Source organism: Phacochoerus africanus, chromosome 14 (assembly GCF_016906955.1).
Source record: "Phacochoerus africanus isolate WHEZ1 chromosome 14, ROS_Pafr_v1, whole genome shotgun sequence".
NCBI classification, from domain to species: domain Eukaryota; kingdom Metazoa; phylum Chordata; class Mammalia; order Artiodactyla; family Suidae; genus Phacochoerus; species Phacochoerus africanus.
This window is the reverse complement of record NC_062557.1, coordinates 49,608,185-49,733,014: the sequence shown is the minus strand read 5'-3', so window position 1 is coordinate 49,733,014 and position 124,830 is coordinate 49,608,185. Positions and strand designations below refer to the sequence as shown.

The 124,830-nt window shown below is 43.3% G+C and overlaps 2 protein-coding genes across 2 annotated transcripts; both read left to right on the top strand.

Annotated features, from left to right (window-relative positions):
- Positions 1-38,036: 38,036 nt before the first annotated feature.
- On the top strand, positions 38,037-124,567 carry UBE2G1 (ubiquitin conjugating enzyme E2 G1). Its single transcript, XM_047756952.1, has 6 exons — positions 38,037-38,445; positions 97,872-97,974; positions 106,520-106,617; positions 111,862-112,040; positions 115,623-115,745; positions 121,359-124,567. Exons 1-5 carry the CDS (start codon positions 38,400-38,402, stop codon positions 115,707-115,709), a joined length of 513 nt encoding a protein of 170 aa, XP_047612908.1. The 5' UTR covers positions 38,037-38,399; the 3' UTR covers positions 115,710-115,745; positions 121,359-124,567.
- LOC125113997 (cytochrome c oxidase subunit 6C-like) lies at positions 104,451-104,757 on the top strand. Its single transcript, XM_047756953.1, has one exon. The coding sequence runs from the start codon at positions 104,515-104,517 to the stop codon at positions 104,740-104,742; it is 228 nt and encodes a 75-aa protein (XP_047612909.1). The 5' UTR covers positions 104,451-104,514; the 3' UTR covers positions 104,743-104,757.
- Positions 124,568-124,830: the final 263 nt, after the last annotated feature.

The window sequence follows — 124,830 nt, the reverse complement described above, 5'->3', positions numbered from 1 at the left end:
TAAGGATCCAGCATTGCCATAAGCTGTGGTGTAGGTCGCAGATGCAGCTCAGATCCCATGTTGCTATGGCTGTGGTCTAGGCCGGCAGCTACAGCTCTGGTTCAGCCCCTAGCCTGGGAACTTCCACATGCCTCGGGTGTGGCCCTAAAAAGACAAAAACAAAACAATACACTGAGAGAAGCCAGACACCAAAGGTCACACATTGTGTGATTCTATTTATGTGAATTATTCCAAATAGTTAAGTCCATAGAAATACAGAGTAGATTAGCTTTTGCCAGGGGCTGAGAGGAAGAGGCAATATTTCATGGAGAGAGGGTCTCCCTGGTTTGGGGTGATGAAAATGTTTTGAGGACTTGATGGAGGTGGGGGCTGCACAATATTGTGAATGTACCAAATACCACTGGATGTTTAACATTCTGGAGCTCCCTGGTGGTCTAGCAGGTTAAGGGATCTGGCACTGTCACTGCTGTGGCTCAGGTCACTGTTGGAGTGTGGGTCCAATTTCTTGCCCAGGAATTTCTGCGGGCCTCAGGGTACAGCCAAAGATAATAAAAACATTTAGGTGTTCCCGTCGTGGCGCAGCGGAAACGAATCCGACTAGGAACCATGAGGTTGCAGGTTTGATCCCTGGCCTCGCTCAGTGGGTTAAGGATCCGGTGTTGCCACAAGCTGTGCTGTAGGTCACAGATGTGGCTGGGATCCAGCATTGCTGTGGCTGTGGTGTAGGCCGGCAGCTGCAGCTCTGATTTGATCCCCAGCCTGGGAACCTCCAAATGCCGCAGGTGCGGCCCTAAAAAGAAAAAAAAAAAGGGGGGGGAATAATAGTACATACCTGGGGGTTCCCTGAGAGCCTAGAAGATTAAGGATCCAGGGTTGTTACTACCATGGCACAGGTTCAATCCCTGGCCTGGGGAACTTCCACATGCCACAGATGTGGCCAAAAATTAAAAATAGTACATACCTCATAGGGTTGTTGTGGCTTCAATGAGTTTGAAAAGTGTTTAGAGCTTTGTCTGGTGTGGAGGAAGCGCTGTGTCAGTGCTCGTTAAGTAGAATAGGGTTTTCCCCGGAACCCAGAGATGAGGCTTTAGTCTCAGCACTGCCCTCGGGGTCGAGGAGCAACAAGTGAGCCACATCCTCGAGCATGGACAAGTGCGAACCTAGGCATACAAGCACACACCGGCTCACACATGCACCCGCACTCACGCAAACGACACAAGAGCATCGCAGCTAGTAAACCCCAGGACAGAGCTGTCCCCATCCAGAGGCTGCTGTCCCAGCCCCCGAGATGCCAGCCCAGGCAGCCACCCTGCCTTGGTTTTCAGAGATAGGGAGCAGCTCAAGGAGTCAGAACCAGGAAGCTGGGTATTGTCCAGGAGCCAAGCAACAGGATACGACCGATTGCCCGAGACTGCTCGGCTTCCAAAGGTGGGCTTCCACCAAGGATCCAGGATTTGAGCCCCAGAGGGGTTCCAGACAGAGGCTTTGCCCCAGAGGCATTTTAGGAACAAAGCAGCTCGTCACATCCCGGAAGCAGGAGGCCAGCAGGGGGCGACACAAAGTCATAGATGTGACCTGAGTTCTCCCTGTGGCTCAACGGGATCCGCACTGGGACTCAGGTTCGATCCTTGGTCTGACACAGTGGGTTAAGGATCCAGCATGGCTGCAGCTGTGGCTTAGGTCAATGGCAGCTCAGTTCCGATCCCTGGCCCGGGAACTCCATATCCCATGGAGTGGACAAAAAAGAAAAAAAAAGTCATGGATGACCACGACCAGGTAGGAAGCCTGGGTTCTAAAACCTGGAGGGGCAGACTTACACTCATCAGACATGGCTGGTCATGGTGGTGGAAGGGTTCGAGGGCTCTAGAAGTTCCACCCGGCTTCACAGTTTGCGTGCACGTCTCTCACTTGAAGGGTTGGGAAGTAGGCTTCAGGGTTAGTTAACTCGAAGACTCCAGTGTTTTCCACCGTTCCTGTCTGAACTCTTTACAGTGGTGGCCTTTGAGCATTTATCTATTGCTGTGTAATGAAGTCCCCTCAAAACAGGCAGCCTTGGAGTTCCCGTCGTGGCTCAGTGGTTAACGAATCCGACTAGGAACCATGAGGTTATGGGTTTGGTCCCTGGCCTTGCTCAGTGGGTTAACGATCCGGTGTTGCCGTGAGCTGTGGTGTAGGTCGCAGACGCGGCTCGGATCCCGCGTTGCTGTGGCTCTGGCGTTGGCTGGCGGCTACAGCTCCGATTCGACCCCTAGCCTGGGAATCTCCATATGCTGCGGGAGCGGCCCAAGAAATGGCAAAAAAAACAAAAAAGACAAAACAAACAAACAAAAAAAACCAGGCAGCCTTGAGCAACAATAGTGTTTTTGGGTTTTTTGGGGGTTTTTTTTGGCTTTTTAGGGCTGCATCTGCGGCATATGGAAGTTCCCAGGCTAGGGGTCGAACTGGAGCTGCAGCTGCTGACTGCACCACAGCCACAGCAACATGGGATCAGAGCTGGGTCTGTGGCCTACACCACAGCTCATGGTAATACCCGATCCTTAACCCACTGAGCTTGGCCAGGGATCAAACCTGTGTCCTCGAGGATGCTAGTCGGGCTGAGCCACAACAGGAACATCCAACCATTCCTCGGGGTTTCAGTGGGTCAGGAATCGGGGAGCAGCTCACAAGGCGTTCCGGCTCAGTTTCACATGGGTGCAATGAGGTGTCAGCTGGGGCTGTGCTCATCTGAAGGCTTGACTGGACCTGGAGGGTCCATTTCCCAGGTGGCTCACCCACATGGCTGGCAAGCTGGTGCTGGCTGTGGGTGCCTCCCTGCCGCATGGCCCACATGTCCTCACAGTAAGATACATGACCTTGAGTGTCCTTACAGTGTAGACGATAACATTCACAACTCCAATACCTTTCCCAATCTCGCCTTCTAGGTCTGTAATCTGCCGTATCTTACTTAGCCACACAGGCCAGCCCTGAGTCACCCTGGGAGAGGACTACTACACAAGGTATGAATAACAAGAGGCAAAGCAACCTGAGAGCCTCCTGGAGGCTGCCTACCTCAGCCTTCATCTGGAGGCTGACCTTCTCACGTCTAAGAAGGATGGAGATTTCTCCAGAAACATCTTCATGTGGAGTTCCCTGGTAGCTCAGCGGGTTAAGGGTCTGGCATTGTCACTGCTGTGGCTCTGGTTGCTGCTGTGGCCTGGGTGTGGCTTCAATTCCTAGCCTGGGAACTTCCTCGGGCCATTGGCACAGCCCAAAAAATATAGCTACACGTTCATGTGTTTAGTCTTCCCCAGAAATGCTCCAGCCAGCATTTCTTCAGGGATACGCCAGCCAGGTTTGAGCAGCCTGTCCATGAAGGTGCAGGATAAGCTGGAAAGGTGGGTGCCATGGAGGCCGCCTCTGTCGGTGGAGAAGAGGAAAGAAAGTAGCTGTTGGGTGAGCAAACAATGGCGCTCACCAGTGCTAACCATCTCGGTGCCCTGCATGAGGGAGCGGGCAACCACACTCCCAGGAAAAGGGGTGGCATGTGACCCCTGATGTTTGGACGGTTTAAACAAGCCCCTGGTGTGGAGTCCCGAGGAGAAAAACAAAGCTGTCCTCATCCGACGTTCCTGAAACCAGCGGGCATCCTGGCCAGTGGCATGTGTACCAGAAAGAAACCTGCTGAACGCTGAAGCCACCAGCTTGGGATCTCAAGCCTGGGCAGCCCCTAGCTGAGTTTAGCCCATTTTCAAAAAAGACACAACAGGGATTATTTCCCTTGCGGCACAGCGGGTTAAGGATCCGGCATTGTCACTGCAAAGGCTTGGGTCATTGCCGTGGCTCAGGTTCAATCCCTGGCCTGGGGAACTTCCACATGCCATTGGCATGGCTGTCTCCCAGAAAAGACACAACAGCAGGGAGTTCCCTGGTGGCCTAGGGGTTAGGATTCAGCACTTCCACTATAGCATCCCCTGGTCTAGGAACTGAGATCCCACATCAAGCCAGCTGCATGCTGCCTCCAAAAGAAAAAGAAAAAAGAAAAGAAAAAAGACACAACAGCATTATTCCCATCATTCACTATCAAGTTCAGTGGACAGGTTGGGACTGGGCTCCAATAGCGACACCATGTGGTCATAAGAAGTAACCACAGTCATGAACTATTCAGGGCACAGCATTAAGCCTCCAAAGCTCAGCGTGCTCCAAGGTGGTCTCAAGATCCCAGATTTCTTGCTAATAAGACACATATAGTTCTAATTGTGGCTCAGCAAGTTAAGAACCTGACATAGTGTCTGTGAGGATGCGGGTTCAATCCCTGGCCTCGCTCAGTGCGTTAAGGGTCCGGCATTGCCGTGAGCCGTGGTGTAGGTCACAGACACCGGCTCGGATCTGGCATTGCTGTGGCTGTGGTGTGGGTGGCAGCTGTAGCTCCCCTAGCCTGGGAACTTCCATATGCCTTGCGTGCAGCCCTAAAAAGCAAAAATAAATGAAAACAAAAAAGTAGTGGCATGTATAGTTTTTATAATCACACCAAAAAATAATACTATAAAACGTAACAAATGCGACCGTGTGCTAGACATGCAGCTGTGGGATCAAAGCTGCCTGGGCCACATGGGTGTAACTACATCAGAAAGTCCAGGACTCTGTTCCTGCAGAGGCCCACGCCCCCTCTTCACCTGGGCCCTCCTGATTTGGTAGCTGTTTGTCTGGGGTTTTTTGGGTTTGGGGTTTTTTTTGCTTTTTACAGCCACACTCTTGGCATATGGAGGTTCCCAGCCTAGGGGTCTAATCGGAGCTACAGCTGCCGGCCTACACCACAGCCATAGCAAGGCCAGATCCAAGCCGAGTCTGCAATCTACACCAAAGCTCACGCAACACCAGATCCTTTAACCCATTGAGCAAGGCCAGGGATCTAACCTGTGTCCTCATGGATACTGGTCAGATTCATTTCCGCTGAGCTACAACGGGTCTCCTCCCCGAGTTTTTTTTTGTTTTTGTTTTGTCTTTTTGCCATTTCTTGGGCCGCTCCCACAGCATATGGAGGTTCCCAGGCTAGGGGTCGAATCGGAGCTGTAGCTGCCGGCCTACGCCACAGCCACAGCAACACGGGATCCGAGCTGCGTTGTGACCTACACCACAGCTCACGGCAACGCCGGATCCTTAACCCACTGAGCAAGGCCAGGGATTGAACCTGCAACCTCATGGTTCCTAGTCGGATTTGTTAACAACTGAGCCACGACAGGAATCCCTCCCTGAGCTTTTGATATCTAACCATTGGTCTCATGATCGGATCTGCTGTTTCCAACCTCCACTCAGAGGTCACCTCCTCCAGGAAGTCTGCAGGCTTGGCTATCTTTATCAGAAAACATACTGCTCCTTAGTGGGATTTTCTTACCAGTGGGTCAGGGAGCTCCTCAAAGGAAAGGCACCTTTCCTGCCTCCTCCAGAGTCTGGTCCAGGCTTTAACCAGACCAAGAAGACAGAACAGGTGTTCTGAATGAGTAAAGAAATGTGCTTCTCAGGCCACCAGCTGCACCAACTTGAGAGTAATCATTTTCAGCAAAGGTATTTCTGTCACTCTAGCCTTTACCAGCAAATAGCTAGAACTCTGTCCACCCTCCCCCACCCTTTTAGCCATGCCCATAGCGTGAAGACTGTGAAAATTCCTGGGCCAGGGGTGGAACCCTCGCCCCAGCATTGACCCAAGCTGCTGCAGTGATGCCTGATCCTTAACCTGCTGGGTAATAGGAGAACTCCCTCTACCCGCTTTTGAAAAGATGACCCTACCTCTTTGGGGATCCTGCAGAGGGAGTCCTGCTTGTGCATGGAATGTTCTCTGCACACAAAGGTGCTTCTCTGTGGGACTTCTGACCCTCTCAGGAACCCAAGGAAGCCATCCCCATAGTTGTGTTCACATTTCCTTCCCCCTTCGGTGTGGACCAGGGTCTGAGAAGCAGAACATAGCCTAAGTGATGGGCTGGAGGTTTGCTCCCACCAAGCTGACTCTCTCATTATCATTACTTTTTTTTTTATAGGGCCACAAGTGCGGCATATGGAAGTTCCCAGGCTAGGGATCAAATTGGAGCTGCAGCTGCCAGCCTACCCCAGAGCCACAACCACATGGGACCTGAGCCGCGTCGGCGACCTACACCACAGCTTGAGGCAATGCCAGATCTTTAACCCACTGAGCGAGGCCAGGGATCGAACCCACATCTTCACGGATACTGGTTAGATGTGTTACTGCTGAGCCACAGCGCAGCTTGGATCCTGCGTAGCTGTGGCTGTGGGGCAGGCAGAGAGCTGTCGCTCGGATTCCAACTCCTCTCTCTCGTTCTTTAGGGGCAATTATTTTCCAGGGGACGACCTAGACCCTCATGCAAATAGACAACACCTGTCTTCTCATGTATTCAAGCATAACTGAAACTGACAGGGGGACACAGCCGAAACGCATGCTTGAGTCATGGCTCCCAATAAAAGAATTTGGAGTCCCAGCAACTTGGGTCTCAGGTTCCAGTTCCAGCTCTGCCTCCAGGTGTCCCATGTCCAGCAGTTCCACCAAGGAGAAGAAGGAGTCCCTGGCTCCTGATTCCTTTGAGATGAGCCCACCACCAAGCTGCCGGAGAGAGGCTGCCCAAGAGGGCAGAAACCGGGGAAGGTCTTGCCCACAATCCCTTTGAAGCTAAGGTGGAAAGAGAGGAGCCTGTGGCCCCATACCAGACAGCTTGAACTAATTATCTATTGCTGGGAGTTCCCGTTGTGGCACAGCGAAAACGATTCCGACTAGTATCCATGAGGAAGCGTTTAATCCCTGGCTTGCTCAGTGGGTTGGGGATCTGGCATTGCTGTGAGCTGTAGTGTAGGATGCAGATGCAACTTGGATCCTGCGTTGCTGGAGCTGTGGTGCAGGCGGGGAGCTGTAGCTCTGATTCAACCCCTAGCCTGGGAACCTCCATATGCTGCGGGAGCAGCCCTAGAAAAGGCAAAAAGACTAATAATAATAATAATAATAATAATTTTTTGGGAGTTCCCATCGTGGCGCAGTGGTTAACGAATCCGACTAGGAACCATGAGGTTGCGGGTTCGGTCCCTGCCCTTGTTCAGTGGGTTAACGATCCGGCGTTGCCATGAGCTGTGGTGTAGGTTGCAGACGCGGCTCGGATCCTGCGTTGCTGTGGCTCTGGCATAAGCCGGGGGCTACAGCTCCAATTCGACCCCTAGCCTGGGAACCTCCATATGCCGCGGGAGCGGCCCAAGAAATAGCAAAAAGACAAAAAAATAATAATAATAATAATTTTTGGGGGAGTTCCTGTGGTGGTGCAGTGGTTAACGAATCCGACTAGGAACCATGAGGTTGCAAGTTCGATCCCTGCCCTTGCTCAGTGTGTTAACAATCCAGCGATGCCGTGAGCTGTGGTGTAGGTTGCAGATGCGGCTCGGATCCCGTGTTGCTATGGCTCTGGCATAGGCTGGTGGCTACGGCTCCAATTCGACCCCTAGCCTGGGAACCTCCATATGCCGCAGGAGCGGCCCAAGAAATGGCGAAAAGACAAAAAAAAATAAAATAAAAAATAATTTTTTGGAGTTCCCATTGTGGCTGAGAGGCTTAAGAACCCAATTAGTATCCATGAGGATGCTGGTTCAACCCCTGGCCTTGCTCAGTGGGTTAAGGATCCAGCATTGCCACGAGCTGTGCTATAGGCTGGAGATGCAGCTCAGATCTAGCATTGCCGTGGCTGTGGTGTAGGCCAGCAGCTGGAGCTCTGATTCAACCCCTAGTCCGGGAACTTCCATATGCCATGGGTGTAGCCCTAAAAACACAAAAATAATAATCATAATTTTTTTATAGCCGCTTCTGAGGCACATGGAAGTTCCCGGGCCAGCTGCAGCAATGCCAGATCCTTTAACCCACTGTGTTGGGCCAGGGACCAAACCTACTCCTTCACAGCAACCCAAGCTGCTACAGTCAGACTCTTTTTTTTTTTTTTGTCTTTTTGCCTTTTCCGGAGCCGCTCCCGCGGCATATGGAAGTTCCAAGGCTAGGGGTCCAATCGGAACTATAGCCACCAGCCTACACCAGAGCCACAGCAACTCAGGATCCGAGCTGCGTCTGCGACCTACACCACAGCTCACGGCAACGCCGGATCCTTAACCCACTGAGCGAGGCCAGGGATCGAACCTGCAACCTCATGGTTCCTAGCCAGACTCGTTAACCACTGCACCACGACAGGAACTCCTACAGACTCTTAACCCACTGTGCCAAAGATGAATGCTACCCTTTTCTGATTAAAAACAAACTAAGAATAGAACTGAACTTGCTCATTCTGAAAAAGGGCGCCTAGAAAAATCCACAACTAATAGCATATTTAATAGTAAAAGACTGGATTTTTTCTTAAGGATAGAGCTACTATCTGATCTAGCAATTCCACTTCTGGGCATATATCCAAGCAAAACCATAAATTCAAAAAAAAGGCGTTCCCATCATGGCACAGTGGAAATGAATCCGACTGGAAACCATGAGGTCGTGGGTTCAATCCCTGGCCTCACTCAGTGGGTTAAGGTTCCAGCGTTGCCATGAGCTGTGGTGTAGTTCGCAGACACGGCTCGGATCTGGCGTGGCTGTGGCTGTGGTGTAGGCCGGCGGCTACATCTCCAATTCAACCCCTAGCCTGGAAACTTCCATATGCCATGAGTGTGGCCCTAAAAAAGACCAAAAAAGAAAGAAGGAAAGAAAGAAAGAAAAAGATACAAGAGTTCCCAGTGGCTCAGCAGTAACAAACCTGACTAGTATTCACAAGGACGAGGGTTCGATCGTTGGTCCCGCTCGGTGGGTTAAGGATCCGGCGTTGCTGTGACTGTGTGTAGGCTGGCAGCTTCAGCTTCGATTTGACCTCCAGCCTGGGATATTCCATATGCCTCGGGTATGGCCATAAAGAGGCAAAAAAACCCAGAGTTATGATGGCCAGTGACCACCAGGTGCCGCTCAAGACCTCTCTTCACTAAGAGGCAGTTCTGAGGTTGGGCGCCAGGGAGAACCACCGTTAAAAGGGGCTTCACCCGGAGTCAGCACAGGCCCTGCCCTGGGGGGTCTCTGGTGACTCAGCCAGCCAGGCCCGGGGGCTGGACCTTGGACTGTCTTTGGGCCTCAGTCTCCCCATCTGTCTACTGGGTTGTAGACTCATAGTCCAGGTTCTAGTTCAGACCCCTCCTCTGTGGCAGAATCAGTGTGGGAGGAAGGAGAATGGAACAAGAAAAGAGGGTCCCCCTTTTTCCCACTTCTGCTCTCAGGGGGCCTTCCCTTGGGGCAGAGACATGTCTTTCCCTGGGTGCACTCTGGGTACCCGCATATCCAACGCGAAATCGCCTCAGACAGGACGACTTCGTTATCACCATGCCTGTGATGAGGCAGAAACAATCATATTCCCGGAGTTGCTGCTGTGGCTCCGCAGTGATGAACCCGTGTAGTATCCATGAGGACTCAGGTTCCATCCCTGGCCTTGCTGAATGGGGTTAAGGATCCAGCATCGCTGTGAGCTGTGGTGTAAGTCATTGAGGCAGATGCAGCTCGGATCTGGCGTTGCTGTGGCTGTGGTGTAGGCCAGCAGCTGAAGCTCCAATTCCACCCCTAGCCTGGGAACTTCCATATGCCGTGGGTATGGCCCTAAAAAGCAAAAAAAAACCCAAACAACTAGAGGGATGAGACCTCTTGCCAGAAGACACATCTTTAGCCTGATTCCATCCAGCCCCCAAAGAGAAGGGGGGTACACTTTCAGAGGCATATTCGGACCCAAGGCCAATACAAGACTTTGGACCACAGCCTCCCGTTCCTTGTCAAACACCCAAGGACAAACAGGGGAGGTGCTTTCTTCCAACATAAGGGTGATAGGAGTTCCTGTTGTGGCTCAGCGTAAACGAATCTGACTAGTATCCATAAGGACACAGGTTTGACCCCTGGCCTCCCTTGGTGGGTTAAGGATCTGGCATTGCTGTGGCTGCGGAATAGGCAGGCAGCTATAGCTCCAATTCAACCCTTAGCCTGGGAACTTCCATATGCCACAATGTGCCCCCCCCCAAAAAAAGACAAGCTGGACACTGGGCATTTTCTGGGGAGCAGACACCAAATCAAAAGACAGAAGGAGTTCCTGCTGCGGCATAACAAGAGGGGCAGTGTCTGTGCAGTGCCAGGATGCAGGTTCCATCCCCAGCCCCGACACAGTGGGTTAAGCATCTGATGTTGCTGTAGCTGCTACCGTCACAACCGCAGCTCAGATCTGATCTCTGGCCTGGGAACTCCATATGCTGCCAAGTGGCCAAAAATGAAAAAAAAAAAAAAGACAGAATAAAGTGAAGGTGAATTAACACATCTATCCAATTAGCTTTATTGATATATAATTCATATACCACATATTCACCCACTGAAATTGTATAGTTGAATGGTTTTTAGGCTCTTCAGAGTTATGCATCACCACAATCACCTTTAAAACATTTTACCACCACAAAAAAGAAACCCTGTGCCCATTAGCAGTCACGCCACATTTGCCCCCAATATCTCCTTTCTACCCCCCACCCCAGTCCTCACAACTGCCAGTTTACATCCTGCGTCTATGGATTTGCCTGTTCTGGACATTCCTTTTTTTTTGCTGATCCAGCAACACCAGATCCTTAACCAACTGAGCGGGCCCAGGGACCGAACCCGCAACCTCATGGTTCCCAGTTGGATTTGTTTCCACTGCACCACGACAGGAACGCGTAAGGAACTGCCAGATGGTTTTCCACAGAGGCTGCTCCCTTCTACATTCCCACCAGCAACATGCAAGGGTTCGGATTTCCCCACAGCCTGGTAAACATTCGTTACCTATTTTTTGTTTTGTTTTGTTTTGTTTTTGCCTTTTTAGGGCTGCACCCACGACCATGTGGAAGTTCCCAGGCTAGGGGTCCAGTTGGAGCTATAGTTGCCAGACTACACCACAGCTCACAGCAATGATGGATCCTTAACCCATTGAGCGAGGCCAGGGATCAAACCCGAGTCCTCATGGAGACGATTCGGGTTCATTAACCACTGAGCCATGACGGAAACTCCTTAACTGTGGTTTTGACTGGCACTTCCTTCACAACTAATGATGTTGAACATCTTTTCATGTGGTTATTGATCATTTGCATATCTTCTCCATAGAAATATCTATTCCTTTACCCATTTTTATTTATTTACTTATTTATTTTTGTCTTTTTAGGGCCACACTATCGGCATATGGAGGTTCCCAGGCTAGGGGTGGAATCGCCAGAGCCACAGCAATGCAAGATCCGAGCCACATCTGCAACCTACACCACAGCTCACGGCAATGCCGGATCCTTAACCCACTGAGCGAGGCCAGGGATCGAACCCGCAACCTCACGGTTCCTAGTCAGATTCGTTTCCACTGCACCACAGCAGGAATGCCTGTCTTTTCACTTTCTTGATAGCCGCTTTATATGTTCAAGGATATATTATTCGATCATACAACTCGAGAACTGTTTCATCTTAGAAGGCTATTCCTATAATCACGATATAGCCATTCTTGTTTTCCCTCATAAATATCTTCTGTCTTAAATAATATTTTCTTTGACATTTGCAGAGCCACACCAGTTTTCTTTTGGAAAGTATTTCCTACTGACTTTCAACCTCCCATAGCCTTGTTTCAGATGTTTCCCCTGTAAACAGCATGAATCTGGACTCTTTATAATCCAATCTGACAGCCAATCTGGCCAGGTTGGTGCCTGTACAATTATCGTGACTCAGGCTAATCAGAGGTGTCTGCAATCTGCCAAGGGCTGGACAGGAGGAGGGAAAAGGAACTGCCATTTATCAATGGTTAGTTTTATGCCAGCCCTGTCCCATGTGTGTCCCACAGGTGGCCTTGCTCAATGCTTACACGGCACTGGCCTAAATATCATCCCTCCTCTTTTATAAAGAAAGAGATGAAGGCTCTGATCAGTTACGTCACCCAAAGCCACACAGCTAGTAAGTGGCAGAGGTGGGGCCCTGGCTGGGCTCCAGACTCCATCCCCACTACCTGCAGGGCATCCAGAAACCCTGTCAGAGTGGGCAGAAATTCAGCTGCGCCTTGAAGGTCAAACTGTGATAGAGAAGGAAAAGGGTTTCCAGGCAAAGGAAACAGTCACAGATGTTGGGCACCAAAGCACATCAGAAGGATGGACCCCCCCCCGCCCCTCGCCGGACCCCACAACCCCCACCCACGTAACCCGGGCCACCCACAGGTGTGGAAATAGCTGTTCCCCACACTCACCCCCACCTCCCACCCCTTCCCTCAGCATTTTTCCTGCTTATGTGGCCCAGTAGGTCAGGCTGAGAGCTTCCACGGGAAGCAATTCTGTTCCTGTTTCAGTTGTGTTCTGGGAAAACATTTTGTTTTGTTGGTTGTTTTTGTGATTTTTTTTAAATTTTTTGCTTTTAGGGCCATACCCATGACACATGGAAGTTACCAGGGCAGGAGTTCCCATCATGGAGCAGCTGAAACAAATCTGACTAGGAACCATGAGATTTCGGGTTCGATCCCTGGCTCTGCTCAGTGGGTTAAGGACCCGGCGTTGCCGTGAGCTGCAGTGTACTTTGCAGACTTGGCTCAGATCACACATGGTTGTGGCTGTGGCGTAGGCCAGCAGCTGTAGCTCTGATTAGACCCCTAGCCTGGGAACCTCCATATGCCCTGGGTGCAGCCCTGAAAAGACAAAAAGACAAAAAAAAAAAAGTTACCAGAGTGGCCCTGAAAAGACAAAAAAAAAATTTTTTTTCACTGCACCACAACGGGACCTCCCTCTGGGGAAATGCTTAACTGAGTGGGGAGGGAGAAACTGTAGCGTTTGCCAGTTGCTGTGGTGTAAATACTCCCACCGTGGCCAAACTGGCAACATTACTAAATACGCAGAAAGCCCAATCAGCTCCCCCAAGCCCAGAAGCACCAACTCGAGCCCGCCACCCTACCTACTCCCTCCTGGAAAAGTCTGCCAAAGGGAGGAAGGGTGGGAACCGCTCCTGGAGGCTGCGCCTTCCCAGTGGAGTACAGATGCTTCATGGTCCCCCTTCTCCTCCACCGGGCTTGGCAGTCTCTGCCCTTCACATCGCAGCCCAGAGACACAGCCTGTCAGAACTGGAGGCTGACAGAGCACCTGCACAGTGAGTTGCTGGAGACAACGCATAAACCTGTCAGCATTCAAGGGTACTCTTACTGTATGCACAATTTCATGTGTGCCTACATGTGCCTGTGCACACTCACGAGTGCCTGCACGTGCATGAACATACCTGTGTGTTTGGGGCTGTTCTTTTTCTTTTTTAAAAAGGGCTGCATCCACAGCATATAGAAGTTCCCAGGCTAGGGGGTCGAATTGGAGCTGTAGCTGCTGGCCTACGCCACAGCCACAGCAACACCAGATCTGAGCCACGTCTGCGACCTACACCACAGCTCACAGCAGTACCAGATCCTTAACCCACTGAGCAAGGTCAGGGATCGAACCAGCGTCCTCATGGATATTGGTCAGGTTTGTTACCACCAAGCCATGATGGGAACTCCTGGGACTATTCTTGAGGTTGAACCAGAATGTGAACCTGTTAAGTGGTGATTTTTTTTTTTTTTTTTGGCCTTGTCTGCAGCATGCAGAACATCCCAGGCCAGGGACCAAACCCACACACCACAGTAGCAACCAGAGCCACAGCATTGGCAATGCCAGATCCTTAAACCACTGAGCCACCAGGAAACTCCTAAGTGATGATTTCTTTTTTTTCTTTGTAGGGCCGTATCTGTGGCATACGGAGGTTCCCAGGCTACAGGTCAGATCAGCAGCCACAGCAACACCAGATCTGAGCCACGTCTGCGACCTACACCACAGCTCACAGCAGTACCAGATCCTTAACCCACTGAGCAAGGCCAGGGATCGAACCCACAACCTCATGGTTCCTAGTCAGATTCGTTTCCACTGAGCCACTACAGGAACTCCAGTGGTGATTTTTTTAAAACATGATGCTTTATTTTATTTTATTATTATTTGTCTTTTCTAGGGCCGCTTCCTGTGGCATATGGAGGTTCCCAGGCTAGGGGTCCAATCGGAGTCCTAGCCGCCGGCCTATGCCACAGCCACAGAAACACAGGATCCGAGCCGAGTCTGCGACCAACACCACAGCTCACGGCAATGCCGGATCTTTAACCCACTGAGCGAGGCCAGGGAACCTCATGGTTCCTAGCTGGATTCCTTAACCACTGCGCCAAGATGGGAACTCCCACGTGATGCTTTTTTTAAAAAATACATACGTGCTACTTATGCCCACAATCGTGTCCCAAGCTATGAACTACAAGCAGCTTCTCTCTGCCTCAGCTCTGAACCTGTTCCCTGCCTCTGTCCCTAGAGACATAGGAACTTCATTCAGCCTGGGTCTCATATGTGGCCAGAGACAAACTTTGGATCCAGCTCCTGGGGGTGGGCTGGGCCAGGTGAAGGTTCAGATGAAGGGATGTGGCCCAATCCTCAGCTGAGTAGGAATCATGGTCAAGGAGGACATTGGGGGGTTCCCCCCTCCCGCCATTCCCCCCCCCACCGCCCCCCAACATCAGCAGGAGGCAGGCAGGGAGGGGTGGAGCACAAATGGCAGAGCTGGTGATTGAGGAAAGAGATGCTCAAGACCAGTAGAGGAGAGAGTTCCCTGGTAGTCTAGTAGTCAGACTTCAGCGCTTTCACCATGGAGGCCTAGGTTCAATCCCCCGTCTGGGAGCCAGGAACCGAAATGCCACATCAAGCTGCTACACACTGCAGCAGGGGAAAAAAAGAGTGGAAAAGCTTTCCCTCCTCTGCCTGTAGGCACACTTGGCCCCACTGCAGAGGCTTGTGGGAGGCAGAGGATGGGCATGTGTCTAAATCAACCCAAGGGACAAGTGCCAGACAACTACCAGCTGACTCCATCACTCAAAATGAATGGCATTTTCTTGGCTCCAATTTTTGCTAGCAGGCAGATCCCTAGGGAGAGGCTTGGTTCTAACTGGCCAGGAGAGACTGAGTTCCCAGAAAGGGAACTGGTGTGGCACCTGCAGTCCCCAAATGCAGCCCGACCTCTCCAGCCACACTGTCCCCAGAACTGCCTCCCCTCTCCTCCCTTCCCCGCTCCTCTCCCCTGTCTCCTTGCCCAGCTTGTAGCACCATTGGGCTAGTAAGCTTTCCCTAGAGGATTGTCTGCAATGTGAGTGAGTGAAAGTGGGAGCTTGTAGGAGTTCCCAGGTCATGACTCAGAGAGTTAAGAACTGGACTAGTGGGGAGTTCCCATTGTGGCGCAGCAGAAACGAATCCAACTAGGAACCATGAGGTTGCGGGTTTGATCCCTGGCCTTGCTCAGTGGGTTAAGATCTGGCGTTGCCGTGAGCCAGATCTGGCACTTGCTGTGGCTGTGGTGTAGGCCGGCAACTGTAGCTCTGATTGGACCCCTAGCCTGGGAACCTCCATGTGCTGCGGCTCTAAAAAGCGAAAAAAATAAAAATAAAAAAACCAGCCTAGTCTGCCTGAAGACACGGGTTCAATCCCTGGCACGCCTTGGAAGAGAAGCCCGCCCTCTTCTGACCAGCAAGAAAGCTGCAGAAATGGATTTCCCGTCGTGGCTCAACGGTAAAGAACCCAAACTCGTATCCCTGAAGACTCCCGGGTTCAATCCCTGGCCTCGCTCAGTGGGCTAAGTTGCCATGAGCTCTGGTGTAGGTGGCAGATGTGGCTTGGATCCCGTGATGCTATAGCTGTGGCTGTAGGGCAGGCTGGCAGCTGCAGCCTCCATTCAACCCCTAGCCTGGGAACTGCCGTGGATACAGCCCTAAAAAGACACACAAAAAAAGAAGGCTGCAGAAACCAGCGAGAGCGCTGAGCTCCGTGGGGCTGGGGCGTGGGCAGCTCTGAGGCCTGAGGACTCTAGGTGCCAGAGATGCCCACAGATACTGAACGGGCTGCCTTTTCTCTTGCCTTCCTGTCTACTGCTCCTCCGGTGGGAGCGTGTGGTGGGCGGGGAAGAGGGGTACGCTGGGAAGTGAAACTAAAGAAAAAACTGCTCCCTACAAGGGTGGTGTGACTGTGCCTCATAGCATGAAATGGTGAGGGGGTGGGGTGGGGGTTCCCCAGTGGGGTCAGTGGTGCATGCGGCCATGTCTTTTGATGGATCCGTGCACTCCATTCCCTTGGCATGTGCTGAGGAGCAGGTGTACAGGGTGGGCATGGAGCTTCGCAGTAACTGCCCAGATGCTTCCCAACTCGGTTATACCAACATGCAGTCCCCAGGGCACTGCACTGGCCATTCGGCCACAACACGTCCTCCAGGACACCTCTTACAGATGAGATTCAGAGGGCTGGGACCTGCCTGGATCTGAGGACAACCTCACTGTGCCCATCGTCCCATGCCCACCTGGGGCAGAACTTTTGCCTGATGTACTTCCTGACCCCTGCAGTCATTAGCATTCTTGATAAAAATATTTGAGTAAGTTTTATTGAAATAAAGACCTTCTCTGGCAGTTAGATCTGTGCACAGAATCAGCCTTCCATCTGGCAAACAGGCTGATGTTACTTACAGAATTTTTTTTGTTTTTTTTAAGCATCAAACCTGTGGCATGTGGAAGTTCCTAGGCTAGGGGTCCAATCAGAGCTGCAACTGGGGCCTGAGCCACAACCACAGCCACAGCAACGCAGGATCCAAGCCTCATCTGCAACTTACACTACACTCCACAGCAATGCCGGATTCTTAACCCACTGAGTGAGGACAGAGATCAAACCTGCATCCTCACTCAGCCACATTGGGAACTCCTTATCCAGATTTTTTTTTTTTTTTTTTTGCTTTTAGGGCCGCTCTCATGGCATATGGAGGGTCCCAGGCTAGGCGTCTAATCAGAGCTGTAGCTGCCAGCCTACACCACAGCTACAGCAACATCAGATCCAAGCAGTGTCTGCAACCTACACCACAACTCACAACAACGCTGGATTCTTTTTTTTTTTTTTTTTCTGTCTTTTTGCCTTTCCAAGGGCCGCTCCTGTGGCATATGGAGGTTCCCAGGCTAGGGGTTGAATCGGAGCTGTAGCCACCGGCCTACACCCAGCCACAGCAACTCGGGATCCAAGCTGCGTCTTCGACCTACATCACAGCTCATGGCAACGCCGGATCCTTAACCCACTGAGCGAGGCCAGGGATCGAACCTGCAACCTCATGGTTTCTAGTCAGATTCATTTCCACTGTGCCACAACTGGAACTTCTTTTCCAGATTTTTTAAAATCCAGTTTGATGATCGTTATATAGTAATTTTTTCATATCAAAATTTTTTTTCTACCCACAGGGGTTCTTTCCACTGGATTTTTTTCAAAGTATCTCCCTTTGCAGGATAAAACGTACTCTTGGGGAGTTCCCATCGTGGCTCAGCAGTTAGCCAACCGACTAGCATCCATGAGCACACGGGTTTGATCCCTGGCCTCGCTCAGTGGGTTAAGGATCCTGCATTGCCATGGCTACGGTGTAGGCCAGCAGCTGCAGCTCTGATTCGACCCCTAGCCTGGGAACCTCCATATGCACCGGGTGCGGCCCTAAAAAAACAAAAAGACAAAAAAAAAAGGTAAACTTGGGGTCACATCAGCATGTCTTCTCCTCCCCACTTCAAATCATCTTAATGAGACTACACTTTGGACACAGCTGCTTAAAGGAGAAAAAAAAAGTCATCAGAACAGATTATCCATATCCACATCCATCTTTCCATCGTCCTTCCTTGCCTGCCGCCCTCTCTATCTCTGTCCTCTCTCCTTCATCCCTTCTTTCCAGCTACACAGAAAGATACCCGAAGGTCCTTGACACGCCCTAAGAGCCCCAGGTGGCCTGAAGCGGCCCCTCCCACCTCTAACCCCACCCCCACTCCAACCCCTCCCCCCACCAGCAGCACGTGGCACGAAAAAAAAGGAGAAGACTCAAAACTCAAGTATTGAGCAGCCTCTGCTAACTGCTGGTGAGAATTTACAGTAAAGGATCCGAGAGGATCCTGTGACTCAAGGGGAAAACAAGGTTTAACTTAGTTAAGTCTCGTTTTGACCACATTTCCCTCCACCCCCAGGGGCTTGTAACCCCTCCGCAGGGGTTACAAGCCCCTCCCCGCCAGCCTTCCCTGACCCACCTTGTCCTTCCTTGGAAGTCAGCTTGGGGCTGGCTGAGCACTGGCAGGGGCCCCGGCCCACCTGGAAGTGTCAGGAAATGATGCCCCCACTAGTTCACACCCACCCGAGCGGCGCCGCTACCCGGGCTCTAAGCCCCGCCCAGATCTGCATCCCGAGCCGAGGGCGGGCGGGGAGCGGGGGCGGGGGGGGGGGGGGGGATCCAGGTCCCTAACGCCGGAATTCCTAGAAGTCAGCGGAGAGAAAGACCCCCTCTGCCCTCTCTTCCCGTCCCCTCCCCCCGCCACACCCGGATTGAGCGCAGGAAAAGTCCCCGGGCCTGCCCAGGGGTCCTGCAGGCATTTTCTCTCCCATCTGCTTTCTTTATTATTCTAATCGGCTGCCTGGGACACCCTTTGTCAACTGCCGAGAGCTATGCAAATGACCCGGGTTGGTTTTGTTATTACTAAGAGGCGCTTGGTTTCAAAATCACTTGGAATATTCTAGCACCAAATCCTGTCGGTTCCGCGCCTGGGGGCCTCCGCGGCGCCGGCCTTTTTTCCTCCAGTGAGAATTGCCGGGTGGAAGCCCACCCTTAGGCCTTGCCCCTTGGAGTGGGGGTGGTTTGCCAGACCGAGTAGGGAGGGCAGAGAGCTTGAACTTGGGAGTCCGCAGGGCCAGGGCTGCGATTCTTCCTCTGCGCCTGATTTACTGTCTGATCTTAGGCAGGTCATTTCACTTCTTTGAGCCTTAGTTTTCTCACCCTAAGGGGACTGAACGCCCTCTTCAGAGTTTTGTCCTGTGATTCGTCTGCTTGGTGAATGGCGGTAAAGCCCCCCCTCCCAGCTCTAAAGGATCAGGGCCTGGAGTTCCCTTGTGGCTCCGTGGGTTAGGATACTGGCTTTGTCACTGCAGCAGGTTGACAGGTGACTACTGTGGTTTGGGTTCCAGCCCTGACCTAGGAACTTACCCTCGCCCCTAGCAAGGCCAAAACGTTAACTAACTAAATAAATAGAGGAGCAGGGCCCGTGAGACATCAGGCAGTGGTGTCTCCACCTGCTGAGGGAAGACTGACAGTGTTGCCAGATTTAGCCAATTTTTTAAAAAGATGCCTAGTTAAAGTAGAATTTCAAATAAGACCTTTTTTTTAAAAAAAGTATATAAGTAGGTCCCATGCAATATTTGGGATATACTTGTGCTGAAAAATTATTCATTATCTGAAATTCAAATTTATCAGCAAACTCTTTTAGAGAGACTAAGGTACTGATAATGAGTTCTTTGCTGCTACATGAGAGTTTTCATTTGAGACTGAGAACTCTGGGAGAGAGAGGGTGAGAATCACTGCAAGAAACATGGCCTGAAGTGGAAGGATCTAGAACACAGAGGCCTGGAAAGGGCAGGGGCCTCCAGGTCTGATTGACCTTCTGCTCTCAGGCCAGCAGCAGACACACTCTGGAACCTGCATGAGGGCTGGGCTCAGTGGGCGCTAGTCTCCCCCTTACCCCTACCTCCAATCTGCCGGCTCTTTCTCCAGCTCTGACTTGGTCTGGCCTGCAAGCCAACAGCCCAGTCTCCAACTCACCATTCCCTGCACCACAGGGACAGCAGGAGGCATCAGAGAGGAAGCTAGATCCAGGAGGTTAAGCCAGGAGAAAAGCTAGCGCTGTGTTCATGATCTTCCCGGAAACCAGATTGTGTCATTGCAAAAAGCCAGATGCAAGGATACGCCCAGAGTTGGTCTAACCTGCTGTACCCGGACGAGCCCAATTAACCAACCCTCATGTGGACATGTGACCGCTCCATTCCTATGGCCACTAGGAGGACAGTCAACTGACAAAACATTTTCTCGTCTCCTTTGTTCATCCTTCAACTCCCTCCTCCTCGTCCATCCTGACTCCACCCCCATCCCCGTCTGCCCTCCTCCCTCCTCCACTGTGCCTGGTCCGGAGTCAGGGACACCTCTGGGTCCCTCCTCAGGCCCCACTCCCTGGCTTAGACTCATCAGCGCTCAACTCAACCACTGCAGCTTCCTTTCCATTCCCCACCTACCCCAGCTCTGTTCCCAATAAAAACAGGTCTCATCTTGCCACTTCTGTGCTGCAACTCCTTTGTTTTGCATCAGAGGTCAAGACCCAGCCCTCAGGGACAGAAAAGCAGGACAAACCAGGGTGCCTGAATAAAACATGCCTCTTCCAGTCATCCAGAAGAAACTGTTACTCATCCCAGGTGAGGGGGTAGGAAAGACAGCTCAGCCCGTGGGAGGGCTCGGGCCCAGGCTGCCCAGCCAACTCTCATCCTCTGCTGTGAGAAAGGGGGGCACAGTGGCTCAGCCTCGGGTAGGGGCCAGACCCCACTGCAGTTACAAACTGTCGTCTGCGTTTCTAATTTAGATGCTCACCATCATTCATAAGAAAGAAATGCAAATTAAAACTAGGCGATACCATTTTGTTACCTATCATAAGGGCAAAACAAAAAAAAAACGCAACAGGAATTCCTGTGCAGCTCAGCAGGTACAGCCCTAAAATAAATAAATAAAATATGGAAAACATAAAAATCGTTTTTAAAAAAACAACTATAGGAGTTCCCGTCGTGGCGCAGTGGTTAACGAATCCGACTAGGAACCATGAGGTTGCGGGTTCGATCCCTGCCCTTGCTCAGTGGGTTAACGATCCGGCGTTGCCGTGAGCTGTGGTGTAGGTTGCAGACGCGGCTCGGATCCTGCGTTGCTGTGGCTCTGGTGTAGGCCGGTGGCTACAGCTCCGATTCAACCCCTAGCCTGGGAACCTCCATATGCCGTTGGAGCGGCCCAAGAAATAGCAACAACAACAACAACAACAAAAAAGACAAAAAAGACAAAAAAAAACCAAAAAAACAACTATAGGAGTTCCTGTCATGGCTCAGCTGTTAATGAATGCGACTAGCATCCATGAGAATGCAGTTTTGATCCCTGGCCTCGATTAGTGGGTTAAGGATCTGGTGTTGCCGTGAGCTGTGAGCTGTGGTGTAGGTTGCAGATGCTGCTCAGAACCTGAGTTGCTGTGGCTCTTGCACAGACAGGCAGCTGTAGCTCTGATTAGACCCCTAGCCTGGGAACCTCCATATGCCGTGGGTGCGGCCCTAGAAAAGACAAAAAGACAAAAAAATAAAATAAAATGGAAATTTACCCTATAGATACACAGCTGCCCAGAGTTATATATAATATGCACCAGGATATTCATCAAACCATAACTTTCATAGTTTGTTTTTTTTTTGCCACACCCACAGCATGTGGAAGTTGCTAGGCCAGGGATCAAACCCACGCCACAGCAGCAACCCCAACTGCTGCAGTGACACTGCTGGCGCTTTAACCCTCTGAGCCACCAGAGAACTTCTAAAATTAAGTGATCTTAAGATTTATTATGTGCAAAAGCAAAGTACAGAACAGTGAGTACTGCATATAAAGCTTATGATTTTAAAAAACGTAGATATTTGAGGAGTTCCTGTCATGGCTCAGTGGTTAAGGAATCTGACTAGGAACAATGAGGTTGCAGGTTCGATCCCTGGCCTTGCTCAGTGGGTTAAGGATCCGGCGTTGCTGTGAGCTGTGGTGTAGGTTGCAGACGCAGCTCGGATCCCAAGTTGCTGTGGCTCTGGCTTAGGCCAGAGGCTACAGCTCTGATTAGACCCCTAGCCTGGGAATCTCCATGTGCCTCGGAAGCAGCCCTAGAAATGGCAAAAAAAAAAAAAAAAAAAGTGAATGTTTGATAAGTATAGAATATCTCTGGAAGGAAAAAGTCGACAACAGTGTCCTAGAGTCGGATGCTGGGAAACTGAGGATGGCAAAGAGAATTACTTTGTGTCTTTTGGATTTTGTAAAATATCATCAAATTAACCAAAATATTACAAAATACCTGTTTCAGAAGTATGGAATATGTGTGTATAAAATAAATAGTAGGTGACTTTTCTACCACAGTGTTTCATGAGAGAAGGTGATGAGCATATTAAATACCTTCATGGGAATTCCTGTCATGGCTCAGCAGTTAGTGAACCCGACTAGCATCCCTGGGGAAGAGGGTTCAGTCCCTGGCCTCGCTCAGAGGGTTAAGGATCTGGGCTTGCCGTGAGCTGGGGTGTAGGTCACAGATGCCGCTTGGATCCCTTGCTGTGGCTGTGGTGTAGGCCGGTGGCTACAGCTCTGATTGGACCACTAGCCTGGGAACCTCCGTATGACGCAGGTGTGGCCCTAAAGAGGCAAAAAGACACACACACACACACAAATTAAATAGCTCCATGGCCTCGTTCTTCCTGATCTGTTTTCCTCTCTTTTCCTCTACACAGTGGGAATTGGGGACCAGAAGACAGTTCTTGCGGGTTTTGGTTTTGTTTTTTGGGGTTTTTTTTTGGTTTTTTTTTTTTTTTTGGTCTTTTTAGGCCCATGCCCATGGCATACGGAAGTTCCTAGGGTAGGGGAATCAGAGCTGCAGCTGCTGGCCTACACCACACACAGCAATGTGGATCCAAGCCACATCTGTGACCTACACCACAGCTCATGGCAACTCCAGATCCTTAACCCACTGATCAAGGCAAAGACTCGAACCCAAGTCCTCATGGATACTAGTCAGTTTCGTTATCACTGAAATAACTCGTTACCTCCGAGTTATTTCTAACTCTTACAGCTAACCAACCAGATACTGGTGCAGTGGCCACAAGATGATATTTGATGGGTTGGGGAAGGGGGGCAGTATAAAATGGCATTAATGAAACCAGGAGGCAATGCCTATCACCTCATGACAAGGTCACTCTGGCTCCAGAGCAGGTGACCATGGAAAAGGCTGCATCTGCCTGCACTGGGGTGCCTGCTTCTCCTGCAGATGTAGTTTCCTGGGTCCTGGCAGCCTCTTTTCTACCATCACCTGTCAACTTCTCCTCTCATCACTGCTCTGCCTACCTGCTCTACCCTTGAGGGCCTAGGCTGGCCCAGGGGAGGAGCTAAAGACCAGACAGCAGTGGAACAAGTTCTGTGGGGCAGAGGGAAGGTGCCTGCCTTCTCTTTGAGGTCCTGGCCTCCCACTGGCTCCCTCCCTAGGGGATCAGGCCCAGCCTAGCTCACCCATCTGCCTGCATGCTCCTCCCAGCCTCCCTGTGCCCATTCAAAGGAGGCAGCTCTTGTACTTGCTAGAGCTCGAACTACCCAGCTCCTTCCCCAGCCAGGCCTCCTGTAACAGAGGCTGCCTGTGCCTGAGGCTGGGAGACCTGAGATGCCCGCTACATTGAGCCTCCCTGGGAGATGAGAGCTGGCAACCTGAGCCCTCAGAGCACACTCAGAGGCCCCGATTAGCAGGAAGCCTCCTACCTCCCTCCAAAGGCTCCTGCTAGGGTAGGCAGTGGCCTTTTCTCCTAATGATGGGAGCCAAAGGGAAAGTAACACTGGAGTCGGAAGGAGCCAAGGCTGGACTTGCTTCCTGCCCCTCATTCTCTCTCCCTTCCTCCCTGGGTTTTCTGTCCTAGTTCAGCCCTGGCTACCTGCCAAAGTCATTCTGCTTCTTAGGGCCTCCTAGTCCGCCTGCAAGAAGAGTGGGTTGAGCCCAGAAAGCTGTATGTGACCAGGTGCCCCCAGGTGGTCCTGATGCAGGTTCTGGGTGGATAGGCTTTCAGAAGCAGCCTTTTTGTACATAGCGGCAAGGTTTTTGTCTTACGTTCTTCCTGAAAATAGCCCCAGAAGCCAAGGGTCCCAAGTGAGCACACCAGAGCCTGGGGCTTCTGGGATCAAGGCAGATGATCCACTTGGTGGGTCTTGACTCTTAAAGCTGCTGCCATCAATGGGTCTTTACCCAAAGCCTGAGAAGGAAGCCAATGGAAAAATGAGAGCAGGAGTTCCCGTTGTGGCACGGAGGAAATGAATCTGACTAGGAACCAAGAGGTTTCAGGTTTGATTCCTGACCCCGTTCAGTTGATTAAGGATCTGACGTTGCTGTGAGCTGAGGTGTAGTTCGCAGACGCAGCTCAGATCTGGCGTCACTGTGGCTGTGGCATAGGCTGAAGCTGTTGCTCAGGCAGCTACAGCTCCAATTCGACTCCTAGCCTGGGAACCTCCATGTGCCGTGGGTGCGGCCCTAAAAAGCAAAAAAAAAAAAAAAAAAAGGAAAGAAAAGAAAGAAAAGGAAAAAGGAGAGCAGAGCCAAGCAGAGAGACTTGGAGACCTGCCAAGGCCTGGGGACATTGCTTGAGTCTTGATTTAGTAGGGAAGCCATCCTGATTCTTGGAGTCTGGGGACCTAATACATCCTTAGGCAGTAGGAAGATGATGGAGATTAATATAGTAGGGAGAATTACATGTGAATTTCTTTTTTTTTTTTTGTCTTTTTGCTATTTCTTGGGCCGCTCCCGCAGCATATGGAGGTTCCCAGGCTAGGGGTTGAATCGGAGCTGTAGCCACCGGCCTGCGCCAGAGCCACAGCAACGCGGGATCCGAGCCGCGTCTGCAACCTACACCACAGCTCACGGCAACACCAGATCGTCAACCCACTGAGCAAGGTCAGGGATCGAACCCGCAACCTCATGGTTCCTAGTCGGATTCGTTAACAACTGCACCACAACGGGAACTCCCTACATGTGCATTTCTATCAGAACAACTTAGAGGAGAGGCCTTCAACAAAATACTTATCCTCTCTGAGCCTCTTTTATTTTATTTTATTTTTTGGACACACCTAGGGCATGCAGAGTTTCCCAGGCCAGGCCAGGAATCGAACCTAAGCCACAGTAGTAACTAGAGCCAAAGCAGTGACAATGCTGGAACCTTAACACACTAAGCCACCAGGGAACTCCAAATCTCTCTTTCTTCATCTGTAAAACAAACATGATAGGAGTTCCTGCTGTGGTGTGATGGGATCCTTAGCATCCTGGGAATGCTGGAACGCAGGTTTGATCCCTGGCCCGGCACAGTGGGTTAGGGTCTGGCTTAAGTTGCAGCTATAGCTCGGACCTGAGCCCTGGCCCAGGAATTCCATGTGCTATGGGGCAGCCAAAAAAGAAAAAAAAGGTGGAGGGGGTGGGGGGGCAGTTCCCGTCATGGCTCCGTGGTTAACGAACCCAACTAGGATCCATGAGGATGGGGGTTCGATCCCAGGCCTCTCTCAGTGGGTTAAGGATTCAGCGTTGCTGTGAGTTGTGGTGTAGATCACAGATGTGGCTCGGATCCTGTGTTGCTGTGGCTGTGGTGTAGGCTGGCAGCTGTAGCTCCCACTGGACCCCTTGCCTGGGAACCTCCATATGCTGAGGGTGAGGCCCTAAAATTCAAAATAATAATAATAATAATACCTACTTCAAGGAGTAGTTGTCAGGACTGAATCAGATGTCAGAAATGATAAATAGCTGGGGTAGGGAGGAAGGTCCTCAAAAGGTATAAACTTCCAATTATAAGTTCTAGAGGTTAATGCATAGCCTGTGACTATAATTAACAACACTGCATTGTACACTTGATAGTGGCTGAGAGAGTAGTAAATTTTTTTTTTTTTTTTTTTACAGCCTCACCTGCAGCATGTGGAAGCTCCCAGGCTAGGGGTTGAATCAGAGCTGCAGCTGACAGCCTACACCACAGCCACAGCAACACAGGATCCAAGCCACGTCTGCGACCTACACCGCAGTTCCCTGCAATGCAGGATCCTTAACCCACTGAGCTGGGCCAGGGATCAAACCTGCAACCTCATAGATACTAGTTAGATTCTTAACCCACTGAGCCACAGTGGGAACTCCTACATTGTCTTTTTTTTTTTTGCTTTTTTTGCTTTTTAGGGCCCCACCTGCAGCATATGAAGGTTCCCAGGCTAGGGGTCCAATCGGAACTATAGCCACCAGCCTACACCAGAGCCACAGCAACATCAGATCCGAGCCATGTCTGCAGCCTACACCACAGCTCATGGCAACACCAGATCCTTTACGCACTGAGCAGGGCCAGGGATCGAACCTGCCACTTCATGGCTCCTACATGGATTCATTTCCACTGTGCCACGAAGGGAACTCCTACATTGTTATTTTTAAAAGGTGATTTTGAATGAGCATGTGTTGGGCACATCTAGGTACAACCAGGCACTGAAGGTGTGCCCAGAAATCAATCAAGATGCTTTTAGGCACAAAGAACAGAAAACCCAACATAAAGTGGCATAAACAATAATAAAATGTCTTATGTCAACTACCTGAAAGACTGGAGGCTTCGGGTAGGGTTTGACTGTTCTCTTCCTAGGACTAGAGAATATTTAGCTACATCCTGGAATTTCTATAAATGTCAGGGAACTTAGCTGCAAATAACAGAATATACTCTAGTTTAAGCAGCAAAAGAAGGTATCTAAACATATAAATAGCTCACCCAGCCTCTGAGTGGAATAGAGAATTGGGCTTGGAGGCTAAAGAGCCAGGAACAATATGCCAATTTTACCCCAGGACTGTTGTCAGCAAAACACCTGCTTTTCATCACCACTGGGCGTTGTCTCCCACATAAGAGAGAAAGTAGCTCTAATGCGCATACTCCCACTGCCCCACAAAAGTGGGGAGTCTCTGCCTCTCTGCAGCATCCTCTTCCTCATATAGTTGTCCTGTGAATCAAAGTCAGTAGTATCCAATCGGACCAGCCTGGACCACATGCCTGTGCCCTAACTACACAGGAGGCTAGATAGAAGAGTCTGTCGTCTACTCTACTTTCATAAGGGGAAATTTTTTTGGCATGCGTAGGAAGGGTTTTCAAAAGATGCTAGGTGACCACAACATAAAAAAAGTCCATTAGGAGTTCCCTGGTGGCCTAGTGGTTAAGAATTCAGCATTGTTGCTCCTGTGGCTTGAGTCTGATCCACACTGGATCACCAACCCACTGAGCGAGGCCAGGTCGTTTTTTGCTTCACCACGGCGGGAACTCCCTACCCTGCCAGATTATAACCGGAGCTCACCCTGACCTTAGATGTCATGCTCTGCCTCAGCCTAAAAAAGTTAAAACCAAGTGAAAGAAGCAATAAAGCATGCAGTAAGTTTGCCCTGCAATTCCCCTTTCCTCCCAAGAGGTACGTGATGAGTGAGTAAAAACACTCTTCCGAGATTGCAGGGAAGCTAAATTATTTTATAGGCTAAGAGAAGATTGCTTCTGGAGTTCCCATCATGGCTCAGTGGAATCTGACTAGGAACCATGAGGTTGTGGGTTAGATCCCTGCCCTTGCTCAGTGGGTTAAGGACCTGGCGTGGCCTTGAGCTGTGGTGTAGGTAGCAGAGTGGCTCAGATCCTGTGCTGCTGTGGCTCTAGCATAGGCCGGTGGCTACAGCTCTGATTAGACCCCTAGCCTGGGAACCTCCACATGCTGCCAGTGCAGCCCTAGAAAAGACAAAAAAAGAAAGAAAGAAATTAAGAAGATTGCTTCTGATAATGCGTATAAGTTGGATTCCAAGGCTATTTTTTTCCCTTGGTTTTTTTGTTTATCTTTTTGTTATTTTTTTTCTTTTTTTGGGGGGGCCGCACCCTCAGCACATGGAGGTTCCCAAGCTAAGGGTCAAATTGGAGCTACAGCTGCCGGCCTGTGCCACAGCCACACAGGATCCAAGCCATGTCTTCGATCTACACAACAGGTCATGGCAACGCCGGATCCTTAACCCACTGAGCGAGGCCAGGGATTGAACCCAAAACCTCATGGTTCCTAGTGGGATTTGTTTCCCCCGTGCCACGACGGGAACTCCTGTTCATATCTTTAGGGCCACATCTGTGACATATGGAAGTTCCCGGGCTAGAGGTCGAATCTGAGCCACAGCTGAGACTTACACCAGAGCCACAGCAACACCGGATCTGAGCCGAATCTGTGACATATCTAAGCCAAATCTGTGACTTATACGCTGCAGCTTGCGGCTTGCACAGGTCACAGTTCACTGTTCTCAAGTTCACTGTTTCTGGCCACAGTATGCTTTGCGAGGACAGAGGAAGTAAGAACTCAGGCCTGGGTTCTGTCTCTGGATTGATCTCTGCCTCCCCTGGGACCTTGGGCAGGCCCCTCCCCCTCTCTGGACCTTAGTCTCTTTGATGGGACCCTCTGGGTTGCTGTGAGCCACCTAGCAAGCACTGAGGTGGGTGGGCTGCTCCGGAGCCTGCAGGAAGTTTGAAGTCTGAGCCAGGATTTTCTCTGAGGGACCCAAAGGCCTTACACTCAACACCTTCTGAAGGGACGCCCACCCCACCCTCTATACAGATGGCAGAACCGAGCACCAAGGATGAAGAAGCTAATTATCATTTAGGGGCAACTGCAGGCACCTGTGCATGCACTGTTACTCCACCAGGACCCAAAAAGGAACAGGTTTCCTGCTCAGACCTGTAAGAACAGCTGGGAGGGTGGGGTGTGAGGAGAGAACAGCAGTTAAGACTTAAGGCCAATGGGCGGGGCATGTGAATTCCCCGCCCCCATTGCACCACCCCTTTCCTCTTTCACAGTTAAACTTCTTTTTTTTTTTGTCTTTTTGCCTTTTTCTAGGGCCACACCGGCGGCATATGGAGGTTCCCAGGCTAGGGGAATAATCAGAGCTACATCTGCTGGCCTACACCACAGCCACAGCAACGCAGGATCCTTATTCTACTTAAAGAGACTGGGGATCAAACCCACAACATCACAGTTACTAGTTGGATTCATTTCCACTGAACCACAACAGGAACTCCTGCTTTGTTTTTTTAATGGCTATACCTGTGGCATATGGAAATTCCTGGGCCAGGGACTGAATCCGAGCCACAGGCATCAATCCACGCCATAGCTGCAGCAACACCGGATCCTTTAACCCACTCTGCCAGGTTGGGATGGAACCCACTGCCCCTCCAGTGATCTGAGCCACTGTAGTCAGATTCTTTTTTTTTTCTTTTTTGCTTTTTAGGGCCACATCCACGGCCTACGGGGGTTCCCAAGCCAGGGGTCGAATCAGAGCTGTAGCTGCCGGCCTACACCACAGCCACAGCAACATCAGATCTGAGCTGCATTTTTTTGTGTGCAGTCAGATTCTTAACCCACTGTAGCACAGTGGGAACGCTGAAGATTTTATACTGTCTTTTTGTTCACCACCGAATCAGCAGTGCCTCAAACAGTACTGGCACGTAGTAGGTCCTGACTGCTGACTCTCGTCCTCCACTACTCATTACCCATTTGCTCCTCTGCCTCTACATCCCTGGCTTTGGCCTGTGCCATTCCCTGACCCTTTCACGAAGGTCCCTGATGGACCCTGTCACCATAGGACATTTTAGTCCTTTGAATCTGTTTCTTTTTTAACCTCTGTATTGACCACTTCCTCCTTAAAAACCTTTCTTGTCTTCCCTTAACCTCAAAGATCTTCCATTCTCCTGGCCTTCATCCTCTTTAGCTTCTCTTGAGTTTTCTTGCAAGTTCCTTTCCCTCTATTGCACCTTTCCAGGTTTGTTCTACACAGGCCCATTAATTAATTGTTTAATTAATCAATCAATTAGTTTTGCTTTTTAGGGTTGCACCTGCGGCACATGGAAGTTCTCAAGCTAGGGGTTGAATCAGAGCTACAGTTGCCAGCCTACGCCACAGACATAGCCACAGCCATGTGGGATCTGAGCTGTGGTCTTGGGACCTACATACACCACAGCTCACAGCAACCCTGATCCTTAACCCACTGAGCGAGGACAGGGACTGAACCTGCGTTCTGGCCTGGCCCAGTGGGGTTGAGGTTCTGGGGTTGCCATGACCTGTGGTGTAGGCCTGTAGCTGCAGCTCTGATTTGACCCCTAGCCTAGGAACCTCCATATACTGAGGGTGCGGCCCTAAAAAGCAATAAAATAAATGAAATGAAATGAATTGAAATAAAACGTTTTCCTTTTAAGTATTTTTTCCTTTTCTTTTTTTTTGCCACTACATGCAGAAGTTCCTAGGCCAGTGATGGAACCCTTGCCACGGCTGTGACTCAAACCACAGCAGTGACAACACCAGATCCTTAACCTGCTAAGCCACCAGGGAATTTCAGTATTTTTTACTTTTCAATCTCAAAAAAAAGTAATTAAATTAATCAACCAAGAGAGGCTTTTTCTGTGACTTCAAGAACACCTTGGTCAGAGTTCCTGTTGTGGCCCAGTGGGTTAGGAACCCAACTAACATCCATGAGGATGTGGGTTTGATCCCCCGAATCATTTAGTGGCTTAAGGATTCAGCATTGCCTCAGGCTTAGGTTGCAGATACTGGTAGGATCTGGCGTTGCTGTGGCTGTGGCATAGGTCGCAGACGTGGCTTAGATCCCACATTGCTGTGGCTGTGGCTGCCAGCTACAACTCCAATTCGACCCCTAGCATGGGGACTTCCATATGCCACAGGTGTAGCCCTAAAAAAATAACAACAAAAAAGTATGATAATACCAAAAAAAAAAGAGAACATCTTGGCACATTACTTTATATCACCCTCTGCTAGACACAGACACACAAACCCAATTTTAACAAGCACAGGACTATACTAATCTTGAAAGATTATCCTATTATTAATTTAATAAGATTGAGTCATTTGCTCAATAGATAGTTATTGAGTGTCTACAGCATAGCATCATTATATTAAACTCTGAGAACATAAAAGTAAAATAGAGTTTTGCCATTGCAAAACTTCCTGACAATTAAAAAGAAAAGAATAAATTGAGGGAGTTCCCTTGTAGCACAATGGGTTAAGGACTTGGCATTTTCATGGCAGCAGCTGGGATCACCACTGTGGCACAGTTTCAATTACTGGCCTGGGAACTTCTGCATATCAGGGGAGCTGCCTGAAAAAAAACCAAAACAAACATTGAACTATTGCAGGATAAATATTAGGATAGGATATGCAATACTTGCTGGAAATAGGAAACATGGGAGTAAGATTAATTTTGAGATTGAGAAAGGTTTCTGGAGGTAATTGCTTCTTCAAGGATCTGAAAGATGAATTCATAGGCGTTTGCTAAGTACACCGTAGAACAGCGTGTGCTGGGCCACGGGAACAGCAAGCGGAAAGACCCAGAGGTGTAAAAAAAACCCTTGACCTTTTGGAAGAAGGAAAGAAGTCTACCATGCCAGGAGCAAAGAGTGTCAGGAAGACACACAGGATGAGAGAGTCAGGATAAAGGTGGAGAGGCCTGAGGACTAGACCATGAAGGGCAAGGTAACCATAATGGGGAGCTTGGGCTTCATCCTAAAACAGTAGGGGAGCCACGGAAGTGTTCTGAGTGGGACAATAGCAGATTTGTGTTTTGAAAGTTTGGCTGTGGCTGCAGAAAGTAGATGAAGGGGGGGAAGGTCCAGACCAGTGGCCAGGAGACCCTTCCAGAGGCTGCAGCAGTCCCCAAGGCCTGGATTAAGGAGTGTCAAGGCAAAGGGAGAAAGGGCCCCCTCAGGCCTTGGTGACTGATCAGATGCAGGGATGAGAAAGGGGAAGAACCAAGGCCAACTGTCTTGTTTCCGATTCAGTGACTGCGTTCTGTTAATAGTGACAGAGAAGGTTGGGGAGAAGGCAGTAAGTTCTTTTTATTTTATTTTTATTATTTTATTTATTTATTTATTTATTCTGTATTTTCTAGGGCCTCACCTGTGGCATATGGAAGTTCCCAGGCTAGGGGTCCAATCGGAGCTGTAGCCATCGGCCTTCGCCAGAGCCACAGCAATGCGGGATCCGAGCTGCATCTGTGACCTACACCACAGCTCACGGCAACGCCGGATCCTTAACCCACTGAGCAAAGCTAGGGATCGAACCCGAAACTTCATGTCCTAGTCAGATTCGTTAACTGCTGAGCCACGACGGGAACTCCTATTTTTTTATTTTTAATTTTTAAAATTTTTAATTTTTTTTTTTGGTCTTTTTGCCCTTTCTAGGGCCATTCCCATGGCATATGGAGGTTCCCAGGCTAGAGGTCCAATTGGAGCTGTAGCCATCATCCTATGCCATAGCCATAGCAATGTGGGATCTGAGCTGCGTCTGTGACCTACACCATGGCTCACAGCAACCCAATGAGCGAGGCCAGGGATCGAACCCTCAACCTCCTGGTTCCTAGTTGGATTCGTTTCCACTGAGCCACGACGGGAACACCAGTAAATTCTTCTTCTTCTTATTTTTTTTAGGGCCACACCTGCGGCATATGGAAGTTCCCAGGCTAGGGGTTGAATTGGAGTTACAGCTGCTGGCCTACACCAGAGCCATAGCAACTCTGGATCTGAGCTGTGTTTGTGACCTACACCACAGCTCATGACAACTCCAGATCCTCAACCCACTGAGCAAGGCCAGGGATCAAACCCACATCCTCATGGTTACTGGCTGGATTTGTTTCCACTGCACCACAACAGGAACTCCTATTATTATTATTATTATTAACTTTCTTTTTTTTTAAGCCTCCTGGTGGCATGTAGAAGTTCTTAGGCCTGGATCAAACCTGAGCAATAGCAGTGACATTGCCAAATCCTTAACCACTAGGCCACAAGGGAACTCCCTATTATTAACCATTTCAGAGATTAAAGTAAAATTGATTTATAATATTGTGTTAATTTCCAGTGGACAGCAAAGTGATTCTGTTAAGAATATTTAAGAAGGAGCTCCCGTTGTGGCTCAGCGGTAACGAACCCGACTAGTATGCATGAGGACAGTGGTTTGATCCCTTGCTTTGCTCAGTGGATTAAGGATCTGGCGTGGCCCTGAGCTGCAGTGTAGGCTGCAGACACAGCTCGGATCTGGCATTGGGGCTGTGGTGTAGGCCGATAGCCTCACCTCCAATTCGACCCCTAGCCTGGGAACTTCCATGTGCCTGAGTGTGGCCCTAAAAAGACAAAAAAAAAAAAAAAGAATATTAAAGAACATTTTTTAGATTCTTCTCCATTATAAGTTATTACAAGATATTGAATATATTTCCCTGTGCTATACGGTAGGTCTTTGTTGTTTGTCTATTTTACACGCAGTAATGTGTATTTGTTAATCCCATACTCCTAATTTATCTCGCGCCAACCTCCCCTAGTAAGTTCTGATCAGGGTAGTTTGAGGTGCCCATGGGACACTTGCCCACCTCCTGGCCTTATCTGAACCTGGCTCTCTGCTAAGGACTCAGGTTCCTCAGCCCTCTCAAGAGAAGGATGTCTTCTCTCACATTTCATAGATCTCGGGGCCAGCAGGCTTCACAGAGTCACCCGGTTCCTCACTGCTGCTTCCCAACCTTTCTTCTCCTTTTTCTTCCCAAACTCTAGCTCTTTGAGGTCAATGCCACCCACTGTAGCACTTATTATTCTCTTAATTGCTATTATCCTTGGACCCATTCATCGGTGACTTTGCCTCCTGGTTCACAGCCTTTCCCCTCACCCCTACTCCAACACTCATCCTTGGGAACTTAGTCACCCACGTGGATGACCTAGCCAGTACTCTTGTCACCTCCTTGACCTCCTCTCTGCCCCTCCCCACCAGCCTCTCTCAGGTTCACAGGGAAACAGCTCACCACCCATAACCTTACTTCAACCGAATTCTGAATTTCAAGCCACCCACCCTGACCACCACTTCCTACCCTTCTAGCCCATTTTCTTCAGTGACCACACCACACAGTTTTCAACCTCATCAAGACCTCATTATTTGAATCACTTTTACAGTATCCATCATCTCCTTTCTGTTTTCATTTCCTTCTTTTTGGCTGCCTACAGCAATGAGGGATCTGAGCCTCTTCTGTGACCTACACCACAGCTCACAGCAACCCCGGATCCTTAACCCACTGAGCTGAGGCCAGGGATTGAACCCAAGTCTTCATGGATACCAGTCGGATTCTTAACCTGCTGAGCCATGACGGGAACTCTGATTTCTTTCTTTACTCGTGTTAGAGAAGAGTCCATTACTATAGGCACTCTCTTCACATGCCCTCAACAAACTTGCCTGCCTATTTCCATCTCAAACTCCATTCACTTAACTGGCTAGCTCCTAACTGTCAATGTACCCCAACTCCCAGACTTTTTCATGCCTGAACCTTAGCAACTGAACATTACCCACTCACCCCCCAAAATTACTCATCTGGACCTACGGGTTCCATTTTCAGTTCATGACCACAAACCTCAAATAAGCACTCAACACTAAGATCTCTATTTTTCCATCTTGCATTCAGCCTGCAACCCACTTTGCTCTGCCTGCTGTCAATGTCACTCCTTTAAAACTCTCCTATCAATGTCAAAACAGCTTTCTAGTTTCAAAATTCAATGCATGGGTCTGGGGGAGTATGAAGGGAATCAAAAGGTACAAACTTCCAGTTGTAAAATAAGTCACGGGGGGATTTCCTGTCGTGGCGCAGTGGAAACGAATCCGACTAGGAACCACGAGGTTGCTAGTTCGATCCCTGGCCTTGATCAGTGGGTTAAGAATCTGGAGTTGCTGTGAGCTGTGGTGTAGGTTGCAGACGTAGCTTGGATCTGCTGTTGCTATGGCTGTGGCTTTGGCCAGTGACTGTAGCTCCGATTCGACCCCTAGCCTGGGAACCTCCATATGCCGTGGGTGCGGCCCTAAATATACAAAAGACAAAATAATAATAATAATAATAATAATAATAATAATAATACTGTATTGCATACTTGAAAGTTACTGAGAGAATAAATCTTAAAAGTTCTCACAATAAGAAAAATGTTTTGTTAACTGCATGGCGATGGCTGGTAACTTGACTTATTGTAGGAATCTTGGTATATTCACATATTGAATCACTATGCTGTGCAAGTGAAATTAATATGTCATTTATACCTCAATAAAAAATTCTAAAAGCAGAGCAGAACACATATATCATAGATATTTCTCTGAATAGAACAGTATTAATACTGGGACCACCTGCAGGTTAATGCTGGAAATTGCTTCATGGAACATTTTCCTAAAAGATTCAGAAGGCAAAATGCACAGACATCAGGTGTGAAATGTCTTTCAGGTAGTGAAATACAAAACAGGTAGTAGGGTCATGCCTGGATGAGTTTTTTGTTTTTCGGTTTTGATGGATGAGTTGTTAAGTAACTCAATATATTAAGGAGACAGAATGCAGCCTCTTACACTTGCTGTTAGGGAGGCTGTACATTACAGTGAGTAATAGCTCAGGCTTTGGTGACAGACAGACAAGGGTTTGAATCCCCATTCCACCACTTACTATGTTTTAAGAGGCCTTGAAACCTGAGCAAGCCACTAAATCTGAGCCTCAGTTTCCTCATGTGTGGAATGGAAATAAAATAGGGTTATGTGTGGAATCTGTGAGCTAATGCATTAAAGTAGTTATTCAGTTACTTTGCACATAGTGAACTTTTTTTTTGTCTTTTTAAGGCTGCACCCGTGGCATATGGAAGTTTCCAGGCTAGGGGTCCAGTTGGAGCTGTAGCTGCCAGCCTATACCACAACCACAGCAACGCCAGATCCAAACTGTGTCTGCTACCTACACCACAGCTCACGGCAACATCGAATTCTTAACCCACTGAGGGAGGCCAGGGATCGATCTCATGTCCTCATGGTTACTAGCAGGGTTCTTAACCCCTGAGCCACAATGGGAACTCCCCCCAATAGATCTCTCTCTCTGTTTTTTTTTTGTCTTTTTGTCTTTTTATGGCCGCACCTGTGGCATATGGAGGTTCCCAGGCTAGGGCTCCAATCGGAGCTGTAGCTGCCATCCACAGCCACAGCCACAGCAACGCCTGATCTGAGCCGCGTCTGCAACCTACACCATAGCTCATGGCAACACCGGATCCTTAACCCACTGAGCCAGACCAGGGATTGAACCAGCAACCTCATGGTTTCTAGTCAGAATGACGGAACTCCACCAAATAGATCTCTTGACATCTCCAACTAAACCTGTTCTTCCTTTCTCCCTTTTTGAAATCAAGTCTAGGAATCATAAATGGAGGCACTTTCTCCTTACCCACATTCAATCCTTCAGCAAGCCTTTTCTGTTTTACTCCCCAAATTTATCTTAAATCCATTCCCCCATCTCTTCTTCCCACATCTGCTCTACCATCCCTGCCCCCATTCTGGTTCAAGCTACCGTGGTCTTTTTTTTTTTTTTTTTCTCTTTGCCTTTTCTAGGGCCGCTCCCGTGGCACATGGAGGTTCCCAGGCCAGGGGTCCAATCGGAGCTGTAGCCGCCGACCTACACAGAACGCGTATCTGAGCCGCGTCTGCAACCTATACCACAGCAACTCCAGATCTTTAACCCGCTGAGCAAGGCCAGGGATCGAACCCGCAACCTCATGGTTCCTACTCGGATTCGTTAACCACTAAGCTACGATGGGAACTCCCAAGCTACTGTGGTCTTTTGCTTCATCTTCTACAACTGCCTTCTGACTGATCTTCCATCAAAGTCTTATCTTTTCTATAAGCACCAAAGGGAGCTTTAAACATCATAAATCGGATTACACCTGCCTCAAGGTTTCCAGGCTCTTTCCTCTGGTCAACAAGGCCTCCTGTAAGATGACCTCTGCCTGCCTCTCCAACCTGCCCTTAGCCTCCTTTCATTAGGCTTCAGTAGAGCCTCCCCACCCACGCCTCACCCTTTCTATTCTTTGGACACGCCAAACTCTTCCTTACCATAAGGTCTTAGCAGTAGCTGTTTCCCCAGCCTGGACTGCTCTTCCCCCAAATCCTCAAATGGAACCGCCTACTTGTAATTCGGATCTCAGCCCAAATATAATCCCTTGAAAGAGAACTCCCCTGACTACCTTATCTAAAATATACCCTTTCCCTCAATTATCCACTTACCCTATGGATTTCCACCGTATCACTTATAACCTAATGATGATTTCTTTAACATTTGTTTACCATTTTTTTGGCTGTGCCCATGGCATGCAGAAGTTCATAGGCCAGGGATGGAACCTGTGCCACAGCCGTTACCACAGCCACAGCAATGACGACACAACACACTGAGACACAATGGGAACTCCGGTTTGTTCCTTTTAATTCTTGTTCTGGGGAGAGGGAGAACAGTTTTTTCAGTAACTTTTGGAATCAAGAAACGGTATTAGAACCTGCGCCTCTTCTGGCTACCTTACCTGGAGCTCACAGAGACTGTAAACCTTTTTTTTACTTTTGCCAAGCCTGCAGCTTGTGGAGGTTCCTGGACCAGGGATTCAACCACATCCACAGCAGTGACAACACTGGATCCTTAACCTGCTAGGCCACCAGGGAACTCTGAGACTAAGCCTTTTGAGGAAAGGAACAGAGCTGTTCTTTGTGTCTTCTATAGTTCAAGTATAAAGTTAATACAGGTTTAGTAAATATTTGCTGAAAGGACATACATTTGAGTGCCATTAGGTATCATTTTTCTGCTCATCTCTTTATCGAGACTGAGACTGTCTTACGCAAGGCAGAAGGCTGTGGGAATGAGGAAGGGAGGAGGTAGAGTGGGGTAAAGTTGCTTTTTTCCAAACCCTATACCCCACACTTTTACATAGGTCTCTTTCTGGACGTTTTGTACTGTGTATATCATATTTTGCTAATCTCCTTTTACACAAAGAGATTGTTATTAATGATGTTTAAACATTTCTGCTATGAGGTGCAGAACATTTTATTTCAAGAATTTTCTGCGCATTCTTTTTGTGAAGTAAATTACCAGCATACATTTAGTCTATTTGGGGGTTTGCTTAAAATGAGGCACACCAGTACTAAGTTCAGCTTTAACAATGACTAATTCGCACCATGTGTGGAGTGTTGGATGGCTGTTGGGCGCTGGCCAACAACTAGACATCCACCACTTCTTCTGACCCCTTCACTTCAAGACCACTTGTTTCAACCCGGAGGCGGTGTCCTGACCTTCCGCGACCTCTTTGTCATGGCGTCCGCGGGGCGTCTGCCGCCGAGGCCTTGGCATTATGCCGGTCGGCGACCTTCCCAAGATGGCGGCGACCGGGGGCAAATGCGCGTAAGGGGGCGGGGTTCTGTCTCCGGAGGCGGGGCAGGGAGGCTAGAGGGGTCGGACTAGCGGACGGGCTACTTCCGAAGTAGGCAGCCCCAGCGCGCCTGCGCGGAGCGGCCCTGGGCGCAGTGAGCCAGTGGCGGGGGAAGGCACCGGTGGGGCCGACGGGCGGGTTGAAGGAGGGAAGCGGGCGAGCGAAGTCCCAGTGCGCGCCGCGGCGGCACGGGTACCCTCCCCTTCCGGGCGTGAGGCGCTGTGAGGAAAGCTGAAGCGAGCGGACTCACACCGGCAGCGAGGCGCCGCTACCGCCGCCCCAGCCCAGCCTCCCTCGGCTTCGGCGCTCCCGTCGTGGGGGTCCGGGTTCCTCAGCACACCCAGCTCCAGCAGCCCCAGAGCCTGTCCCCAGTCCTTCGAAAGCCCCGGCGCCAGTCCGGGCCCTTGGCGGGGAGGATGACGGAGCTGCAGTCGGCACTGCTACTGCGAAGACAGCTGGCAGGTGAGCGGGCGGGCGGCCGGGCCGCGATCGCAGCAAGCAGCTGCCTGCTCCTCCTCCCATCTCGGGCGCTCCCGGCCCGGCTGCGGGCCGGCTGAAGGAGAGCGGCAGCCGCCGGCGAGGCCGGCCGCGGGCCTGCGAGGGTGGGGAGCCCGGGCGCCGGTCCCGGCCGGGCCCACTACTTCTTCCCCGGCTTTCTGAGGCTCTTGGGGGCGGAGACGCGCCCCAGCCTGGGCCCCTGGACCGGGCCTGGGCCCGGGGGATGCGGGGGGAGGCTGCCCCCTCCCCCACTGTTCGGTGGGACGTTGCGGGGGAGGGGCTGTGGGGCTCCGGCCCGGACCGACCCTCCTTGAAGGGGCGGGTCCGGGCTCAGGTGCGACGGAGGCCGCTGGACCCCGGGGGCAGGAAGGAGTGTCTGGGCTGGGCCGGCGGCTCGTCCCCGGCTCGGGTGTCCGGGCAGCGGGGGCGAGGGTGGGCGAGAGGAACTGGCTCCCGGGCAGATAGGTGAGGCGCGCCAAACTTCTGCCCGGCAGTGCCGGGTCCGCGGAGTTGTGGCGGACAACAAAAGCGCTGGCCTCCGCGGCCTTGTCGCCGGCGCGCGGGGTACTGAGAATCCGGCGGGGCGCGGGACGCCGCCTCGCCTGCCTCCGCCTGGCACGGGCTCTGGCTGCGCCGCCCGGCTGGGGGAGGGTAGGAGCCGGCCGAGCCGAGAGCCGCTCGCTGGCCCGCTCGGGGCTTTGTGCTCCGGGCGATTCCGGCTCCTGCGCAGGCCCGCGGGTCCCGGAGTCTGCGGCCCGCGGGCTCTGGCTCGGGGCGGCGGCCGGGTCGGCCTCCCCGGAGGTGCCTGCGTCCCCCCTCCCCCATTGTCCCGGCCTCCGGCCGTTTGCGGCTTCCAGGTTGACTTTTTAGGGGGTTGGCTCCGACTCTGCTAGGACTGTGTGAGCGGAGCATGCGCACTGCAGACGTACGTGTGCGGAGTGTAAGGGGGGAGGCGGGTTGGTGGCTTCACAATGCCTCCCCACGTGCTGCCAGATTTAAAGAGAAATGAACCCGCAGTTACCCCTACTGTCCAACGCCTAGCATGTGTCCGTCTCAGTTCTGGCGGATCTTCACCTCCCCACTCTTACAGTCCGCGCCTTGAGCCCTCGTCAGAAGCTAAAGGCTTGAGTGAAGACATCTATTTTTGCAATGGGTTTACCAAGAATTTGAGGTGGTAGTTAAATCACCTTTATGGCTTCTTAAGGAAAAGGTGTCAGGGGCTGTACAGGTTGTATAATTAGGTTTATTATTAGACCATGAACAAGCAGGTTTGGACAAGTACTGAAGTTCTTTCTAGATGCTCAGGAGGAGTTTTTGGAGTGAATGGAGAAGTTCTAGTGATACTTTTGTCCATCAGAAATAATGTATTGGACCAGAAGTGAAATAACTTCATGGCATCTTATTTCTGCAAACACACCTTACTTTTCTGTGTTTGGGTTTTTTTTTTTTTTGGTTTATTTTGTTTTGGAGGAAGGAATTAAGGTATCCTTCTGTCTCTCCAAGAATTCTTTGATCAGAATAAGTTTTAATTATGTGTGAACTTTTAAACAAAACTAAAATATTAGATCAGAATTAAAACATTGCTCAACTGTAACATAGTGGTAAAGATACACATTTTAAAGGTGTAAAAGTTAACGCAGTTTCTAAGAAACTATGACATAACAGTGTTAGCAGTAGTAGTATTTCAAAACTATTTCCCACTCATTTGTGAATACGCTCTAAATTTTGATAACCACTTGGTTCAGTTTTGCACTCTTTTTACAAGATTAATCCCAAATGTTGATAAAACATTTCCCAAAGCTCTTTATTGATGCTTGACTTTTTGATAAGGCACACTAGGATATACTTTATCTTAAGATTGGAGGACAGAATGATTTGGTTAATTTTCCAAGCCTCATTATTAAGTTACTTAGCTGCTGATTAGCTCTTCTTGTCTTGATCAAAAACAATGGACAATTCTTAATATTTTCTTACATTTTTGAAGGATTTTAATTAACATGCTCAAAATGTATAAAATATGCCAAGGCCAGTGCATTAAGTGAAATGTGAAAATAGTAAGTTTATGGGAAAGACTTGATATTAATTTCAGACCAACTGAAATTAAGGCCCTGTTGTATTTTAGAATTTAGTAGTACATTGTTTGAGCTTTGTGGTTCTTCAAATGTCATTTGAAAACAGAAAAGAATGGTAAACTGTAATCTCTTGAAATCATTTAGAGTGAACTTTTGGAAAGCTTAATAATAAATGCTTTAAAAATCTTGAAATGTATTGAATTGAGTAGCTACACAAACCTAAGCCATTCCAGCTGCTAGAATTTCAGAAACTTAGAACAGTGGCCCACAATGGTTACATTTATTGAGCCCCTAGTCTGGCAGTCCTTAAGGATTTTACTTCATTACTTGCAGGGAGAATTTATTGTGTGTGTGTTGTTTTGTGGGTAACTGTAATGAAAGAACCTGGTTACTTTGAGAGTGAAGCAGAATGGTTCCTTGGGTTGCAGAACTTAACAGTCTTTGCACTACTGACATTTTGGGCCGATTATTGTTGTGCAAGCCTATAATATGCGTATTAGAATGTTTAGCAGCCTTCTAGGCCTCTACTGATCAGATGTCAGTAATATACCTCCTCCGTTGTGACAACCAAAATGTCTCTGTTGCCAGATGTCCCCTGAGGGACAGAAGTTATCACAAGTGGAAAAATCACTGGTAAGGTGTTTTAGTTAAGACCATAATGGCCATTGTGAAGCAAAAAGAGCACCTAACAGATTCCTGAAATTAGATAGGTTGTGTATTTCTTTGTGGGTATTATTAGACCATGACTTACTGTTTTATGAATTCAGCAGTGACAATTCAGCTTTTGCAATGCATAATGCTAAACACGAAGAAATCCAACAGCACAAGAGGTATCTTTTAAACACATTTTTTTGGGAGTTTCCATCGTGGCTCAGTGGAAACGAATCTGACTAGTATCCATGAGGACGCAGGTTCAATTCCTGGCCTCCCTCAGTGGCTTAAGGATCTGGTGTTGCCATGAGCTATGGTGTATGTTGCAAACTCAGCTTGGATCCTGAGGTGCTGTGGTGTAGGCTGGCGGCTACAGCTCCGATTCGACCCCTAGCCTGGGAACTTATATATGCCGTGGAAGCGGCCCAAGAAATGGCAAAAAGACAAAAAGAAAATACAGATTCCTAGCTTCACCTTCATAGAGTATTGTGTCTACATGTCCAGATGGAGCCAAGAAAACCTAATTTTATTAATTAATTATTAAATTTAATTTTATTGGAGTATAGTTGAAGGAAAACCTAATTTTTATTTTTATGTTTATTTATTTTGTCTTAGGGGTGCACCCGCAGCATATGGAAGTTCCCAGGCTAGGAGTCTAATCAGAGCTGAAGCCACTGGCCTACGCCACAGCCACAGCAACGCTAGGTCTCAGCCGCATCTGCCACCTACACCACAGTTCACTGCACTGCCGGATCTTTAACCCAGTGGGTGAAGCCAGGGATCCACCCTGAGTCCTCATGGATACTGGTTGGGTTCGTTAACCGTAAGCCACAATAGGAACTCCGAAAGCCTAATTTTTAAAGCAGCACTTTGGGTGACTGGTGTTCTGAGCCCCACACTTAAATAGGTGCCCTAAACTATTTTGTTGTCTGTAGGTAACCCAGTTCCTAATTTTTGTGACGTGTTGTGTTTCATTAGCAGCCCTGGTGTTTATTGGATATTAAAAAAATACTCTTTAAAAAGAGTGAGATTTAATATTTCTCATTGGCCTTTCCAGAATGTGACACTCTGATATGCGATTCCATTAACAGTCTTAAACCAGCAGAAATAGAATAACTGGTCATCGACAGGGACACCCTAATGGTAGAAGATTCTGGGTGACGAGCATAGTGCTAGTATTATTAATAGTTGTTGACCCACATATTTAGAAATAGAAGAAATGTTTAAAAGTAAGTTTAGGAGTTCCCATCATGGCGCAGTGGAAACAATCTGACTAGGAGCCATGAGGTTGCAGGTTTGATCCCTGGCCTTGCTCAGTGGGTTAAGGATCCAGTGTTGCCGTGAGATGTGGTGTAGGTCACAGAGGCTCGGATCTGGCGTCGCTGTGGCTGTGGCGTAGGGTGGCGGCTACATCTCTGATTGGACCCCTAGCCTGGGAACCTCTATGTGCCTCGGGTGCGGCCCTAAAAAAAAAGACACACACACACAAAAAGTAAGTTTGTATTGCATCAAACTACTAGTTATTTAATAGAGTTTGGAAATCTTTTTGTTGTTGTTGTTGTTGTTGTTGTTGCTATTTCTTGGGCCGCTCCCGCGGCTTATGGAGGTTAATGGATCGTTAACCCACTGAGCAAGGGCAGGGACCGAACCCGCAACCTCATGGTTCCTAGTCGGATTCGTTAACCACTGCGCCACGACGGGAACTCCGGAAATCTTTTTTTAATGCAGAAATCATTGCACTATTTGTAGATATAACGCAGCTACTATGTGCTGTCAGAAAAAAAGTAAAAGTGAAACACCGTGGTTGAAGGAGGAGTGTTGGATGGATTATTTATTTATTTATTTATTTATTTATTTTTTGGTCTTTTTGCTATTTCTTGGGCCGCTCCTTCGGCATATGGAGATTCCCAGGCTAGGGGTCAAATCGGAGCTGTAGCCACTGGCCTACGCCAGAGCCACAGCAGCTCGGGATCCGAGCCGCGTCTGCAACCTACACCACAGCTCACGGCAACGCCGGATCGTTAACCCACTGAGCAAGGGCAGGGACCGAACCCGCAACCTCATGGTTCCTAGTCGGATTCGTTAACCACTGCGCCACGACGGGAACCCCAAGGATGGATAATTTATAATCCGTGTAGTGGAGAAAGCATCAAGGAATTAGACATCTGATGTTGTGTTACAGAGTCTTTTTCATATATCAAATCGTTATGTGTATATCTTAAACACACATGTTACATGTCTATTTTATCTCAGTAAAGCTGGGAAAATCTTTAATTTTTTAGTGAGTGAATTTTCTTAACATTAGGGAACAAATTATTTTTTTGTCTTTTTGCTATTTCTTGGGTCGCTCCCGCGGCATATGGAGGTTCCCAGGCTAGGGGTTGAATGGGAGCGGTAGCCACCAGCCTACACCAGAGCCACAGCAACGTGGGATCCGAGCCTGCGTCTGCAACCTACACCACATCTCATGGCAACGCCATATCCTTAACCCACTGAGCAAGGCCAGGGATCGAACCCGCAATCTCATGGTTCCTAGTCAGATTCATTAACCACTGAGCCACGATGGGAACTCCGGAAACAAATTATTTTTAAGTTATGTTTGTTAGTGAATATCTTTGATATGTGAAATTTAGTTTTTTATAAGTAATAATAGTTTAATTTCCTATAAATTCAGAATGAAACATACTTTCTACATTAATCTTTTTTTGGCCATGCACACTGAATGCAAAAATTCCTGGGCTAGGGATCAAACCCATGCCATAGCATTAAATAGAGCCACAACAGTGACAATGCCAGATGCTTAACTGGCTGACACCAGGGAACTCCCTATATTAGTCTTTTGTAATGAATAGCCTCACTAAAATACTGCTGAATGGTTGTTCCTGTTGTGGCTCAGCTGGTTAAGGACCCCTCATCTCTTTGAGGATGTGAGTTTGAACCCTAGCTCAGTCAGTTAAGGATCCACAGTTCCTACAGTCTCTCCTGTAGGTCATAGATGTGGCCCATATCTCATTTGCTGTAGCTTTGGCATAGGCTGATGCTGCAGCTTTGATATGACCCTTGGCCTGGCAACTTCCATATGCCTACAGGTTCCATCATAGAAAGAAAAAAAAAACTGAATATATTAAAATGTTGAAGTAAATGATATAATTTGTACATATTAGTATAATCTGTATTTATTCCTGGGAAAGTCCCTGTGGTGCAGCAGGTTAAGGATTCGGCATTGCTGCAGCGACAGTGCAGGTCGCAGTTGTGGTGCAGGTTTGACTCCTGGCCTGGAAACATCCACATGCTGTAGGTGTGGCCAAAAAAAAAACCCCTCAAAAAACAACTCCATTTACTTTAAAGTAGTGCCAAATTATATGGTTTTATTGTGTGCTTTATGTAAGTTAATACATATTTTTGGTGACATGCCGTGTAATTGTGATGTTACTTTGTTATGTTTTGTTTTCTGTTTTTTGCTTTTTCTAGGGCCGCTCCCATGGCATATGGAGGTTCCCAGGCTAGGGGTCGAATTGGAGCCATAGCTGCCGGCCTACCCAGAGCCACAGCAACAGGGATCCTAGCTGCTTCTGTGACCTACACCACAGCTCACAGCAGCGCTGGATCCTTAACCCACTGATTGAGGCCAGGGATCGAACCTGTGTCCTCATGGTTCCTAGTTGGATTCTTTAACCACTGAGCCACTACGGGAACTCCGAAAATTTTTTTGTTATGGTTGATTTACAATGCTCTGTCAATTTCTGCTGTACAGTAAAGTAACCCAGTTGTATTCTTTTTCTCACATTGACATTGTTTATTAATAGAGTGATATCTATTATGGGAAGTTTGAAAATCCATTAGCTACCACTGTTTTATTGTTGCTTTTTGACTTTTGAAATGAAGGGTGCATTATCAAGAAGAGTTTCAGTCCTTTAGTTATTTGGTTTTGGGTACTTTGCAAGTTTCTTTGAGGGGATATGCTAACTTATGTAAATTGTGTCAGTGTGCTCTTGCTTGAAGCAAGTAAAATGCTAAGTATTTTTTTGTTTCAATGGACTAGTTTCAATATAGAATTGAGGAATTTCGCATTTCGAATTTTTTTTTTTTTTGGTCTTTTTGAAAGGGCCGCAGCCGAGGCATATGGTGGTTCCCAGGCTAGGGGTCCAATTGGAGCTGTAGCCGCCAGCCACAGCCACAGCCACAGCAACACGGGATCTGGACCGTGTCTGTGACCTGGACCACATATCATGGCAACACCAGATCCTTAACCCGCTGAGTGAGGCCAGGGATTGAACCTGCGTCCTCATGGATGCTAGTCAGGTTTGTTAACCACTGAGCCACAATGGGAACTCCTAGGTTATATACTTAACAGAATCTTTGCATTTATCAGTGTAAAGAAAATAGTAATTAGAATTACTTAGCATGACAGAAACCTAAAGTTGACAGATTTAAAACAAATAGCTTTTTTTTAACTCAGTGAATTTTATGGTTCGTTTATAATTGTACAATGACCATCACAACCCAGTTTTATAGCGCTTGCATCCCAAACCACCAACCCATCCCTCACCTCCCAACCTCTCTCCTTTGGAAAACATTAGTCAGTATCTGTTCTGCAAAGAAGTTCATTGTGTCCTTTTTACAAATAGGGTTTCTGGAGTTCCTGTCGTGGTACAGCGGAACGAATCTGACTAGGAACCATGAGGTTACAGGTTCGATCCCTGGTCTCGCTCAGTGGGTTAAGGATCTAGCGTTGCTGTGAGCTGTGGTGTAGGTCAAAGACGAGACTCAGATCTGGCATGGCTGTGGCTGTGGTGTAGGCTGGCAGCCACAGCTCGGATTAGACCCTAGCCTGGGAACCTCCATATGCTTCGGGTTGGCCCTAAAAAGACAAAGAACAACACAGATATTGTTTCTGAGAGACAACTGATCCAGTTGAAGATTTCCAAGAAAATAGTTTGGACACAACTTGAAGGGCAGAAAGGAAATTCAAATCATTGACTGTCACAAACACTTCTTCGTGATCCTCGGGTTTTCCATATAGGATTACATTCAGTTCTTACATCGAATCTTTATGAGATACAGAAATTGAGGTTTGTATTATGTCAGGTAATTTCCCCAAGCTAACCCTGATGGAGCTGGCTGGGAGAAATACATCTGTCTGCTGATGAAATCTAAGCCTTTTCCTTCCTTATCAGTGGTTTCTTTAACATTTTGGGGGTGCTTAAACTCCTTTGAGAATCTAGTAAGCATTAAAGATCTTCTCCTGAGGAAAGTGCACACACACAATTTTGGGTATAATTTCGGAGGGTATTCTGATCTCTTGAGTGAATTGATGCACGTGGAATGCTGTCTCTTACATCATTCATTCATCAAATTTGATGCCTGTTTTGTGTGCTTTATAGGGATGGCAAATGAACAAGTTATTCTTGTATTCCAGGATCTCAGTTTGTAGAAAATCCTATCAATCCTACCAGAGGCTGCTTTTAAAGTATTAGAGAAAGTCAGGGGAAGTTTGCTTCTGCCTGTCTGGATCGTGGAGGGCTTTGAGGAGTTGGTGGCATTTCTTTTTGACTTTAAAAGGATATATAGGAGTTCCTGTGTGGCTCAGTGGGTTCTGGTATTAGTCACTGCAGTGGCTTGGGTTGCTCTGTTTGATCCCAGGCCCAGGAACTTCCACGCTGTGTGCCCTGGGTGCAGCCAAAAATAAATAAAGAAAGAAAGAAAGAAAGAAAAGGAGGATATGTAAAATTTGATCACATAACATTACCTGTGGTAAAATATCAGCTTTAAAATTTTTTCCGATTCATTATGTAGTGATACTTTGAAAAACAATAAAAGTGAGTTATTAGAAAAATTAAGAGACAGTAAGTTCCTGTTGTGGCTCAACGGGGAACGAGCCCAACTATCATCCATGAGGATGTGGTTTCCATCCCTGCCCTTGCTCAGTGGATTAAAGATCTGGTGTTGCTGTGAGCTGTGGTGTAGGTTGCAGACATGGCTCAGATCCCGTGTGGCTGTGGCTGTGGTGTAGGCCGGCGGCTGCAGCTCCAATTCGACCCCTAGCCTGGGAATTTACATACATTGCAGGTGTGCCCCTAAAGAGCAACAACAACAAAAACAATACAATAAAGAGACAGATTTGAGCCCATACTTAACAATATTAGGTTCATCATATAAAATGACTATCTGAGTTTCTAAATGCTTACTCTGGCTGATTTTCACAGGCCAATTAACAATTTTGTTGGTTTGGCACCAGTTAATGCACCACACTTTAGCACTGCTTTGGACAGTGTAGGATAATATTAAACTGCAGTCTCTCCGTTAGGACAGAGATTTTTATTTTTGTTTTTGTTTTTGTTTTTGTCTTTTTGCTATTTCTTGGGCCGCTCCCGCAGCATATAGAGGTTCCCAGCTAGGGGTCCAATTGGAGCTGTAGCCACCGGCCTACTCCAGAGCCACAGCAACTCGGGATCCGAGCCGCGTCTGCAACCTACACCACAGCTCACGGCAACGCCGGATCATTAACCCACTGAACCCGCAACCTCATGGTTCCCAGTCGGATTTGTTAACCACTGCGCCACGACGGGAAGTCCTATTTTTGTTTTTTAATTGAAATGTCACAAATGCCTAGAAGGGTGACTGAAACAGCAAGCAACAAGTAAAAAGTAAGTATTTATTGAGTGGATTAAAATTTCCATACTGCCTCCCTTCCCCAGGACTTAAGCACTTATGAACTGAATCTTTTAAGGTAGAAAGTGAAACAATTATAATACTTCCATTCAGTAAACATTTAATTCCTTCTTTGTGCCAGGCCATAGGGATAAAAGATTCATGATACAGTTCCTGGCTTCCCCTTCTAGTGGGGGACATAGACTTTTATAAACCAATATCGGTTGATAATTAGAATATCTATACTTCGCCATAATAGTGTAGACATTCTTGCCCTTTTTACTCCCCCTGCTCAACTTAACTTGTTTGAAGTGTAGCTTTGACCAAATGACACTTGTTAGAAATCTGCAATATCTCAGAAAGGTCCTTATTTTTCTCTCATTGCGGTTTCTCTAATGGACAACTCTACCTACTGTGATGAGTTTTTCTAACTCTTTATAAACTACCACAAAAATTAAAGGTTTTCTCCCCTTTTTAAGCCTTTCTGTCTCTGTCTCTCTTTTTTTTTTAACCCCCCCTCCTTTTTTTTTGGTTCATGTGTTCAAAATTTCTTTCCAGTCACCAGCGCTAGGTACCTAGGTTTCCTACCAAGGTGGCTGACCGTATTTTCCACATTTTCCAGAGGAAGAAACTAAATTTGGCTTATCCACTGTAGCAGAACCAAGACAACTAGATTTCATTAATCTCAGTCTGTCCTTTAACAGTTTTTTGGGGGTGGGGTGGGGATGTTGTTTCTTTTTGGCCATTCCCAAGGCATGTGAAAGTTCAAGGGTCAGGAATTGAACCCTTGCCACAGCAGCCACCCTAGCTGCTGCATTGACAACACCAGATCCTTAACCTTGCTGCTCCACAAGGGAACTCCTGAGGCCTCTGTTAATACTTGATTATTTTTCTTTTCATTGCATTTTGCCATCTTTGTACACTGAAATTCTGAAAGGAAGAGCCTTTAATTTTACTGAAAATCATACTCTGAAGTTGAGTTTGCTTCTCTTTGAGAAACCTAATGCAAAAACAAAAAACAAAAAAAACCCTAGGAGTTCCCCTCGTGGCTCAGTGGTTAATGAATCCTACTAGGAACCATGAGGTTGTGGGTTTGATCCCTGGACTTGCTCAGTAGGTTAAGGATCCGGCGTTGCCGTGAGCTGTGGTGTAGGTCAAAGACGAGGCTCAGATCTGGTGGTGTTGTGGCTGTGGTGTAGTCTGGCAGCCACAGCTCAGATTTGACCCCTAGCCTGGGAACCTCCATATGCCGAGGGTGCGGCCCTAGAAAATACAAAAACAAAAATCTAATGCAAAATCAAGAAGTTAATTTTTCAAATTGTAGCCGGTAAACTGCAGAAATAGATTTTAAACTCAGGTCACCTTGGACTGCTCCTTTTTATGCAGTAGTACACTGTTGGTTAAACTCTGAAAACTTTGTGACTTTTGGAAGGGGCACTACTATTGCTTGTGGCCGAACTTGATATTTTGAGTTTTTCTGTTTCTCATCTTCTGTGCTATAGGATTCTAAAACTAAAATACGTGTTTCAAGCCCTATGTACAGAGGTGTGTACAGGAATAAAGGAGACTTTACTTCTTAATACTTTTACCTTAAGTAAGTAGAGGATAATGTTTGTTTGTTTATTTATTTATTTATTTATTTATTTTTGTATTTAGCAGTGCATAGGGTGATTTTAGCAGTTTGCAGCTGTGCTAGCTTCTTTTTTCAAATTGCTGTGAGCATCTGTGGTGTGTTAGTCCCCTAGGGAAATACTATATTTTCAGTGTCTTTTCTGGTTGTTTTTATATCTTTCCCTTAGGATTATACCTTTGCTGTGGTTTCTGCCCATAGCATTTGCCTGGTAGAAAAAGAACAAAACTGTCCTTATCCAGTTTGGTTTATATTTAACTCTTGCAGGTGCAGCAGTGGCATGAGTAAGGGTGCTGTGCTTCCTGCTGCCCTCTTCAGGGTCTAAGGCATATATGGTCTGGCTCTTGGGGAAGCTCTGCCACTATGACAGGCTTTTTTTTTTAACTTTTAATTTTAGAAAAGTTTTAGATTTACTGAAAAAATCTGGAAATAATAAGTAGAGTTCCTATATACCCTGCCCCCAGTTTTTCCTATTAACATCTTAGACTAGTGTGGCTCATTTGTCACAATTAATGAACCGGTATTGATAGATTAAGTCTATACTCTCTTCAGATTTCCATAGTTTTTACCTGATAACCATTTTTCTGTTCCAGGTGCCTTTCCAGGGTGCCCATTGCATTTAGTCGTCATGTCATCTTAGTTTCCACTGTTCTGTGAGAGTTTCTCGGTTTTATGTCTTTTACAGTTTCGAAGAATACTAGTCAGGTAGAATGTTCCTCAGACTGGGGTTGTCAGATGTTTTTCTCATGATTAGATTGGGTTTTCAGAAAGAATAGCACAGAGGTGAAATGCCCTTCTCATCACATGTCAGTTGTACACAGTAATCACATGACAACACTGGTGATGTGAACCTCGACCCCTTGGTTAAGGCAGTGTTGGTCAGGTTTCTCCACTGTAAAGTTACTGTTTTTCTCTTTTCCTACCCTTTTATTTCTTTCTAAGCTGCTCCCTTACAAAGTCCAGCCCACACTCATGTGGGAGGGAGGCACTAGACCCCACCTCCTAAAGGGGACTCTGTGTACTTATATTATTTGGAATTCTCTGTAAAGGTTTGTCACTTCTCTTTTTTTTTTTTTTTGTTAATTCAATCATTTGTTCAGTATGGACTTGAAGTCTGTTTTGGGTTGAAGTCTGTATTAGTCACAGTCCTCCAGAGAAGCAAAACCAATAGGATGGATACAGAGATAGTTCTCTAGGTCATGTGATTGTAGGGGCTGGCAAGTCAGGGATGAGGCAGTGTGCTGGCTGAATTTCCTCTGGGGGGAGGTCAGTCTGTTTAAATTTAAGGCCTTTAACTGATTGGATGAGGCCAGTCACTCGCATTGTGAGGGTAATCTGCTTTACTGAAAGTGTACTGATTTAAATTGTAATATTTAAAAAAAAATGCCTTCATAGAAACATCTAGAATATTTGACCACATATCGGTACTGTGGCCCAGCCAGGTTGACATAAAATTAATAATACGTGTGTTTTGTTCCTAAATTATCCCAGCTTTAGTTATTAAGAGTTGTTTCAGGTTGGCGCCTAGGTCCCTTTGACCTGCACTCAACCTTTTAGTTTTTAAGCATTTCTTATTTTCTGATGACTGCAGGATGTGTCAGACCCTCTTCTGTTTTCTCTATCCCAGCCTTAGAGTCAGCGTTTCTCTAAGAATAGTAGCTAGAAACCAAGATCTGAGTATGGAAAGTGCTTGTAGCCACTGGGGTGTCATTACCTTATGGGACAGAGGTAGGCAATATGTGTGTTTAAACTAACTTGGGTATATACGTGTCAATGGTTCTGTATATCCATCTGTATGTGTATTTTATTATTACTAAAGTATAGTTGATTTACAGTGTTTTCTCAAGTTCTGTTGTGCAACAAAGTGACCCAGTCACACACATTTCCCTGTGTTGTACAGTAGGATCCCATTGCACATCCATTCATCTGCGTATGTATTGAGCTACCCCTAGGTTCATACTTATTTTGACTCTATTCAAGTATTAGAGTGTTTATTCTAGCCTTCCCTTTTTTTTCTGTAACTTCCCTCTCTGACAGTGAGAAACCTGGCCCTTACCATTTATTTAAAAGCAGTTTTAGGAGTGCCTTGTGGCTCAGCAGGTTAAGGATCCAGTGTTGATATTGCTGTGGCGTGCATTTGTTTCCTGGCCTGGGAACTTCTGCATGCTGTGGGCATGACCAAAAAAAAAAAGCAGTTTTAGAAATTTTAAACCCATACCCATGTGGGAAATAAATTTACAACTAGAGTACATTGCTTATATAAGTTCTTTCTCTGTTTCTTTTCACTTTACAGTCCAAACATTGATTTCCAGCCTTTCTTAGGTCACCTCCTTTCCCTCCCAACCCTTTCAGTGAGATTGTGTCGTATATTTGTAATACAGTTAGATTCATTTGTCATAGTCTCATTCCGTCCTTGTTGATTTTTAAAATTTATTTTACGTACATCAAAGTTCATGCTTTGAGATACACATTTTTCTTCATGGGTCTTTTGTTTTGCTTTTTAGGGCCGAACTCACAGCATAAAGAGGTTCTCAGGCTAGGGGTCTAATTGGAGCTATAGCCGCTGGCCTACACCAGGGCCACAGCAATGCCAGATGCCAGCCACATCTGCCCATGGCAATGCCGGATCCTTAACCCACCGAGTGAGGCCAGGCATCGAACCCGTGTCCTCGTGGATACTAGTTGGGTTCGTTAACCACGGAGCCAGGAAGGGAACTCCTTTAGTTTTGCTTTTTCCTTGAATTTGTCCAATGTAGCTTTTAGAGTTTGGCTTATTTTATTTTACAATGTGCACTTAAAATTCATTTACATTGTTGCATGAATCAGCCTGTTCCTTTTTATCACTGAATTATATTCCATTGTATACTTTCCACTGTATGCATTCCAATATACTGCAGTTTACTTACACCATGTCAAGGAATATCTTGGTTGTTTTGGTTTTTTTTTTGTCTTTTTAAGGCCGCACCCGAGGCATATGGAGGTTCCCAGGCTAGGGGTTGAATGGGAGCTGTAGCTGCCGGCCTACACTGCAGACGCAGCAGCACTGGATCCTTAACCCACTGAGCGAGGCCAGGGATCAAACCTGCATCCTCATGGATACTAGTTGGGTTTGTAACCCAATGAAGCCACAATGGTGACTCCCTATCCTAGTATTTTAAAAATATTTTAAATATTCTATTCTGTCATGGCACAGTGGAAGCGAATCCGACTGGGAACCATGAGGTTGTGGGTTCGATCCCTGGCCTTGCTCAGTTAAGGATCCTGCATTGCCGTGAGCTGTGGTGTAGGTTGCAGGCACACCTGAGATCTGGCATTGCTGTGGCTATGGTATAGGCCGGCAGCTGTAGCTCGGATTAGATCCCTAGCCTGGGAACCTCCATATGCTGCAGGTGCGGCCCTGAAAAGCAAAAATAAATAAATAAAATATTATAAATTGTTTGGTAAATTGTGAGTCCTTGCATATTGAAACATGCTATTATTTTGTCCTCACATTGGATTGTTAGGTTTTCTGGGAATTGAATTCTGAGTTGAAAGTCCTTTCCCTACATGCAAACTATTGCATTTAGAGTAGGTAAGCAATGAGATCCTGCTGTGTATAGCACAGGGAACTGTATCTAGTCACTTGTGTCAGAACATGATGAAGGATAATGTGAGAAAAAAATACATATATATGACTGGGTCACTTTGCCATATAGCAGAAATTGACAGAACATGGAAATCAACTATAAAAATTTTTTTTTAAAAAAGGAGTTCCCATTGTGGCACAGCAGAAACAACCCAACTAGCATCCATGAGGATGCCGGTTCGATCCCTGGCCTCGCTCAGTGGGTTAAAGAAGGATCCGGCATTGCCGTGAGCTGTGATGTAGGTTGCAGATATGGCTTGGGTCCTGAGTTGATATGGCTATGTCACAGGGTGGCAGCTACAGCTCCAATTTGACCCCTAGCCTGGGAACCTCCATATGCTGCAGATGTGGCCCTAAAAAGACAAAAAACAAAAAAACAGAAAACATTATGCCAAGTGAAAAAAGCCATATTAAAATAACACATTTTATCTCATTTACATGAAATGTCCAGAAAAGCCAAGTTCATAGGAACAGAAAGTAGATTAGTAGTTAGTTGTCCAGGTGTGGGACTGGGAAAGGGGAGTGACTGACTAATGGGCGCAAGCTTTCCTTCTGAGGTGATGAAAATGCTCTAAAATTACACTGTGATGGTAGTTGTGCAACACTAAATGTACACTTAAAATGAGTAGAGTTTTGGAGTTTTTATAAAGCACTTTGTACTTGGCAAGATAGGATATTAAAAACAAATCCTAAACTTTCTGGTTTAGGAATTTCTCCTTTGGAAAAACATTTTCTCTCCTGTTCCTTTTCCTGTGTAAAACGTACTTTTAATTGGTGGTGGTGGAGGTGTTCCTTTCTTTTTCCATCTCTGTTTGGTAAAATAAACCCATCCTTTAAGGTTAAAAAACCAGTGGAGGTGTTTTTGCTTTTTAGTCTGCTCTGATACCTTATCCCTCACAAAGTAGATATATAAGGTTTTTGGCATTGAGAATATGTCTAAAGTAGGGCCTAGCATATTTTTAGTGAACTTTTACCCTCTCTACCCAGTATTTTTTTTAATTTAATATTTATATTTATTTTTTATTATTATTAAAAAATAATGATTTACAGTGTTTCGTCAGTTCTACTGTTGTAGAACAAAATGACCAATCGCACACATTTCCCTATGCTGTGCAGTAGGATCCCATTGCCCATCCTTCCAAATATAACAGTTTGCATCCAAAAAACCCCCAAAATGCCCATCCATCCTACTCCCTCCCCTTTCCCCCAGGGAACCCAAAGCCTGCCCTTCTTGGCCATGCTCTTGTTTTTGTTTTTTGTTTGTTATTTTTAGATATGATCATCTGTTCCATATTTTAGGTTCCACAAATAAGTGATATCATATGGTATTTGTCCTTTTCATTCTGGCTTACTTCACTTAGTATGAGAGTCTCTAGATCCATCCATGTTGCTGCAAATGGCATTGGTTTGTCTCTTTTTTGTGGCTGAGTAATATTCCATTGTATATATGTACCACATCTTCTTTATCCATTCATCTATCGATGTACATTTAAGTCATTTCCATGTCTTGGCTATTGTGAATAGTGCTGCTCTGAACATGGGGGTGCATGTATCTTTTTCGTTGAAAGTTTTGTCTGGATGTATGTCCAACAGTGGAATTGCTGGATCATATGGTAGCTCTATATTTAGTTCCCTGAAGTACAACCACACTCTTTTCCATAGTAGTTGTACCAATTTACATTCCCACCAATAGTGGAGGAGGGTACCTTTTTCTCCATATTCTCTCCAGCATTTGTGATTTGTTGACTGTTGGTGATGGCCATTCTGATTAGTGTAAGGTGGTACCTCATTGTAGTTTTCATTTGCATTTCTCTAATAATTAGTGATATTGAGCATTTTTTCCATATGCCTGTTGGCCATCCTAATGTCTTCTTTGGAGAAATGTCTATTTAGGTCTTCTGCCCTTTTTTCACTTGGGTTGTTTTTTTTTTGTTTTGTTTTTTTTTTTTTTCACTTGGGTGGTATTTATTGTTGTTGAGTTGAATGAGTTGTTTGTATATTTTGGAGATTAGGCCCTTGTCTGTTGTATTGTTGGCAAAGATTTTCTCCCATTCTGTGGGTTGTCTTTTAGTTTTTTTAATGGTTTCCTTTTCTATGCATTTTATTTTTATTTATTTTTTATTTTGTTAAAAAATCTCGTTACAGTTGATTTTTGTTGTTCTGAGTATTTTTTTTTCAAGCATTTATTATCTTGTACTGCGTTGTGATTATTATGTATGTATGTGTTTGCCTTGCCCCCTTGTGATATTAACTGGTCAGTCTACTGTTAGTATCCTGTTTCTTTCTTTCTTTCTTTTTTGCTTTTTAGGGCCACACCCTGGGCATATGGAGGTTCACAGGATACGGTTTGAATCAGAGCTACAGCTGCTGGCTACAGCCACAGCAGTGTGGTATCCGAACCCTGTCTACCACTGATACCACAGCTCACGGCAACACCAGAACCTGACCCACATCGTTGCTGCTACACTACAATGGGAAATCCCAGTATCCTGTTTCTTAATCCCCATTCCCTTCTTTCTCTCTTTTCTCAGTCATGTCTTTGTAGTGATTCTATTAAAACACTCGACAGAATGGTTTGTAGTAGCCAGATGGAGGACTGGATGCTTGTATAGTGGTGTTTGATTGGTTCATATAACCAGGACGGACATACTCCTACTTTACATCAGGGTTTCTGAACTTAATTGACCCAATTCCAAAAAGTAATCACCTGGAATGAAGACATTAATGTATATACTAAGGAATTGAATAACCAGTAGTTTCATTGATAAACACAGGATTTGGACAGTTTTCCATAATTGGGCAGAAAAATTGCTAAAATAATGGATAACTGTATTTGTCTTAAAAAAAAGAACTTTGCTTGTGTGAAGTCTGGGAGACCTTGCCTAGTAATAGGTAGCTTGTGAGAAAAAGACCTATATCAATCACTCTTTGTTTCGTCAGAATAGACTAGGTTATGCTGTGATTAAAAAAACACAACCCTAGGGAGTTCCCATCGTGGTGCGGTTGTGGGTTCGATCCCTGGCCTCGCTCAGTGGGTCACGGATCCGGTGTTGCCCTGAGCTGTGGTGTAGGTTGCAGACACAGCTTAGATCCTGCGTGAATAGGCCGGTAGCTATATAGCTCCAATTCGACCCCTCGCCTGGGAACCTCCATATTCTGCGGGTACAGCTCTAAAAAGCAAGAAAACCCCCCCAAACAGACAAAAAAAACCCCACAACCCTAAAATGTCAGTGGCTTCAAACACAAAGGCTTATTCCCAGGAACTCAGGTTGGCAGCGGTCTCTGCTCGCTGAAGTTACTCAGTTAATAGTGCAGCCACCATCTCAAACATTGCCAGAGAGAGGCAGTGTTTCTGGAGGTTTTGTTTAACAGTGAAGTTAAACTCTGGCCAGACGTGAATGGAGGCACTTCACTTACAAGTCATTGATCAAGTCTAGGCACATGGTACCTCTCAACCACAATGGGGCAAAGAAATGCAGTGTTAATTGTGTGACTGCAGTGGGGGAGAACCTGAAGTATTTGACAGAAGCATTAATAACCAGGACATTTTGGAGTTCCTGTCGTGGCGCAGCGGAAAAGAATCCGACTAGGAACCATGAGGTTGGGGGTTTGATCCCTGGCCTCGCTCAGTGGGTTAAGGATCTGGCATTGCCATGAGCTATGGTGTAGGTCGCAGACATGGCTCGGCTCCTACGTTGCTGTGGCTGTGGCATAGGCCGGCAGCTGTAGCTCCGATTCGACCCCTAGCCTGGGAACCTCCATATAATGCAGGTGCGACCCTAAAAAGACAAAAGACAAGACAAACAGGAATTTTATTACTAGCACATAACAATATTTATGTGACATATTATAGGCATTCAGTAAATAAACATTGAATGGATGGCATTGTTCAAGTAGCTAAATTTAAATCTCTAAAAAGGATGTTAGGAAATTGCTGGAAGATTATATTAGAAGAGCTAAGCATTCTTTTAAAAAAGATTTCTACAGTTGTATTGCTTCCTCTTTAGTATCTTTTCCTTAAACATCTTCTTTTTCTTTGTTCCTCCTTTTTAGAGTCCTATGTACAAAAAGCCTTAAGTTGTGTAAGTGAGACTGCAGTATCTTAGCTGCTTTGGAGGACTGTAAAAACCGCATTCATTGGCTAGGATTATTTCAGTTTAGTCTGGATACAACTTTTATTGGATTAGTAAGAAGAAAGATCTACATGTAAAGACTTCTTTCAGTAGGTAGAAAATGTACCTAAGAATTAAAATTGGCCTTCACATTAAAGCAGTAAATGAATTTGTATCTTAAGGATAGTCTTTTTGCTTTTTAGACCTGCATCCATGGCATATGGAAATTTCCAGGCTAAGGGTTGAATCGGAGCTACAGCTGCTGGCTTAACGCCATAGCCTCAGCAATTGCGATCCAAGCCACTTCTGCTACCTACACCACAGCTCAAGGCAACATTGGATCCATAACCCACTGATTGAGGCCAGGGATTGGACCCTGTCCTCATGGATCCTAGTTGGGTTCATTACCGCTGAGCCACAATGGGAACTTCAGCGTAGTCATTTTTATTAAGAGAGTAAGTTGTGAGTTCTATGGCAGTTCTGAATACTGTATTATTGAAATATCAATAGCAGATATTAGCATCCTGTTGGTAATGTGAAACTAGTTTGAAAAGTGCAGTCTTTAATTATTCAACACTTCTTATTTAAATTATGGGAAATGCCTATTTTATGATTTTTGAATAGAACCCAGGTTGTTTACTTAAATAAGGCTTGTTCTTTTCTCCCCCTCCTTCTCAATTTGAGTCTCTGGAATATGTTCTATTTTTACTTGTGGATCTACATACTGAAGCTATCTCTGATTTCATGCTCTGAAGATCAACAAGTGATCCTCTCTTGTAAGATGAGAATTGTGTAATAGGTGACTATTAGAAGAGTAAACAAGTCTTAGTAAACATTTATTGAGGTTTTCCCAGTAAAAGCAATGCTGTACCAAATGTCTTTTGGTACTGTGACTAAAGATAATTCAATAATAAATTCAGTGGCTGGTTTTCTGCTTGATAATTGCTAGAAGTAATTTTTATTTTGTTGAGGCTTTACTTTATGCTTAATTTTTATTTTTTTATTTTTTATTTTTTGTCTTTATGCTTAATTTTTAAACTAAGCCAGGACTGTTGAATTTGAAAAAAGTCTTGCAAATCAAATTTTATCTTAGTTTTTATTATAAAATGAAAGTGAAGGCCTTAGAATCTGTTTGGGGGATTTAACCATTTTGGCTCAGAGGTAATGAACCCGACTAGTATCCATGAGAACGAGGGTTTGATTCCTGGCCTTGCTCAGTGGGTTAGGGATCTGGTGGTGTCACGCGCTTCAGTGTAGGTTGCAGGAGTGGCTTGGATCCCGAGTTGCTGTCACTGTGATGTAGGTGGCAGCTTCAGCTCCAATTAGACTCCTAGCCTGGGAACCTCCATATGCCTCTGGTGTGGCCCTAAAAAAAAAAAGAATTAGAATATCAACCTTTAGGAGTTCCCGTCGTGGCGCAGTGGTTAACGAATCCGACTAGGAACCATGAGGTTGCGGGTTCGGCCCCTGCCCTTGCTCAGTGGGTTAACGATCCGGCGTTGCCGTGAGCTGTGGTATAGGTTGCAGACGCGGCTCGGATCCCGCGTTGCTGTGGCTCTGGCGTAGGCCGGTGGCTACAGCTCCGATTCAACCCCTAGCCTGGGAATCTCCATATGCCACGGGAGCGGCCCAAGAAATAGCAACAACAACAACAACAGACAAAAGACAAAAAAAAAAAAAAAAGAATATCAACCTTTAATGCAGTGATAATTAACAACTTCTGAACATGGAACACTGGCAGCACCTGAACCCACATCATAAAAATAGGGACAAACTAGATGTGTGTACCTCCTGATGTGATGCAGTGTTGACACCACTTGTGAAATTTTCTTGTACAAAATTCACATCTGAGAGAGTTCCCGCTGTGGCACAGTGGGTTAAGAATCCCAACTGCAGTGGCTCTAGTCACTGCACAGGCACAGGTTCAATCCCCAGCATGGCGCAGTGGGTTAAAGGCTCTGGTGTTGCTGAAGCTGTGGTTCAGTTTCAGTCCCTGGCCGGAGAACTTCCATATGCTGTGGTGTGTCCATTAAAAAAGAAAAATTCAGGAGTTCCAGTTGTGGCTCAGCAGTTAGTGAACCTGACTTGTATCCCTGAGGACATGGGTTTTATCCCTGGTCTCGTTCAGTTGGTTAAGTATCTGGCATTGCTGTGAGCTGTGGTGTAGGTCGCAGATGCAGCTCAGATCTCACATTTCTGTGGCTCAGGTATAGGCCAGTGGCTACAGCTTTGATTCCACCCCTAGCCTGGGAACCTCCATATAACGTGGGTGTGTCCCTTAAAAAAAAAAAAAAAGAAAGAAAGAAAAGAAAAAAAGACACACAAAAAATTCACATCTGAATCTGATCAAGCCCCTTGATCTACCAGTTTATAGGAAATACAGGGTGCCAGGAAAATGTTCAAAGACTCCAGAGGAGGATATAATCGGTAAAATCTGGAGGGAGAGTCCATAGAACAAGTGTCTTTTTTGACAAATATGTGACAAGAAAAGGCCAATCAGGAAACCTTTAGAAGAGACATATTAACAAAATACAATGTGAGCATCTTGTTTGGATGAGTCTTGATTCTAACCAACTAACTGTAAATGTAGTCTTTATGGAGAAAAAGTGAAAATTTGAGCTCTGGATATGTGATACTAACAAATTGTTCATCTTTTTTAGGTTGTGATGATAATATTGCTATTACATTTTAGAATTCATACTAAAATATTGACAGACAGAAGTATGACATCTGAAATTTAAAATCCAGATTGGGGGAGAATGGTTGGGGATACAGATAAACAACATGGTCCCTGTGATAATAATTGAACCTGGGACACGGGTACATGATAGATCATTTTACTATTTTACTTCTTTGCTGAAGATTTTGGCGAGTTTTAAAAAAAGAGATGGGAATTCCCTGGTGGCCTAGTGGTTAACGATCCAGCATTGTCACTGCTGTGGGTTAGGTTGCTGCTGTGGTACAGGTTTGATCCCAGGCCTGGGGACATCTGCATGTTGTAGGCGCAGCCCCCCAAAAAGGGAGACATAATATGCTGATGCTTTGGTCTTATATGAATTACATAAAATTCAGTTTTTATATGTGAAGCAAATGAGTTTTCTCAATTGGTTAAATTTTTTCTTGAGCTGTCTTTTCGGCTAAGACCAGGAGAACTTTTTGGTAATGCTATTTATAATTTGAATTATCTATGAAACTTAAATCCCTGCCTCATTTTTTTGTGTGTTTCATGGTTGGGCTAAGGATTTTTTTTTTTTTTTTTAATCTTTTTGCTATTTCTTTGGGCAGCTCCTGCAGCATATGGAGGTTCCCAGGCTAGGGGTCGAATCGGAGCTGTAGCCACCGGCCTACGCCAGAGCCACAGCAACACGGGATCCAAGCCGCGTCTGCAACCTACACCACAGCTCACGGCAATGCCGGATCGTTAACCCACTGAGCAAGGGCAGGGGCCGAACCCGCAACCTCATGGTTCCTAGTCGGATTCATTAACCACTGCGCCACGACGGGAACTCCTAGTACTGTTTTAGAAACCTGCTGGAGCACCAGCATATTTGTTTGCCTCAGTTTTTTCTTTTGGCTAATAGTCATTGCTGTTTTTTTCCAGAGATATCCCTAGAGCTTCAGTCTCCAGAGTTTATATCTCTTGCAACTGATGAGAAATTTATCAGTAATATGTATTTTTCCCCTTCTTAAAAAAAGGTTTGAAGAGGAGTATAGTGAAATCTCTCATCCTGTTATAGAAAAAGAGGACTTTGCCTTGTTTCAAAGTTTTATAGTTTTTAAGTGATTGGGTCATCTAAAAATCATCTCACTTTTAACTTAAAGTACTGACATCAAATTTAATCCCTAAATTTAATTCTGTAGTCATTCGGTAAATATTTGAATGCCTACTTTTCTAAGCATTTGTAGTACTTTGAAAAACAGAATATAAAAATCTTGCTGGCACAGAGTTTATATTTAGTGTGGCAAGACAGATAATAAACTAGATAATTAAGTTAAAATGTGGTGTGTTATTAATAAGTGCCCTGAAGAGAGAGTAAAGTGGGGAGAGCGGATGGAAAGTCAAGGGTGGAGCACTGGTGTCTGGGGCCCAGCATCCCAGGCAGTGAGTGAGGAATAACGACAAATACAAAGGTTCTGGGGTGGGAATGAGAGGCCTAGTTTGTCAACAGAACAACAACGTGGGGTTAGTAGTGCGGTCTTTATAGGTAAAGACTTTGGCTTTTATGCTGATACAGACCATGAGAAGGTTTTCAGCATAGGAGTTGACGTGATTTGATTTACTTTTTTTTTTCTTGGCTACACCTGTATCATGAGGAAGTTCCTGGGCCAGGGATCGAACCCACCTAAGCCACAGCAATGGCATCGCTGAGGCAACAGGGAACTCCTGATTGACATTTTAATAGGATCACACTTGGCTTGTGATGCTGAGTTATAAACTGCAGAGGGACAAGGGCAAAAACAAATAGACTGAGACTTTAGCAGTAAGTCAGAATAGGTATGACATTGGCCTAGACCAGGGTGGTGGCAGTGGAGACGATAAATGGTTGAATTTTTTTATGTACTTGCTAAGTGGAGTGGTCAAGATTTTCTGATGAGCCAGATTTTGGAGGTGTGTGGGTGTGTGTGTGTGTGAGAGAGAATATGTCCTGGATGCTTTCAAGGTTTTGGCCTGAGCAATTGAAAAGACGGAGTTGGCATTAACTGCAGTGGAAGAGGCTGTAGGAAAAGGTGGAGAGATTACCAGGGGCTGAGTTTTGAACATACTAATTTCTTACAGTCTATTAGACATTTAAGTAAAGTCATATAGGCAGTTTACCATATATGATAGGAATTCAATGAAGAGGTATGGCTTAGAGACATAAACTGGGAAACTGTTAGTATATAGACTATATATAAACCATAAGGCTGGATGGGATCAGTAAGAGAATTAAGGACTAAATCTTGGGGCACATCAGCATTGTTGTCAGAAATTATCAGAAATTAGGGAAGGAGTGTAAGGAGAAGTGGTCAGGGGGGTAAGTGGAAAACCAGAATATGGTAGCCTATAAGCCAAGCGAAGAAATTTCAAGGAGGGAAGGAGGTCATCTTTGTCAAATAAGCGGTCAGGTAAGATAAGGACTGATAAAAGATCACTAGAGGTGAGTGTCCTTTGAAAAGGACAGTTTCAGTGCCAATGTTGGGGGCAAAAGCCAGATTGGTTTGAGCTTGAGTGAATAGGAGAGGAACTGGAGATAGGGAATGCAGATGACTTCTATAAGTTGTGTTCTTAGAATGGGGAAACAGAGAAATGGGACAGTGACATTTTTGTATTTGTAAAGGTTGGGAAATGACAGCATGTTTGTTCAATGGTGTTGAATTCAGGGAAGGGAAGAGGTGATGACCCAAGAGAGGGTAGGAATTTATGGAGCAGTGTCTTTGAGCAGGGGAAATTAGATGGGATCTAATTACTGCCCATTTTGGAAGCCTTAGATAGGAGCATGGGCAGCTAGCTCTTCTAGAGTTACTACACAAGCAAAGGTGGCATGGAGTGATGAATCTGTGGGCAGAGATTCAGGGAAGAGGTTGGGTCTTTTGTACACTGTGGAAAACTTTAGTACTTACTCTGATAGGATTTTTGTGAGTACTAAATAGGTTAATACTTGTAAAAGGATGATTACAGAACGTAGTAAAGCACTCAGTAAGTGTTGACTATTATTATCATCACTTGAGGTAACTGTCAACCATTTGGTATGACATTGCTAATGCTGTAATATTTGTTTATAAAGTCATATGTTGTTTACATGACTAGTTTCCAGTTTGGAAACTATAGGAGTTCCTGTCTTTGGAAACGAATCTGACCGGCATCCATGAGGATGAAGGTTCGATCTCTACCCTCACTCAGTGGGTTAAGGATCCAGGGTGGGCGTGAGCTGTGGTGTAGGTTGAAGACCCCACTCGGATCCCAAGTTGCTGTGGCTGTGGTATCAGTCAGCAGCTATAGCTCTGGTGCGGCCCTAAAAAGACCGAAAAAAGAAAAAAGAGAGAGAAAGAAAGAAACTATATTTTGGAAATCCTGCCTTTTTACTTTAGCCAGATGGATCACTTAGTAATTTCTGGTTATACCATTGTTTGTTTGCAAAGATGCTGGCCACTAGAGGTCTACCCACACAGAAAGTACATCAACTGAAAGTACATCCCAGAAAGACAGGATTTTTCATACTTCTAATTAGAAACATTATAATTTTATATTATGGTCTTGAAGGTGGTCCCTTTTCTTTAATATGTAAGTAAAAGTCCCCTTAGCAAAATTGTAACATTGTCTAATAGAAAAGAGGATTCTTTTCATACTTTGGTTAAAAGTAGCAGAGAAATAATATATGTTCATATAAGTTATAGCTGCAGTTTTAGGACGATTTATAAATAAAGCTGGGCAATTAATGTAGGAATGTTAGAGGAGGAGTTGAAACCTGGAGATGCCTGGGCAGTCTCCTCAGACTCTCACCTGGCTTTAGGCATATTCCTGTTTTGAAAATGAGATGGAGAATATTAAAATATGTAAACACATCAGTGTCATTTTAGGGTGATGGAGGGACGAAAGGTGAAAAAGAGAGATATGGAGAAGTCTGATCAGAGATCCCAGAGCTTCTGTTAGAAACAGGGTTTCTCTGATGAAGAATTAGACCTTGGCAATATAGAATCCCAGCTTCTGACTAGGTTGTTGTGTAAGAAGTAATAGGACTAAAGTATATAGATTTGATAAGACAAGACCTGGCATGTAAAAGCCTTTAGGAGGCTTTTAAATTATCTGGGAAAGTTGGAAACTGGAGAGAAGGTTAAAGAGGAGTTGATTTGAATCAAGCGCTGATAATTAAGAATTTAAAATTTACTGTTTGAAATACCTTTAGACTGAAATTATATTTATAAAATATTTGAAATTATAAAATTATAAACATATTTATAAAATTATACTTTTGAACACCCATCATTTAGTAACTAATGTTCAACATTGAAAAACAATATTGAAAGATATAGAGTCAATGTTTAGACATGGATCCTTGTAGTCGAAAAAGTGTGTCAAACTAAGGGAAGTAATATACCATAAGAAAGATAAAAGGATGCTATAGGTTTTTATAGGAGGAGGAGACTAACTTCAGCAAAAAAGGCTTCGTGGAGGAAGGAGCACTGTGGGGTGGCCCCTTGAAAATGGAAGATAGAACACTGAGGATATTTTAGGTAACAACACTGCATTATTAGGTAGGAAAGAGTAGTGCTATAAATCGTTTTGGTTAAAATAAAGTTCAAATAAATGTCTCCGAGCAGGGTTGTTCTTCCTTTTTCTTCTTATCCATCAGTGAATCCTTTAGGAATTTGTGGGTGAGGTGGGTAGGAAGTGGGAAAGGGTGCTCAGTTTTTGATCCTTCTGTTCATTTTAGTCATCTATTCTTAATTATGGACAGTCAAGTTTTATCAGATAAGTAAAATAATGCTTCCTCACCTGAGAGAAATCATTTGAGATAGAAAACAACTGGGAGGAAGTTTGGTAAATATATGGTAAATATGGTATATTTCTTCTCAGACAAGGAGAAGAGAATATTAAAAAAGAAAAAAATATTAAGATGATAATGAAGGTTAACTTTGTAAACAGGAGCAGAATTCTATAAAGAAAGAAAGGCGCTCTTAGAAGGTAAAATTGAAGAAATCTTCCAGAAAGTATAACAAATAGGGCAATGAAAAGATGAGCAGATATTAAAAAAAAAATTTGGAGTTCCCGTCGTGGTGCAGTGGTTAACGAATCCGACTAGGAACCATGAGGTTGCGGGTTCGGTCCCTGCCCTTGCTCAGTGGGTTACCGATCCGGCGTTGCCGTGAGCTGTGGTGTAGGTTGCAGACGCGGCTCGGATCCCGCGTTGCTGTGGCTCTGGCGTAGGCCGGTGGCTACAGCTCCGATTCAACCCCTAGCCTGGGAACCTCCATATGCCGCAGGAGCAGCCCAAGAAATAGCAAAAAGACAAAAAAAAAAAATATATATATATATATTATGGCTATACTTTTACAATGTTCTGTCAATTTCTCCTGTACAGCAAAACGACCCAGCTATACCTTTATAAAAATTTTTTTAACATTATTTTCTATCATGTTCCATCACAAGTGATTAGATATGGTTCCTGGTGCTATACAACAGGATCTCATTGCTTATCTACTCCAAATGCAAAAGTTTGCATCTACTAACAACCCCAAACTCCCAGTCCATCCCACTAGGAGCAAAAGTTACTTGTGAATACTGTGTGTAAATATGTGATTAGACATTAGATTTTTTGTTTTTATTTTTTAAAAATTTTTATTTATTTTTGTCTTTTTGCCTCTTCATGGGCTGCTCCTGCTGCATATGGAGGTTCCCAGGCTAGGGGTCGAATCGGAGCTGTAGCCCCCGGCCTACGCCAGAGCCACAGCAACTCGGGATCCAAGCCACGTCTGTGACCTACACCACAGCTCATGGCAACACTGGATCCTTAACCCACTGAGCAAGGCCAGGGATCAAATCCACAACTTCATGGTTCCTAGTCGGATTCATAACCACTATTTGCCACGACGGGAACTCCGAAAACTTTAAATACATTAAAAAAAAAAACCTTACAACAACAACAACAAAAAGACAAAAAAAAAGTCTTTATTTTTTTGTTGAGTTCCCGTCGTGGCTCAGTGGCCCTAGAAAAGGCAAAAACACCAAAAAAAAAAAAAAGTTTTCATTAGTGGCTTCTAGGTTTTTTTTTTTTTTAAATCTGATTTCAGACTTTTTCTAAACTAAGATTTTTAAAATGTTCCCCGTTTTCCTATATTTTCTTGCTGTACTTTTATGGTTTTGTTTTGTTTTTCTTTTTGCTTTTTTAGGGTTGCACCCAAGGCATATGGAGGTTCCCAGGCTAGGGGTCGAGTCGGCCCTGTAGCTGCTGGCCTATGCCACAGCCACAGCAGCACCAGATCCGAGCCCCATTTCAACCTTCACCTCATCTTGCAACAGTGCTGGATCCATAACCCACTGAGCAAGGCCAAGGACAGAACCTGTGTCCTCATGGGTACTAGTCGGATTTGGACTTTTTTTATTGTAAGAAATTAGGTAGAGATTGACTTTATTTACTCTAATGAATCATTTGTTCTAACACACCATTTTTGACTCATCCATCTTCCCCTCTCCTGATTTCCATGTGTATTTTGGTTCATTTCTGGGCAGTATTCTGTTCTCTAGATCTCTGTTTTCAATCCGGGTTATACTATGTTAGTTACGGTACTTTTAGAAAGTTTTCATGTAAATGTCATCTTATTTTTTATCAACCATGAGCTAAAAGAATTAAAATCAGTTGTGGTTCAGTGGTTAACAAATCCGAATAGGAACCAAGAGGTTGCAGGTTCGATCCCTGGCTTTGCTCAGTGGGTTAAGGATCCGGCGTTTTCATGAACCGTGGTTCAGGTTGCAGACGCAGCTTGGATCTGGCGTTGCCATGGCTGTGGCTGTGTCATAGGTTGGCTGCTACAGCTCTGATTCAACCCCTAGCCTGGGAACCTCCATATGCTGTGGGCGCAGCCCCCAAAAAGACAAAAAGACAAAAAAAAAAATCAGTTGTAAAGGTCTTATAACTAACAGCTGCTTCTGTCTCTTCTCACTTAGAAAGTCCAATACCAGTTTTGAAGTTTTGATTTAAAAAAAATTAAAAAAAAAAATAATAATAATAAAAAAATCAACTGTTTTTGCCTGGAAGCTATTAGGACAATGGTGTTCAGAAATTTTATTATGCTTTTAGTGTGAGCCTTTCTATTAATGTCTTGTGTATTTTGAAGTCCCTGTTATAAATTTTATGTCCTGCAGTTCTGGGAATATTGTGTGTTTTATGTATGTATGTGTTTTATGTATGTCTTGTGTATTTTGAAGTCCCTGTTATAAATTTTATGTCCTGCAGTTCTGGGAAAATTGTGTGTTTTATGTATGTATCCATTCCTGGTTTTTTTTTTCTTTTTTTTTTTTGGCCACACCCACAGCATGTGGAAGTTCCCAGGCGAGAGACTGAGCCTGCACCACAGCTGTAACCAGAGTCACAGCAGCAACAGTCTGGATCCTTAACCTGTTGAGCCATGAGGGAACTTCTTTTGGGTCTTTCTCTTGGGTCTTTCTGAAATTTATGTTAATGAGACCAGATTTGTTGATCGGTGTGGGAAGATTAAGATGAGCAGTGAAAAGAGAAGTAGGATGGGGTCAGACAGCTAAAAGGGAAGATGTGTGACAGGTCCTCTGAGGGGCCTTGTGGGCTGTTACCGGATAGGGCTTTCACTCTAAGTGAAGTAAGGAGCCAAGAAGAGTTTTCAGCAGAGGAGAGACCTGATCTGACTCTTATTTTGGTAGCTCACTTTTTGAAACAAAAACTGTAGCTCCCAGCTTTTCTGAATAAGAGATTCCTTTTCTTTTTTTTTTTTTTTTGTTTTGGCCATGCCTCTCACCACCACATATGGAAGTTTCCAGTCCGGAGATTGAACTATACTACAGCAGCGACCCAGGCTGCTGCAATGACAATGGCAGGTCCTTAAGCTGCTGTGCCACAAGGGAACTCCTAGGTCTATTTTTAAAAATTATTTATTTATTTATTTATTTTTTGCTTTTTAGGGCTGCACCCACAGTATATGGAGGTTCCCAGGCTAGAGGTGGAATCAGAGCTGCAGCTGCAAGCCTGCTCCACAGCCACAGCCACCAGGATCTGAGCTACCTCTGTGACCTACACCACAGCTCACAGCAACGCTAGGTCCTTAACCCTCTGGGCAAGGCCAGGGATCACTCCTGCAACCTTGTGGTTCCTAGTCAGACTTGTTTCCGATGCACCACAACAGGAACTCCCTATGTTTTTTTTAGATTAAAAAACATTTTACTTTTTGTATGTATTTTATTTTTATTTTATTTTATTTTTTTGTGTGTGTCTTTTTGCTATTTCCTGGGCCGCTCCCGAGGCATATGGAGGTTCCCAGGCTAGGGGTTGAATCGGAGCTGTAGCCACTGGCCTACACCAGAGCCACAGCAACGCGGGATCCAAGCCATGTCTGCAACCTACACCACAGCTCACGGCAACGCCGGATCGTCAACCCACTGAGCAAGGTCAGGGATCGAACCCGCAACCTCATGGTTCCTAGTCGGATTCGTTAACCACTGCGCCACGACGGGAACTCCTGTATGTATTTTAAATAAAATTGTAATGTAGTGCTTCATTTTTGAATAGCTTAATTTATCAGTATTGAATTGTATGTTTAACATTTATTTTAATAAGTTTACATTTTCTTTCTTCCTTCCTTCCTTCCTTGGGCTGAATGTGCGGCTTATGGAAGTTCCCAGGCTTGGGGCTGAATTGGAGCTACAGTTGTCAGCCTACACCACAGCGCAACGAGGGATCTGAGCTAGACCTTCACCACAGCTCATGGCAACGCTGGATCCTTCATCCACTGATCAAGGCTAGGAATTGAACCCACATCCTCAGGGATACTAATCCGGTTTGTTACCACTGAGCCACAACAGGAACTCCAAGTTTACATTTTCTTGATATTTCATAATTAACACTTTTTTTTTGCATTGAGATGATTGCTTTTACAAATTATACAATTTGTTAAAAATTCTGAGCACTTTAAAATGCAAATATTATTGCTGGTATTTTGGTATTAAGTGAAAAAATACTGGCATCTCTTTGCTCCAGCATTGAATGTACTAGAATCATCTTGTAAAGTTTTACTCATCACTGTCTAATCCTCACCCTATCCCCCTAACCTTCGAGTTTTGATTGAGTGCACTGCATTGAATTTATGGGTTGATTAGACATGATCTGACATCTTTACAGTGTTATCTTTGTCAAGAACAAGTCTGGCTTCCTGTGTATTCCCAGCTTTCAGTGAGCATTATATTTATTTTAAATACAGGCTCTATGTTTTTCTGTTAAACTTGAATTGCTTCTGGGTACAGGGTCATTTTTAAATTTTTCCCTTTTTTTGATTAGTTATGTATAGGAAAGCCATTAATTTGTTTAATTTTGTAATTGGCCACTTTGTTTACCTTTTCATTTGGTTTTGTTAGCTTTCCTAGCTATGTAGTAATCATATTCAGATCTCCTCTTTAAGGGGTTCCCTTGTGGCACAGTGGGTTAAGGATCTGGTGTTATCACCGCAGTAGCTCTTGTACTGTTGTGGTTTGGGTTCAGTACCTGACCCAGAAACTTGCTCATGCCATGTATGTGGCAAAAAAAACCTCTTAAAGTATATTTTTAAAATCTGAGTACCTCACTAAATTGTTCTAAAACATTGTTAGGTGTTTTACTATTTATTAATAGTTTTTTTTTTAAACTGTGTTAAATGCTCTCATTTTTATTTTTCTTTGCTCATAAAACATTAGTTTTATGATTGCTCATCTTCATTTCTTGTCTTTCATAACAGTTGTCATGGCAGGCATCCTTGTTTTGTTTTTTGTTTTGTCTTTTTTGCTATTTCTTGGGCCGCTCCCGCGGCATATGGAGGTTCCCAGGCTAGGGGTCTAATCGGAGCTGTAGCCACCGGCCTACGCCAGAGCCACAGCAACACCTGATCTGAGCCGTGTCTGTGATCTACACCACAGCTCACAGCAACGCTGGATCGTTAACCCACTGAGCAAGGGCAGGGACTGAACCCGCAACCTCATGGTTCCTAGTCGGATTTGTTAACCACTGCGCCACGACGGGAACTCCCTTGTTTTGTTTTATTACCTGACTTCAATTGGAATACTTTTCACCTTAATGGATTAATATATTATCTGTGTAAATCAAATCTTTAATTGGAGTTCCCTGGTGGCCTAGTGGTTAAGGACTCAGCATTGCGTTGCCACTGCTCAGCCTTGGGTTTGGTCTCTGGCCCAGGAATTTTTGCATGTCATGGCTGTGGCCAAAAGCATAAATAATAAAATCTTGGCATTCCCTTTGTGGCTTAGTGGTTAACGAATCCAACTAGGAGCCATGAGGTTTCAGGTTCGAGCCCTGGCCTCGCTCAGTGGGTTGAATTCAGCATTGCCATGAGATGTGGTGTAGGTCACAAATGCAGCTCAGATCCCGCATTGCTGTGGCTCTGGTGTAGGCCAGTGTCTACAGCTCCGATTCGACCCCTAGCCTGGGAACCTCCATATGCCCCAGATGCAGCCCTGGAAAAGACAAAAAGACAAAAAATAAATAAAAATAAAATAAAATCTTTAATGTATATATATCCAATATACATTTTCATGTATATTATATGGTATGTCTTTCTTTAAAATATTGGTACTATATCCACCTCTTAGTGGAATTCTCTTTCCTTTTATTTATTTATTTATTGTCTTTTTTTTCTATTTCTTGGGCCGCTGCCGCGGCATATGGAGGTTCCCAGGCTAGGGGTCCAGTCAGAGCTGTAGCCACTGGCCTACTCCAGAGCCACAGCAACGCGGGATCCGAGCCGCGTCTGCAACCTACACCACAGCTCACGGCAACGCCGGATCGTTAACCCACTGAGCAAGGGCAGGGACCGAACCCGCAACCTCATGGTTCCTAGTCGGATTCGTTAACCACTGCGCCACGACGGGAACTCCCTCTCCTTTTAATGTGAAGAATGTATATTGACATTTTATGAAAAAATTTCAACAATGAAAACAAATGCCTTTTCTCATTCAGTCTTTTTTTTAAGAGCTCAGCTTTTCATTCGATCTCAACATAATGTTAGCTCAAAAGATTGAGGGTATCTTGAATTTGTGGAAGATTGACACCTTTTATTTAAATTTATTGTTGGATTACATTTAGTAGTATTTTGTTTCAGAAAGATGGTATAGCATAGGGGTTAAGGGTGCCAGCCTCTCTGTTATCCACCTTCCCTGGGTCTGTTCGCTCAGCTGTAAAGAGAAGATAACAAATAGTTTTCAGCTTATAGACCAGGAGTGGTAATCATTCAGTAGGCCTTCATACTAATGTGATGTACAGGCTGTTAAAATACTTGCTCCTCTCCTTGGCCATTACCCTTCTTCCTTGTGATCTGTTCACTAAAGGGGTAAAGCTGGCACAAAAAGAGGGCCTGGCTGTAGGACTGTGTTCCAGCATAGCCTGGCTGTGGCATGCTTCTCATGGGCTGGTGACTCTTCAGTACCTGCTATTAAATATTTTGGTCTTTCATCTCATCAGATTGTTTTGAGAGTTAGTGAGTTACCTGTTAATGATGTTACATACATACTTATCTAGACTAGTGTCTGGGATATAGTAAATACTATAGTGTTTGCTGTTGTTATTTGGAATTTTTGTCAAGAGTATTCGCTGTGGTGTCTATGCACAGTTGGCTCCATGAATTAGAAAACTCTCTTTGGATATACTTTAATAAAGGAACTCCTTTTTGGATTTACTGTGAACATGTCCGGGACTGATGTTTGGAATGGTTTGGAGAGATAACTCTTTGGCAGCTTACTTAGTTCTTTGGAGGTTATTATTATTTTTTTTAATTTAACTTTTTTTCATTTTTTTTTTATTACTTGAATTTGTCACATCTGTAGTTGTATAATGATCATAACAATCTGATTTCACAGGATTTCCATCCCACAGCCCAACTTTGGAGGTTATTGAAGTATTTATTTTCTAATTCTACTTGATGCCATTTGACAATTTGTATTTTATTGGAAAACTATCCATTTTATCTACATTTTAAAATTTACTAGAAACTTAATTTGGTTTTCTCTGTATCATCTTATTCATTCCTTCTTTTTTAGTCCTTATTTTATATGATTGTTTTTTCAGTCCGGCTAGTGGTTTCCCTGTTTCCCTTCAAAATGTATCTCCTAGCTTTTAGAACGAAATCTGCTAGCTTCTGCTTTCCAGTTGAGTAACTTGTGAATTTCTTTAATTCTTTTATTCTGACTTTTTTAAAAGTTCTATTTTCTAACCTTGAGTTTGAATGCTTAATATTTAATTTTAATTCTTTATCAGTTGATAGTATTTCGGCTGTGGATCTTCTGAGTGTAGCTTTATTTGTGTATCAAAGGCTTTTTTTATGTAGGTTGTTTTAATAATTGTTATTTACTAGGTAATTTGGATAGACTTTGATTCCCATCTTTGAATGGAATAGTTCAGGGAGAGGAAGTATGTAAATGGTCAAGTCTATTCCACTAAGGGGAGCAATTTGTTTCATTTTCAGATTGTGGTCTCTGTTATTTCTACTTGATTAATTTTTCAAGTGTTACGGCCTAAATAGATGATCAGTTTTTGTAACTGTTCCTTAGGGATTTGACCTTATCCGGTCATGTGTTCAGCCATTTTATTGTTTCATGTTTTATCTTTAAGGACTGAAATGGTGATTGGATTCTACTTTGATTTCTGCTCAGTTTTCTTGTATTTCTTTAAAATTTGGGCTCCAATTATGTATATAGTTCCAGAGTATATAGTTTTATATACATCATATCTTTTTATAGATTATAATCTTGAACATTCTAAAAAGTGACCCTTGGAGTTCTCCTGTGATGCTGCTGGTTAAGGATCCGGCTTTGTCACCACAGTGGCCTGGTTGGCTTGTGTTGCTGCTGTGGTGTGGGTTCATTCCCCAGCTTAGGAACTTCCACATGCTATGGGCTCAGCCACAAAAAAAAGAAAAAAAAGAAAAGAAAAAAAAAAGTGACTCCTTTTGTCACCTTTAATGTTCTATTTTGACTCAAATGGTAAGAGTGTTTATACTTGTCTGGTATTCTTGTCTAACCTTTTACTGTTAACCTTTCAAGTCTTTGTTTTAGGTTTGTCTCATGTAGTTGAATAAAGACAGGTTAGTTTTTTGGGACCCAGTCTGAGATGCTTTTAATTAATGTGTGTTTAATTTTGCTTCTATAATACTCTTCTTTTCATTGCCTGTATTGTTGTTTTGTTTTCTTTTTTCTTTCTTGAACGACATGGTGTTTATTTTACTTTCTCTCCCTTCTCTCATTTGGGAAGTTGCATACCATATTTCATTATGTCTCAGATACCATTGATTGTAAGATGCCTTATTATTTTGACAACCACTAACATGGTTAAGCTCTGTCCAAGAAACTATGACATGCCATTGATTTTAATATGCATGTTAATTTCAGATATACTAAAATGTGGGAAAAAGTGCCTCTTAAGACTAGATGAAATATGGTAGTTTATAGTTCAGTGGCTATTATAAAGCTGTAGCTTCACTAAAGTGTATTATGTTTTTATCAAGTAGATTTTTTTCTGTTTGAGGAGTGGTTGTTTGAATGCTCTATTTTCAGGATTCTGGTATGTTTAAAAATATTGGTGGCTTTCATAAGTGAAGTTATATTTTGGCTGGTTATAGAATTTTTGAGCTATGTTACCTTCCCCTTGATACCCAGTAGTCATTGTTCCATTACCTTCTTGTGTCTAGGATTACTCTAGAGAAGTCTGGGGCCAGCCTGACTGTTTTTTTCCCCTTATAGGTGACCTACTTCTGCCTGAGTATTGGTAGAATTCTTTCTTTATCCTTGAAGTTCATTAACTTCATCAGGATATAGCTCGGTCTTGGTGTGATTCTCTATTACATTTTCCTGGTACATGGTAAGCCATTTCAATCTGCGTTCAGGAGTATGTTCTTATATATCTTACTGATATGCTTTCAGTTTTATTTTTCTTTCCTGAAGGGACATCAATTTTATGATTATTCATCTTCATTTCCTGTCTTTCATTTCAGATGCTTCTTTTGTCTTCTTCTGCTGTGTTCTAGGTAGTTTTCTCAGTATTATCTTTTCATTTCATTAATTTGTTTTCATCAATATCAGGTCCACTACTTTATATGATGTAGTTTTCATTGTGCCAGTGGCTTCAGTACTTCATTCAATTTTATTTATTTATGTCGGTGAGCTGCCCTTTCAACTTGTCTCATTTATTTCCCTCTTTAAAACAGCTTTTACTTGTGGTAAAAACAGGTAAAACCACATTGTCTTGAGATGAGTAAATCAGTGCTAATACCACAGTTTTATTCTCCAAGAACACAAGTGATTAGTGAAATCCGTTTTATCAAGTCATGCTGTTAAATGTGCTTTATTAATGGCATGAAATATGAAAAAACTGTTATTCATTTGCATCCTAAAGACATTTCTTTTTGCAGTTGGGTGAGCTTTTGTGCACAGTAGAAATCTGTTTTGCCATGTGTGCTTTTGTGTGTATGAGAGATAAGTGTTCAAGAATTTTTCTTATTAATCGTTGAAGATCTGTTGAAGATTTTTTTTTACCCAGTGTGTTTGTAATGTAAACCATTAAGAAAAATTTCATTGAGAAGGAAAATCATGACTGACAGAGGCTGTGTCATCCATGTGTGCCATAGTAAAAGACCTGCTGTATGAATTTCATGGGAGTACTAACTTGCTCTTTGCTTTATTCTGAGGAAATTAAGGTGATCTAAAGTGCCCCTTGGAGTTCCTGTCGTGGTTCAGCAGAAACGAATCTAACTAGGAACCCTGAGGTTGCAGGTTAGATCCCTGGCCTGGCTCAGTGGGTTAGGGAATCCGGTGTTGCCGTGACCTGTGGTGTAGGGTGCAGATGAGGCTCGGAGCTGGCATTGCTGTGGCTGTGGTTAGGCTGGCAGCTGTAGCTGCTATTGGACCCTTAGCCTGAGAACCTCCGTATGCCGTGGGTGCAGCCCTAAAAAGACAACAGACCAAAAAAAAAAAAAAAAAAAGTGCCCCTTAATCTCCATTTGAGGTTGAAAGAAATAGTGAAAATTGTGAATGTGTGTAAAATGTGGTTACTGAGCATGATATTTTCACTGTGATTTATTAAAAAACGTGCAAGACATATGTACTGTAAAGTATCCTAACTGTTTAGTTTAGGGCCTAGGTTCTCCCATGGTTTTTTTTGTTGTTGTTGTTTTTTTTTTTTTTGGTACGGTGGCTGAGATAACTGGCATTTTTAATGTTTTTGTTGATGTTAACAGAGGTTATTTTAGTTAATCAGCATGGCCTGATATGGCCAGCAGCATACCCAGTATTGTGAATAACCTGAATTTACTACTTTATTAGAGTCTATTCATAACTTATTCTTAAAGTTGTTAGAATTACCTAAAGGCTCTAAACTGTTATGTTTGATTGCCAGTAATGTGGCATCTTCCTGAGATGATGCGTATGTTTTCACTAATCCATTAATTCAACAGATATTTACAGAGGGCCTACTACATGCCAGGGACTGGAACAGGTGCTGGAATATATCACTAAACAAAAGTCCATGCCCTTTTAGAGCTTGCATTCTAGTGGGTGTAGGGGAGATAAACAAAACTAATAGGGAGTATATAAGCATAGAGTAATAAGCATTATAAAGAGTAGGGGAGGAAGTTCCCATCCTGGCTCAGTGGTTAACGAACCCGACTAGCATCCATGAGGTCTTGGGTTCAATCCCTGGCCCTGCTCATCGGGTTAAGGATCCGTCATTGCTGTGAGCTGTGGCAGACACAGCTCGGATCCTATGTGGCTGTGACTTGTGGAATAGGCCAGCGGTTATAACTCCGATTTGACCCCTAGCCTGGGAATCTCCATATGCCGCCCTCTAAAAAGCCAGGGGGGAAAAAAAAAAAAGGGTATGGGGATAAAATAGGGAGGACAGTATAAGAGTGTGGGGGTTACAATTTAATTAAAACAGGATGACATTCGTATAGTTGAATTAGCTAAGAAAGAGAATCGTTCAGAGGGTCCAGCAAACAAAAGACAGAAGTGGGACAGACTTGAGCGTTGGAGGAAGATAAGGGAAAGCAGTTAGCTGAAGCCAAGTAGTAGCAAGTAGAAGGTTGGAGAGATGCTGGATAATTCTAAAGAAACTTTTAGGCCACTATGCAGGCTATTCATTACTCTGAGTCAGAACTCAAAGCCCTAGGAATAGTGACATGATCTGAATTCACATATCGATAGGATCATTTTGGGTGCTGAATTGACACAATGAGAAAGATTTCAGAGTACCCACGTTTATTAAAGTAAACATTTATAGCCGAAATGAAAGCTCCACCAACAATATCTCTATTGTATTTTTCCCTCTTATTAGGAAGAGAAATGCTGTTTATGTCCCACTAGATCTGTTTCATGACTGCACAACTTAGAGTTGAAAAGCACTGCTAAATGAGATACAACCTTCTTTCCTTGCTGGGAAGGAAGGAAATAGTAGAACGTAGGGTGTTGTGTAATAGAAACTTAAAAAATCAATGTTATCCACAAACTTAGCTTTAAAAAAAAATCAAGTAATTGTCAGTGATAGAAAAGGCCTAATCATGAAGAGCCCCACTTCTCAGAGACAACTACTTAAAGAAAAAACCTTGTTCAGATTTCCTGGGGCTTAACTCCATGTTCTAAATAATATGCTTATAGTGTTTATTTTTTGGTTTATCAACTTGAGACATTCTCTGTTGACTTCTTGCTATGACAGATGTTTTCAGTCCCACTTCTCACTACTGACCTTCCTCGTACGACGGTCACTGAACTGGCGCCTCTCTGGGGTTCTGCCCAGAAGATTAGCCTTCCTCCTTCGCTGCACCCCCTCTGTGAGTATTCTGCTCTTCTCCCTCCACTGTGCTTAATCAGTTCACATTCTTCCATCCGTTTTTCATCTTTTCAGAACCATGGACAATCTCTATGTTCTTTTAAAAAAACATTTTTAATTGAACATTTATGTTAAAATTTCTTTAGAAAAGTTTATTTTAAGTTGTTAGGAAGGAGAAGAGATAATCTGGCACCTTGAAGATTAGAAGTTTTGGCCAAATTTTTTTTGTTTGTTTGTTTTTTAAATGTGCGTAGTGTGTTTAAGAGTTAGATGCATTTACAATATTTAATCTTTTTTTTTTTTTGTCTTTTTGCTATTTCTTTGGGCTGCTCCCGCAGCTCATGGAGGTTCCCAGGCTAGGGGTCGAATCGGAGCCGTAGCCACCGGCCTACGCCAGAGCCACAGCAACGCGGGATCTGAGCCGCCTCTGCAACCTACACCACAGCTCACGGCAACGCTGGATCATTAACCCACTGAACAAGGGCAGGGACCGAACCCGCAACCTCATGGTTCCTAGTCGGATTTGTTAACCACTGTGCCACGACGGGAACTCCTACAATATTTAATCTTTTAAAAACAAATTGTATCTTCCAATGTCATTAAATACTCTTTCAAAGTGATACATAGCATTCTTTCATATAGGATTCCCCCAATTTTAGGTTATTTTTATATTACAAGTTATATAAATTATAACTAATGATCCTATGGATTTTCCTATGGAAATATTTACATGTAATCTTTATTTCTCTTAGGATAAATATCTAGGAGTGGTCATTGCTAAATCAAAGAAGATAAACATTTTTTTGAAGCCCTTTTTTCCCCTTTCAGTTTTATTGAGATATAATTGATATGTAGCCCTGTGTGTAAGTTTAAGGCGTATAGCATAATGACTTAGATATATTGTGAAATGATTATTACAATGAAAATTGTTAGGAATTCCCTTGTGGTGCAGCCGTTTTAGGATCTGGCATTGTCACTGCAGTAGTTCGGAGAGCTGCTGTGGTGTTGTTGGTTTGAGCCCTGCTCTGGGAACTTCCTCTTGCCTTGGGCACAGCCAAAAAAAAAAAGTTAACATTCATCACATTATATAGTTACTCCAAAAAAAGTTCTCTTGTGATAAGAACTTTTAGGATCTACTCTCTTAGCAACTTTCAAGTATACTCTATAGCAGTGTTAAGCTTTAGTCATCATATTGTGTATTATATCCCACTACTTATTTATTTTAAAACTGGAAGTTGTACCTTTTTTAGATTCTTAGTAACTATCACCAGTTACCTTCTAGGAAGGTTACAGTCCCACTATCATTGTATTAAAATTTCACTTATTGTGTTCTTAATATTATCAGGGACTTCTAAAAATGTTTGATTCTGCTAGGTTAAAAAATATATATGTATTTTTAAAATTCCCAAGGAAAACAAATACTTGACAGTTTTGAATTGTGTGTGTGTGTGTGTGTGTGTGTCTGTGTGTCTGTGTCTTGGGGTTGTTTAAAAGGTTTCTAAGAGTACTTTTTTGCCTTTTAATTTTTTATGTCGATTTTGACACGGAAATTTTTTTCAGTTGTCCAGTTAATTAGACTTCCCTGTGTTTTCTTCCTTTCCTTTAACACTTTGAATAGTTCCTATTCCTAAGATCAGATAGGGCTGTGGAGTATTTGAAGGTAGCTTTGAAATGGGCAGTGAAGGGAGAAACTTTTGACAGTAGTTGCTTTAGAAACACTCAGCTTGTATTAAAAATCTTTCATGATAATTTAGATTTTTTGTTGCTGCTTTTGAATATAATCAATTACCTTGCGCTATAGACGTTTTAAATTATTAGACACTTCCATGAAAGTGTAATGTATAAGGCTACTTCAAGTTGTATGAGATGTTATCAGTACTAGTAACTCCATTCTTGGGTAATCTGGCTAAACTAGTCTTTCTACCCAAATTGCATGATACTTAAACTTTCTTTTAATGAGTCATGGAATGTCACCAGGGGATTTGTCACTATTTGGCATAATTCCATTAAGAACTTGTACTGGTGATACTCTAGTCCTTTTGGGGGGAAATTAATTTTAGACTATGAGAACTTTAATGACATTTTAAGCTATTTTTAAGTAGCAGCATTTTATAAAAATATTTTTAAAAGATACCTTTAAAAAAGCCCAAATGGCAACAGACCAAGGCTTCATAGTAAGTTATATGGGGAAGAGAGAGATTAGTTTATAACTTGGCTACAAAAGATGGATTCATATTATTTTGAAGGAATCCCTATTTTCTGGGCTTACTGAAATCCCTAACCATTATAAAAATGTCTTTTTTTTTTTTTTTTTTGTCTTTGTGGAGCCACACCTATGGCATATGGAAGTTCCCAAGCTAGGGGTCAAATTGGAGCTGTGGCTGCTGGCCTACTTCACAGCCACAGCAATGCCAGATCCAATTCTTAACCCACTGAGGGAGTCCAGGGATAGAACCCAAGTCCTCATGGATACTAGTCGGATTTGTTACTGCTGAGCCATGACAGGAGCTCCCCATTGTCAATTTTTTAACGTGACACAAGAGCCTATCAAGTGGCAGTCACATAATTCTTCATTTAGACTCTTTTTTTGAAAAAGTTTAGTTCAATTCTTTTTTTTTTTTTGGTGGCCCTGGGGCGGTGGTGGTTGCTGTGCCTGTGGCATGTGGAAGTTCCCGGGTCAGTGTTCAAACCCAGGCTACAGTTGCAGCCTGTGCCACAGCTTTTTTTTTTTTTTTTTGTCTTTTTGCCATTTCTTGGGCCGCTCCCTCGGCATGTGGAGGTTCCCAGGCTAGGGGTCAAATCGGAGCTGTAGCCACCGGCCTATGCCAGAGCCACAGCAACGCGGGATCTGAGCTGCGTCTGCAACCTACACCACAGCTCACGGCAACGCCGGATCGTTAACCCACTGAGCAAGGCCAGGGATCGAACCTGCAACCTCATCGTTCCTAGTGGGATTTGTAACCACTGCACCACAACGGGAACACCATCTTTTTATTTTGTTTTACCTCCTTCCTCTCTCTCTAGTAGTCTGATTCCAAGGCAGTGAGTCCAGACCAAAATCTTAAGCTTTCCTTTATATCTGTTAGCTAAAATATTTGTTAATTCACTTGACATTTATCATGCCCATTAGAGTTTTTTGGTATGCATAGGGTACTAAAGTGCTTTTGCAAAAAAAAAAAAAATTCAGTGTAACAGTATTTTGAACTGGCATTAAGTAATTACAGCATGTGTATTTAATTTAAAAATACTTTGTAGAAAGTATTTCTAGGTTTTTTGTTTTTTAAAATCAGGGTTAGTTTATCTTTTTTTTTTTTTTGTTCTTTTTAGGGCCATACGTGCAGCATATGGAATTTCCCAGGCTAATGGTCAAATTGGTGCTGTAGCCACCGGCCTCCACCACAGCCACAGTAACGCCAGATCCCAGCTGCATCTGTGAAGCTCACAGCAATGCTGGATCCTTAACCAACTGAGCTGGGCCAGGAATTGAACCTGTGTCCTCATAGATACTAGTTGGATTCATTACCGCTGAGCCAAGTGGGAACTCCAAGACTAGTTTATCTTCCCGTTTCATTCTCAGCCGGGAGAACCAGACTACCCATTATTTTTCTAGTCCAGGCTTTGAGTTCCCACTCCATAAAAATGACTTGCAACTTTGTGTAATTTTATATCCCTCAGAAACCTAGGAAGGTGATCCATTTGGAGTTTTTTATATATGTGTTGTTAACGAGAACAGGGCCTTGACCCTCTTGAACCTCACACAGACTAAAAGGGCCTTTCATTTAGGAGAAGCTCCAGAGAAAACAAGGGAGAAAGGGTTCCCATGTAGTGAGAGAAGGGCACATTTGTTTTCAAAGGTCACGTGTTAGGGCAAAGATAGCAAATGTCTCATCATGTGTTCCCTTTGGTTGGAGTGGCTCCTGATTTTGAGTTTCATGATTGATTATTTGATTTAATTTTATTGCCACACCTGGAGCTTATGGAAGATTCCAGGCCAGGGGTTGAATCCAAGCCACAACCGTGACCTACACTGCAGCTCCTAAGCTGCAGCTGTGGCGGGGCCAGACCCTTTAACCCACTGTGCGGGCTGGGGATCAAACCTGCATCCCCACAGTGACTTAAGTTTCTGCAGTCAGATTCTTAACCCACTGTGCCGTGATGGGAACTCCCCATGATTGGTTATTAATGGTGCCTCCTTGGGTGGCCACACCAAAGGTTTGAGAGTGATTAAGAGCAGTGCTATCCTCCCTTAATCTCTACTTCAGGACCTGTCACACAAAGATCCTTGGCTTCTGTCTGAGGCACTCCACATATATCTTATTTGTATATTGGACTTTCTCGTTGTGAAAAAATACACATAAGAATTTGTAATTTTAACCGTGTTTAAGGGTATAGTTCAGTGACATTAAGTACATTCACATGGTTTTGCAGCCTTCACCACTATTTCCAAAACTTTTTCATCATCTCAAACTGAAAAACTCTGTAGCCACTAAATAGTTGAATCCATTCCCACCTTCTCTTGTAACCACCTTCTACTTTTCTGTCTCTAGAGTTTGATACCTCATATAAGAATCACACAGGAATTCCCATCGTGGCACAGAGGAAACGAATCCGACTAGGAACCTTGAGGTCGTGGGTTCGATCCCTGGCCTTGCTCAGTGGGTTAAGGATTCGGCGTTGCCGTGAGCTGTGGGGTAGGTCATAGACATGGCTTGGATCCAGTGTTGCTGTGGCTGTGGCGTAGGCCCAGCAGCTGTAGCTCTGATTTGACCCCTAGCCTGGGAACCTCTTTATGCTGTAGATGTGGCCCTAAAAGGCAAAACAAAGCAAAAAGTACACAATATTTGTCCTTTTGTATCTGGCTTGTTTTACTTAGCATGATGTTTTCAAGGTTCTTCCATGTTTTCAGGATTTCTTTTTTTAGGGCTAATATTCTATTGTATGTATACACTACATATTGTTTATCCATTCATCTCCCAATGAATGTCATGAAGATTTCCCCTATGTTTTCTTCTAAGAATTTTAGAGTTTTGGCTCTCAACAGTTAGGTCTTTGATTCATTTTGAGATTTAATTTTTGCATCTGATGTTTGGGAAGAGTCCAACTTCATTCTTTTGCATATGGATACCCAATTTTCCTGATACCATTTGTTGAAAAGTCTGTTCTTTCCCCATTGAATGGTCTTAACACTTTTGGCAAAAATGTGAGTGTATACAAGGGTTTATTTCTGGGCTCTTATTCTATCCCGTTGGTGTATGTGTGTTTTTATGCCAGCACTACACTGTTTTTATTATTGCAGGTTTGTAATAAGTTTTGAAATTAGAAAATGTGAGTCCTCCAATTTTGTTCTTTTTTAAGATTGAGGAAAAAGTTCAGTTGTTTAAAGGTTTCTCTCTTTGAAATTTTATAATTATTTCTCAATCTGTTTCCACTGTTTGACTTTTTTACTCTTATGCTATGTAATCACATCTACAGAACAGTATGTGTATATGTGATGCATGCAGCATAAAACATGCAGTTTAAAGAGTTGTTGTAAAGCAAGGTATAACTGCTACCTAGGTGAAGAAATAGTTGTGTGAAGTTTTTAAAACCATTGAACGAGCGTATGGATAGGCAGGTGATTCTGTCAGCTGAAGTCAGAAAACAGAACCATGTTTCTCAGGATGCACTAGGAAGAATACTTAGTGTATTGGGGATATGTTACTAGCTAGGGATTGGGGCCCTGGGGGCACTTGGGGACAGGATTTCCTAGAACCTGGTGGTGTAGCTAGAGGAAGGAACCTTTGAATGCCTAAGTCTGAAAGAACTCTGCTCTGGAGACTAGTTAGTTAGCAACTAAATTTGTACTCTTGTTTTGCCCAGGATTAAGAGGGAATAAGAGTAATGTAGCTAGAAAACAGTGCCTATTAAAGCTGAGTCATAATGTAATAAGAATTGAAGCTATTTTGAAACCCAGAGTAAGTTGATCTGGTTGTTCCTAATCACTAACCTCAGAACCCCAAGCTCTTTACATAATTAGAGTCAGGTGTGATTGTATATCCAGTTGGATTGCCTAGTTTTAAATGTCATTTTGGCAAACTATGGTGGTAGGTACTTAATAAATATTAAGTATGTTTAGCATGGTTTTTATTTAAAACTAAAGGGTTTATATTTAGGGTTCATATGTTGTAGCAGTCAAATGAGTTTTTGTATCTTCTTTCCCCCAATTAAATGGCTCCTTTTGAGCATCTTACAATCTAGTTGAGTTATAAGGACAAACATTAATTTATTACAGCCAGAAAGTGGCAAATTCACTAATATAAAATACCAGGGAGCATAGAAGAAAGGTAGTTTACATCCCTGATTTGGGAAGGCTTATAGGAGGATCTGACATTTGAACCAGCCCATTAAGATTTGGTAGGCTTTCAATAAGTGAAGGTAGGTGTTCCCGTCGTGGTGCAGTGGTTAACAAATCCGACTAGGAACCATGAGGTTGCAGGTTCGATCCCTGGCCTCAATCAGTGGGTTAAGGATCTGGCATTGCCATGAGCTGTGGTGTAGGTCGCAGACTCGGCTAAGATCCCACGTTACTGTGGCTGTGGTGTAGGCCAGTGTCTACAGCTCCGATTCAACCCCTAGCCTGGGAACCTCCATATGCCACCGGAGCAGCCCTAGAAAAGGCAAAAAGACCAAAAAAAAAAAAAAAAGAAGAAGAAGTGAAGATAAAGGGCTAGTTGAAGTATTACTGTTTAAGTATAGGGGATTAACATGAGTAAGATGAGGGAGGCGATAGGATTTAGGAGTAGTTCAGTGGTTCTCAGCATGAGTATGACTGGGTGTGTACTCAGAGCGGGGAAGGATGTATAGTAAGAGATGAGGATGCAAAGGTTTCTTTTGAAATCAGGTCCTAGAGGACCACCAATGCTGGGTTAATGACCACAATTGTTTATGTCCAAGAAAGATTAATCAGGTGGCAGTTCGTGGGTGGGATTTGTTGGGGAAGGCACTGAAAGTAGGGGCATCATCATTTAGCAGGCTAGTTGGATGTAAGTGCTGAAGAAGAAGGAACAATACGTAATGGCCACCAGGTTTCAAGGTTGGATGGCTACAGGGAAACAAATGGAGTTAGGTAATTAGAGCAGGTTTGGGAGAGAGGATGAGCTTAGGTGGAGGTCCTATTGTGAAATAGATTCTGATAGGTAAATTCAGAAGTAATCTCCCATAGAAGATGGGTATGCAAGCGCCCAGAGTAGATGTTGAGCAAACAAAAGAGAGCAAATGGGTTATTCTTGCCAGGCTATGTTTGGAGGGCAGGTGGAGGAAAAGGAACCATTAAACCCTGAGAAGTGATGTTCAGAAAGGGAGGAGAAAACTAAGAATGAGGAGTTACCTGGTGGTTCAGCAGGTTAAGGATCTGGCATTGTCCCTGCAGTGGCTCAGGTTGCTGCTGTGGTGCAGATTGAACCCCCAGTCTGGGAATTTCCACGTGGCGTGGGTACAGCCACAGGCACAAAATATCCTTACAGTTAACACAGAAGAATTAATCAAATAGAATTAAAATGATCCCAGCGGTTTTCCACCCTGTATGGAAAGCTGTACCTAGACTAATGATGTTGATAGTAGCAGTGCAAAAAGTAGATGGACACTAGAGACATTGAAGAAAAGTCAGGGATGGATTAATAGATGGATCTTTACATTAAATGGCCTGGCAGGAAATGAAAAGAGTGGGGAGTAGTCAAAGATGTTAAGTCTTGAACCTGCACAATTGACTCAGAAAATGGGGAAGTTGAGAAGGGAAAAAGAATATATAGGATGAAAATAAACTCTGTGCTCCTACCTTGGAAATAACTTTATTTTTCTAATTATGAAAACATGTGCATGCTTTTTAAAGAAAGTGCCCCCCCCCCCCAGTTTCCTCAGAAAATGCTAAGAACAGAGAAAAAAATTCCACTTTGGAGTTCCTGTCATGGCTCAGTGGTTAACAAACCAGACTGGCATCCATGAGGACTCGGGTTCGAACTCTGGCCTGGTTCAGTGGGTTAAGGATCTGGCATTCCATGAGCTGTGGCTCAGGCCGCAGACGCAGCTCGGACTCTGTGTTGCTGTTGCTGTGGTGTAGACCAGCAGCTATAACTCCAATTAGACCCCTTGCCTGGGAACCTCTGTATGCCACGGGTGCGGCCCTAAATAGACCAAAGACCAAAACAAACAGAAATTCCCCATTATAAGTATTATATTTTCACAGTATATACAAAGTCTTTAGCTTAATATCCCCATCAATTTTTCTCCATAAAATCAATGTTAGTCTGATAATTTTTCTTGTTTTTCAGTAATTCACTGGGGGAAATTAGTTGTAGCTTTGTTATTAGCAAAAGCTATTTTACTGGTGATATTTAATTTGTACATTCTTACAATGTTCTTAAACCTCTGAAACAGTTCAAGCCTTGCTTTGCAATATAACTCTTCTGCTGAATTCTCTTCTTCCTCCATTTTTACCTTCTTCATAATTTTGAAGATGCAAAATCCTATTCTATTTCTAGTCTCTTGGGATAGAAACAAAGATAATTTATGAAAGATAATGTATGCACACATACATACATATGTATGACTAGGTCACAGCAGATATTGGAACAACATTGTAAATCAACTGTATTTTGATAAAAAAAAAAAAAAAACCCTATTGCTATATCCGTGTAGTACTTAGTGGCATCTGTACTGATTATGGTATATAAATCTATTGTACCGAGTATTTCTTGGCTTTTCAGAAAAACACCATGCCATGCTCAAGTCATCAATGTTATCTTTGTTTTTCTTTTTCTTGAATAGAAATAAATGCAGGGAGTTCCCGTCGTGGCGCAGTGGTTAACGAATCCGACTAGGAACTATGAGGTTGCTGGTTCAATCCCTGCCCTTGCTCAGCGGGTTAACGATCCGGCATTGCCGTGAGCTGTGGTGTAGGTTGCAGACCTGGCTTGGATCCTGCGTTGCTGTGGCTCTGGTGTTGGCTGGCGGCTGCAGCTCCGATTTGACCCCTAGCCTGGGAACCTCCATATGCTGCAGGAGCGGCCCAAGAAATGGCAAAAAAAAAAGAAAAAAAGAAATGTCTTAGCGTGGTTGGGGCGGGGGCAGGGTCGAGGACAGGAATATGGTCACAGTCACACTCTTATCTTACGGTTTTCTTCCCTTAATAAGCTTTATCACTTCCAACTTTTTTTTTGTTTGAATGTATGTCTTTTTCTAAGGCTTCTTAGGCTCACCTGTGTTTTCATAGGACATCCCATTTTCTTAGAAGCCGTTTTTACTTAATGTGGAGACAAGCACTACAATGTACAAATAAGCTTTTCAGTAAAGGTATATTGCATGTGCTCCATTTCTCTTTAGACAGTAGGGTTCTCTCCTTTTGCTAATGTGATTATAATGAATAAAAACACACAGAAGTAAATAGTAATTAGAATTATTGAAACATAAGTTTTACTACCATCTTAGGGAAAGGTGAGAAATTTAAGGCATGATAATGAAATATACCAGAAAATGAGTTAATAGTAGTATATCACTGCTATTTCCACATAGTCACATGTATTATTCTCCTCTCTGGAAGAAATCTTGGATTAGAACTGAAATGACTTGCTGCTTAGATTTTTTTTTTTTTCTGTAGCAAGCAGGGAATAGAGCCCACTTAGAGGAAATAATGAAAGACCCAGAAATCACACTGTTTTAGTATGCATTTATGAGTTAGCACATGTTAAATTTATATTACCCATTCCAGTTTTTACTTTGTGTTGCCTTATTTTGTATTTGTAATGTGAATCAAGTAATATGTGCACTAAAAGCAAATGAGTAGTCATATGCTATTTTTTCCTGTCGTTCAAGTAAGTTACATTTCTGTGCAGAGTTGTCATTCTGATATTTATGAATTTTGTGTTTGATGTGTTGCTTATTACAGCCAAAGAATGAAAAAAAAATTTAACAAAGTCATTTTGGTAAAATTTATGTTAGATATAAAACAGGAAGAGTTCCCATTGTGGCTCAGTGAGTTAAGGACCTGACATAGTCTCTTTGAAAGTGTGGATTCCATCCCTGGACTCCCTCAGTGGGTTTAGGAACCACCGTTTCCATAAGCTGTGGTGTAGGTTACAAATGCGGCTGTGGCATAGGCTGGCAGCTGCAGCTCCGATTCATCCCTTAGCCTGGGAACTTCCATATGCTGCAGATACAGCCCTAAAGAAAAGGAAAAAAAAAAAAAAAAAAAACCGCATATGTTGAAAAGGCAATTGAAAAAAAATCCGGCTTCCATTCTTTACCTTTAAAAACAAACCAAAGTAGGAGTTCTCATTGTGGCGCAGTGGAAACAAATATGACTAGTAACCAAAGGTTGCTGATTCGATCCCTGACCTTGTACAGTGAGTTGGGCATCAGTGTTGCTGTGAGCTGTGGTGTAGGTCACAGACGTAGCTCAGATCTGGCATTGCTGAGGCTGTGGCATAGGCTGGCAGCTGTAGCTCCAATTCGACCCCTAGACTGGGAGCCTCCATATGCCACGAGTGCAGCCCTAAAAAGCCAGAAACAAAAAACAAAAAAAAATAAACCCAATTCAAAAAAGAAAACTAAGAAACAACCCTAAAACATAAAAACACCCTAGAACCTGCTTTAATGAGTAATTGTTGGAAATTAATAGTAATTACCTGTATTTTTAAAATGAGGAATAATAAGGAGTTCCCTGGTAGCTCAGCAGGTTAAGATCTGGCATTGTCGCTGCTGTGGGTCTGGTTATTTCTGTGGCTCCGGTTTGATCCCTGGCCCAGGAACTTCCACATACCATGGAAAAAGTTAAAATATTAAACTCCTTAAATTTCTACTATAGTACTTGTTTTTGTGATTGGGAAAGCTTGTTTTAGATAAAGAGAGAAAAAGGACTTACTGGTAGTGAGTTTTTTTAATAAAAGTTAATTTTGCCATGTACATGCACAGGTATTTCAAAGTCTTCATTAGATTTTCAGTGCATCTATGGCTATGATAGAGACTTGAAACAAACATTATAGTTCTCTTATGACACAGCGAGTTAAGGATCCGGTGTTGTCACTGCAGTGGCTTGGGTTGCTGCCGTGGCACAGGTTCAGTCCCTCGCCTGGGAACTTGCGCATGCTGCAGATGTGACCGCCCTCCCCCCCAAAAAAAAGCCTCAAACAAATATTACATAAAGCCCAGATAAAATGACTGGTAGATAGTCAAACTCTGTAGACTGTTGCCAGTCGAAGGGAAGAACAGATTCCTAAAACAATACATGGAAAAACAGGATTTAAACCTAGAAAATGAAAAAGAGAGAAGCACTGAGACTAGAGGTCACTGACCATCTAGATGGAAAGTTTAAGTAGTTCTTAAGGCAGTCTAAGGAGGGAGCTGGATCCAAAGCCAACAGAAAATATTTCCTATGCTAAGTAGTGGGTTTTTGTTTTTGTTTTATGTTTGTTTTTTGTTTTTTGTTTTTTTCGCTTTTTAGGGCAACACATGTGGTTTCTCTGTTTCCATTATTTATATCGTCCTTTTGTCTTATTTTCCTACATTGGCTAGAATTTGGGCCGGGGAGCAGCTTAATTTTTAGTAATTTATGTGGTATCCTTTCTTTCTAGGGTGTTTTGGAGCCAGTTAAGAAATTTATATATGTGTACAATGAATGAAAGATGGGCACTATCAATTTGGATTATTTTCTTTTTTTTGATAGATTTTAAGATATGTTAAACACTTTATCTGTAATAACCTATATGAGAAAATAATCTGAAAAAGAATGGATATATGTATATGTACAGCTGATTCACTTTGCTGTACACCTGAAATTAACACAAGTCAACTATATTCCAATAAAATTTAAAACAAAAACATTTTGTATTGAGAATGGGTAGAAGCCTTTAAAAATTATGCCATGAATGTGTATTTTGATGATTAACAAAGAAAGTCTGTGATCTATATCAAGTAATAAAGCATCTTGTAATGGGGGGGGGAACCCACTTTATAAGGAAATGCTGTTAAAGACAAATCTGAAACCAAACCCAGAATTCATCGCCATAGTGAAGCAAGCAGTGAAGTAGGAGTTCAGTGACCTCCAAGTCCAGGATCTACCAATAGCTAGCTTTCAGCTCTTGAGTAGGAGAGTTATATAGTAAAATGTCCTGGAACAACTGGCTTATCATACTGGGGGTAGGTGGAGGGGAGCTAGATATTTATGTAAATTATAAAAGGATTGTGATAGTTACTCAATGCTTACAGTGTGCCAAGTGATAGGTTAGACACTGTACGTGCACAAATGTGTTCCTCAAACATAACTTGTGAAGTAGACACTTAATCCTCGTTTTACAGACAAGGAACCTCACATAGTGAATTAGCCAGTAGTTTAAATAAAAAATCAGATCATTAAAAGAAAGCAATCAAGGATCTTATAACCTGGGCTTGAGAGAGGGAGGCTTTTTTTTCCCCTTTATGTATGGCAAACCTAAGAGCCATGAAAAAGATAAGCTTTCAAAAAAACTCCTTATCTTCCTTGAACTTCTGTTTAGCAAAAAATGAAAATTGAAGATAATACAAATCAATAATGTTTTGTTTTGCTTTGCTTTTTAGGGCTGCACCTGTGGAATATGGAAGTACCCAGGCTAGGGGTCAAATCAGGTCTGCAGCTGCTGGCTGGACTACACTGCAGCTCGAGGCAATGATGGAACCTGAACCCACTGAGTAGGGCCAGGAATTGAATGTGAATGCTCATGGATACTAGTCCGATTCATTTCAACTGAGCCACACCAGGAATCTCTGGGTAGACCTTTTCTTGCAGGCCATGCTTGTGGTATACAGAATTTTCTGGGCCAGGGACAGTAATGACAACACCATATCCTTAACCCACTAATCTACCAGGGAACTCCTGTCATTTCTTTCAGGTTATTTTTCTAAAGTCTTCCAGGGTTTTATAGGTATTGTTAGGTGGCTGATAACGAACTTGGAATGAATTGGAATAGAGAATCGAGTATGTTATCATTACGCCGGGAAAATTTTGGTTGTGGGGCTGTTCATGCAAGTGATGATAAAAAGGGATGGTAAAGAGAGGTAGGTTTCACCTTGAGGCTGCTGCAGCCTGGAGAAATAGAAAATAAAACACACTCTGTGTATTAATATATGAAGTAGAGCAACTTACCTAGTTCCGTTGTACAAAAACAAGAAGGTAGGGATTATTAGATCGTAAGTAAAGGGTAACTGGTTTCCCAGAAACCTTAATTTAATTTGAGCAGTACTTAAGAAAATCCACATGAAATGAGGTGGTTAATGATCATTCTCACCTTCGGTGGTGTGGTGAATAGAGTCCCCCATTCATTTGCCTTTGGGGGGGTTGGTCGAACCCCACCATCCCTGCTGAGAACCACTTGTAACCCTTGTGTAATGTGGTTGAGGGTAAAGGAAAGCCAAGAACCACTGCTGTAAAGCATTAAAGGGGAGACTGACCATTGACCAACTAGGATATAAGCTCAAAAATATGACCGTGAATAGAGAAGAAGGTACTTTTAATTGGAAGCAATATGAATTGAGTGAGTTTAGACAAAAAAGGAAATTTGACTTAACCAGATTTGGAAGGGGGCAGGAGTGGTACCAGGGGTAAAAAAAATCCCTGTTGCTTACGTTTGGTTATTTGACTTCATTTTGGCTTCATTTTCACATAACTGCTCTCTCCTTGAGATTTAAGCTGTGGCTGATAGCAGCTTTTAGGCTTCCCCCTGGATTGGTGCTCCCTTTCTTTAATTCCAGTTTGAAAAATGCTCTACAAGATCGCATTCTCTTGACTTGTCAGGTATTCATTCACTCATTCTAAGCACCCAGGGGTGTAGGGTACAGAATAAACTGGTCTAGAATATCAACACGAAAACAAGTATTTGCGTGTAATGTTCAGGGGTGGGTAGTATTTCCCAAAAGAACTAAGATATGGCTTGTTCCTGAGATTCTGAGGAACATTGTATTGCTTTTATAGCCTAGAGTCTAATGAGCAATTTTAAAGGAAGAAAATGGACACTTGATATTTATTGTACTCTAAAATAGACATTTTTTTTTTTTTTGCTTTTTAGGGCCACATCTCTGCATATGGAAGTTCCCAGGCTAGGGGTCAAATTGGAGCTACAGCTGCCAGCCTACACCACAGCATCGCAGGATCAGATCCAAGTCTGCAACCTACACCACAGCTCATGGCAACACAGGATCCTTAACTTACTGAGCAAGGCCAGGGATCGAACCTGAAACCTCATGGTTCTTAGTCAGATTCGTTTCTGCTGCACCACAACGGGAACTCCTAAGATGGACAGTCTTTTGCCACACAATATCTGTCCTGCATCACTATCATGGGTTTTGCCATATCTTCCTAATGAACATAACATTAAAAAAAGAAGAAAAAGGGAGTTCCCATTATGGCTCAATGGTTAACGAACCCAACTAGTTACCATAAGGATGCAGGTTCCATCCTTGGCCTTGCTCAGTGGGTTAAGAATTTGACGTTGCCTTGAGCTGTGGTGTAGGTGGCAGATACTTCTTGGATCCCGTGTTGCTGTGACGGTGGTGTAGTCTGGCAGCTACAAGCTCCAATTAGACCCTTAGCCTGGGAACCTCCATATGCGGCAAATATAGCCCTAAAAAGACGAAAGACAAAAAAAAAAAGAGAGAAATGACTTGTTTAAAATGCTAAGACTATCGAGACTGACATAGTACCACAATCTGTGCCCAAAAGTATGGTCCAGGAGTTCCTGTCGTTGCACAGCGGAAACGAATCCAACTAGGAACCATGAGGTTTCAGGTTCGATCCCTGGCCTTGATCAGTGGGTTAAGGATCTGGCTTTGCCATGAGCTCCGGTGTAAGTTGCAGATTTGGCTCGGATCTGGCATTGCTGTGGCTCTGGTGTAGGCCGGCAGCTACAGCTCTGATTAGACCCCTGGCCTGGGAACCTCCATATGCTGCGGGTGCGGCCCTAAAAATGACAAAAGCCAAAAAAAAAAAGTATGGTATGGATTTTTTCTTGTGTGATGGAATTCACAAGCAGCCCTCCCATTGTATCTTTCATCAAATTATTTTTTAAAAATTGATGAAAAGTTTATATAAAACCGTAGATTTTAGTCTCAAGGCATAACAATTTCTTGTACTTTGGGGAATACCTGCTACAGTAAATTTTGGCAGAGACATATACTGTTGTTGCTGTATTTAAGTACAAGCAACAACATTTAATGTGAAGAAGCCTTAGATAGTAAGCGTTTGAAAAGGATATAAGCAAGGTGAAAAACATTGAAAATAGCAGAGAACTTCCTTAAGTGAAGTTTTAGGAATGTGGTCTAGACTCCTGCCAGGCAAATCTTTTTAGAAGCATATTGGCAAAATCTTTGCAAGATATGATCTCTGACCTCTTGCTTGTCTGCTCCATACATATTCCTTACGTTTTTGAAGCACAGTAAAATAAAATGTTTTGGATTAGGAAATCAGCTAGCCCTAGCCCATGGCATAGGATAAAGGGAAAAATTCTAATTTTAAGCAATCTTTTAAAGTTTATCAGAATTTATAAAGATGATGTAATTGATGCATTAAAAAATCTATAGAGGAAATATAAAACCTTTTGAGGTTTGCTGACACATTACTTTTTTCAAATTGATTAGTTAATGGAAGCTTTCAGGACAGGATTACTTTTCAAAGTTAATTTTGATGACTTGGTTTCTGGCAATTTGTATGCTTTAAAGTAATATGGCAATTTATTCCTCTGATAATAAGGTCCCAATTATTTTGACAAACCATCTTAATACTTAGGAGTAATTAGATAGTGTGCAAAAAGAAGGTTTTATTAAAGATTTCAAAAGTTCAAAATGAAGCAGTCCAAAAATAGTCACTTTACAGAAGTGCACCTTACACACAGCTGTGTGTTACATAAATAAACTTGACAGGAATGCACATTCCTTGAACAGGAGACCACAACCATTGAGACACAAAATCATTGCTGGGCTATAAATTAACAGTTTATATTTTTATATTTGGTTCTTTGTTAGATTTTGTCAACTATTGGTGTTGGCAAAGTGTATTTACAGTTAAAATAACTTACTTTTTCAATATCCAAGTATAAAATGACCTAGAGTTGGAAATTTGAATGTTGTTATTCTGAGACATCAGGGTTTTTTCCCTGAGTCTCGGTGAAGGTTTTCGCATGATCAACAAAATAGTGTAAACCATTATTTTAAACTACATTAAAATGCCCCCCCCCTTTTTTTTTGCTGGCGTAGGGGTTGGGAGGTCTTTTTAGGGCCACACTAGTGGCAGCATATTGAGGTTCCTGGTCTAGGGCTTGAACCAGAGCTGTAGTGTCGAACCAGAACCAAGCAGTGCCTGTGACCTACACCACAGCTCACGGTAATGCCCGGATCCTTAACCCACTGAGCAAGGCCAGGGATCAAACCTGCATCCTCATGATGCTAGTCAGATTCCTTTCTGCTGAGCCACAACAGGATCTCCTAAAATGCTTTTTAAACATTAAAAAACAAACAAAACTTTGAGTTCCTGCTGAGGCATAATGGAATCAGCACTGTCTCTGCAGCACCACGAGGCAGGTTCAATCCCCAGCCCGGCACAGTGGGTTAAAGGATCTGGTTTTGTCAAAGCTGCACTGTAGGTCGCAACTGCAACCCAGATCTGATTCCTGGCCTGGAAACTTCCATGTGCTGCAGGGTGGCCAAGAAGAAAAAACAAAACAAAGCAAAAAAACATTTATTGAGAAGAAACTTAAACGTAAAATAATTCCAAAGTATACTAACTGTGCAGTGAACCTCCATGTGCTCATCTAGACTCAGCAGTTACAAGGGCATAACTAGCCTTGTTTGCTCTCTCTCTGCCCTGTCCCTTACGATTTTTAAGAATGTCCCAAACACCATCATTTGTCTATAAATACTTTAATATCTTTAAAGATTTATGTGTCTCTTTTAAAAATCAGAGTGAAAAATCAGCATAGTGATTTTCCCTTTTTTTGTGGTTTGTAGACCATTGCTGGCCCACAGTGATTTCCAGGTTCACAGCATGCATACGTAACTGTCATTTAACAATCACGTGACACTCCAGGATTTATGAAGTTTCAATAATTGAAGTATAATCTACCCAAAGAAAAATGCATAAATATTGTGTATAGCATGCCATTGTAGGCACCCCCAGAAGTCTCTTTCACTTTTCCTCCCAGAAAGAAGGCTGTCACCATGGCCTTACCCTTTGTCATCCTTCACATACTGTGAGATCGGTTTTTGAATATGTAAATCTCATTAGATCACCTTATTGTTTTAAAAACAAAACAAACAAAAACATAAACCCTTCAAAGACTTATTTTTGCTCTTTGGGTGAAGTGTAAACCAACATGGCTTATTAAGGAGATTTGCTGTCCTTCTGACATTCTGTGTAGTTGCAGTTGTATGCCGCATCCCCCTGCCCCCCCCTTGTTCTAGTCCTCCATATTTCAAATTTTTGTATATGTTCCTCTGTCTAAGCTTTGCACTATCTCCACTCAAATCCTTTGTCGTCTTTGAGATAGCTTTGGTTTTTTTTTTTTTTTTTGTCTTTTTTGCCATTTCTTGGGCCGATCCCGCACCATATGGAGGTTCCCAGGCTAGGGGTCGAATCCGAGCTGTAGGTGCCGCCTACACCACAGCCACAGCAGCGCGGGATCCGAACCTCGTCTGCAACCTACACCACAGCTAAGGCAACTCCGGATCCTTAACCCACTGAGCAAGGCCAGGGATCGAACTCCCAACCTCATGGTTCCTAGTTGGATTCGTTAACCACTGAGCCACAATGGGAACTCCTGAGATAGCTCTTTTCTTGACTTTCTGTCTCTTTATGATTTATAATCTGTGCTTCCTTTGTGCCCCTCCAATTTCCTGTACTAATGTTGGAGCATTAATTTGCACATTGTAATTTCCTCCTAACTTCTTTGGGAATCGGGAGCTGGTAATCATGTGCCAGGTGCTGTAGTGTAGACAGTAGATATGATTAATAGGAATTTAGCAGAAGTCAAAGATTATTGGGTAAATTATTTAGGAAAGTCCTCATGGAGGAATATGGTGCTTGAATTGGACCTCAAAGGAAGCATTCATGAAGATACAGTAATGATCTGCCATTGTAGGTAGATTAAATCTGTTGAATACCCTTGGATCTAGTCTTGGGAGGATCCATTCTATGGGAAAAAGCCATGACAAAAGTGAGATAGATGTACATTCTTCAGCATTGCTTTTGCATGACTTAATGAAACAAGCAGTGGACACCATCACTCCTATAGGAGAAAAGCATGGAGAGAATTTACAAAAGATTTTTTTTTTTATTTATTTTTTTTTTGCTTTTTAGGCCCACACCTGTGTTATATGGAAGTTCCCAGACTAGGGGTCGAATCGGAGCTGTAGCCGATGGCCTACACTGCAGCCACAGCAACACCAGATAGAAGCCACATCTGCGACCTACACCACAGCTCACAGCAGCGCTGGATCCTTAACCCACTGAGTGAGGCCAGGGATCGAACCGGCATCCTCATTGATACTAGTCAGATCTGTTTCTGCTGAGCCACAAAAGGAACTCCCCACACAGCATTTTCTAATCTCTTACCCCGAGGTGGACATAGGAGAGTTTTACCCCTTTTTCTGCAGAGCAGGGACGGGCCTCCCAGGAAATCAGTAGCAAAACTGTGGCTCATTGGCTCCATCACCGTTTCCTCTAATATTTTTAGGCCATGCTCCCTCTGATGCATGAAAAAAAGCCTCATTTCCCCACCCCAGGAATTTCTAATAACTCACCCGTGGGGAGGAGGGCAGAAATCTACCTCTCAAGTTGAGGTTCACTGCATCTTCGGCCAAGCTGTTGAATTTTACTTTCGACAGCTTGAGATATAATTTGAACTCTGAAAAATCAAAGTTGTCCTTATTTCCCAAGTATGAAATACCATAATATTGAAACATTTAAAACCATACCACAGGAGTACCCTTTGTGGCTCAGCAGTAACGAACCACAACAGGAAGTGCCACAAAAGATTTTTAAAGAACCTAGGTGTATTGGGGTACCCTTGTGGTGCAGCAGGTTAAGGATCCTGAATTATCACCTCTGTGGTTTGGGTTTGATCCCTGGCTAGGAACTTCCATGTGCTATGGGCATGGCTAAAAAACCCACAACTTCTATATATGCTAATTTCAGAGTTTACCACCTACCTTTGTAAAATCCTACTGGGCTTCTGATGGAAAATGCAGCAACAACTAGGTGATTCCTGAATAGGTTATAGAATCTTCCATAAGACTCTTGTATATAGTGTTGGAGAGAATGGCCTGAGTAGTCTGCCCATGTCGTGACTGTCTCTGCTCTCTTAACTGACAGTACAAGTGGGGACTTTAAGCTCTTTTCACTATGTTTGCAGCATGTGGGCACTCAGTAAATGTTTGCATCCATAAAGAAAACGTCAAGATTGAAATACAATTTCTTGCATTTTCAGTATTTTTAAGATGTCTTAGAATAGCTGTTTAAAAGTAAAAAATGCATTTCTTATGTTTCGAAACACAGTACTGATTTAAAACTATTTATGAAAGTTTGCTTTGCCTGTTAGGTAAAAAGACTAGACTTAGCAAAAAAAAAAAAAAATCTCCCCTCAAATTTTAAGAAAAGGGGTCATTCATGTTTAAATATAAATAAACTTTCTCTTTTGGCGCTCTCTGTGTTTCATTGGCGTGTTGGGGTGTTAAATCCTAGTTGAAATAACCACCTCTGAATCCTCAAAAAATTAATATTTTCTTCTCAGTTACTTACATATTTTGTTCAGCCTTTATAGCACTCTTGAGTTGTGTTACACTTGCCATGAGACTGAGCTCCTTGAGGATGATGGCAGGAATTATATGAGAATTACAACCCTCTTCAGCCTCCCAGCAAGTCCTCTCTCAATTGCTATCCTGTGTTCTCTGTCCCCACTTCTTAATTTGAGCCAATCTGTGGCCCTTGTTGGTGATTTGTATATTTATACACACACACTCTCTTTCTCTCTCCTGATTGTGGTGATGGCTTCACAGGTGTACACATATATCAGTATGTAAAAATCATATAATTTAAATATGTGCCGCTTGTGGAATGTCAGTTATGTCATTAAAGCTGTGAAAAAAAAAGTCCTGACAAGACGCCCACCATCAATATGTCATTACTTAATCGAGCCATTTCTTCAGGAACTGTTCAGACCTTGTACTTTCTTACCTGCTCCTCCTGTTGGCATTCATTCCCTTAGGCTCCAGCTCTTATGCCTGGAAACTGGCCAGCAGGGCAGATGGACCCTCTGCTGTCTATGTGCTCAGAGTCTCATGGGCACAGCTGCAGATGTGTATCTCTGTCTCCCTCCCTCTCTGTCTCTCTTGCTCACATACACACACAGTTGCTAGTGTAAATGAAGTTTACTTAAGCAGCAAATTCCAGTGAAAAAGATACCAGGCGCTCTGTTGATATTTCTGAAAGTGTATATTCTTAAGACCACAGCATGAGGATTAACAGAGGTAATTTGGTTTCCCTCTAAACCAGAATCGCTGGGGGATGGGGCTGGATATCTACATTTTTAATAAGCTCTCTATACCGTTATAGTTATGTACCACCATAGAGCTAGTAGAGTGCTAAGAACAAGCTGGAAATCAGGGTAGAAATAAAAGGGCAGTAGAAATTGTTCTTCTGTATAGTTTGTTTTAGCAATTGCGTCCTTGTGTTATAGAGATGGAAATTTTTTTTGGTCTTCTTTGGGCCGCACCTGCAGCACATGGAGGTTCCCAGGCTAAGGGTCGAATCGGAGCTATAGCTGCCAGCCTATGCCACAGCCACCCCAGATCCAAGCCACATCTGTGACCCTACACCACAGCTCATGGCAATGCTGGATCCTTAACCCACGGAGCAAGGCCAGGGATCGAACCTGCATCATCATGGATTTGTTTCCACTGAGCCACAAGGGGAACTCCAAGATGGAAGTGTTTTGATCATCAGATAGCATTTTGCTAATGAATCCAGGTATATCCATTTAATAGGTTAGAATTTATACCATGTCTATTTAACTTCTGTAATGAGAGTTGGGTGAAGATTACATACTTAAAGTTTTTGATAAAAATTTTCTTTTTCCACAGAACTCAACAAAAATCCAGTGGAAGGCTTTTCAGCAGGTTTAATAGATGACAATGATCTCTACCGATGGGAAGTCCTTATTATTGGTCCTCCAGATACACTTTAGTAAGTATAATGAAATGACATTTGGAAGTGGAGCTCTTTTAATTAATTGAAATATGTTATTTTGACAAACTAAAGTGTCCCAGTTTGTAAAAGTGATTGCTAAATTAATCACTTTTAACTAATCACTTTTTTTTTTGGTCTTTTTGCTATTTCTTTGGGCCACTCCCGCGGCATATGGAGGTTCCCAGGCTAGGGGTCTAATCGGAGCTGTAGCCGCCGGCCTACGCCAGAGCCACAGCAACGCAGGATCCGAGGCGTGTCTGCAACCTACACCACAGCTCATGGCAACGCCAGATCCTTAACCCACTGAGCAAGGGCAGGGATCAAACCTGAAACCTCATGGTTCCTAGTCGGATTCGTTAACCACTGCGCCACAACGGGAACTCCAACTAATCACTATTAACTGATGTAATGATAGACATCTGAATGTGTCTATCGTTACATCAGTTCAACTGAATGTGGTATTATCAATACAACTGAATGTGGTATTATCAAAGAGCAATAGAAAAAGATGGAACTTCTTAAATATATTATGTAATACATTTTTAAAGAATGTATTATGTATATTTTTCCCCCTGTTCTGAATGGTTGCAGACTAACAAACTTACTAATATTTAATGTTCTTTAAGATGGATCATGACTATGTGGTGTTAGTGACTCGTACTAGTTCCATACTTTTAGGAGAAGTTGAGGCATTGGGGGGGAAAATGCAGCAGCCTTCTCAAAGCTATACAACAACTGAAGGACAGGAGGGACTTTCTCACTTACCTGTGGTCCTTGTTAGTATATCAGATAAGTTTTTGGTGATGGCCATGTAGTTTTAGTATAGATATTCTGAGAGCGTAACCCCTTCTCCTCTGTAAAACAGCTAATGGAAGAGAACATTCTATACCAGAGCAGACAGATACATGACATGCAGAGTTGAGTTGTAGTACTGATTTGGGGATTTTCTAAAAATGATGTCACAGTTGTTGCCAATAAAAAATTTTGGTGATCTAGGAGTTCTCTTGACACATCAGGTTAAGAATCCAGCATTGTCACTGTGGTGGCTTGGATCTGATCCCTGTCCCACAACTTTAATATGCCCTGGGCACTTCCAAAAATTTGTGTGTGTGTGATTTATTTCCCAGTGTTATATGTGCACTGGTAATTGTTGCAAACTAAAATAACTCAGTTTAGTCATTCTACAGCGTTAGTTTGGTAGATAACAGTAGCAAATGAAAAACATTGTAGAGTTATTCCCCCACACCCTCATTATTATTTGAAAACAAATTTCTTACCAAATTTTGCACATAAAATCATACATAAAATGTGGGTTATGGGCTTGATGAGGTTTTATTTGTCTGGGTTTTAAACTCAAAATACATTGTGTGAAGGTTGCTCAAAGGAGACAGCTACATTCCAGTGACAAAATCTTGTTACTCTTAGCGTTGATATGCAGCAAGGAGAGAAATTCTTCTAAACTAATGTCCATGTAGAGGATTAATTAGGCATTCAGGTTTGACCTCCATCTCTAAAGACCTCACAAAATTCTTACACTTTTTTCATGCAATGATGACAGGAATCTAAATATTAGCTGGTTTGTTATATATGTTGTGTCTTTGCAGCTTCACCAAAAAGAGACATTTTAATACTCATTGTAGTAATTACCAGTCCATTCTTCCCATCAATAAAACCTTTTTTGGGCCCTCTGTATATGTTTAAAAAGTGCAGGCTTTTGGAGTTCCCGTCGTGGCTCAGCGGAAACAAATCATGAGGTTGCGGGTTCAATCCCTGGCCTCACTCAGTGCTTTGAGGATCTGGTGTTTCTGAGAGCTGTGGTGTAGGTTGCCGATGCGGCTCGGATCTGGCATGGCTGTGGTTGTGACCAGCACCTGTAGCTCCAATTGGATCCCTGGCCTGGGAACCTCCATATGCGGAGGTTTCGGCCCTAAAAAGACCAAAAAGGGCGGGGGGCGGGGGGGAGTTACCAGTTAGTTAGGTTTATATTTTAGAATGTGCCTCAAATTACTAAGTGCCATAACTTTAGAATTATGGATTTTATTTTCCTTCAGCTTACTTGTATTTTATTTCTGCAATAAAATATGTTTTTAACTATTACTCAAAATTTTTTTTGAGGTTCCCTTGTGCAGCAGATTAAGGAAGCATTGCCACTGCTATGGCTTAGGTTACTGCCGTGGTGCAGTTTCTATCCCTAGCCTAGGAACTTACACATGCCCTGGGCACAGCCAAAAAGAAAAAAAAAATTTTTTTGTTTGTGTTGTAAAAAATGGACTGGAATTTATTAGGGCCTAACTGTATCCACCTGAAGTAGGGAGATCAACAGCCTTTGCTGTGGGGGCAGAGGGAGAGAGAGAGCACATATGCCTAGGGCAGGACCCTGAGAAAAGCAGAGGCAATTAGCCAGAAGAGGAACAGTGCTGTAGAGGTAAGCTTTCTAAAATGCTACCCAGAATCAAGCATTTAATGGTATTTATTGATAAAACAGGAAATGACTGGTGTTCTTGTGTGTCATGTCGGTGGTGTGAAGAGGATAGAGATCCAGAGTTGGCAGTGGGTTAAGGAGCACTATTGGGCATGAGTACATACACCTTGAGTGTAAGTAGCTGCCTGTGAAGAGAAGCAGGCTGGGGAGGAGGGTATAGAATTGAAAGTAGGCTAATGTAGGCTTAGATGGCACCCCAAACCTAAGTGATTAATTCATCACTTAGTAATTATAATTAGATCATTTATGTAATGGAAAGAATGAATACTATACCAAAATTCTTAAAAAGCTGGTGGGATATTTCAGTGGTGTCTTTAGCATTTGTGTAGTCACTAGAGGGCACTCTCTTTACAATCCACTTCATAATGGTACATTCAAGCATTACTTTGAGATTGATAGTTGCATGAGTATTAATTTAATTATACTTATTTTCTCATAGTATTAAGATTTTATTACTGCATTTACTATTAATTAATCTTTCTGGTGCTGTTAAGAATAGATTCTCAAGGGAGTTCCCATTGTGGCGCAGTGGTTAAGGAACCTGACTAGTATCCATGAGGACACAGGTTTGATCCCTGGCCTTGCTCAGTGGGTTAAGGATCCGGTGTTGCCGTGAGCTGGGGTGTAGGTCGCAGACGTGGCTCAGATCCTGCCTGCATTGCTGTGGCTGTGGCATAGGCCAAAAGCTGCAGCTGTGATTCCACCTGTAGCCTGAGAACCTCCATGTGCCACGGGCGTGGCCCTAAAAAGCAAAAAAATAAATAAATAAATAAAAAATTCCAGCCCCCAAAACCCGCTAAATTTTATAAATTTGTATTTATGAATGGTGAAATGTGTACCTTTTATCTCTTACTCTTTTTTTCTTTTGTCACTAATGGCTAGTCAAGAAGTTATGTTTTATTTTGTTTCTTACCTCTGGCTGTGACGTGAAGAATTTGAAGAGTCTTTTCCTTTTTTTTGTCTGCGCTCACTGCATGTGGAAGTTCCTGGCCAGAGATTGAACCTGTACCACAGCAACAGCTCAAGCCTTTGCAGTGACAATGCCAAATCCCACAACACTGCAGGAGAACTCCTGGAGAATTTTTTTTTTTTTTTTTGGTCTTTTTGCCATTTCTTGGGCCGCTCCCTCGGCATATATGGAGGTTCCCAGGCTAGGGGTCGAATCGGAGCTGTAGCCACCGGCCTATGCCAGAGCCACAGCAACGTGGGATCCAAGCCGCGTCTGCACCCTACACCACAGCTGACAGCAGAATCTTTTTTTTTTGTCTTTTTTTGTCTTTGTTGTTGTTGCTATTTCTTGGGCCGCTGCCACGGCATGTGGAGGTTCCCAGGCTAGGGGTTGAATCGGAGCTGTAGCCACCGGCCTACACCAGAGCCACAGCAACGCAGGATCGTTAACCCACTGAGCAAGGGCAGGGACCGAACCCGCAACCTCATGGTTCCTAGTCGGATTCGTTAACCACTGCACCATGGCGGGAACTCCGAGAATCTTAAGATTATTTGTATTTTGTAGTATTGTCTTATCTTGAGTGGATACAGAAAATGAAGAGTTGGCTAACCAAACTCCCTGATTAATGTTCTTTTATGGTAATGAAGTTCTTTCACAGTTCTCGTTAAAACTTAGAGGCACAAACCGTATATTCTGTAATGAAATTTTGGAGGAAATGAACTGAGTTCCTTCAGTGGCTTAGAAATTGATCAATGGCTATTCCATGTCATTTATCATTTAGCGCTTAAGAAGATGAGTTTTTAGGAACTGTCTTTAACTCCCTGAGTCTACCACTTTTATTATCTGTATGACTGAACAATTATTTAAACTTTGTCTTGTTTCATTTCTAAGGTAAAACCCTATGCCTAAGAAGTGTTCAGAATGTTCAGTGTTCTGTTATAATAGCAAAAAATTTGGAAGCAGTCAAATATGAGTATAATGGATAATTTGTTGAATGTAGCCGATAAACAGGAGACAGGAATGAACTGGAATGTATATAAGAGAACAGTGTTAAGCAGAATTTTCGATAGCAGCATTTGGCATATCATTTAAATAAAATAAACAGGGCAGAATGAAAGGCTGTTATCCTTGTAAGATTTTTATAATTTTAATACAAAAACAGTAAGGGAAGCCTCATGGAAGAAACTTTAACTAGGCCTAGGTTTCTCAACCCTTTCAAATGTGAAACTATTGGTTGCATACCTCTTTTTAAAATCATGCTATTAATATCCATGATGAAGAGAACATACAGTGGAAGGAAGGATATTTTAATTTGTTGATGCTTTTCATAAACTTTCATTTTTACTTAATCATACTAGCATCTTAATGTAGTTGAAAAATTTGTGAATATATAACATGTTAATGTTTAGTCTACTGTGTTTTGTACTCTGTGGGTTTTTTGAGTTCCTTTTTGCTAACTTGGCTATTCACTATTCAGTAGAAGTTTGTGCCCACAATTTGGGGCTACTGATCTAGGCTGAAAAAAAAAAACATACGGGGTAAGAGGGTACGAAAGGTTAAGGATCTGGCATTGTCTCTGTGGCGGTGCAGCTTCGATCCCTGGCTCAGCACAGTGGATTAGGATTTGGTGTTGCTGCAGCTGTGGTATAGGTTGAAGTTTCAGCTGAGATGCCATCAGATTTCATCCCTGGCCTGGGAACTTCCATATGCCATGGGTGTTGCCAAAAAAACTCCAAAGCAAAGCAAAACTGAAAACCAGTAGAAGATTTCCCTTCTGGAGCAGCAGGTTAAGGATCTGGTGTTGTCTTTGCAGTGGCTCGGGTCTGGCATGGGTTTGATCCCTGGCCTGGGAACTTGTACGAACCTCAAAGTGAGGCCAAAGAAAAGGGGAAAAAAAAAAAAGGTAGGATTTTTACAGGTGTTAGAAAAGTTAACAATTCCACCTGTAGAAGAAAATTATAGAATTGCATGATTGGTTCAGAACGGGTGAGGACATTGCAGACAAGAGTCAGAATTTTATCCTTTAAACTTCTAAGGGTAACCGTATTAATTAAATTTGATTGAAAATAATTTAATAGACTAAAACAATTTTTCATGATAGGTATTCCAGTCAGCTAATATAAAGCTTTCAAATGGATCTGATATCAGTCAAAATTCAGGGACCTAGGAAAGCTAACTTAGTATCAGAGAAAAGCCTTAGTACTGGGACAGAGTTTATGGGCTTTGTGGTAGCTGTTTGATGTCCTTTTACATAGTTTCTTGAATATGTAAAGAAATACATATACAGGGGCGTTCCCGCCGTGGCGCAGTGGTTAACGAATCCGACTAGAAACCATGAGGTTGCGGGTTCAGTCCCTGCCCTTGCTCAGTGGGTTAACGATCCGGCGTTGCCGTGAGCTGTGGTGTAGGTTGCAGACGCGGCTCGGATCCCGCGTTGCTGTGGCTCTGGCGTAGGCCGGTGGCTACAGCTCCGATTCGACCCCTAGCCTGGGAACCTCCATATGCCGCGGGAGCGGCCCAAGAAATAGCAAAAAAAAAAAAAAGAAAGAAATACATATACAGATATTTGTGGATTTAACTATTCTCTCTTTTTTTTAACCAGAATCCATAATCAGAAATATTTTACATCATTGCCCAGTGTATACTTATGCGTATACATTTTATGAATAGAAAGAAATATGTATGTAAGTTATATAACCGAAACAAACTACTTGTGATAAGTGCCTATATTTTCTTTTTTCTTTTCTTTTTTTGCTTTTTCATGCTGCACTTGTGGTATATGGAGGTTCCCAGGCTAGGGGTGGAATCAGAGCTACAGCTGCTGGCCTATACCACAGCCACAGTAACGCCAGATCTAAGCCACGGCTGCGACCTACACCACAGCTCATGGCAACACCGGATCCTTAACCCACTGAGCAAGGCCAGGGATTGAACCCCTAACCTCATGGTTACTTAGTTGGATTCGTTTCCCCTGCGCCACAACGGGCACTCCAGTGCCTACATTTTCTATCTATTTTTATTTGTTTAAAAGAAAACTGGTTGGCCATCCATTTCTCCATCAGTCTGCAAGGACGTTGTTGTGGAGCTGTCAAGGAGAAAAATTACCATGGCTGCTAGTTCTTTGACCAAACCTCAGATGCGTGGCCTTCTGGCCAAGCATCTGCGATTTCATATTGTTGAAGCATTCATTGTCTCATTGAGGGTTGCAACTTTATATAAGTTTGCTGTGGCTGAACCAAGAAAGAAGGCATATGCAGATTTCTACAGAAATTACAATTCCATGAACGATTTTGAGGAGATGAGGAAAGCTGGCATCTTTCAGAGTACAAAGTGATTTTGGAATGTAAAGAATTTCTTTGGGTTGAGTTCCATGAAGTTTGTCACTTAGCCGTTTTCCTGAACTGTGAAAACTATGAGCTTCAAGTATCTGGGCTAAGAAGTAGTTTCTCTTGATAAATAAATAGTTAACAAATACTGTGGAAAAAAAAAAAAGAAAGAAAACTGGTTAGTGACTCATTTAATTAGTTTTGTAGCCCCAGTTTGAAAAACTATTTCATGTAATTGATATGTCCTAAGACCAATTTGGCACTAACTTAATGCAGTTGGGGTAACTTAGGATAAGAAGGTAGACTTAGCTCTTACCAGTGTGATATACTTTTCACGAATGCTGTTCTAGTCTCCATTTTCCCCAAGTCTTCATGTGTTTCCTCTTCAATCGGTAATCTCAAATTATGAAAAATAAGGCCATAAGGCAGGCCTAAAATCTGTCATTTTTTCCTTCTTAAAATTAGATTAAAGTTCAGTTCCTCAGTGGTACTAGCCAAATTGCAAGTGGGTGGTGGCTACCATATTGGACACTGTAACTGTAGACCATCTTCAGTGTGCAGTAAGTTCTATTGCACAGCATCAGACTTTGGAAAATCACTAGAATTAAACTCCTAGAGAGACTTCATGCTTTATTTACTACTGTACCCTGGTGTCTGACTAGTAAAGACTGAATAAATATTTGTTAAATGATAACGTGAGTAAATGGATGGATGGATGAATGGATGGATGGACCAATGGAAGGTCAGCACAAATGTTCCCAGAGAGGGAACAAGAAAATACATCAGCTTTCAGAAGAGAAAAGCCTTGTTGTGTTTGTAGAACAGAAAGAAGACTGGCTGGGAATTCCTGTTGTGGCTCAATGGAAACGAACCCAACCAGGATCCATGAGGATGTAGGTTTGATCCCTGGCCTCACTCAGTGGGGTAAGGATCTGGCATTGCCGTGAGCTGTGGTGTAGGTTGCAGATGTGGCTTGGATATGGCGTGGCTGTGGTGTAGGCTGGCTGCTGCAGCTCTGATTGGACCTCTAGCCTGGGAACTTCCGTATGCCACAAGTGCGACCCCAAACAACAGACAAACAAAAAAATAGGAAAAAAAAAAAAAGAAAGAAGACCTACTGGATCAGACTGAAGATTGATAGGTTGAGATCGAGATAGAGAAATTGGCAACTTGATTCCTATAGACAATGTTAAATTTTAATTAAACTTTTGAATTATTTATGTATGTATGTATGTATGTATTTGTTTGCTTTTTAGGGCCGCACCCACGGCATGTGGAGGTTCCCAGGCTAGGGGTCCGGTCAAAGCTACAGATGCTACACCACAGCCACAGCAATGCCAAATCCAAGCTATGTCTTTGACCTACACCACAGCTCATGGCAATGCCAGATCTTTAACCCACTGAGCAATGCCAGGGATTGAACCTGCAACCTCATGGTTCCTAGTTGGATTCGTTTCCGCTGTGCCACGATGGGAACTCCGGAACTCCAAACTTGAATTTTAAGTGCAGTGGGAACTGATAGAAAGATGCGCAGCACAGCAGTAATGTGGTCTGATCTGGATGCTTTTTAAAAATTGTTTCTTTAACTTTACTGTTTTATTGAGTTTAATAAGGTAGTAGGTATGACAGTTTGCTAAACAGAGTATTTGAGTTAAGTAAACTGCTTGAAATCCAGATTATTTATTTCATTTGTAGTTTTAGCACTAGCACCCTTGTTTTATGTTTAATAATTGTCTTACTTACAAGCAGGAACTTACAGGTAAGAATTTGTCTTTTGTTTTCCAGTGAAGGTGGTGTTTTTAAGGCTCATCTCACTTTCCCAAAAGATTATCCTCTTCGGCCTCCTAAAATGAAATTCATTACAGAAATCTGGCATCCAAATGGTAAGTTTATCTAGTTTTACTTCTACATTTGCAAGTATGATGGCCTTTCAATGACGTTTTCAAGATCAATAAGTATGAAGTGGTTCTCATTGGAATTGCATTGGAATTTTTGTACTAAGTTCATTGTGTTCCATTATACACATGGGCTAGTAATCTTTAGAAGAGAACGAAGTAGTAACAGAGATAACGTGGAAAAAAAATTGTTTATTTACTTTGTTTTCAGCTCTTTTTGAGACTCATGTTGTTCCAAACTAGAGGCAAGATTGGTGGATGATTCTCAGTATTAAATAGAGCTCTTATAATTGAGGAAATAATTTTCAAGGTATTAGGTGACTTGTTGGCTGTTACAAAGAGTATAGAAACAGTTAAACTTAGATTTTTAATTTTTATTTTCTCATCTTAGCTCCTAGACTATGGACAAAGATTGACTTTTTATGTATATTCTTTTTTTTTTTTTTTGCCTTTTCTAGGGCCGCTCCCTCGGCATATGGAGGTTCCCAGGCTAGGGGTTGAATCGGAGCTGCAGCCACTGGCCTACGCCAGAGCCACAGCAACGCGGGATCCGAGCCGCGTCTGCAACCTACACCACAGCTCACGGCAACGCCGGATCCTTAACCCACTGAGCAAGGGCAGGGACCGAACCCGCAACCTCATGGTTCCTAGTCGGATTTGTTAACCACTGCGCCACGACGGGAACTCCCCTCCTCCACCATCTTGATCCTACTCCTTTTTTTCTTTTTTATTCTGTGATGAATACATTCTAAAATTGATAGTGGTGATGGCTGTGCAACTCTGTAAACCTACCAGAAACAATTAGATTATATACTTCAGATACATGAATTATATCTCAACAAACTTAATAAAATTGTTATATGGTAAAGATTAGCTTTGATCCCTGGCCTTGCTCAGTGAGTTAAGGATCTGGCATTGCCGCAAGCTGTGGTGTAGGTCATAGATGTGGCTGGGATCTGGCATTGCTGTGGCTGTGGTGTAGGCCAACAGCTGCAGCTCCCATTGGCCACACCCAAGGCACATGCAATACCCCTAGCCTGGGAACTTGCATATGCCTTGGGTATGGCCAAAAAGAAAAAAGAAAAGGGAGTTCCCGTCATGGCGCAGCACAAATTCAACTAGGAACCATGAGATTGCAGGTTCAATCCCTGGCCTTGCTCAGTGGGTTAAGGATCTGGTGTTGCTGTGGTGTAGGATGCAGATGCGGCTAGTATCCCACATTGCTGTGGCTGTGGTGTAGGCTGGCAGTTGTAGCTCCTATTGAACCCCTAGCCTGGGAACCTCCATATGCCGTGGGTGCGGCCCTAAAAAGCCAAAAGAAAAAGAAAGTCTCCAGGAAAGTCTGTTCTCCTGATCACTTTTGTGAGAACAGTCATGCAGTTGTAGCTTCCTGTTTGGAAGTGCAAGCCATTTTCTAGTAAGGTAAAAAATAAAAAGTACTCAAGTAGTGAGTAAATAGTGAAGATGAGGGTAAATCAGATTTTCCCAGTTTTAGAACACAGTTTCTAGAGAAGAAAGATAGCTTGAAGGGTGTGCATGTTCAGGTAGTTTAGTTTCAAGATGGAAGCAGAAATGTGAGACTGTTGGCTAGCTGTTTATGGGGAAATTGATTTAGAAATTTTCTTTACTCCAAATAGCAAAGTGAATTAAAACTCTAAATGGAGAAGTTCCCTTTATGGCTCAGCAGAAACAAACCTGACTAGTATCCATGAAGATGTGGGTTTGATCCCCGGCCTTGTTCAGTGGGTTGAAGATCCAGCATTGCTGTGGGCTGCGACATAGGTTGCAGATGAGGCTTGGATCTGGTATTGCTGTGGCTGGGATGTGGACTGGCTCCAATGGACCCCTAGCCTGGGAACTTCCACAGGCCGCTGGTTTGGCCCTTAAACAAACACACGCACACACACCCCTAAATGGGATAAAAAGTTTCAAGTGATTTTTTAAAATAGTGAATATTAATTATTCGCTGGGGGTTAGAGACAAGAAATTTCTAGTTTCAATAGTAATAAATATTGGAAGACTAAAAGGAGGAAAGAAATGGTAACTAAATGTAATGTGGGATTCTTAAATGAACCTCATCAGTTAAAAAGGCCAGCTATTAAAAAATATTGTCGGGGTGGGGAGGGAGTTCAGTATTAAGAGATGCAAACTGTTGAGACATTTAGAATGGATAGACAATGAGGGGCTCACAGAGATTGGGACCATTCCCACCCTCTCACCGTAAGAGGGAACTGTGGAGACATGGAGAGCAGACTCTTGGTCGCCACGGAGGAGGGGGATGGACTGGGAGTCTGGGGTTCGAGGATGCAAACTGTTGAATTTGGAATGGATAAGCCATGAGGTCCTCCTGTAGGCACAGGAAACTTACGTCCAATCATTTGTGATGGAACATGATGAACGATAACACAAGAAAGAGAGTGTATATAAATGTATGACTTGGGTCACTTTGCTGTCCAGCAGAAATTGACAGAACATTGTGAATCAACTACAATAAAAACATTTTAAAAATAAGTTTTATGATCCTAAAAAACAGACATGGACAGCCTTTTATTTATTTTTTGTTTGTTTTTTATTTTTTTGCCTTTTCTAGGGCCGCACCTATGGCATATGGAGGTTCCCAGGCTAGGGATCTAGTCAGAGCTGTTGCTGCCGGCCTGTGCCAGAGCCACACCAACACCAGATCTGAGCCGTGTCTGCAACCTACACCACAGCTCACAGCAACGCCGGATCCTCAACCCACTGAGCAAGGCCAGGGATCGAACCTGCAGCCTCATGGTTCTTAGTCGGATTTGTTAACCACTGAGCCACGAGGGGAACTCCTGGACAACTTTTTAGAGGCCATATTTTAGTCACTTGAGTTTTTGTAAGGATTGACAGCATTAAACTATATAAAGAAGTGTTTGTTATAAAAACCCATTTTGGGGGGTATTGAATTGAAAGGAAAAAAATAACAGGCAAAAATTAAACCAGAAAAATTAGAAAGCAGTTTGGTAAAAATAAACACTGAGTACATAAATGAGTAAAGGATATGAACAGATATTTTACAAAAGAGGAAATAGATATGGTTTCCGCACATGGAAAAATTTTCCCCTTAAAAGCATTCAGAAAAACTAATTAAACCAGACTTCACTATAAAACTTAAAAATTAGCAATAGTAGTTTCCTTTGTGGCTCAGCAGTTAGCGAACCCAGCTAGGATCCATGAGGACCCAGGTTTGATCCCTGGCCTTGCTCAGTAGGTTAAGGATCCTGCATTGCTTCGAGCTGTGGTGTAGGTCGCAGATGCAGCTCAGATCTGGAGGGGCTGTGGCGTAGGCCAGCGGCTACAGCTTCGATTAGACCCCTAGCCTGGGAACCTCCGTATGCCATCAGTGTGGCCCTAAAAAGACAAAAAGAAAGGAAAAAGAAAGATGAATCTTAATTCTCTCTGACAGAATTCCACACAAACATTTAATATCATGTTCTCAAAGAAAATGACTTGGAAAAGTCCTTATGTGATAAGTGAGGAAAGGGTCACAATACTGTGTAAGTATTTTATGGGAACTTTATAGTGCTGTTAGAATTTTTGTTGCTTTTATTCTTGCCTCTTGATCTATTTATTTAATTTCAGCTAATAGATTGTACTAGCAGCTGAAAAGTGAATTGGAAAGAGGAACCTTAAATTGCTTAATAGCTCATATACAAGAAAGACTCCAAAGGCAAGGGTCTTGTATGTCGCATTCACTGCTGAACTCCCTGTGTCAAGAGGGTGCCTATCACAGTTATATCTGTCTGTCTGTCTGTTTATCTATCTGTTTTGTTGGACTTAGGTAGGTGGGTATGAAATATGTATAAATAATTGTCATTGGTTGTTTATGAGATTTGGGAATTTGGTTGAAAAAAGTTTTACCAAAATTTTATACTTTTCTGTCTTTTCCAACATTTCCTCAATGAGTATGATTTTTATAGTAGGTTAAATTTCACCATAAAAGTTTAGTGGAGGAGTTCCCGTCGTGGCGCAGTGGTTAACAAATCCGACTAGGAACCATGAGGTTGTGGGTTCGGTCCCTGGCCTTGCTCAGTGGGTTAACGATCCGGCGTTGCCGTGAGCTGTGGTGTAGGTCGCAGATGTGGCTCGGATCCCATGTTGCTGTGGCTCTGGCATAGGCCAGAGGTTACAGCTCCGATTTGACCCCTAGCCTGGGAACCTCCATATGCTGAGGGAGCGGCCCAAGAAATGGCAAAAAGACCAAAAAAAAAAAAAAGAGTTTAGTGGATGTTATAATTTTGATAGTTTCACTAATAGAAGGAGTATTTGTGTCTTGCAGATGAGTTTGTGTGTTAAGACACCCTCCCTCATTTAATTTGGTCAGCAGTTAATTTGTGGATTCGATTTTTAAATAGTGGGGTTTTTTTTGTTTGTTTGTTTCTTTTTCATTTTCTTTTTTGGCTGCCCTGCAGCATTGGAGTTCCCAGGCCAGGAATCAGATCTGAACTGCAGTTGTGACCTACACAGCTGCGCCAGTGCGGGATCTTTTAACCCATGTTGCTGGGCCTGGGATCGAACTGGCCCTGCATGGACACCACTGATCCCATTGTGCCACAGCAGGAACTCTATGGATTTTAAAATTGTTTTATAGAATAGAGACCTCAGAATGTTATTTATGTTGATGAATTTTCACTGGATATATGATGTTTTCCTTTTGTGGATTTGAATACATTTTGCCTAAAATTATAATTTTGCCTTTATGTGATTTAAAAAGTATATTATGTTACTTTCCATTTTCTCTTAGGAAAGTCTAGGGATCTTTGACTATCACCAATTTAAATCAGTATGTTAGTGGGGAAACTAGGAAATTATTATATAGAAACTCAGTTCTGGTTTTTGGACCATATACTTTCAGCAAATGAAGAGCAAATTCAATAGATGCCATTTATTGTTTCATTGTGTTTATTCCATGAAACTGCTAGGCACCATGTACATACTAGGTATCTTAAAATTTTGCACAGATGAATAAGATAGCTTACATTCTTTTTGGGTTTCACAGATGGATCCTATTTGGGAAAATCTGTGATCTTCCTAAAAATTAAGAGGTTCCATTTTGTAAATTAAGTTCTGAATTTACTCAGTGGTGCCATTGTATCCAATTTTATACAGATGCCATAAGAATCAGGACCATATGTATAATATATATTTTATGTATAATCACATTTTAAGTATTTAAAACAGGAATCTTATTCTCTAATTTTGCAGTTGATAAAAATGGTGATGTGTGCATTTCTATTCTTCATGAGCCCGGAGAAGATAAATATGGTTATGAAAAGCCAGAGGAACGCTGGCTGCCTATTCACACCGTGGAAACCATCATGATTAGTGTCATTTCTATGCTGGCAGACCCTAACGGCGACTCGCCTGCTAATGTGGACGCTGCGGTAAGGCCCTGCACAGCTCTCCCCTGCCCTGTATCTTCATATGTCTGTATGTGTGTCTGTATCGATACATCTTTTATTCCTCTGAATCTTTTCAAAAATACGGTAGACATAACTAAGCTTTCCTAGCAAGTACTTGTCCCTGCATCTTTTAAGATTGAAGACACTACCTTAACATAGCTAAATAATGATTGTCATGTCCACGAAAATATAATAGCAAGTCTCTCTTGAGTCCATGTTATTATTTCCAAGATTTTATTTATTTATTTTAAATTTTATTTGTGTATTATTTTATGGCTGCACTCAAGGCATATGGAAGTTCCTAGGTCAGGAGCAGAACCCGAACTGCAGCTGCTGCAATGCTGGATCCTACTGTACCACAGGGGGAGCTTCCAAGCGTTTGTTTTTAAAACTTTCAGACCCAGAAAATTTTGCATTAATTAAAACAAATATCCCTAAACCCTAAACCTATACTCAAAAATTGTGGAGATTGGGAGTTCTCATTGTGGTTCAGTGGGTTATGACTGACTGGTATTCATGAGGATGTGGTTTGATCCCTGGCCTTGCTCAGTGGGTTAAAGTAAGAATCTGGCGTTGCTGTGGCTGTGGTACAGGCCGGCACCTGCAGCTCCCAGCCTGGAGCCTAGCCTGGGAACTTCCACATGCCATACATGTGGCCCTAAAAAGACAAGAAAATCAAAACAAAGCAAAAAATTGTGGCGATTTTACAACTTTGTTCTTATTATTTTTTTCTAAACTTAGAATCCAGGTCTTCGCATTTAAATACTTCAGCATGTCATGTTGCTATGGCTGTAGTGTAAGCCAACGCCTATAGCTCCAATTCGACCCCTAGCCTGGGAACCTCTGTATGTCACAGGTGCAGCCCTGAAAAGACAAAAAAATAAAAATAAATAAATAGATACTTCAGTATGTATCTTCTAAGAACATGGGTATTTTTCTACATAAGTATGGTACCACCCTATCACAGATACAGTTCTATTATATAGAATCTACACAGACAGTCTATATAGATTTTTCCAGTATTATTCTTTACAGCATCCTTTTTGTATGTGTGTATGGGGAAAATCCAGAATGTAGGAACCCATGTTCTATTTGTGCTCATGTTGTTTAGCCTCCTCGAAAACCTAGATAGTCCTAGTCCCTCAGCCTTGTATTCTTCTGTGAAAATCCTTTTTTTTTTTTAAAGGGCGAACCTGCAGCATGTGGAGGTTCCCAGACTAGGGGTCTAATCAGAGCTATAGCTGCCAGCCTATACCAGGAACACAGCAACGCCAAAATCAAGCATCGTCTGTGACCTACACCACAGCTCATGGCAATGCCAGATCCTTAACCCACTGAGTGAGGCCAGGGATCAAACCCACTACCTCATGGTTCCTAGTTGGATTCATTTCTGCTGCCCCATGACAGGGAACTCCCTGTGAAAATCCTTTTGTTCTTACATTTATTATTGTAACCTTTGTTAAAGGGGGTTAAAGTCACCTTTTTTCTTTTACTTAGACCTATGTAAAAACTTGGGGGAAAAAAACCCTGGATATATATACACCCCCTTTTCAAATCTCTGGCTTTGAAATTTTGCATTTAGTAATTGAATTGAAGTAAATATTGGCAGAAAACCATTCTAACTTTATATTTAGTCAGGTATCAGTCAGAACAGCATAGGGGTACACCTATGCAGAATTGGTTCCATGTAAGAGTGTGTGAGTAATAAGACAGATATTAAACTAAGAGTGAGTTGGAAGAAGAGAGGTGTCATTTAAATGCCAAAGTGAAGAGTAATTACTTTCAGTACCAGTACCCACACTAGCAGCTCTAATTCTAGTGGTCTTCAGTGCATTTATTTTCAGATCTATGTATCATCATCATTATTTTAGGTCTTTCTGAACTCCTTTCCACCCTTCTGCCATCAATTTCAGTCTTTCTTACTTCTTACCTGTATTATTGAAATAGCTTTCTGTCTGAGCTCCCTATTCTCAGTCTTAGTTCTCTCTGCTCTTTTTTCCTCTTGAGACTGACCCCTCCCTCTTTGCTGGAATTACTCCTTTCTTCTTAAAATTTCCTAAAAATGATAATGGACTAATTACAAACCTAATAATGTTTAATCCATAAATACTTCATCAGATGTCTGTAAATCTCTGTACATTTCAGCATTGCCTTTCTGGGGTAGCCTTGCTTTGAGAGCAGATAGGTTGTTCACATCTCTTCCTCTGTGAAGGAAGGTTGAAGACTTGTATATAAGTCTTTCTGTCCCAAGATGGATGATAGATGGGGGAATGGGGAAACCTGGCATTTTTGTGAGAATTTCCTGCTGTTTACATGATAGGTAAAATCAGCTCTGTTCTCATGTGAAACTATGCTGATGTTGTGTTCTATCCCTTTTGCATGTGCTTGGCAGTGATAGTGATATGCTCAGTGTCACGTGTCCTGTCCTCCCTGCCCCCACTAGAAACAGGACTCAGTATCATCTCAGTGTGATGCACTCTGCCAATCTGCTCTATGTAGGAGGCTCTTTTATGTCTACTTTCTTTTCTGATTGCTTCCTGTAGAGAGAGTTGGTGATCCTTCAGATAGCCTGAATATCTTATTTGTAAGCTGTAGTTTCCTTTTCAGTGTAATACAAAACCTTTAGGGCCTTTTCCATTTTAAAAGAGAATTTTGCCTATGGGGTAACTTACATAGGGGATTTCAGCTCTTGTATCTCAGCAAAATGCCTGGCAGAAGTATTTTTTGACTACTTTTCTACCTTTTTTTTTTTTGGTCTTTTTAAGGCCACCCCCATGGCGTATGGAAGTACCCAGGCTATGGGTCGAATCGGATCTCTAGCTGTCAGCCTACACCACAGCCACAGCAATGCAGTTCCTTAACCCACTGAGCAAGGCTAAGGATCGAACCTGCATCCTCATGATACTAGTTTGGTTCGTTAACACTGAGCCACAATGGGAACTCCTACCATATCAATTTGTTGTTGTTGTTTTTTCCATTTTTGGCTGCCCTTTGACATATGGAGTTCCCGAGTCAGGGATCAGATCCAAGCCACAGTTGCGACCTAAGCTGCAGCTGCAGCTGCAGCAATGCCAGATCCTTAACCTACTGTGCTGGGCCAGGGATTGAACATAGGTCCCAGTGCTCCCAAGGCTGCCGATCCTGTTGCGCCACATTGGGAACTACCATATTCAGCTTTTAAAAACATAGTGTTCATATTATAGACAAAGCATTACATTCAAAATTAAAAATTAGGAGTTCCCGTCGTGGCGCAGTAGTTAATGAATCCGACTAGGAACCATGAGGTTGCGGGTTCGGTCCCTGCCCTTGCTCAGTGGGTTAACGATCCGGCGTTGCCATGAGCTGTGGTGTAGGTTGCAGACGCGGCTCGAATCCCGCGTTGCTGTGGCTCTGGCGTAGGCCGGTGGCTACAGCTCCGATTCGACCCCTAGCCTGGGAATCTCCATATGCCGCGGGAGCGGCCCAGGAAATGGCAAAAAGACCAAAAAAAAAATTAAAAATTAGTATTTGAGATTGTAAAAGGAGTTTGCATAAAATCACTTGGTGTTACTTTTATACCCACAGAAAGAATGGAGAGAAGACAGAAATGGAGAATTCAAAAGGAAAGTCGCCCGCTGTGTAAGAAAAAGCCAAGAGACTGCTTTTGAGTGACATTTATTCAACAGCTGTAACTTCACTTATTTCAGGGTAAGTTCATTTAAAAAATCATACTATTCTTTTGCTGGTGTTTTATTTATTATTATTTTATTTTTTGTCTTTTTGCCATTTCTTCGGCTGCTCCTGTGGCATATGGAGGTTCCCAGGCTAGGGGTTGAATCGGAGCTAGCTGTAGCCACCGGCCTGCACCACAACCACAGCCCGAGCCGCGTCTGCAACCTACACCACAGCTCACAGCAATGCCAGATCCTTAACCCACTGATTGAGGCCAGGGATCGAACCCACAGCCTCATGGTTCCTGGTTGGATTTGTTAACCATTGTGCCACAATGGGAACTCCTTTTGCTGGTGTTTTTTTGGTTTTGTTTTTGTTTTTGTTTTTGGCCATACCTGGGGCACATGAAAATTCTCGGACCAGGGATTGAACCTATACCACAGCAGCAACCCAAGCCACTGCAGTGACAATGCCAGATCCTTAACCCCCTATGCCACAAGAGAACTGCTCTTCTGCTTTTTTATAAATGTCGTAAATGTTTTTAGAAATTGTGTGATTTGGGTATTTGAATTGCCCTTTTTTTTTTCATTTGCTTTATTTTTTAATGATAGCATCCAGGATTCTTTTGTTAATTGTTTTGCATTTTCCTTTGTTAAATCCAGCTGTCTTTAGATATTCCATGTTAAACTGGGCGTTAGTATGGTAGCATGGTATCAGGGCCAGTAGAAAAAATTTTGCTTTTATCGTATACCATCTGTCCACAAGTCTTTCTTGAGTGTAGCAAGGAGTCAAAGATAGAACGTGCCCATCTGGCTTAGAAGAGGCCCTGGTGTAGATGAATTGATCAAGTATGTGATATTTATTTAATTTCTTTTTTAAAATTAAATATTGAGGTGATAAAACCTATTTGTGAAACGTAGCATCTAAAAAAAATCAGAAAACCTGATATATCCCTCTACCTGCCACCTATTTTAAGAAAAAGGGAAAAAGTGTTTTGTTTGGGCAGTTTTTGATTTGGTGTAAAATGGTATGTCATTATGGATGTGTGTGTTGCCCTAGTTTTTATGCAGTTGCATATAGTGTCATGTGTTTTGACCCTTGACGTTTTCCTTTGTGAAATGCCTTTTCTGGTCTTCAATATTTTTCAGTTAGGTTATTGATTTGTATCCTCATTAGTTCACTTATGTATGCTATCTTTTAATGAACAGAGGTGCTTAATTTTAACGCTGTTGAATTTATTAATTCTTTCCTTTGTGGCTTTTACTTTTTGTGTCTTAGTTTCTTCCCTGCCATTAGAATGCTACAATTATATATTGTCTTCTAAAAGTTTTATAGTTCTGCCTTTCACAAATGTGTTGAATTCACTGAAATTGTTTGGCTTATGGTGTGAGGTAGGATTTCAACTTACCTTTTGATACCCATGTATTACTGTTGGCTGAATCATTTATTGACAAGTCCATCTTTTTGCCATTGATAATACAGTGTCGGTTGTGTTACAAACTAAATTTCCCAGTATGTTTTGCTCTGTTTCTGACCTTTCTGTGTTTCATTGATTGGCTTGTCTATCCTTGAACTGGTATTACACTGTCTTAATCTTTACTTGTGATTTTTATGATTAGGTATCAGACACAAAAGTGCAAATCAGAAGTAAAGCTAAATCTACCCATCACTCATTCTGTTTTCATGTTTGCTATGTCTCTTTCTGAAAAGGTACCTATCTACTTTTAGATCTCGTTACAATAACCTGAAATGCTGAAAATTAACCTTAATTCTGTGTTACCAGCCTGTAATAACACTAACCTTGCAGTCTTAAAATTACTTGTTTTTTACCATCTTGTTTCTATCCATCTTGTTTAGTTTTCCTTAGTTTTGTCCTGATATCATTATCATTATATCTGATACCTCCTTTACATCTAGTCCACGGTCCACACCTTTTCTTTTTTTTTCTCTTGCTTTCTACCACTGTAGGTCAAGTTCTTGTTACTACACTATTGCCTTAGTCTGCTGGTATTGGACATCTTTCATGTCTGCCTCCATGTCATCCGTCCTAGGAATTTGTCCTTGACACAACTGCCATGTTGGTTTTCACAGAGCTCAGGTCATTGCATTGGTTCTTTTAGGGATGACTGACAATATCCCATGAACAACAAACACCTCATGGCTTATTTTCCTTTTCCGTACCATTTTCCAGTCCCCAAAGAGTTTGCAAACAACAAAAAATTGAAGAGGAACAAAATAACAAATATTGAAGCCTAAGCATCTATGTGATTTTACTGTATAAATAGTACTTTATAGAAGTTCCCATCATGGCTCAGTGGTAACAAGCCTAGCAAGTATCCATTAGAATGTGGGTTTGATCCCAAGCCTCACTCAGAGGATTAAGGATCCAGCATTGCTGTGAGCTGTGGTGTAGGTTGCAGATGCAACTTGGATCTGGCTTTGCTATGTCTGTGGTGTAGGCCAGTAGCTATAGCTCTAATTAGACCCCTAGCCTGGGAACTTCCACATGCCTCGGTTGCAGCCCTAAAAAGATCCCCCCCGCCACCGCCAGAAAAAAGTTCTTTATAAATTTAGGAAATAACAAAGAATTTTATTATATTTACCTTGGTATTGCAAATTAACTAAATACATACAAATGAAGTGTCCCAGACCAGTTTTGTCAGAGATTGTGATTATATATTATTTCCTTTGTCAGTGAAGTTAATTTATACTTGATCGTAACATACACATGTCTTTGAAGTATATGCTTATCAAGGATTAAGTTCCCTTAAAAAGATGGAAGCAAAAAATAATGCTGAATCAAAATACTTCATTGGCGGAGTGCCCGTTGTGGCTCAGTGGAAATGAATCTGACTAGGAACCATGAGGTTGCGGGTTCCATCCCTGGCCTTGCTCAGTGGGTTAAGGATCTGGCCATGAGCTGTGGTGTAGGTCGCAGATGTGGCTCAGATCCCGAGTTGCTGTGGCTGTGGCCTGGGCTGGCGGCTACAGCTCCTGTGAGACTGCTAGCCTGGGAAGCTCTATATGTGGTGGGTATGGCCCTAAAAGGCAAAAAAACAAAACGAAACAAAAACAAACCTTCATCGGAGTTTCCATTGTGGCTCAGCATGTCATCGTGTCTATGAGGATGCAGGTTTGATCCCTGGCTTTGTTCAGTGGGTTAAGGATTTCATGTTGTCATGATCTGCAGCGTAGGTCACCGACGCAGCTCAGATCCAGTGATGCTGTGGCAGTGGCATAGTTCAGCAGCTGTAGCTCTGATTCAACCCCTAGCCCAGGAAATTCCATATGCTGTAGGTGGGATTGTAAAAAGAAATAATAAAAAGTGTGATTTTTTTTTTTTTTGTCTTTTTGCTATTTCTTGGGCCGTTCCCACGGCATATGGAGATTCCCAGGCTAGGGGTCCAATCGGAGCTGTAGCCACCGGCCTACGCCAGAGCCACAGCAACGTGGGATCCGAGCCGCGTCTGCAACCTACACCACAGCTCACGGCAACGCCGGATCGTTAAGCCACTGAGCAAGGGCAGGGACCGAACCCGCAACCTCATGGTTCCTAGTCGGATTCGTTAACCACTGCGCCACGACGGGAACTCCTTTCTTTTTTTTTCTTTTTTCTTTTTTTTTTGGTGATTTTAACATTAAGCCAGAAATAGTGTATGCTTATAAAATGTACATGAGTTTTTAAAGTCAGCACCATTTATTTCAAGTGTTGCACAGGTGATTCAGCTTCACACTTGTCTTTCTAGAGAAAGAAACAATAAACTTGCCTTTTCCATACCAAGGCCTTTTCTCTGTTAGAAATACATTTTATTCAAAGGGGAAAATAGATTTTTTCTATTCCTACTGTCATTTAAAGCTGGGTCCTCAGAGTTGCTGTCATGGCACAGCGGAAACAAATGCGACTAGGAACCATGAGGTTGGGGGTTCGATCCCTGGCCTTGCTCAGTGGATTAAGGATCCAGTGTTGCTGTGAGCTGTGGTGTAGGTCGCAGAAGCAGCTCGGATCCTGTGCTGCTGTGGTGGTGGTGTAGGCCAGCAGCTGTAGCTCCCATTCACCTGCTAGCCTGGAACCCTCCATATGCCTAGGGTGTGGCCCTAAAGAGCAAAAATAAATAAATAAATAAATAAAGCTGGGTCCTCACTGTTTAAAGGCTCAAGGAATTCCCTGGTGGCTCAGTGGATTAAGGATCTGGGGTTGTCACTGTTGTGACTTGGTGCTAGTTCAGTCCCCAACCCCAGAACTTCTTCATTCCACAGGTGAGGCCAAATAACTAAATAAATCTGTTTTTTTTTGTTTTTTGTTTTTTAAAGGAGGCTTGATTGCCTGATTTTTTTGGTAGTTAATGACTTTCTATAGTTCAGTTCTCTCTGGAGTATTTTTCTTGAAAACCTCACACGGAAAGTTTTAAATGGCTCTTTTGTTGCCCTGAAATTTCTTGTTCATATCATAGGGGATTGATTACTCCAGTGCCCAAACTCTATACCCAGTTGTCTTTTCAGCCCAGAGAGGTTAATTAGCCAGGGATTAATTTGGGTGTGGTATATAGTCTTTAGAAAAACATTCAAGTAACATAACCTAAAAGTTACAGTCTATTCATAACAATGTCTCTTGAGTACAGTCTGTGTTTTTAGATTTTCTAATAAAACATGTGCACATATATATATTTGTGTGCAAATGATAGAACCTGATGCTGGGGAAGTTGGTATATTCATATTTGGTGGATTTAGTGCTTTGCTGGAGACCATTTACATTGATATGAGACCTTTGGAAAGAAATAGCAGTTCTTCTTCTCAGGAGTTGTCTTAAATTAGGGAAATAGCCATGTGTTCAGCCATAGATAAGCCCATTGCTTGCTTCAACAGAGGTTAAAACTAGTGTTTTCCTAACCTTTTGAACAAGAAACTTAGTCATTAGCCTCGTGGTCTTGTCTCACTTTTCTCTATAAAATGGGGGAAACTCCTTCATGTGGCGTTTAAGAGTATTAGATAAGATGAGTTATAAAAACTCTTTGTACAGTGCTTGGCACGTAACATGCACCGGAGGAGGTTAAGGATCTGGCGTTTGCCATGAGCTGTGGTATAGGTCGAGGATTTGGCTTGGATCTAGTGTTGGCTGTGGCTGTGACATAGGTAGGTAGCTACAGCTCTGATTCGACCCCTAGCCTGGGAACTTCCATAAGATGTGGGTACGGCCCTAAAAAGACCAAAAAAAAAAACGGCGAAGCAGCAGCAGCAGAAGAAAGCACTCAATAAGGCAGTAGTTTTTTGTTTGTTTTTGTCTTTGTCTTTTTCGGGCCGCACCCTTAGCATATGGAGGTTCCCAGGCTGGGGTCTAATCGGAGCTATTGCTGCAGGCCTATGCCAGAGCCACAGCAGTGCCAGATCCTTAACCCACTGATCGAGGCCAGGGATTGAACCCTCAACCTCATGGTTCCTACTCAGATTCACTTCCGATAAGGTGGTAGTTTTTATTTAGATACGGTTCCTGACTTCTTGGCTAGTTGAAGACCTGAGAGCAGCAGACACAGAATAATAGGAAATATTTAAAATGAAATGAATAATTTGTTTCCCAAGAAATAAAATAAAAATGAAAATTTCTGATCAATTCATTTATAAATTCACTGTATAATGCTGTTTTCTTTCTTGTAGGTCTCCAATGAGAAACATGGCACTGTTTTTCCTGCACTCTACCCACCTATTGCTGGACTTCTGATGTAACAAGTTGGCAAACACTGGCTGGAACTGGGCTGCAATAAAACATGCCAGTATCAATGCTGACAAGAGCCTAACAAGTGCCAACTTACAGATGATTACGCATTTTGAATTCTAATGAACTGTTTTAACCTTCAGGAAGAATTGTAAAGACCTGTACATAGCACAACATGATCCGGATAATATATATACTGTTCATGTACATCCACAAATACACCTTGTACCAAATAATGCTTTCTTGTAGTAGAATAAGAATCGTGTAAATTCTCAAAGATTTTAGCAGGTTTTCTTTCCCTATTCATTGTTTCTTATCAGTTTAAAAAAAAAAAAAAAAACTCCTTAAAGCATGTCAGATGAAGAGCAATTAGGATTAAAAGTATCCATTTAATTTCCTTTAAACCATTGAGGCTTCATTAAACTCTTTCACTTACTAAACTTTTGTATCTTCTTTGTTTTGACACACTCCCCTTTGCTTTTATCTCTTCTCTCTGCCAGGAAGTTTTCAAGTCAGTTCAAATACTGAACTACTCAATAAGCAACTACTTGATTTTTACTGATGACTTCAGGGGAATGGTCATCACTAGGTGCTTTGTCCCTTTTGTATTACACTCGCACCCATCTCTTGGATTGGATGTAGCAATAACATTTTTTGTTGAGAGCTCTTGAATTCAGTCATTATCCCCAAGAACTAAAAGGAGTTGGTTCTGAATTCAATTCAGATTTCAAATGACCGAAATTTATCCCGAACAATGCAAAATCCAGGTTTTATTTTTGCCCTTCAGTTGTCTAATGTGAAGGTTGGATGAATATAGCATGCACAGCTACAGGCTTTCTACTTAGCTTCTGGGTTTGCTATTAAAAATGCTGTTTGCCCTCATTCCCTTCTCCTCAGCCCTTCATATTTCTTTGCCTCTATTCTTCTATACTGCAGATTTTCCCCCACCTATTGTACAAAGAAATTGCGATGTATATTTTCATGTAATTTGATTTTGGAATTCTGTCACCTTATGTAGTGAGTTCTTCCAAAATATAATTTTTTTCCAATAATTGTCAAGTTGTTGGCTTTTATTGTATTGAATGAAGGTTATAATACTGAGTGCCAGAGAAGTGCAGTTTAGAGAAATCTCAGGTTGATTCCTTATGCAAACAAACTTAATACTTGAAAATCACTTGGCCATGGCAGTATATGTATTGGACTCTATATAGATTCTTATATGAATCTCAAAGCAATATAGGGATATAAATGCTCTGTTTGCTATTGACATATTCTGTCACTGACATAGTGCACTTGGATTTTATTAATGTTTGAGCATAAGTATATTTCATAAATTTTCTAAAACAGCATCAGGAAATGGTAAAATGAGCATGTACGGTGTTGAAGGCGGGCCCAGGTCTCTCTGTGTTTGGTGTAGGGTTGGGACTAGGAAGTAGTCTTTGGTATATAAGGGACAGAACTTGAGACAGTACCAGATGGAACATGGCATTTGTGAGAATCAGGGATGCATCTCTGCTTTGTGGGATTTGAAAAAATGCTTTGGCAGAAGAGGGAAAGGATTCCAAGTAGCCGGTACTTTATAAATTTTGCATGTCTTTTTTTAAGCAAAATAATTGAGGATATAGTTACAGTAAAGAGTGTTTTTTCTAAAGCTCAGTCTGTTCTTCACTCTGAAGCATTATAAAAACCCATAAATGTGTAATGACTGAATGTGAAATTGTTTGATTCATTGCAGCCCAACTTTTTTCAAGAACTTCGCTTGTGACTTTATTTTTGCAAAGACTGAAAATTGTTGCCCCAATGTTCCAGCACTGCATAACCTACCTGGGACTTTGAAACCCTTTTGTTTTAAATCAGAAGTTGTTCACATGATGGTTGTCTGTGGCAAGATGGAGTCTGAATTTTGCTCCCCTGTTGCTGTAATTCAGCTAGCAATCAGTTAAGTTAAAACCTGGGATTTGACTCTTTAGGGAGGAGCAAATATCCTAGTACTCAGGGACAGCTATTCTTTAAGTGCCACTTTAATGCAGTTACTTTGGTTTAACCATGTGTGTTTAGGGCTAGATCTAGGGGAGTAGAAGGAGAACCAGGAGCGAGTGCACCTCTCTTCACACTTTTCCACCCGGTGCCCTGACCCTGCTACATATCTTTGAAATACAGGCCTCCGTAGATGTCTTTTTCTCTGTCAGAGGTGTCATCTGTGCCTTTCCCAGTGTTCATCTGACAGTGAATCTCAATGCCTCTACATTTGATGTTAAACCACACTCAGGTGACACTGATCCATGTGGCTCTTGTCCCGGTAGTGCCTCATCGTTAGTATGAGGACAGTTCTCTCTTGCTTTAGGAAAAGGTTTTTTCTCCCTGACCTTGTGCCAACTATCAGCAACACCTACATCATCTTATGGATTGTAGAACTGTTGCCTGTTTTCCTAAACTCCTTCCAAGTTCTTACAAAGGCTTATCTATTTTTGTGTTCATAATGGGATGGACGATTTCAGTGGCTTTCTGGCCTCCTTTTGTGAGTTTAAAATCCAAATGAGGTTGGTTTCCTTGTCATTACAAGGTAATATCTTTGTGAGGTTATTCCACTGGTTATGTGATCACTTGGGTGTCACAGTATCTTTAATGGCCTTCATTCTTGGTTGTGAAATTTCATTTTATATGCTCATTCACCCTCTACAAATCTACCCATTTTGGGTTGTGGTGCCTGTGTATCTTTGCCCGTCTGGTCTCCAGTTGGTGGAATTACCTTTTTTGTACTGCCACTTCTCAGCATCTTTGAAATTTGACATAATGTTGCTTCATTCCAGTTTTTTTTTTCCTTTAGTTTTTGTAATGTGTTGATTGTATTTAACTATGTGAGTTCTGTTGTGATGTTTACTGTATTGTAAAGCACCTTGATCATGTGATGGGTGCTCTATAAATCAATAAATGATGACTTAGAGGCTGTATCATGAGCTATTTTGGTTTTAGGATGCAGGTCCCCAAAGCAAGTTGTGGGACTCTTTCTATATAAACAGCACACCATACCAAAGGATTCACAGGGGAATTTTGATAAAGAATTTTAAAAATTTCGTTTAAAGAAGGAACCAGAGTTTCTATGCATGCTGATTTAGAACCTTAAATAAAATGAGCACATGTTAGAGCATTACTGGGGATTTTTTCTTTGGCTTAGATTGGCTCTGCCATGAAGATAAGCTGAAAAATGAAGAACCCAGACTCAGATGTGAACTGGAGGAGACCACAGGCACCATCTCAAACACCACCTTCCCTCCTCTAAACTGATGGGCAGACTTGGCCCAGATAACTGCCCAGCATCACTTAAGAAGTTAGTGGCAAGCGAGGCCAAGACTGAGTACTTTTTTCCCCCCCATTATTTCCTTATTTTTTTTCCCTTAAAACTTTCCAAATTAA

Excerpts from the sequence above, each read along its gene's own strand:
- LOC125113997 (XM_047756953.1), top strand. The coding sequence starts at position 104,515 with ATGGCTGCTAGTTCTTTGACCAAACCTCAGATGCGTGGCCTTCTGGCC.
- UBE2G1 (XM_047756952.1), top strand. The coding sequence starts at position 38,400 with ATGACGGAGCTGCAGTCGGCACTGCTACTGCGAAGACAGCTGGCAG. Across the intron at positions 97,975-106,519 it reads GGTCCTCCAGATACACTTTA|TGAAGGTGGTGTTTTTAAGG; the intron begins GTAAGTATAATG and ends TTTGTTTTCCAG. Across the intron at positions 106,618-111,861 it reads AGAAATCTGGCATCCAAATG|TTGATAAAAATGGTGATGTG; the intron begins GTAAGTTTATCT and ends CTAATTTTGCAG.